Raw genomic sequence first — 121,896 nt, 5'->3', positions numbered from 1 at the left:
AGTTCCAGGAAGTCAGATATGCCAATAATCAGTTATGATGATCCATGTTCAAAAAGTAAAGAAAAGGACACATGACCTCTTCACACACTTATCAGGCTGACATGTTCTGTTCTGGCTCACATGTCTTTTCAGCTCAGATTTCTTAATGCAAACTGAAACTGGTCCGACAAATACATCTGGTGCCAGCTAACAGAGTTGGAAAAGCTAGAGGAAGGGATTACCTGAATCATTACCAAGTATGTTCTGGCATAGGCAGGTAGGTAGTTTGAGAGTGCCGGTATAGTATTTGTATTTATTAATGATCCACATTAGTTCCTGCCAAGGCAGCAGCTACTCTTCCTGGGGTCCAGCAACATTAAGGCAGTTACACCAGTTTACATTACATTTCACAACACACTAAGTGTGTGCCCCCTAAGGCCACTACTCTACTACCACATATCTACAACACAAAATATACAGTATGTACTGCTTATGAATGTGTTATGTATGTAAAGTACTTATGTACCTAGCCTTCACATAGGCATAACAACAGTTTCATTATGTGCTTTTCAAAATACCATGTGCCGTTCCAACGACATTAACAACGAGATGCTGCAGGCGGTGGCCTGCCTCTTCTTCCTGATGTGTAGCTGTACACTGCAGGACTATTCAATGTTCTTCCAACCCATCGCTTTCTACTACATATAATAAATTATACCTTTACATTAAAAACCAAAAGTCTATCAGACTTCCAGTCATTCCAATACATGTTATACCCCTTGATCTTCAAGAATAGGACTTGGAAATATGGAAGTATAGATTAGCCAAATTGTTTTACCTGAGCATGACCCCAAAACTAAGGACTTATTAGCCAGCCCTACTTTGTTGTTTATGATTGTGTTGTCATGGAGGACTGATTGGGCTCATTGATTCTCATTGAATGGCTTTGAGCACTACTGAAAAGTGCTATTTACATGTGATAAATGAATGCCATATGCTGCATTTGCTACAGGCCTCTTGTTTACCTTTTTGTTGGTGACTCTTTGATATCTTGATAATATGCAGCTGTTTAAAGGGCAAATCCACAGATGAAACAATAATAAAATGGTCGCCCCGCCTCTGTTTTGGTAAAAAGCTGAAGGATGGGCCTGGAGAAATGTAACCACTCTCAGATTAATAGGCAGAGCTATGGATGCAAGGACTGACCATCCATGATATCAACATTATAGTTTGAATCATGTTTTGAGGCTATACAGTGTGTTAACATTTACATTGTTTACATACATTGGAGAAAAACAAGCTTATTTTGGGTTCTGATGGAGTGTGACAGTTGAACTAAACTCAGGAGGCATTGCTAAGTTATATTCTTCAAGAATCAATGGATATATAATTGGATGTAGAAACTACAGATTGCCCCTTTAAGCCTATCAAAAGTGTGTGAGTTTGAGCATGTGTCCATTAGGCCTATGGATTTATATTTTTTTTATCAGCATGAATTAGATAAAGTGAGGCTTTTATTGCTCTAATTCCATAAGCTGGGATCAGCAGTGGTTTACCTGTAGAAACCAGTTCCTACATTTCAATATTAAAATGGATTTTATCAAAACTATTCTACATTTTATCTCTGGGACCCTCAGGATGACAAATCAGAGCAAGATTACTGAATGTAAGTACATTATTTACCTTCAGAGGTGCATGTATCAAACCAGTTGCCGTGATAAGTGTTTTGTTGTTGTGCACGATCCTCAAACAATAGCATGGTATTTTTTTTCTGTAATAGCTACTGTAATTTGGACACTGCAGTTAGATTTACAATAATTTAAGCTTTCTGCCCATATAAGACATGTCTATGTCCCGGAAAGTTGGCTGTTTACGACATCATTCTAGTCACATATTGAGCAACAACTGTCCTGGTTTAGGGACACTGATCCCTAAACCAGGGATCAGTGTCCCTGGTTTAGTTTATAAAGGAATATAATGCTGTTTAGTTTATATAAAGGAATTTGAAATGTATACTTTTGATACTAACCTATATTTTAGCAACTACATTTACTTTTGATACTTAAGTATATTTAAACCCCCAAATACTTTTAGATTTTTTCTCAAGTAGTATTTTACTGGTTGACTTTCACTTGAGTCATTTTCTATTAACCTCTTCGCTATAGGGGGCAGTATTTTCAAGGCCGGATGAAAAACGTACCCAAATTAAACGGCCTACTTCTCGGGCCCAGAGTAAAATATTTGCATATTATTAGTAGATTTGGATAGAAAACACTCTGAAGTTTCTAAAACTGTTTGAATGGTGTCTGTGACTATATGGCAGGCAAAAACCTGAGAAAATTCCAAGCAGGAAGTGGCCTGTCTGAGAACTTGTAGTAGTTCTTTTGATTCTCTATCGAAACTACAGTATCTGTGGGGTTACGTAGCACTTTCTAAGGCTTCCATTGGCTCTCTAAAGCCTTCAGAAAGCGGATTGAGGCGTCTCCTGTCTCTGGGCAGAGTATAGTAGCTCAGTTTCTCAGTAGTCTGCCTGGTGACTAAGAGATTGGATATGCACGTTCACGAGACCACGCTGTTTTTGCTTTTCCTCTTTGAATGAATGCACTATTGTCCGGTTGGAATATTATCGCTATTTTACGAGAAAAATACCATAACTGATTTTAAACAGCGTTTGACATGCTTCTAAGTACGGTAATGGAACATTTTGAATTTTTTTGTCTCGAAATGCGCTCGCGCGTTACCCTTTGGATAGTGACCTGAACGCACGAACAAAACTGAGGTATTTAGACACAACTATGGATTATTTGGAACAAAAACAACATTTCTTGTGGAAGTAGCAGTCCTGGGAGTGCATTCTGACGAAGATCAGCAAAAGGTAATACAATTTTTCTAATAATAATTCTGAGTTTAGTGTGCCCCGAACTTGGCGGTTGTCAAAATAGCTCACCGTGATGGCTGAGCTATGTACTCAGAATATTGCAAAATGTGCTTTCGCCGAAAAGCTATTTTAAAATCTGACATAGCAATTGCATAAAGGAGTTCTGTATCTATAATTCTTAAAATAATTGTTATGTATTTTGTCAACGTTTATGATGAGTAATTTAGTAAATTCACCAGAAGTTTTCGGTGGGAATACATTTTCTTAACATCACACGCCAATGTAAAAAGCTGTTTTTTTATATAAATATGAACTTGATTGAACAAAACATGCATGTATTGTATAACATAATGTCATCTGATGATGATCATCAAAGGTTAGTGCTTCATTTAGCTGTGTTTTGGGTTTTTGTGACATATATGCTTGCTTGGAAAATGGCTGTGTGTTTATTTTTGGCTATGTACTCTAACATAATCTAATGTTTTGCTTTCGCTGTAAAGCCTTTTTGAAATCCGACAATGTGGTTAGATTAACGAGAGTCTTATCTTTAAAATGGTGTAAAATAGTCATATGTTTGAAAAATTGAAATTATTGCATTTTTGAGGTTTTTGTATTTCGCGCCACGCTCTTTCATTGGATATTGGCGAGGCGTTCCGCTAGCGGAACCCCTAGATGTTTAAGGTATCTTTATACTTTTACTCAAGTATGAGATTCGAGTACTTTTTTTCCCCCACCACTGATAGTAGACGTGGGAGGTGGAATGTCGAAGACACTAGGATGTGCAATATGCCTTTCATTGGCATTTTCTTCTGGGAAATACAGACTTTGCACTGTTGATGAGTTAATAGAACCCTTTTTATTATAGTCCACATCAGTAAGATCTAAACAAACAAGATAAAAAAGTGTATTTTGTTACATGCACAGCATATCTCACAACCTTGATATAAAAATAGTTTAATTTAGAAAAATAAAAATAAAAAATCCTTCAGTACAGATAAAAATCCATAAAAAAAACAGACAGAAGAAATGTAGCGTTTTAGAAATGTGGAAATCATTGACTAGAAAGAAACCAGGTCACACAAGGCTTGTATCCTACTACGTATTCATCTGTTCTTGAAGGCACATTCACTGCACACCACAACCTAAGATAGCTATTGGTCCTAACACACGTGAACACGAGGTTTACTTGTACACGTTTGTGGCAATTTAGAATTACCCCGGTGTAACGATTACCCCGGCGGAACGATTACCCCGGTGTAACGATTACCCCGGCGTAACGATTACCCCGGCGTAACGATTACCTCAGTCATTTCCCACATCATATCATGTTGGGCGGTAGGTAGCCTAGCGGTTAAGACCGTTCAAATCGCAGAGCCAACGAGGTGAAAAATCTGTCAATGTGCCCTTGAGCATGTCACTTAACCCTAATTGCTCCTGTAAGTCACTCTGGATAAGAGCGTCTGCTAAATGACTAAAATATTAATGTAAATGTAAAGCTGAACCAAAATACAAAATTCAAGACTCACTCAAATCTCTACTTGCTCTATTTATAAGAACAGTGCCATACAGAGTCTTAGGACTGTTAGCAATTATTTCTGATGAAAGAATGGACCGTCAAAACCACTGTCCTGCTGTTGACTCCGCTTCAGCTCAGAGAACAGACTCTTAGAACACAAGCTGTTCTGGAACTGGTTCTGATTCTGCCTGTCCCCCTCAGAGCCAGGGACAGGCTCTCTGTGACTTGATCTACTACTACCAGTCTTCATACTGGGGACAGACTGAGTTAAAGCTTTGGTCTGAGGCGGGACACTGGGGAAAGTCAAGGCTTTGGCGCAAGACTGAACATTGACAAAATCTTTGTAAACGGTCATGTCAGAGTTGTCAGTGGTGAGGTTACTGAAGTCACCCAGGTCATCAGCTGAAGAAGGTCCACGCAAAGGGAACGGTTTCACAGTTTCCATTTTTCTGCCTGGTTGAGAGGAAACTGCGAGGACGTGGTGGCCATCTTGGGACCCATTACTGGATAAACTCCAATCGCTCGATCCTCCTTCGTCTCTAACGGGAAGCTCCTCCTGGACCAGGAAGGGTTTAGCGTTACTACGGTGACACAGGAAGTTGTCGTCGTCTGATCTCCCCGACTCCGCCCCCTGCAGGTACAGCTCCCTGCTGGTCTGGGTCCTCAGAGTAACGTTAGTAAAATCACCACGGTAACAGTCGAGGGAGGTTTGACTCATTTGATGAGAGGATTTGTGAGGAGGAAGTGAGAGGAAGAGTCCTGAAGAGACATGGGTTTTCCCAAGCATGTTTGCAGGGGCTCCTTTCTCCTTTCCATTGGTCAGGAGGTTCAGGTGGGTGGGTTTACTAACAGGCCCGGTATTCCAGGTGGTTTTGGAGTCAGGGTCAGAGTACGTCTTGGCCTTGAGGATTCTCCCCTCATCACCGCTGGACATGGTGATCCCAGGGAAGTGGCTAGCTGGACATTGGGTTTTATTAGAAGGAGAACCTGAAGCGTTGCCTGGACGGTTGTCAGTAGCGGCCTCTGTCTTTGATGACGAGCCTGTTGATACAAGAGATCATTTGGAACAATCAATCAGATTCATTTTTAAAGCATGTGTTTTTTTTGTATTTTTTACATCAACAGTTGTCACAAACTCCCTAGAAGGACGATTCCATTTGATGATCCTGTACCCTATTTATTTTCATCATATATTAAAATCAACACGGTCTTACCCGGTAAGCTGTGGCTCTTTCCCGTTTTCCTCTTGGTAGGGGTCTCCAACACTTTGGCCATGGCTGCCAGCTTACTCGCAGCGTGAATTATTTTCTTCTCAGCCCTGAAGGGGAAGGAAAGAAAAGGGAGGATTACACTTAGCCTTAACTACAACCCTTAATCCCAAATCAACCGCTACCTCCTGGGCACCAGTAGAGATCTGAGAGGATTGGACAGGTGCATGCAGTTGTATGCAGCATACCCTGTGGCCTGCCCCCCGTCCTCTAGAAGTTCCTGTAGACAGGTCAGATAGTAGCGTCTCATCTTCCTGGCTGTGTCCTGCCTCTCTCTCAGCACCTCGACACGGATCATCTCCGCTGCTCGCTCCTTACTCTCCTTGAGGTAACGTAGCATGTCACCTGGAGAATGAAACATCATGGTACATAAGGAGAGACCTGCAGTATGTCACCTGGAGAATGAAACATCATGGTACATAAGGAGAGACCTGCAGCATGTCACCTGGAGAATGAACCATCATGGTACATAAGGAGAGACCTGCAGCATGTCACCTGGAGAATGAACCATCATGGTACATAAGGAGAGACCTGCAGCATGTCACCTGGAGAATGAAACATCATGGTACATAAGGAGAGACCTGCAGCATGTCACCTGGAGAATGAAACATCATGGTACATAAGGAGAGACCTGCAGCATGTCACCTGGAGAATGAAACATCATGGTACATAAGGAGAGACCTGCAGCATGTCACCTGGAGAATGAAACATCATGGTACATAAGGAGAGACCTGCAGCATGTCACCTGGAGAATGAAACATCATGGTACATAAGGAGAGACCTGCAGCATGTCACCTGGAGAATGAAACATCATGGTACATAAGGAGAGACCTGCAGCATGTCACCTGGAGAATGAAACATCATGGTACATAAGGAGAGACCTGCAGCATGTCACCTGGAGAATGAAACATCATGGTACATAAGGAGAGACCTGCAGCATGTCACCTGGAGAATGAAACATCATGGTACATAAGGAGAGACCTGCAGCATGTCACCTGGAGAATGAAACATCATGGTACATAAGGAGAGACCTGCAGCATGTCACCTGGAGAATGAACCATCATGGTACATAAGGAGAGACCTGCAGCATGTCACCTGGAGAATGAAACATCATGGTACATAAGGAGAGACCTGCAGCATGTCACCTGGAGAATGAAACATCATGGTACATAAGGAGAGACCTGCAGCATGTCACCTGGAGAATGAACCATCATGGTACATAAGGAGAGACCTGCAGCATGTCACCTGGAGAATGAAACATCATGGTACATAAGGAGAGACCTGCAGCATGTCACCTGGAGAATGAAACATCATGGTACATAAGGAGAGACCTGCAGCATGTCACCTGGAGAATGAAACATCATGGTACATAAGGAGAGACCTGCAGCATGTCACCTGGAGAATGAAACATCATGGTACATAAGGAGAGACCTGCAGCATGTCACCTGGAGAATGAAACATCATGGTACATAAGGAGAGACCTGCAGCATGTCACCTGGAGAATGAAACATCATGGTACATAAGGAGAGACCTGCAGCATGTCACCTGGAGAATGAAACATCATGGTACATAAGGAGAGACCTGCAGCATGTCACCTGGAGAATGAAACATCATGGTACATAAGGAGAGACCTGCAGCATGTCACCTGGAGAATGAAACATCATGGTACATAAGGAGAGACCGGCAGCATGTCACCTGGAGAATGAAACATCATGGTACATAAGGAGAGACCTGCAGCATGTCACCTGGAGAATGAAACATCATGGTACATAAGGAGAGACCTGCAGCACGTCACCTGGAGAATGAAACATCATGGTACATAAGGAGAGACCTGCAGCACGTCACCTGGAGAATGAAACATCATGGTACATAAGGAGAGACCTGCAGCACGTCACCTGGAGAATGAAACATCATGGTACATAAGGAGAGACCTGCAGCATGTCACCTGGAGAATGAAACATCATGGTACATAAGGAGAGACCTGCAGCATGTCACCTGGAGAATGAACCATCATGGTACATAAGGAGAGACCTGCAGCATGTCACCTGGAGAATGAAACATCATGGTACATAAGGAGAGACCTGCAGCATGTCACCTGGAGAATGAAACATCATGGTACATAAGGAGAGACCTGCAGCATGTCACCTGGAGAATGAAACATCATGGTACATAAGGAGAGACCTGCAGCACGTCACCTGGAGAATGAAACATCATGGTACATAAGGAGAGACCTGCAGCATGTCACCTGGAGAATGAAACATCATGGTACATAAGGAGAGACCTGCAGCATGTCACCTGGAGAATGAAACATCATGGTACATAAGGAGAGACCTGCAGCATGTCACCTGGAGAATGAAACATCATGGTACATAAGGAGAGACCTGCAGCATGTCACCTGGAGAATGAAACATCATGGTACATAAGGAGAGACCTGCAGCATGTCACCTGGAGAATGAACCATCATGGTACATAAGGAGAGACCTGCAGCATGTCACCTGGAGAATGAAACATCATGGTACATAAGGAGAGACCTGCAGCATGTCACCTGGAGAATGAAACATCATGGTACATAAGGAGAGACCTGCAGCATGTCACCTGGAGAATGAACCATCATGGTACATAAGGAGAGACCTGCAGCATGTCACCTGGAGAATGAAACATCATGGTACATAAGGAGAGACCTGCAGCATGTCACCTGGAGAATGAAACATCATGGTACATAAGGAGAGACCTGCAGTATGTCCATCGTCTAAGAACATTCACACTTGAACTGGGGTGGGTTTCTTTACAGCCTTTTGTAGCTAAAGTAGTACGTTTATTTCACTCACCTCTGATTTTCTCAACAGCCTTCATGTACTGCTCCCTCATCTCTTCAAGGCCAGCATGGAGACTCTGCTCCATGTCTGAACCCCTGCAGTGGATATTTATTCATTTAGAACATTCCTTTGGTTACCAGTGACTTCGCATCCGACTAGAGATATTCAATATGGATGAGTCAAAAAATATATATTGTTTACGTACCCAGAGGATTCTTTGGCTGCAGAGCTTTTCAATTCTTCAAGTTTCTGCAGGTTGTCCTCTTTCTCTTTCCGTAGGGCCACCTCATGCTCATCTACAAATAGAGGGAGGGAGGTGGGTGGGTGGGGGCAAGGAAGTACACGGAATTAGACTCACACTCAGGCAATCGATGATCAATTTATCACTTGATGCAATCCTTTTTGTGAGCCTCAACACTAGAACCGCCAAAACGGTCAATTTGACAGTTTTCAATAAAAACCTTGAACCCATCCGTCCCTGGCCTTTTCTAAATATGTAGAATAGCCGCGTCTCGACGAGTACAAATAGCCGCCAGTCTAATAAATCCATTAATATACACAATCACATAGTAATCCATTAATATACACAATCACATAGTAATCCATTTAATATACACAATCACATAGTAATCCATTTAATATACACAATCACATAGTAATCCATTTAATATACACAATCACATAGTAATCCATTAATATACACAATCACATAGTAATCCATTTAATATACACAATCACATAGAAATCCATTTAATATACACAATCACAGAAATCCATTAATATACACAATCACATAGAAATCCATTTAATATACACAATCACATAGTAATCCATTTAATATACACAATCACATAGAAATCCATTAATATACACAATCACATAGAAATCCATTTAATATACACAATCACATAGTAATCCATTTAATATACACAATCACATAGTAATCCATTTAATATACACAATCACATAGTAATCCATTTAATATACACAATCACGTAGTAATCCATTCATATTTTGTTTAGGAAGGTCATAAAAAACATTAACACAATACAATTTATTTCAAAAGAACCGAATAGCATGTTTTGGTTGTATTCATCTGTGCTTAATATCAGAGGCTATGGCTGCTGATTTAGCAGTCATCACAGGCTTATATACCCCTGCCCTACCACAGTAAACGCATATAACAGAAGAAAATAGAAAGGATATTTTTGGCTATTGCCGATTGTCACCAGTACAGACTCCGTTATTTTAACAACGAGATATTTGACAGAGACCATCCAAGCAATTTGTAGAGTTGTTTGGTAAAATAAAAAACTAGGTTAGTTAGAAACCTTGGAATCGGCTCTTTCAGATAGGGTATATCAATCCGAATGTCTGGCCTGCATGGACCTCTGTAGGACGATATGGAAGAAGTGCTGTTTACTTACCGCCGTTCCCATCTTTGTTCATCAGTCTCTTCATTCTCTATTTGATTATATTGTCTCCCATCCCACCAGTGTCAATTTAATGTTGTCGTTAGACCACAATTAATATTAGTGTTATTAGTTTCAATATAGTTTAGTACGAGAATCTGTCATCTTACAGCCCGAAAATACACTACCGTCTTATTTTAATAGTTAGTCTACGCGCTTCTGGATCAAATTTGTAAGTCGCTCTGGATAAGAGTGTCTGCTAAATGACGTAAATGTAAATGTAAATCAATACATTTTCTGACTGATTAGAATACACATTTGGTTTCCAGATGTTTCTTAGGACCTATTTTAACATAATAAATGCATTCATTTAGCAATTTATGGAATATCAATGGAAATATCAAAAATGGTCAGAATGACCGTCACGGCCATTCTAGTAGTTTACCCCCTAGCTGCTACCACCTGGGCACGTCTAACCAATTCTTTCAGATCTGAATGATGTAAGCAATATGGTCATATTTCTCCTTTTCCTCTTTGACAGGCTCGGTGAAAGATTTTCCAAATAGTGTACACCTATCGAGTCCCGTTAGATCTGTAGACGCCTCCTAAGTACCCAAGGCAGCATTTCCCAAACGTGGCCCTGAGGCCCTCCAGGGGTGCACCTTTCGGTTTTTACCCATAAGCCCTACAGAGCTGATTCAAATATTCAAAAGTTGATAATAAGTTGATCATTTGAATCAGCTGTGTAGCTCTAGAGCAAAAACAAAATCTACACCCCTTTTAGTCCCCAAGTCCAGGATGAAGAACCACTGGGCTAAGGAATAGGAGCCAAGGGTTGATTTGGGATTCAACAGGGAGTTTGTTACCTTTGAGGCACTGCACTGAGGCCTTGTGGTCCTTGACGGTCATCTGTAGCTGTCTGCAGGCCTTCTCTAGATGCCTCTGGAGGTCCCGACTCTTCTTCTGCAGCTCGGACACGGTCTCAGCACACTGCTTCCCACAACCACCCTCTTCCGTCTTCTGAGCAGTGGAGCCTGAATAAGTGGAACAACAACATATTACATCAGACTTTAAAAAAAATAATTCTCTCTCACTCAAATTGGGAGTTCAATTCAGCATGGAATCATATTCACACTGTACTGTGGGTTTCTGTGGATAACAGCGGGTTTCTGTGGATAACAGCGGGTTTCTGTGGATAACAGCGGGTTTCTGTGGATAACAGCGGGTTTCTGTGGATAACAGCGGGTTTCTGTGGATAACAGTGTCTGCCACATTCCATTCACAGTACATCAGTGAATAGAAAAGACTTGAGAAGAAACATACTATGAATCTGGTTGAGTTCTTTCTCATGACGCTCGTGAGTTTCCTTCAGCGCCCGGCCAAGCCTCTCCTCACTGATCTGGAGAACAACATGAAACGAGTATTAGTCAGACCGGGTCAGAGAGTCACCTCGAGATTAAACTATCAATGTCTTACACAATGCAGAACCCCTGCTTCCATGTCACGGCTCTAAAGTCTAATGATACTAGTTATCACACTGTCGGTAGAATGTGAGAGAGAGAAGGAGAAAGAGAAGGAGAAAGACAGCCACCTTCTTCCACTCCTTCTTGGCCTGGGCTACAGCTTTGAGGAGGAGGTCTTTACAGGTAGACATGAGGAGTTCCCTGACGCTCCCGCTGGCTCTCCTCCTCCCCTCCACCTCTCCTCCGTTCTCCTTCTCTTTGTGGGCTCCTCCTCTGAGGAGCACAGACTGCACCTCCTTCAGCCCAGCCTTAAGCTCCTGGAGCACCTCCTCCCGTTCCTCCGCTCTGCCCTGCCTCCTCTCCTCCTTGCCCCTCCTATCCTCCTGCCTCTTCCAGTCCTCCTCTCGGTCCCTCAGAGCCTGTTGCAGCTCAGCCTCCTTCTGCAAAAGGAGCTCTTTCCTCTGGCGCTCCGCCTCCCCATTCACCTCCTTCCGCACATCCTTCTGCACCTGTTTCAGCTGCTCCTCCTGGAAGGCCTGCAGGGAGGAGATCTCCTGCTGTTTCTCTCTGTTCCAGGAGGCTCTGGCTGCAAGTAGCTCGGCTTTCAGCAGGGCAGCCTTCTCCTCCCTCTCATGGTCTAGCTGGCTTTGCAGATCATCCACCTGGCTCTGCAGATGTGCCACCTCCTCCACCTCGGTCTTCAGGTCCTCCTCCAGCTGCCTCCAACGCCGCACCTCCTCTTGGAGCTCCTCAACCCTCTGGTCTCCTCCCTGCTCCTCCTCTTCCGAACTCCTCAGCCTCTCCTCTGCTTCCCTCAGGGCTAGGGACACCTGACACAATCAGAGAGAAACTTGAACTACAAGATGCTTTGGAGTGAAGCAGAAGAAGTGCTACGTTTTGTTACCATCTGACTACTGGGATTAAGTTAGTTAAAAGGACCATTTCACCGCTAATCTTTCAATTCATTCATTGTTTAGATGTTAAATACTGTATTAACTTAGCGACAAAGATGAGATGTATTTTATCCAGGGATGATGTTAAATACTGTATAACTTAGCGACAAAGATGAGATGTATTTTATCCAGGGATGATGTTAAATACTGTATAACTTAGCGACAAAGATGAGATGTATTTTATCCAGGGATGATGTTAAATACTGTATAACTTAGCGACAAAGATGAATATTATCCCCAATATAAGCAACATTCAAACTGAGTCAGACAAGAACACAGTGAAACACAGTGAAACACAGTGACAGTCAATTGTACCCGTTGTTGAACATGTTGCTCCTGTACTTTCTCCCAGTTCTCTCGTTCTCTCTGGAGCGCTGCCTTGTACTCCGGCAGGGAGGGGAGGTCCTGGAGCCAGAGGCTGTAGGCTCTGCTTACTGCTCCTTCAACCTGCAGGAGACAATCAGAGAGACATTCACAAAGCGTCTTAGAGTAGAGGAGTGCTGATTTAGGATCAGTTTTGCCTTTTAGATCAGAATGAATAAGATGACAGGGACATGAGGGAGCTGATCCTAGATCAGGGGGTGTATTCACTAGGATCCAAAAAGGAAGCAAACAGGGAGGGAAAATACACTACATGAACAAAAGTATGTGGACACCTGCTTGTTGAACATCTCATTCCAAAATCGTGGGCATTAATATGGAGTTGGTCCCCCCCTTTGCTGCTATAACAGCCTCCACTCTTCTAGGATGGCTTTCCACTAGATGTTGGAACATTGCTGAGGGGACTTGCTTCCATTCAGCCACAAGAGCATTAGTGAGGTCGGTCATTGATGCTGGGCGATTAGGCCTGGACAGCAGTCGGCGTTCCAATTCATCCCAATGGTGTTCGATGGGGTTGAGGTCAGGGCTCTGTGCAGGCCAGTCAAGTTCTTCCACATTGATCGACAAACCATTTCTGTATGGACCTCACTTTGTGCATGGGGCCATTGTCATGCTGAAACAGGAAAGGGCCTTCCCTAAACTGTTGCCACAAAGTTAGAAGCACAGAATAGTCTAGAATGTCATTGTATGCTGTAGCGTTAAGATTTCTCTTCACTTGAACTAAAGGGCCTAGCCCTAACCATGAAAAACTGCCCCCAACACTCTGCTTAAAATCATTAGGAGCTATAAGTAGTCAGTTAACTAACTGGTAAGTCAAGTCATATAGGGAGGGATTTCATTGCCACCTTCTGGATCAGAAGTAATGTTGCCAACACCGGGCTTAAATTTATTAGGAGCTATAAGGAATAAGTCAACTCATCATTCTTCATTTTAGAATCAGGCTGTAACGTAACAAAATGGAGGAAAAAGTCAAGGGGTCTGAATACTTTCCGAATGCACTGTTTTTACTGTGTAAGTCTATGGAAGGGGGTGAGAACCATGAGCCTCCTAGGTTTTGTATTGAAGTCAATGTACCCAGAGGAGGACGGAAGCTAGCTGTCCTCCCAGACCATTATTCCTCCTCCATCAAACTTTTCAGTTGGCACTATGCAAGTAGCGCACTCCTGGCTTCCGCCAAACACAGATTGGTCCGTCAGACTGCCAGATGGTGAAGCGTGATTCATCACTCCAGAGAAACACGTTTCCACTGTTCCAGAGTCCAATGGTGGCGAACAGTTCTTGTGTTGACGTTGCTTCCAGAGGCAGTTTAGAACTCAGTAGTGTGTTGCAACCGAGGAAAGATCATTTTTACGCGCTGCGCGCTTCAGCACTCTGAGATCTGGTTCTGTGAGCTTGTGTGGCCTACCACTTTGCGGCTGAACCGTTGTTGCTCTTAGACGTTAACCACTTCACAATAACAGCACTTACAGTTGACCGGGGCAGCTCTAGCAGGGCAGATATTTGACTAACTGACTTGTTGGAAAGGTGGCATCCTGTGATGGTGCCACGTTGAAAGTCACTGGGCTCTTCAGTAAGGCCATTCTACTGTCAATGTTTGTCTATGGAGATTGCATGGCGGTGTGCTTGATTTTACACATCTGTCAGCAACAGGTGTGGCTGAAATAGCCGAATCCACTAATTTCAAGGGGTGTACACATACTTTTGTATCTATAGCATACCTGAATGTGTCCGATAGAAACTTGTTTTCAGTTTGGAGTTAACGGTTTCCATAGCAAAAGGTTTTGGACTAATGATTACGCTGTAGCACTACTTCCCTGAGACGCTCTATGAATATGGAGCCAACTCTGTTATAGTCAGTTAGGGCCAATGTCCCTCCCTCCATGTCCCGACCTGGGCTCCAATGTTACAGAGTAGATCCCTCCCCTCTGTCCCAACCTGGGCTCCAATGTTACAGAGTAGATCCCTCCCCTCTGTCCCAACCTGGGCTCCAATATTACAGAGCAGATCCCTCCCCTCTGTCCCGACCTGGGCTCCAATGTTACAGAGTAGATCCCTCCCTCTGTCCCGACTGGGCTCCAACTTACAAGTAATCCCTTCTCTGTCTCGACCTGGGCTCCAATGTTACAGAGTAGATCCCTCTCCTCTGTCCCAACCTGGGCTCCAACGTTACAGAGTAGATCCCTCTCCTCTGTCCTGACCTGGGCTCCAACGTTACAGAGTAGATCCCTCTCCTCTGTCCCAACCTGGGCTCCAACGTTACAGAGTAGATCCCTCTCCTCTGTCCTGACCTGGGCTCCAACGTTACAGAGTAGATCCCTCCCCTCTGTCCCAACCTGGGCTCCAATGTTACAGAGTAGATCCCTCCCTCCCTGTCCCAACCTGGGCTCCAATGTTACAGAGTAGATCCTTCCCCTCTGTCCCGACCTGGGCTCCAATGTTACAGAGTAGATCCCTCCCCTCTGTCCCGACCTGGGCTCCAATGTTACAGAGTAGATCCCTCCCTGTCCCAGGCTTCAACCAGGGATCATTCTACAACACCTCATACTCAAGAAGCACCATCAATACTACTGACCCAGAAAAGCCACATCACAGGCATTTGATTTCACATTAACACACCTCACAAGTGGATAGGTCTGGCATGCAAAACCATGGCGATGTGATCACCTGTATAACTAAATGATGACTACATATGATTCAGATACAAGACTTGATTGAATGGTCTTTCCCTCTGACCTGTTTAGACATGTCCTCCAGGTGCTTCTCCTGTAGTTCTTTCTGGACTCGTTTCCCAGCATCCTCCACTGCTCTGCGTCGTGTCGTGTCTGCCTCTCGCTGCAGCTGGAGCCTCTGTTCCCGGAGCCTGTGGTAGTAGTGGTAGTAGTAGTGGTGGTAGCGGTAGTGGTAATAGTAGTGTTAATAGTAGTGGTAGTAGTATTAGTAGTAGTAGTGGTAGTAGTAGTGTTAATAGTAGTGGTAGTAGTATTAGTAGTGGTAGTAGTGGCGGTAGTGGTAATAGTAGTGGTAGTAGTAGTAGTGGTAGTAGTAGTAGTAGTGGTAGTGGTGGCGGTAATAGTAGTAGTGGTAATAGTAGTAGTAGTAATAGTGGTAGTGGTAATAGTAGTAATAGTAATAGTAGTAGTGGTAATAGTAGTAGTGGTAGTGGTAGTAGTAATAGTAATAGTAGTAGTAGTAGTAGTAGTAGTAATAGTGGTAGTGGTAGTAATAGTAATAGTAGTAGTAGTAGTAGTAATAGTGGTAGTAGTAGTGGTAGTAATAGTAGTAGTAATAGTGGTAGTAATAGTAGTAGTAGTGGTGGTAGTAGTGGTGGTAGTAGTAGTGGTAATAGTAGTAATGGTGGTAGTAGTAGTAGTAGTAGTAGTGGTAATAGTAGTAATGGTGGTAGTAGTAGTAGTAGTAGTGGTAATAGTAGTAATGGTGGTAGTAGTAGTAGTAGTAGTAGTGGTGGTAGTAGTAGTAGTAGTGGTGGTAGTGGTTGTTCACAGTCATATACAGCTTATGCTTCTCATTGGAGCCAAGGGCTTAAGTCAAGCAAGTCAATCATACTGATTTGTACACTATTTACAACCATAGATTGTCATGAAGAAATTAAATCCTACAATAAATCACAACAGAATAGAATGTGTAAAATACCTGGTGTCCAGCTCCTCCATAGTGCAGCCTGGAGCAGCCTTGGTCGTCTCAGGGCTGGGTGTCTGACAGGCCTTCTCCTCCTCAGTTAGGTCCGTCTGAGACTCCTGGGTATCTGTGGGTCTCTGTCTTCTGGTGTCTGCTACGGCTGCCTCCAGCCTCTGAGTCCAGGACCTGTCCATCTTCACAGGACAGAGATATATTATCCAGGATGTGATCGGGACAATGAGTATGTTTACATGAACACTAATAATTCGTTATAAAACTGATTACAGCAGAGTATGCCATTAGTCATGTAAACAGCTTACTCTGCTCATCTGCATACGGTCATAATCGGAAGTAAACATACACTGATCAAAAATACCTGGTTTTCTGAGCAATCTTTCAAATTCTTAGGACATGTAAACAGTTTACTAGGTGTTCGAGCGGGTTATTTCATCTACGCATGTGTTCACATCAGCAGCGCAAGCCTCCCGCTTACGTACAAGTGAAGTGAAGTTCGGGGAAAATCTGAAAGTATCTTAGAAATAGTTCACATACAAAACTTTATACGTCCGAACTCAGAATCAAATCCGCTTCCCCCCCAAAAATAACATGGTCGCTGTGCTAGAAGGGTTATTTAGATCGCCGATTTTCTACATTTATCAATGTCCCATAAAGTAGCTTGATTTCAATCCATGTAAACAGGATTATTAGGTTAAAAATCGTTTTTCTTGCATTGCATGTAAATATTTCAAATCAAACTATTATATTAATCTGACTATTCACAATAACTATTATTGTGTGCATGTAACCGTACTAAATAATAGATCAAGAAAAGTAGCATAACATATTGGTTTAGGAGGGGAAGGTCAAATGCAGGAATAAAACATAACCCTGATTATCACAGATCTGCACCTCTAGTCCACCATTAAATCTGACATACTATATTTCATAGTACAATCTGTATATATTTTAATAAATCTTAAGTTACAGGTTACAGTCTTATTCTAAAATTGATTAAATAGTTTTTACCTCTTAATTTACACACAATACCCAATAATGAAAAAGCAAAAACAGGTTTAGAAATGTTTGCTAATTTATTACAAATAAAAAACGGAAATTTCACATTTACATAAGTATTCAGACCCTTTACTCAGTACTTTGTTGAAGCACCTTTGGCAGGGATTACAGCCTCGAGTCTGCTTGGGTATGACGCTACAAGCTTGGCACACCTGTATTTGGGGAGTTTCTCCCATTCTTCTCTGCAGAAGAATGGTATTTATGTTTTTTATTTTTAATACATTTGCAAAAATTTCTAAAAACCTGTTTTCGCTTTGTCACAGGGTTTGTCATGTGTATATTAATGAGGATTTTTATTTTATCCATTTTAGAATTAAGATGTAACGTAACAAAATGTGGAAAAAGTCAAGGTCTGAATACTTTGCGAAAGCATTGTAGTATTGTGTGTGTGTGTGTATATATATATACATACACACACACAACATGTAAAGGTGTTGGTCCCATGTTTCATGAGCTGAAATAAAAGATCCCAGAAATGTTCCATACGCACAGAAATCTTATTTCTATCAAATGTTTTGTGCACAAATTTGTTTACATCCCTGTAAGTGAGAATTTCTCCTTTGTCAAGATAATCCATCCACCTGACAGGTGTGGCATTTCAATAAACTGATGAAACAGCATGATCATTACACAGGTGCACGTTGTGCTGGGGACAATAAAAGGCCACTCTAAAATGTGCAGTTTTGTCACACAACACAATGTCTCAAGTTGAAGGAGCAGGCAATTGACCTGCTGACTGCAGGAATGTCCACCAGAGAAGGTTGCCAGATAATTGAATGTTAATTTCTCTACCATAAGCCGCCTCCAATGTCATTTTAGAGAATTTGGTAGTACATCCAACCGGCCTCACAACCGCAGACCACGTGTATCCATGCCAGCCCAGGACCTCTACATCCGAGATCGTCTGAAACCAGCCACCCGGACAGCTAATGAAACTGAGGAGTATTTCTGTCTGTAATAAATACCTTTTCTGGGGGGGGGGCCCAACCATGGCTGAGCCCCTGCCCAGTCATGTGAAATCCATAGATTAGGGCTAATTAATTTATTTCAATTGACTGATTTCCTTATGAACTGTAACTCAGTAAAACTGTTGAAATTGTTGCATGTTGCGTTTATATTTTTGTTCAGTAGACACACACACACACACTTCACAGCACTGTAGTTGAGAGCTCGCAAGTCAGCATTTCATTTTACCTTTTACACCCCGCTGGGTCAGCGTTTCCAAACCCAGAGGTGCTACATCACGATACTTCCGGGAACGGTTTGCAAAGCAGACGACAGACAAGACCGAGGTTTAGGGTTTGGCAAGTCAACGGGAGAAGTCAAATATTATTCTTTAGGTTGTACATTTTAAAGGCACGCCCTACAGATTAAAGAAAGGCACGCCCTACAGATTAAAGAAAGGCACGCTCTACAGATTAAAGGCACGCCCTACAGATTAAAGGCACGGCCCTACAGATTAAAGGCACGGCCTATAGATTGGAACCAATGTCTAAGTAGCTGAACCTGTTATTACTCCAACCTCGTGAAAGTGGCAAGCCGACACGTTTTCGCGACATGACCGCTGACCAGATGACATGTTTCTGCACATGAGTTTAGCTAGCTAACGTCACCTAGAAAAGGTGATTGGGGATTTATTTTGGATAAGCAGTCTCTGCCCATCTTCATACTGTACTGTCATTGGCTGTATCCTGTGCATATGACAAATAAACTTTGTGGGGTGGCAGTACTGATCCATTCATAAAGCAAGACGAGCTACAGATGGAACACAAGACAACTCCTACCTCCTCCTTCTCCTCCCTCCATATAGCCTTGGCCTTGGTCAGCTGGGTTTGGACCTCTTGTCTGAGCTCCTTGTCCTTCTCTTCGGACCACAGGGCTCTGAGCTTGGTGACATTCTCCTGATGCTGGCTCTCCAGGTCTGATCTCAGCTTCTCCAGAGCAGCTCTGCTCTCCTCTAGAGTTTTCAGCTGAGAAAAGGACACAAATCCAAAATACATTTTTCAATTCATTATTCGCTTGAGGTGGGAACAGAAAACAGATCAGAAAACAGCCCTTATTTCCCCTTGTAAAGATCCTTTGGGAACGTTCCAGCTGCAGGTCCTTGTCAATTTTGAATTGGGATTTCAAGCTGCATGTGAAGGTTCAATCAAGAAGATTGGACACTTGTATTTCATCCCTAACGATCCGGACCAGGCGGGCTTCGTAAAGGGCCGCCCGGCTTCGGACAATGTCCGTCACTGACTACATATTGACGCTGTTAAGCAGCAGCCCGGTGCAGCCTACTATTTGGATGCAGTCAGAGAAGGCCTTCGACTGTGTGGAGTGGGACTATCTATTAGCAGTTTGGCTTCAGACCCTCAGTTATACAGTTATTACGCTGGTCCCAGTGCACGCGTTCAAACGTGCCAGGGGTCCGCTTGAGTTTGAGTCTCATAGGAGTACGAAACAGGGTTGCCCTGGGGTCTCACTAGAACCGCTAACGCAGACTGTTGGGAAACATCAGTACATACAGTACCAGTGAAAAGTCTGGACACACCTACTCATTCCAGGGTTCAAATAAGCAAAGAGAAAGGACAAAATTATTTTAAGACAAATGTGCAGTCAATCCAGAATATTTCAAGAACTGAACAGTGCAGTTGCAAAAACCATCAAGCACTATGATGAAGCTGGCTCTCATGAGGACCGCCACAGGAAAGGAAGACCCAGAGTTACCTCTGCTGCAGAGGATAAATTCATTAGAGTTAACTGCACCTCAGATTGCAGCCCAAATAAATGCTTCACAGAGTTCAAGTAACAGACACATCTCAACATCAACTGTTCAGAGGAGACTGCGTGAATCAGACCTTCATGGTCAAATTGCTGCAAAGAAACCACTACTAAAGGACACCAATAAGAAGAGACTTGCTTGGGCCAAGAAACAAGAACAATGGACATTAGACCGATGGAAATCTGTCCTGAGATTTTTGGTTCCAACCGCCGTGTGTCATTGTGAGATGCAGAGTAGGTGAAAGAATGATTTCCGCATGTGTGGTTCCCCCCGCGAAGCATGGAGGAGGAGGTGTGATGGTGTGGAAGTGCTTTGCTGGTGACATTGTCAGTGATTTATTTAGAATTCAAGGCACACTCAACCAGCATGGCTACCACAGCATTCTGTAGTGATATCCCATCCCATCTGGTTTGCGCTTAGTGGGACTATCATTTGTTTTTCAACAGGACAATGACCAACACACCTCCAGGCTGTGTAAGGGCTATTTGACCAAGAAGGAGAGTGATGGAGTGTTGCATCAGATGACCTGGTCTCCACAATCACCCAACCTCAACCAATTGAGATGGTTTGGGATGAGTTGGACCACAGAGTAAAGGAAAAGCAGCCAACAAGTGCTCAGCATATGTAGCAACTTCTTCAAGACTGTTGGAAAAGCATTCCAAGTGAAGCTGGTTGAGAGAATGCTAAGAGTGTGCAAAGCTGACATCAAGTTAAAAGGTGGCTGCTTTGAATAATCAAATATATTTTCATTTGTTTAACACTTTTTTGGTTACTACATGATTCCATGTGTTATTTCACAGTTTTGATGTCCTCACTATTATTCTACATTGTAGAAAATAGTAAAAATATAGAAAAGCCCTTGAATGAGTATGTGTGTCCAAACTTTTGACTGGTACTCTATATCGCCTATATTAATCCCTTTACACTGATTACGTTTTGATGTACCCATCTGACATTGCCAACTCTGTTCAAGTCCTTGGCGTCTTTGAAGAATTTGGTTATTTTACGAACTACAAGATGAATTGGTCTAAGTCTATCGTAATGCCATTAAAACGCCACAGACAGAAATAGTCAATTGCCATTGCCTGTCTCTTGAATGTCACAGCTTTACTTACCTGAGCATTCAGATCAGACCCACCCACCCACCCTCATCATTGGTGGCATTCAGATCAGACCCACCCACCCACCCTCATCATTGGTGGCATTCAGATCAGACCCACCCACCCTCATCATTGGTGGCATTCAATTCAGACCCACCCACCCACCCTCATCATTGGTGGCATTCAGATCAGACCCACCCACCCACCCTCATCATTGGTGGCATTCAGATCAGACCCACCCACCCTCATCATTGGTGGCATTCAATTCAGACCCACCCACCCACCCTCATCATTGGTGGCATTCAGATCAGACCCACCCACCCACCCTCATCATTGGTGGCATTCAATTCAGACCCACCCACCCACCCTCATCATTGGTGGCATTCAGATCAGACCCACCCACCCACCCTCATCATTGGTGGCATTCAGATCAGACCCACCCACCCTCATCATTGGTGGCATTCAATTCAGACCCACCCACCCACCCTCATCATTGGTGGCATTCAGATCAGATCAGACCCACCCACCCACCCTCATCATTGGTGGCATTCAGATCAGATCAGACCCACCCACCCACCCTCATCATTGGTGGCATTCAGATCAGATCAGATCAGACCCACCCACCCACCTTCATCATTGGTGGCATTCAGATCAGGCCCACCCATCTTCATCATTGGTGACAACTTTAGTGCATCCCGCGTTAAAATCCCCCCAAAAAATAATTGGTCGCCCTGCATGTCAGTCTCCACGGACGAGTGTCGGCCCCCCCACAAAAATTATATTCTAGCCTGTGTAAATGGTCTTTTTTCCAATGCTTCCTCTTTCACCCTCCTCTTAACTTCTTCAAGGACATTGATGCCTTGTGCAGAAAGTTCATTTGTAATGAAAAAAGTCCAGAAAAATCAGATTTTCCACTTTAACACGTCCACAACATGTTGGGTGGCAATTTTTTGCCCAACTTCAGATATTACTGAATTGGGCATTCCAGCAGAGCGATTTTAAAATGTTTTTTATTTATTTTTTATTCACACTGTTAAATAACACTAATTCGTGAGAATTAGTTGGGTTTTTTTGTCAACAAATGTTTCATTTTGTCATTATAATAAGGTTGGTAGCAACATGTTGTAGCTCAAGTTGACTACAAACCCCACAATACAATGCTCTCTCTATAAAGGGCTGGCTGGCTAGTTGCTACAAGCAATAACGATACAACCAATACACCCTGGACTGAAGAGGTGGACAAACAGGAGAAATGTAGCGGAGCCTCTTAAAATTACACATTTCTCCAGGTAGGAATACCGCAAAAACATGATCAATGGCTCATCTGAGAGAAGACATCGCCCCGCAGACACGCCGTCCCGGTGTGTACATGCCCCGCAGACACGCCGTCCCGGTGTGTACATGCCCCGCAGACACGCCGTCCCGGTGTGTACATACAGTAGACGGGCTGTCCCGTTCCGGTGTGTACATACAGTAGACGGGCTGGCCCGTTCCGGTGTGTACATACAGTAGACGGGCTGTCCCGTTCCGGTGTGTACATACAGTAGACGGGCTGGCCCGTTCCGGTGTGTACATACAGTAGACGGGCTGTCCCGTTCCGGTGTGTACATACAGTAGACGGGCTGTCCGTTCCGGTGTGTACATACAGTAGACGGGCTGTCCGTTCCGGTGTGTACATACAGTAGACGGGCTGGCCGTTCCGGTGTGTACATACAGTAGACGGGTTGGCCGTTCCGGTGTGTACATACAGTAGACGGGCTGTTCCGTTCCGGTGTGTACATACAGTAGACGGGCTGTTCCGTTCCGGTGTGTACATACAGTAGACGGGCTGTTCCGTTCCGGTGTGTACATACAGTAGACGGGCTGTTCCGTTCCGGTGTGTACATACAGTAGACGGGCTGTTCCGTTCCGGTGTGTACATACAGTAGACGGGCTGGCCGTTCCGGTGTGTACATACAGTAGACGGGCTGTTCCGTTCCGGTGTGTACATACAGTAGACAGGCCGTTCCGGTGTGTACATACAGTAGACAGGCCGTTCCGGTGTGTACATACAGTAGACAGGCCGTTCCGGTGTGTACATACAGTAGACGGGCCGTTCCGGTGTGTACATACAGTAGACGGGCCGTTCCGGTGTGTACATACAGTAGACGGGCCGTTCCGGTGTGTACATACAGTAGACGGGCCGTTCCGGTGTGTACATACAGTAGACGGGCCGTTCCGGTGTGTACATACAGTAGACGGGCGTCCGGTGTGTACATACAGTAGACGGGCCGTTCCGGTGTGTACATACAGTAGACGGGCCGTTCCGGTGTGTACATACAGTAGACGGGCCGTTCCGGTGTGTACATACAGTAGACAGGGCGTTCCGGTGTGTACATACAGTAGACGGGCCGTCCGGTGTGTACATACAGTAGACGGGCCGTTCCGGTGTGTACATACAGTAGACGGGCCGTTCCGGTGTGTACATACAGTAGACGGGCCGTTCCGGTGTGTACATACAGTAGACGGGCCGTTCCGGTGTGTACATACAGTAGACAGGCTGTTCCGGTGTGTACATACAGTAGACGGGCTGTTCCGGTGTGTACATACAGTAGACAGGGCCGTTCCGGTGTGTACATACAGTAGACGGGCTGTCCGGTGTGTACATACAGTAGACGGGCCGTTCCGGTGTGTACATACAGTAGACGGGCCGTTCCGGTGTGTACATACAGTAGACGGGCCGTTCCGGTGTGTACATACAGTAGACGGGCTGTTCCGGTGTGTACATACAGTAGACGGGCTGTTCCGGTGTGTACATACAGTAGACGGGCTGTTCCGGTGTGTACATACAGTAGACGGGCTGTTCCGGTGTGTACATACAGTAGACGGGCTGTTCCGGTGTGTACATACAGTAGACAGGCCGTTCCGGTGTGTACATACAGTAGACGGGCTGTTCCGGTGTGTACATACAGTAGACGGGCCGTTCCGGTGTGTACATACAGTAGACGGGCCGTTCCGGTGTGTACATACAGTAGACAGGCCGTTCCGGTGTGTACATACAGTAGACAGGCCGTTCCGGTGTGTACATACAGTAGACAGGCCGTTCCGGTGTGTACATACAGTAGACAGGCTGTTCCGGTGTGTACATACAGTAGACAGGCTGTTCCGGTGTGTACATACAGTAGACAGGCCGTTCCGGTGTGTACATACAGTAGACAGGCCGTTCCGGTGTGTACATACAGTAGACAGGCTGTTCCGGTGTGTACATACAGTAGACAGGCTGTTCCGGTGTGTACATACAGTAGACAGGCTGTTCCGGTGTGTACATACAGATTCTTCTCTTAATTTATTTGTTTGTTTTCTTCCTCTTGTTCAGTGTGGTTTCTCTCCTGGAGACTTCTTATCTGTTGTCTTATATAGAAAATAATTCTAAAAATAAATAGTTCGCAAATAATAAAAAGCCATTCTCTGCACCAGCGTTCCTAGCCCGTTTCCAGACCTGTTTGTGCTCTATAGCTACAGTTGGGGAAAAAAGTATTTGATCCCCTGCTGATTTTGTACGTTTGCCCACTTACAAAGAAATTATCAGTCTATAATTTTAATAGTAGGTTTATTTGAACAGTGAGAGACAGAATAACAACAAAAAAATCCAGAAAAACGCATGTCCAAAATGTTATAAAATGATTTGCATTTTAAATGAGGGAAATAAGTATTTGACCCCTCTGCAAAACATGATTTAGTACTTGGTGGCAAAACCCTTGTTGGCAATCACAGAGGTCAGACGTTTCTTGTAGTTGGCCACCAGGTTTGCACACATCTCAGGGGGGATTTTGTCCCACTCCTCTTTGCAGATCTTCTCCAAGTCATTAAGGTTTCGAGGCTGACGTTTGACAACTCCAACCTTCAGCTCCCTCCACAGATTTTCTATGGGATTAAGGTCTGGAGACTGGCTAGGCCACTCCAGGACCTTAATGTGCTTCTTCTTGAGCCACTCCTTTGTTGCCTTGGCCGTGTGTTTTGGGTCATTGTCATGCTGGAATACCCATCCACAACCCATTTTCAATGCCCTGGCTGAGGGAAGGAGGTTCTCACCCAAGATTTGACGATACATGGCCCCGTCCATCGTCCCTTTGATGCGGTGAAGTTGTCCTGTCCCCTTAGCAGAAAAACACCCCCAAAGCATAATGTTTCTACCTCCATGTTTGACGGTGGGGATGGTGTTCTTGGGGTCATAGGCAGCATTCTTCCTCCTCCAAACACGGCGAGTTGAGTTGATGTCAAAGAGCTTGATTTTGGTTTCATCCGACCACAACACTTTCACCAGTTGTCCTCTGAGTCATTCAGATGTTCATTGGTAGACTTCAGACGGGCCTGTATATGTATTCTTGAGCAGGGGGACCTTGCGGGCGCTGCAGGATTTCAGTCCTTCACGGCGTAGTGTGTTACCAATTGTTTTCTTGGTGACTATGGTCCCAGCTGCCTTGAGATCATTGACAAGATCCTTCCGTGTAGTTCTGGGCTGATTCCTCACCGTTCTCATGATCATTGCAACTCCACGAGGTGAGATCTTGCATGGAGCCCCAGGCCGAGGGATATTGACAGTTCTTTTGTGTTTCTTCCATTTGCGAATAATCGCACCAGATGTTGTCACCTTCTCATCAAGCTGCTTGGCGATGGTCTTGTAGCCCATTCCAGCCTTGTGTAGGTCTACAATCTTGTCCCTGACATCCTTGGAGAGCTCTTTGGTCTTGGCCATGGTGGAGAGTTTGGAATCTGATTGATTGATTGATTGATTCTGTGGACAGGTCTTTTTTACAGGTAACAAGCTGCGGTTAGGAGCACTCCCTTTAAGAGTGTGCTCCTAATCTCAGCTCGTTACTTGTATAAAAGACACCTGGGAGGCCAGAAATCTTTCTGATTGAGAGGGGGTCAAATACTTATTTCCCTCATTAAAATGCAAATCAATTTATAACATTTTTGACATGCGTTTTTCTGGATATTTTTGTTGTTATTCTGTCTCTCACTGTTCAAATAAACCTACCATTAAAATTATAGACTGATCCTTTCTTTGTCAGTGGGCAAACGTACACAATCAGCAGGGGATCAAATACTTTTTTACCTCACTGTAAATCCACATGACAACAAGCAAACAAGACAACACAAACAGATCTGGGAACAGGCTATTGTTCATATAGCATCTTCATAAAATGTGTGTGTGTGTATGTGTGTGTGTGTGTGTACTAGACTATATACCTCATTCTCCCTCTTCTTCTCCTCCTCCTCCTCCATTCTGCCCTGCAGGTTTTCCTCCAGCCTGTCTTTGTCCTTGCAGAGTGAGATGTAACACTCCTGTACTGCCACCATCTCTCCATTCACCTCACACAGCTTGGCTCTATCCAGAGAAGAACGGATTGTCATTGTAGACGAGGTTATACAGGAGACCGCTTAAAAACTGTTACTGACTGAGATGGCAGAATATGGTTTATATGCTGCCTAGCAGACACTTTTACTCAAAGCGGCCTACAGGCGGGCGGCAGGTAGCGGCCTACAGGCGGGCGGCAGGTAGCGGCCTACAGGCGGGCGGCAGGTAGCGGCCTACAGGCGGGCGGCAGGTAGCGGCCTACAGGCGGGCGGCAGGTAGCCTAGTGATTAAGAACGAGAAGGTCGCTGGTGTTCGAATCCCCAAGCTGACTAGGTCAGAAATGTGTCGATGTGCCCTTAAGCAAGGCACTTAACCTCAATTGCTCCTGTAAGTCGTATGTGATCACAGCAGGAATTATTGACCCCAGGGCCAAGCCGTCGCCGGAGCCACACAGGAGCTCTTACTGTAGCTGTTGTATCTGCAGCTGGTGGTCTGCCATGATGTCATCTATCTGAGCTGTGTGTTCCAGGGTGAGTTCTGAACGAACACGGTTCACTACGTCGTCTCTGAACTGCTGCTGGGTCCGCTCATACCTGGACCACACACACACACACACACACATCAGTACAGTAGTAGTACAATGAGTCATTACACACCTGCACAGTCACTCATTTTCCCATATGATGACTAGTATCCATTAGGATATTCTCTGTGTTACACAGTACACCAGCTATATAGAGATACAACTATTCTCTCTCTAGGGATGCCAGGACACAGACATATCTGCCAAACCTCTGAGCAGCCTCCTGCTTCTCCTGGTCCAGCTCCTGAATCATCTCTCTCATCTTGGTACACAGCTCTGAGTTAGCCCCCTTCACTTTCTCCTCCCTCTGCTTCAGCTCCACGTTCTTCTTCTCCAGCGCCTGGGAGGGGGACAGACAGACAGATAACTGTGAGAATGTAACACTGAGGTGGGTGCTGGAAAAAGCTGTTGATAAATCATAATAATAACACCATTTAGAAGACACTTTTATCCAAAGCAACTCAACTCAAACACATACATACATTCTTTTTATACATATGGCTGGTCCCGGGAATCGAACCCACTAAATCAAATCAAATGTTATTGGTCACATACACATGGTTAGCAGATGTTAATGCGAGTGTAGCGAAATGCTTGTGCTTCTAGTTCCGACCGTGCAGTAATATCTAACAATTTCACAACAACTACCTTATACACACAAGTGTAAAGGAATGAATAAGAATACGTACATATAAATATTTGGATGAGCGATGGCCGAACGGCATAGGCAAGATGCAGTAGATGGTATAGAGTACAGTATATACATATGAGATGAGTAATGTAGGGTATGTAAACATTATATAAAGTGACTAGTGATACATTTATTACATCCAACTTTTTTATATCCTGGCGTTGCAAAAGCACCATGCTCTACCAACTGAGTTGTCATGTATTGGGAGTTTAGTTCAAACAGAGATACCATCTTCACACTACCGTGTCAAACCAGAACTACACTTTTTGGGCTTGTCACAGATTGGTAGAGCTCAGCTTGGTGCAGCTCAATAGTGTGAAAAGTCTTCTAGAATCTTTATCAAATGATGAATAACCTCCAGGCGTTCTTGCAGGCGCTGCCTGTCCTCCTGCAGCCTGGACAGCTCTTTCTGGGAAACTACATCTGGATGTGTGTCCACTGGTCTGGTTTCTGCTGTGTTGCTGGTCTGGTCCTGGTCTAGCTGGGTCTGGAGCTGGTCCACCTGCAGGGATGGGAAAATAGGAACTTTGACTATGGGGTATGTGGGTTTTAATTATACACTCGAGGATGAATCAGAAGAGGGAATTATTTTCATTTCACGTTTATTTAACCAGGAAAGAGCCTTGAGTTTAGAAACCTCTTTTGCAAGAGCGGCCTGAAATTCCTCAGGAAAAAACCTAAATAAAATCCCATCACTAACCCGTCCCTGTGAGTCCCGTAGCTGGTCCTGCAGCTGACTGATCCTTTGCCTCTTCCCCTTCAGACTGGCCAGACAGCGCTGTAACTCTGCCCGGAGCTCCTTCACAGCCCCGTCCTCCTTCTCTCTGGGCAGCTTTGGGTTGGGCTCAGACACTTCCACCAGAGGAGTGCTACGGGACAGAAGGAGAACATCATACACGTGAAATTATACAATTATACACGTGCCACGTAGCAGACGCTTTAAATCCAAATACATTTACAGACAGTGCAGATGTTTGTATTATGTTTGTGGTCCTTGCGGGATTTGAACCAACGACCCTGGCGTTACAAGCACCATACTCTACCAACTGAGCCATTCAGGACCACTAACAATACAGCTGTAAAACATCTCTTAATAGACAAGACTGGCAGTCTGGAGCTTATAAAACTGAACAGGGTTGGGGCCTCAAATCCTTTTCAATTCAGGAAAATAAACATTTTAATTTCTCATTTAGTTAACTTCCTGAATGTGACTGAAATGAAATGGAATTGACCTCAACCCTGAAACTGAAACAAAACAGATACATGAAGTTCATGTCTAAGGGTACAACAGTCAATTGTTACATTGCGTACCTGTGAAGTCGTCCGTTCTTACAGTTTGTCTTCTTGATCCCCAGGTCTACATAGGAGTCAGACAGCTGGTTCTGCCAGATATCTCCTCCGTTCACCTCAACAGAGAGGACTCCATGTTTCACAGCAGACTCATACAGACAGATCTGCTCCTTCAGCTCAGACAACTCCTCCTGAGATGGAGAAAAAAAAGGGGACATAACATATTATAACTGCTATAATAAGGCATTATAAAGCCTTATATATAAACAGGTATTAAAGGGTTGATCTGCCCCGTCAGCTCCGGTAGAAACCAAGAGGTGAGAGACGTGTTATAACCACTAAAGTAGGCATTATAAAGTCTCATGAATGCTTATTACAGGTATTAAAGGTTGATCTGCCCCGTCAGCTCCGGTAGAAACCAAGAGGTGAGAGACGTGTTATAACCACTAAAGTAGGCATTATAAAGTCTCATGAATGCTTATTACAGGTATTAAAGGTTGATCTGCTGTAGAAACCAAGGAGAGCAGTTTTAGAAGATAAACTTAACTAAATAATGTAAACGTAACTCAACAAGTGAAATAGAAACAAGTAAAGTGTTTGCGTGATACACATTTTCTTAATATTCTACATTTCTGGATACAAACCACGGGAATACCTGCAAGGCTTTGTTCATGTTGTCACTCATGGTCTTGGCTGACTGAGTCTGTTGTAGTTTCATTTGCAGCTGGCCCATCTCCTGGACTGAACCTGAACGACAAACAGGTGATGACAGAGGGGGCTTGGACAAACAACAGGTGATGGACAGAGGGGGCTTGGACAAACAACAGGTGATGGACAGAGGGGGCTTGGACAAACAACAGGTGATGGACAGAGGGGGCTTGGACAAACAACAGGTGATGGACAGAGGGGGCTTGGACAAACAACAGGTGATGGACAGAGGGGGCTTGGACAAACAACAGGTGATGGACAGAGGGGGCTTGGACAAACAACAGGTGATGGACAGAGGGGGCGTGGACAAACAACAGGTGATGGACAGAGGGGGCGTGGACAAACAACAGGTGATGGACAGAGGGGGCTTGGACAAACAACAGGTGATGGACAGAGGGGGCGTGGACAAACAACAGGTGATGGACAGAGGGGGCGTGGACAAACAACAGGTGATGGACAGAGGGGGCTTGGACAAACAACAGGTGATGGACAGAGGGGGCTTGGGACAAACAACAGGTGGTGGACAGAGGGGGCTTGGACAAACAACAGGTGAGGGACAGAGGGGGCTTGGACAAACAACAGGTGAGGGACAGAGGGGGCGTGGACAAACAACAGGTGATGGACAGAGGGGGCTTGGACAAACAACAGGTGATGGACAGAGGGGGCTTGGACAAACAACAGGTGATGGACAGAGGGGGCTTGGACAAACAACAGGTGATGGACAGAGGGGGCTTGGACAAACAACAGGTGATGGACAGAGGGGGCTTGGACAAACAACAGGTGATGGACAGAGGGGGCTTGGACAAACAACAGGTGATGGACAGAGGGGGCTTGGACAAACAACAGGTGATGGACAGAGGGGGCATGGACAAACAACAGGTGATGGACAGAGGGGGCTTGGACAAACAACAGGTGATGGACAGAGGGGGCTTGGACAAACAGGTGATGGACAGAGGGGGCTTGGACAAACAACAGGTGATGGACAGAGGGGGCTTGGACAAACAGGTGATGGACAGAGGGGGCTTGGACAAACAGGTGATGGACATCAACAAGCATTTCCCAAGGTGGTGACACACACAGACACGACACACACGGACACACACCAGTCTGTAGCAGTTTGGCACACTGCTGTTGGCTCTCCTGTAGGCGCTGTGTGAGAATGTTGATGACTCCTGCTCTCTCCACCTGCTCCTCCTCTCTCCGTCTCTCCTGCTGCCTTACCTGATCACGCAGACCCTGGACCACCTCCGCCTGGATGATACCACAGCCACTGAAGTGGTTAGTCCGGGATTCACTGACCACAACGTGACAACTCTTAGGTTCAGTCTATCGTGACCAGAGATTACCCAGGACCAACACAGCAAATTTCACCACGGATTCATTTAAAGCCTTTATAAAGCCGGTTATAATACATTCATTACATTGTCATAAGCATGTATGAACCTCTTACAATGTCTCATTAGCTCAAGATAATCAAGTGTGATACCAAAGAACAAACGCTAAGTGATCACGTTTACTGGTTAATATGGAGGTCAACATCAATTCCACTGGGTCCTGACCTGTTCTTCCAGGGCCTGATTGCAGGTGTCCAGTCTCTGCTGTAACACCAAGAGTTTGGCGTCGTGCTGCTCTCTGACCACTGTTAGGTCTCTGTCGTGTTGCTCTCGGAGTCTAGACAGACTGTCTGACCGACACAGTTCTGTCATCTGCTGCTGCATGCTGTCCACCGCCGCCGCCGCCACACGCTGCCTCTTGGTGTTCTAGAGGGATACACACACACACACACACACACACACACTTGTATTCCGCAGGCTTATTCTCACCTCCTCTCTCAAAGTGTGCACTGCACACTCCCCATCGTGGCTCTACAAGCGTTGGCGAAAGCGTGAGTTGAGGTAGGTTCCCAACATTGTTAAAACCACGAAAAGGAGCACATTTTGGGAGAAAGGTAGAGAATTGGGGGGCAACCATAGTGTCTATAACAGGGCTCTCCAACCCTGATCCTGGAGAGATACCCTCCTGTAGGTTTTAACTCCAGCCCTGTTCCTGGAGAGATACCCTCCTGTAGGTTCGGAGTCAAAACCTACAGGAGGGTGTCTCTACTGTAAGTGGCTCTGGATAAGAGAGTCTGCTAAATGACTCTGGATAAGAGCGTCTGCTAAATGACTCTGGATAAGAGCGTCTGCTAAATGACTCTGGATAAGAGAGTCTGCTAAATGACTCTTCCTGGATAAGAGAGTCTGCTAAATGACTCTGCTAAGAGAGTCTGCTAAATGACTCTGGATAAGAGAGTCTGCTAAATGACTCTGGAAGGCTACTGCTAGATGGCTCTGGATAAGAGAGTCTGCTAAATGACTCTGATAAGAGCGTCTGCTAAGTGGCTCTGGATAAGAGCGTCTGCTAAATGACTCTGACTAAGCCCTGCTAAATGACTCTGGATAAGAGCGTCTGCTAAATGACTCTGGACTAAGAGCGCTGTAAGTGACTCTGGATAAGAGAGTCTGCTAAATGACTCTGGATAAGAGAGTCTGCTAAATGACTCTGGATAAGAGCGTCTGCTAAATGACTCTGGATAAGAGAGTCTGCTAAATGACTCTGGATAAGAGCGTCTGCTAAATGACTCTGGATAAGAGCGTCTGCTAAATGACTCTGGATAAGAGCGTCTGCTAAATGACTCTGGATAAGAGCGTCTGCTAAATGACTCTGGATAAGAGCGTCTGCTAAATGACTCTGGATAAGAGCGTCTGCTAAATGACTCTGGATAAGAGAGTCTGCTAAATGACTCTGGATAAGAGAGTCTGCTAAATGACTCTGGATAAGAGAGTCTGCTAAATGACTCTGGATAAGAGAGTCTGCTAAATGACTCTGGATAAGAGCGTCTGCTAAATGACTCTGGATAAGAGCGTCTGCTAAATGACTCTGGATAAGAGCGTCTGCTAAATGACTCTGGATAAGAGAGTCTGCTAAATGACTCAAATGTAAATAAAACACGGTAGTCCGACCCATTAGGTTCTTTCGAAATAAATGTTTATTCATATCATGTTTCTTTAGACCTGTGTAAAATAAATAATGGATTTATTGTGATGGTGTCAGCTATATTACATGGATTTATTAGACTTTTTAAACTGTAGATGTTCCAAAGGTCTGCATCATGGCTTGTAGGCTGTGTGGAAGCCATGATGCTAAATGTGTTTATGTTAACGGTCAGTTACCGTGAGACCAGGACAATAACCGGCTGACAGAATGTCATGACAACCACAGCCCTAAATACAACTTTCTAATCCAACTGACTAGAATCTGAATACAGGTCTCCCATCCAAGTGCAGGGTGTAATGCAACCCAGGTGTAACCCATTATCGTCATGGTAACATCAACAGACATAAACCGTACCTCATGATCTTGGTCAGTAAGAGCCTGAACCTGCAGTTCCAGAGTCTTAACGCTAGTCTGCAGCAGCACCTCTCTCTCCTTGGCCTCCTCCATCCCTCTGCAGGACTCCTTCAGACTCCCAGCCAGACCCTCCTTCTCATCTGGGAGGAGAGAGGGAGGGGAGGGGGGGAACAGGAGAGAGAAACATCTAGGTATTCAGGTGTAACAGAGTGCATTCAGTTCTGCCATGAGACGGCCTGGAACTCACAACCTTCCGCACCATAACACACCGCTCAAAGCCAACCCCTCTTAGCCAACAGAGCAAGAGACTAGTCCGTCACTCCGTTGAGCGTCAGTTGTCTTTTACGTTTCAGATCGAAGGGAAACATGTTACGGACGAGCTTTCACTTCCACTACACATGCTGGTGACAGTTCATGAAGTGGGTCAGTAGACTGAGCTAGCTAGCTAGCTAGCATCTGGTTTCAGTGTCCACACACCTCTCACGATGGCAAACTGATGCTCCAGGTATCTCATATTGCGTCTTGAATCCTCCAGTTTCTGCTCCAGGTCTTCGATCTGTCTCAGCTGGGCCTTGTTGAGGATCTGGAGCTGGGCTAGCTGCTGAGTGTCTGCAGTAGCTGGAACACACGCAACAACAATTCAAATTAAATCTATCTTATCAATAAACAACTGTAACAACAGAACCGGTCAAACTTTCCATACATCCAAGTAAAATATCAGAAAGACGTTAAAAAAATGTAAAACAATATTTAAAAAATGTAATTCTTTGGCCAACTTTGTCAAAAGATCCTGAACATCCAACCAAGACAATGTGAAAAGACTTACTCTGTGCCGAGTCCAGGAAGTCTCTCTGCAGCTGGTCATAGTGGTCGTCGAGGTGCTGGTGGGGGACCTCTGAGTTGAACATCTTGGGCTGGATGGCAGGCTGGTAGGGGTTGTAGTTGGCCTTGTAATGGTCTCCTGATCCCCCACTGTCAAACTTCTACACGAAGACAACAGAACAACAGTGAGACAATAAATCAGTTTGATGAGCCCAGAGACTAATGGATTTCAATGCATTAACACTGGTAACAACATTCTCATTTTGTTAAATGCCACATTTCATACAGTCACATTACTGTCCATAAAAAATATTGTAAAAATAAAAAAATGTTTTTATCTACTCTCATTGGAATCTTGTTGAAGTAAAAAAAAAATACAAATCAAATATGACTCCACTCACTTGGACACGTTTCCTGGTGCTGCTCTGCTCGTCCCCATGGTCCCCCACTACTCTCTGGTAGTCCACCCCAGGGAGAACAGCTCCACGTGGGTACAGCTCACCTCTATACCCCCCTTCCTCTGTGGAGAAGTCAGTGCCGGCTGCTGCAGCAGACTGCTCAGTACCCACGCTGGTGTATGTGTAACTCTCACCATACTGCTGCTCCTCCTGTTTGGAGGGGACATTAAGGTGTTTATTAACCCCGCGTGACTCCTCCTGTTTGGACGTGAAGGTGTTTATTAACCCCGCGTGACTCCTCCTGTTTGGACATGAAGGTGTTTATTAACCCCGCGTGACTCCTCCTGTTTGGACATGAAGGTGTTTATTAACCCCGCGTGACTCCTCCTGTTTGGAGGGGACATGAAGGTGTTTATTAACCCCGCGTGACTCCTCCTGTTTGGACGTGAAGGTGTTTATTAACCCCACGTGACTCCTCCTGTTTGGAGGTGAAGGTGTTTATTAACCCCGCGTGACTCCTCCTGTTTGGAGGTGAAGGTGTTTATTAACCCCGCGTGACTCCTCCTGTTTGGACATGAAGGTGTTTATTAACCCCGCGTGACTCCTCCTGTTTGGAGGTGAAGGTGTTTATTAACCCCGCGTGACTCCTCCTGTTTGGAGGGGACATGAAGGTGTTTATTAACCCCGCGTGACTCCTCCTGTTTGGACGTGAAGGTGTTTATTAACCCCGCGTGACTCCTCCTGTTTGGACATGAAGGTGTTTATTAACCCCGCGTGACTCCTCCTGTTTGGAGGTGAAGGTGTTTATTAACCCCGCGTGACTCCTCCTGTTTGGACATGAAGGTGTTTATTAACCCCGCGTGACTCCTCCTGTTTGGACGTGAAGGTGTTTATTAACCCCGCGTGACTCCTCCTGTTGGTGGACATGAAGGTGTTCATTAACCCCGCGTGACTCCTCCTGTTTGGACATGAAGGTGTTTATTAACCCCGCGTGACTCCTCCTGTTTGGAGGTGAAGGTGTTTATTAACCCCGCGTGACTCCTCCTGTTTGGACATGAAGGTGTTTATTAACCCCGCGTGACTCCTCCTGTTTGGACATGAAGGTGTTTATTAACCCGCGTGACTCCTCCTGTTTGGAGGTGAAGGTGTTTATTAACCCCGCGTGACTCCTCCTGTTTGGACGTGAAGGTGTTTATTAACCCCGCGTGACTCCTCCTGTTTGGAGGTGAAGGTGTTTATTAACCCCGCGTGACTCCTCCTGTTTGGAGGTGAAGGTGTTTATTAACCCCGCGTGACTCCTCCTGTTTGGAGGTGAAGGTTTTATTAACCCCGCGTGACTCCTCCTGTTTGGACATGAAGGTGTTTATTAACCCCGCGTGACTCCTCCTGTTTGGACATGAAGGTGTTTATTAACCCCGCGTGACTCCTCCTGTTTGGACATGAAGGTGTTTATTAACCCCGCGTGACTCCTCCTGTTTGGACGTGAAGGTGTTTATTAACCCCGCGTGACTCCTCCTGTTTGGACATGAAGGTGTTTATTAACCCCGCGTGACTCCTCCTGTTTGGACATGAAGGTGTTTATTAACCCCGCGTGACTCCTCCTGTTTGGACATGAAGGTGTTTATTAACCCCGCGTGACTCCTCCTGTTTGGAGGTGAAGGTGTTTATTAACCCCGCGTGACTCCTCCTGTTTGGAACATGAAGGTGTTTATTAACCCCGCGTGACTCCTCCTGTTTGGACGTGAAGGTGTTTATTAACCCCGCGTGACTCCTCCTGTTTGGACGTGAAGGTGTTTATTAACCCCGCGTGACTCCTCCTGTTTGGAGGTGAAGGTGTTTATTAACCCGCGTGACTCCTCCTGTTTGGACATGAAGGTGTTTATTAACCCCGCGTGACTCCTCCTGTTTGGAGGTGAAGGTGTTTATTAACCCCGCGTGACTCCTCCTGTTTGGACGTGAAGGTGTTTATTAACCCCGCGTGACTCCTCCTGTTTGGACGTGAAGGTGTTTATTAACCCCGCGTGACTCCTCCTGTTTGGACATGAAGGTGTTTATTAACCCCGCGTGACTCCTCCTGTTTGGACATGAAGGTGTTTATTAACCCCGCGTGACTCCTCCTGTTTGGACATGAAGGTGTTTATTAACCCGCGTGACTCCTCCTGTTTGGAGGTGAAGGTGTTTATTAACCCCGCGTGACTCCTCCTGTTTGGACGTGAAGGTGTTTATTAACCCCGCGTGACTCCTCCTGTTTGGAGGTGAAGGTGTTTATTAACCCCGCGTGACTCCTCCTGTTTGGACATGAAGGTGTTTATTAACCCCGCGTGACTCCTCCTGTTTGGACATGAAGGTGTTTATTAACCCTGTGTAACTTCAGTTGCAACTAAAATATCATAAAGGGCTACATTTGAAGAGAATAGACATGTCTCTGGCTCATAATTAAAAATCTTGGGACTGGTTTCCCAGACACAGATTAAGCCTCAGAAGCTCTTCCACTTCCACTTCAAACATCCTTTTAGTTCAGGACTCGTCTTGATGATTTATTAGGGCATTTCAAGTTAAAAACGTGACGTACATGCTGGTACTCAGTCAGTCCTGGCTGGTTCCAGGCCTGGGGGTGGCCCTGTTGGGGGAGACTGGCATGGTTGGCCTGGTTGGCATGGCCGCTGATCTGCCCAACCACAGCAGCCTCCTCGTAGGGGTACTCTTCATGGTAGGAGCCGTGGTCATAGTCCTTCTCATAGTTCTGCAAAGGGCAAGGACAATATTGGTTTCCCTTTAAAATATGTTGGAAATACCACGTCCCTGGATATTACACTTATCACAAGACCTCGATATGAACCCATATCACACAATCAACACTGACAAGGAAAGTATTGTTTGTTGAAATGCTTACTTCTTCATGTGAGGCAGGTGTTTGGTGATCGGACCATTCAGTTTGTTGGTGATTCCACGTAGGCTGTTGTGATCTGAGAAATCAATACAAAAACAAGTCCTACTAAGGTGTATGGAATGATCATCAATACAAACGTACAACTCATCTGATTGAACTATGTATTGTTTGAGAAGGATAGAAAATGTCAATAACTTTATTTTACAATGTCCATGAATGAACAAATGGAAATGTGTGTTCTGCATTATCCCATGATGGCTATTAGCCTAAATGTACCAACATTCAAAAGTGTCTTGTGCCACCGGCTGGCCTACTGGGCAACGCCACCTAGCGGGCAACGCCACCTAGCGGGCAACGCCACCTAGCGGGCAACACCACCTAGCGGGCAACACCACCTAGCGGGCAACGCCACCTAGCGGGCAACGCCACCGCCACAGGCTGGTCTACATATACTGCACCATCTGTGTGAGTACAAATCCAGACCCCACTTCCACTCCCCCTCTGCTGCGGCCGCTATTCTCCCTCTGCTGCGGCCGCTATCCTCCCTCTGCTGCGGCCGCTATCCTCCCTCTGCTGCTGCTATCTATTCTCCCTCTGCTGCTGCTATCTATTCTCCCTCTGCTGCTGCTATCTATTTTCCCTCTGCTGCTATCTATTCTCCCTCTGCTGCTATCTATTCTCCCTCTGCTGCTATCTATTCTCCCTCTGCTGTTACTGCTGCGGCTACTATTCTCCCTCTGCTGCAGCAGCTACTATTCTCCCTCTGCTACTACTACTATTCTCCCTCTGCTACTACTACTATTCTCCCTCAGCTGCAACTACTATTCTCCCTCTGCTACTACTACTATTCTCCCTCAGCTGCTGCTGCAACTACTATTCTCCCTCTGCTGCAACTACTATTCTCCCTCTGCTGCAACTACTATTCTCCCTCTGCTGCAACTACTATTCTCCCTCTGCTGCAACTACTATTCTCCCTCTGCTGCAACTACTATTCTCCCTCTGCTGCAACTACTATTCTCCCTCTGCTGCAACTACTATTCTCCCTCTGCTGCAACTACTATTCTCCCTCTGCTGCAACTACTATTCTCCCTCTGCTGCTGCTACTGCTACTATTCTCCCTCTGCTGCAACTACTATTCTCCCTCTGCTGCTGCTACTGCTACTATTCTCCCTCTGCTGCTGCTACTACTACTATTCTCCCTCTGCTGCGGCCGCTATTCTCCCTCTGCTGCGGCCGCTATTCTCCCTCTGCTGCTGCTATCTATTCTCCCTCTGCTGTTACTGCTGCGGCTACTATTCTCCCTCTGCTGCAGCAGCTACTATTCTCCCTCTGCTGCTATCTATTCTCCCTCAGCTGCAACTACTATTCTCCCTCAGCTGCAACTACTATTCTCCCTCTGCTGCAACTACTATTCTCCCTCTGCTGCAACTACTATTCTCCCTCTGCTGCAACTACTATTCTCCCTCTGCTGCAACTACTATTCTCCCTCAGCTGCAACTACTATTCTCCCTCAGCTGCTGCTGCAACTACTATTCTCCCTCAGCTGCTGCTGCAACTACTATTCTCCCTCAGCTGCTGCTGCAACTACTATTCTCCCTCAGCTGCTGCTGCAACTACTATTCTCCCTCTGCTGCTGCTAATACTACTATTCTCCCTCTGCTGCTGCTAATACTACTATTCTCCTTCTGCTGCTGCTACTATACTACTAATCTCCCTCTGCTGCTGCTACTACTACTATTCTCCCTCTGCTGCTGCTACTACTACTATTCTCCCTCTGCTACTACTACTACTACTATTCTCCCTCTGCTACTACTACTATTCTCCCTCTGCTACTACTACTAGCTGCTGCTGCAACGACTATTCTCCCTCTGCTGCAACGACTATTCTCCCTCTGCTGCAACTACTATTCTCCCTCTGCTGCTGCTGCAACTACTATTCTCCCTCTGCTGCTGCTGCAACTACTATTCTCCCTCTGCTGCTGCTGCAACTACTATTCTCCCTCTGCTGCAACTACTATTCTCCCTCTGCTGCTGCTGCAACTACTATTCTCCCTCTGCTGCAACTACTATTCTCCCTCTGCTGCAACTACTATTCTCCCTCTGCTGCTGCTAATACTACTATTCTCCCTCTGCTGCTGCTACTACTACTATTCTCCCTCTGCTGCTGCTACTACTATTCTCCCTCTGCTGCTGCTACTACTACTATTCTCCCTCTGCTGCTGCTACTACTACTATTCTCCCTCTGCTGCTGCTACTACTACTATTCTCCCTCTGCTGCAGCTACTATACTACTAATCTCCCTCTGCTGCTGCTACTACTACTATTCTCCCTCTGCTGCTGCTACTACTACTATTCTCCCTCTGCTGCTGCTACTACTACTATTCTCCCTCTGCTGCTACTACTACTACTATTCTCCCTCTGCTGCTGCTACTACTACTATTCTCCCTCTGCTGCTGCTACTACTACTATTCTCCCTCTGCTGCTGCTACTACTACTATTCTCCCTCTGCTGCTGCTACTACTACTATTCTCCCTCTGCTGCTGCTGCTACTACTATTCTCCCTCTGCTGCTGCTACTACTACTATTCTCCCTCTGCTGCTGCTACTACTACTACTATTCTCCTTCTGCTGCTGCTACTACTACTACTATTCTCCCTCTGCTGCTGCTACTACTACTATTCTCCCTCTGCTGCTACTACTACTACTATTCTCCCTCTGCTGCTGCTACTACTACTACTATTCTCCCTCTGCTGCTGCTACTACTATAGTACTATTCTCCCTCTGCTACTACTACTATACTACTATTCTCCCTCTGCTGCTGCTGCTACTACTACTACTACTACTACTATTCTCCCTCTGCTGCTGCTGCTGCTACTACTACTATTCTCCCTCTGCTACTACTACTAGCTGCTGCTGCAACGACTATTTTCCCTCTGCTGCAACTACTATTCTCCCTCTGCTGCTGCTGCAACTACTATTCTCCCTCTGCTGCAACTACTATTCTCCCTCTGCTGCTGCTGCAACTACTATTCTCCCTCTGCTGCTGCTGCAACTACTATTCTCCCTCTGCTGCTGCTGCAACTACTATTCTCCCTCTGCTGCAACTACTATTCTCCCTCTGCTGCAACTACTATTCTCCCTCTGCTGCAACTACTATTCTCCCTCTGCTGCTGCTCCTACTACTATTCTCCCTCTGCTGCTGCTGCTCCTACTACTATTTTCCCTCTGCTGCTGCTCCTACTACTATTCTCCCTCTGCTGCAACTACTATTCTCCCTCTGCTGCAACTACTATTTTCCCTCTGCTGCTGCTCCTACTACTATTCTCCCTCTGCTGCTCCTACTACTATTCTCCCTCTGCTGCTCCTACTACTATTCTCCCTCTGCTGCTCCTACTACTATTCTCCTTCTGCTGCTCCTACTACTATTCTCCCTCTGCTGCTCCTACTACTACTACTACTACTACTATTCTCCCTCTGCTGCTGCTACTATACTACTATTCTCCCTCTGCTGCTACTATACTACTATTTTCCCTCTGCTGCAGCTGCTACTACTACTATTCTCCCTCTGCTGCTACTACTACTATTCTCCCTCTGCTGCGGCTGCTACTACTACTATTCTCCCTCTGCTGCTGCTACTATACTACTATTCTCCCTCTGCTGCTACTACTACTATTATTCTCCCTCTGCTACTACTACTATTCTCCCTCTGCTGCAGCTACTACTACTAATATTCTCTCTCTGCTGCTACTATACTACTATTCTCCCTCTGCTGCTACTATACTACTATTCTCCCTCTGCTGCTGCTACTACTACTATTTTCCCTCTGCTGCTGCTGCTGCTAATACTACTATTTTCCCTCTGCTGCTGCTGCTGCTAATACTACTATTCTCCCTCTGCTGCTGCTACTATACTACTATTCTCCCTCTGCTGCTGCTACTATACTACTATTCTCCCTCTGCTGCTGCTACTATACTACTATTCTCCCTCTGCTGCTGCTACTATACTACTATTCTCCCTCTGCTGCTGCTACTACTACTATACTCCCTCTGCTGCTGCTACTATACTACTATTCTCCCTCTGCTGCTGCTACTATACTACTATTCTCCCTCTGCTGCTGCTACTATACTACTGTTTTCCCTCTGCTGCTGCTACTATACTACTATTCTCCCTCTGCTGCTGCTACTATACTACTATTCTCCCTCTGCTGCTGCTACTATACTCCCTCTGCTGCTGCTACTATACTACTATTCTCCCTCTGCTGCTGCTACTATACTACTATTCTCCCTCTGCTGCTGCTACTATACTACTATTCTCCCTCTGCTGCTGCTACTATACTACTATTCTCCCTCTGCTGCTACTATACTACTGTTTTCCCTCTGCTGCTGCTACTACTACTATTTTCCCTCTGCTGCAGCTGCTACTACTACTACTATTCTCCCTCTGCTGCTGCAACTACTATTCTCCCTCTGCTGCAACTACTATTCTCCCTCAGCTGCAACTACTATTCTCCCTCAGCTGCTGCTGCAACTACTATTCTCCCTCAGCTGCTGCTGCAACTACTATTCTCCCTCAGCTGCTGCTGCAACTACTATTCTCCCTCAGCTGCTGCTGCAACTACTATTCTCCCTCTGCTGCTGCTAATACTACTATTCTCCCTCTGCTGCTGCTAATACTACTATTCTCCTTCTGCTGCTGCTACTATACTACTAATCTCCCTCTGCTGCTGCTACTACTACTATTCTCCCTCTGCTGCTGCTACTACTACTATTCTCCCTCTGCTACTACTACTAGCTACTACTACTAGCTGCTGCTGCAACGACTATTCTCCCTCTGCTGCAACTACTATTCTCCCTCTGCTGCAACTACTATTCTCCCTCTGCTGCTGCTGCAACTACTATTCTCCCTCTGCTGCTGCTGCAACTACTATTCTCCCTCTGCTGCTGCTGCAACTACTATTCTCCCTCTGCTGCAACTACTATTCTCCCTCTGCTGCTGCTGCAACTACTATTCTCCCTCTGCTGCAACTACTATTCTCCCTCTGCTGCTGCTACTACTACTATTCTCCCTCTGCTGCTGCTACTACTACTATTCTCCCTCTGCTGCTGCTACTACTACTATTCTCCCTCTGCTGCTGCTACTACTACTATTCTCCCTCTGCTGCTGCTACTACTACTATTCTCCCTCTGCTGCTGCTACTACTACTACTATTCTCCTTCTGCTGCTGCTACTACTACTAGTCTCCCTCTGCTGCTGCTACTACTACTATTCTCCCTCTGCTGCTGCTACTACTACTACTATTCTCCCTCTGCTGCTGCTACTACTACTATTCTCCCTCTGCTGCTGCTACTACTACTACTATTCTCCCTCTGCTGCTGCTACTACTACTATTCTCCCTCTGCTGCTGCTACTACTACTATTCTCCCTCTGCTGCTGCTACTACTACTATTCTCCCTCTGCTGCTGCTACTACTACTATTCTCCCTCTGCTGCTGCTACTACTACTATTCTCCCTCTGCTGCTGCTACTACTACTATTCTCCCTCTGCTGCTGCTACTACTACTACTATTCTCCCTCAGCTGCTGCTGCAACTACTATTCTCCCTCTGCTGCTGCTGCAACTACTATTCTCCCTCTGCTGCTGCTGCAACTACTATTCTCCCTCTGCTGCAACTACTATTCTCCCTCTGCTGCAACTACTATTCTCCCTCTGCTGCAACTACTATTCTCCCTCTGCTGCAACTACTATTCTCCCTCTGCTGCAACTACTATTCTCCCTCAGCTGCAACTACTATTCTCCCTCAGCTGCAACTACTATTCTCCCTCAGCTGCAACTACTATTCTCCCTCAGCTGCTGCTGCAACTACTATTCTCCCTCAGCTGCTGCTGCAACTACTATTCTCCCTCTGCTGCTGCTAATACTACTATTCTCCCTCTGCTGCTGCTAATACTACTAATCTCCCTCTGCTGCTGCTACTACTACTAATCTCCCTCTGCTGCTGCTACTACTACTATTCTCCCTCTGCTGCTGCTACTACTACTATTCTCCCTCTGCTGCTACTACTACTATTCTCCCTCTGCTGCTGCTACTACTACTATTCTCCCTCTGCTGCTGCTACTACTACTATTCTCCCTCTGCTGCTGCTACTACTACTATTCTCCCTCTGCTGCTGCTACTAACTACTATTCTCCCTCTGCTGCTGCTACTACTACTATTCTCCCTCTGCTGCTGCTACTACTACTATTCTCCCTCTGCTGCTGCTACTACTACTATTCTCCCCTCTGCTGCTGCTACTACTATTCTCCCTCTGCTGCTGCTACTACTATTCTCCCTCTGCTGCTGCTACTACTACTATTCTCCCTCTGCTGCTACTACTATTCTCCCTCTGCTGCTGCTACTACTACTATTCTCCCTCTGCTGCTGCTACTACTACTATTCTCCCTCTGCTGCTGCTACTACTATTCTCCCTCTGCTGCTGCTACTACTACTATTCTCCCTCTCGCTGCTACTACTACTATTCTCCCTCTCGCTGCTGCTACTACTACTACTATTCTCCCTCTGCTGCTGCTACTACTACTATTCTCCTCTGCTGCTGCTACTACTACTATTCTCCCTCTGCTGCTACTTTACTACTATTCTCCCTCTGCTGCTACTACTACTATTCTCCCCTCTGCTGCTACTACTACTACTATTCTCCCTCTGCTGCTGCTACTACTACTATTCTCCCTCTGCTGCTGCTACTACTACTATTCTCCCTCTGCTGCTGCTACTACTACTATTCTCCCTCTGCTGCTGCTGCTACTACTATTCTCCCTCTGCTGCTACTACTACTACTATTCTCCACTCTGCTGCTGCTACTACTAATCTCCCTCTGCTGCTGCTACTACTACTATTCTCCCTCTGCTGCTGCTACTACTACTATTCTCCCTCTGCTGCTACTGCTACTACTACTATTCTCCCTCTGCTGCTGCTACTACTACTATTCTCCCTCTGCTGCTACTACTACTACTATTCTCCCTCTGCTACTACTACTACTGCTATTCTCCCTCTGCTGCTGCTATACTACTATTCTCCCTCTGCTGCTCACTACTACTACTACTACTATTCTCCCTCTGCTGCTGCTGCTACTACTACTATTCTCCCTCTGCTACTACTACTAGCTGCTGCTGCAACGACTATTTTCCCTCTGCTGCAACTACTATTCTCCCTCTGCTGCTGCTGCAACTACTATTCTCCCTCTGCTGCTGCTGCAACTACTATTCTCCCTCTGCTGCTGCTGCAACTACTATTCTCCCTCTGCTGCTGCTGCAACTACTATTCTCCCTCTGCTGCAACTACTATTCTCCCTCTGCTGCAACTACTATTCTCCCTCTGCTGCAACTACTATTTTCCCTCTGCTGCTGCTCCTACTACTATTCTCCCTCTGCTGCTGCTCCTACTACTACTATTCTCCCTCTGCTGCTCCTACTACTATTCTCCCTCTGCTGCTCCTACTACTATTCTCCCTCTGCTGCTCCTACTACTACTATTCTCCCTCTGCTGCTCCTACTACTACTATTCTCCCTCTGCTGCTCCTACTACTATTCTCCCTCTGCTGCTCCTACTACTATTCTCCCTCTGCTGCTCCTACTACTATTCTCCCTCTGCTGCTCCTACTACTATTCTCCTTCTGCTGCTCCTACTACTATTCTCCCTCTGCTGCTCCTACTACTACTCTCCCTCTGCTGCAGCTGCTACTACTCTCCCTCTGCTGCAGCTACTACTACTACTACTACTATTCTCCCTCTGCTGCTGCTACTATACTACTATTCTCCCTCTGCTGCTACTATACTACTATTTTCCCTCTGCTGCAGCTGCTACTACTACTATTCTCCCTCTGCTGCTGCTACTACTATTCTCCCTCTGCTGCTGCTACTACTATTCTCCCTCTGCTGCTGCTACTACTATTCTCCCTCTGCTGCTACTACTACTACTATTCTCCCTCTGCTGCTACTACTACTATTATTCTCCCTCTGCTGCTACTACTACTACTACTACTATTGTTCTCCCTCTGCTGCTACTACTACTATTATTCTCCCTCTGCTACTACTACTATTCTCCCTCTGCTGCAGCTACTACTACTAATATTCTCTCTCTGCTGCTACTATACTACTATTCTCCCTCTGCTGCTACTACTACTATTATTCTCCCTCTGCTACTACTACTATTCTCCCTCTGCTGCAGCTACTACTACTAATATTCTCTCTCTGCTGCTACTATACTACTATTCTCCCTCTGCTGCTACTATACTACTATTTTCCCTCTGCTGCTGCTACTACTACTATTTTTCCCTCTGCTGCTGCTGCTAATACTACTATTTTCCCTCTGCTGCTGCTGCTACTACTACTACTATTCTCCCTCTGCTGCTGCTACTATACTACTATTCTCCCTCTGCTGCTGCTACTATACTACTATTCTCCCTCTGCTGCTGCTACTATACTACTATTCTCCCTCTGCTGCTGCTACTATACTACTATTCTCCCTCTGCTGCTGCTACTATACTACTATTCTCCCTCTGCTGCTGCTACTATACTACTATTCTCCCTCTGCTGCTGCTACTATACTACTATTCTCCCTCTGCTGCTGCTACTATACTACTATTCTCCCTCTGCTGCTACTATACTACTGTTTTCCCTCTGCTGCTGCTACTATACTACTATTCTCCCTCTGCTGCTGCTACTACTACTATTCTCCCTCTGCTGCTGCTACTATACTACTATTCTCCCTCTGCTGCTACTATACTACTGTTTTCCCTCTGCTGCTGCTACTATACTACTATTCTCCCTCTGCTGCTGCTACTATACTACTATTTTCCCTCTGCTGCAGCTGCTACTACTACTACTATTCTCCCTCTGCTGCTGCTACTACTATTCTCCCTCTGCAGCTACTACTACTATACTCCCTCTGCTACTACTATTCTCCCTCTGCTGCTGCTACTATACTACTATTCTCCCTCTGCTGCTGCTACTACTACTATTCTCCCTCTGCTGCTGCTACTATACTACTATTTTCCCTCTGCTGCTGCTACTATACTACTATTTTCCCTCTGCTGCTGCTACTACTACTATTCTCCCTCTGCTGCTGCTGCTACTACTACTATTCTCCCTCTGCTGCTGCTACTATACTACTATTCTCCCTCTGCTGCTACTACTACTATTATTCTCCCTCTGCTGCTGCTACTACTACTATTCTCCCTCTGCTGCTGCTACTACTACTATTCTCCCTCTGCTGCTGCTACTACTACTATTCTCCCTCTGCTGCTACTACTACTACTATTATTCTCCCACTACTACTACTACTATTCTCCCTCTGCTGCAGCTACTACTATACTCCCTCTGCTGCAGCTACTACTACTACTATTCTCCCTCTGCTGCTGCTACTACTACTATTCTCCCTCTGCTGCTGCTACTACTACTATTCTCCCTCTGCTGCTGCTACTACTACTATTCTCCCTCTGCTGCTGCTACTACTACTACTATTCTCCCTCTGCTGCTACTATACTACTATTCTCCCTCTGCTGCTACTATACTACTATACTCCCTCTGCTGCAGCTGCTACTATACTACTATTCTCCCTCTGCTGCTACTATACTACTATACTCCCTCTGCTGCAGCTGCTACTATACTACTATTCTCCCTCTGCTGCTACTATACTACTATACTCCCTCTGCTGCAGCTACTACTACTACTATTCTCCCTCTGCTGCTACTATACTACTATTCTCCCTCTGCTGCTACTATACTACTACTACTATTCTCCCTCTGCTGCTGCTACTACTACTAATATTCTCCCTCTGCTGCTACTATACTACTATTCTCCCTCTGCTGCTACTATACTACTATACTCCCTCTGCTGCAGCTGCTACTATACTACTATACTCCCTCTGCTGCAGCTGCTACTATACTACTATTCTCCCTCTGCTGCAGCTGCTACTATACTACTATTCTCCCTCTGCTGCAGCTGCTACTATACTACTATTCTCCCTCTGCTGCAGCTGCTGCTACTACTATTCTCCCTCTGCTGCTGCTACTACTATTCTCCCTCTGCTGCTGCTACTACTACTACTACTACTATTCTCCCTCTGCTGCTGCTACTACTACTATTCTCCCTCTGCTGCTACTACTACTACTATTCTCCCTCTGCTGCTGCTACTACTACTATTCTCCCTCTGCTGCAGCTACTATACTATTCTCCCTCTGCTGCAGCTACTATACTATTCTCCCTCTGCTGCTGCTACTACTACTATTCTCCCTCAGCTGCTGCTGCAACTACTATTCTCCCTCTGCTGCTGCTACTACTACTATTCTCCCTCTGCTGCTGCTACTACTACTATTCTCCCTCTGCTGCTGCTACTACTACTATTCTCCCTCTGCTGCTGCTACTACTACTATTCTCCCTCTGCTGCTGCTACTATACTACTATTCTCCCTCTGCTGCTGCTACTATACTACTATTCTCCCTCTGCTGCTGCTACTACTACTATACTCCCTCTGCTGCAGCTGCTACTATACTACTATACTCCCTCTGCTGCAGCTGCTACTATACTACTATTCTCCCTCTGCTGCAGCTGCTACTATACTACTATTCTCCCTCTGCTGCAGCTGCTACTATACTACTATTCTCCCTCTGCTGCAGCTGCTGCTACTACTATTCTCCCTCTGCTGCTGCTACTACTACTATTCTCCCTCTGCTGCTGCTACTATTCTCCCTCTGCTGCTGCTACTATTCTCCCTCTGCTGCTGCTACTACTACTATTCTCCCTCTGCTGCTGCTGCTACTACTACTATTCTCCCTCTGCTGCTGCTACTACTACTATTCTCCCTCTGCTGCTGCTACTACTATTCTCCCTCTGCTGCTGCTACTACTACTATTCTCCCTCTGCTGCTGCTACTACTACTATTCTCCCTCTGCTGCTGTTACTACTACTACTATTCTCCCTCTGCTGCTGCTACTACTACTACTCTCCCTCTGCTGCTGCTGCAACTACTATTCTCCCTCTGCTGCTGCTACTACTACTACTATTCTCCCTCTGCTGCTGCTGCTACTACTACTATTCTCCCTCTGCTGCTGCTGCTACTACTACTATTCTCCCTCTGCTGCTGCTGCTACTATTCTCCCTCTGCTGCTGCTACTACTACTACTATTCTCCCTCTGCTGCTGCTACTACTACTATTCTCCCTCTGCTGCTGCTACTACTACTATTCTCCCTCTGCTGCTGCTACTACTATTCTCCCTCTGCTGCTGCTGCTACTACTACTATTCTCCCTCTGCTGCTGCTACTACTACTATTCTCCCTCTGCTGCTACTACTACTACTATTCTCCCTCTGCTGCTGCTGCTACTACTACTATTCTCCCTCTGCTGCTGCTAATACTACTATTCTCCCTCTGCTGCTGCTACTACTACTATTCTCCCTCTGCTGCTGCTACTACTACTATTCTCCCTCTGCTGCTGCTAATACTACTATTCTCCCTCTGCTGCTGCTAATACTACTATTCTCCCTCTGCTGCTGCTACTACTACTAATCTCCCTCTGCTGCTGCTACTACTACTATTCTCCCTCTGCTGCTGCTACTACTACTAATCTCCCTCTGCTGCTGCTACTACTACTACTATTCTCCCTCTGCTGCTGCTACTACTAATCTCCCTCTGCTGCTGCTACTACTATACTACTATTCTCCCTCTGCTGCAGCTGCTACTACTACTACTACTATTCTCCCTCTGCTGCAGCTGCTACTATTCTCCCTCTGCTGCAGCTGCTACTACTACTACTACTATTCTCCCTCTGCTGCAGCTACTACTATTCTCCCTCTGCTGCAGCTGCTACTACTACTACTACTATTCTCCCTCTGCTGCTGCTACTACTACTACTATTCTCCCTCTGCTGCTGCTACTACTACTACTATTCTCCCTCTGCTGCTACTACTACTACTAATCTCCCTCTGCTGCTGCTACTACTATTCTCCCTCTGCTGCTGCTACTACTACTATTCTCCCTCTGCTGCTGCTACTACTACTATTCTCCCTCTGCTGCTGCTACTATACTACTATTCTCCCTCTGCTGCTGCTACTACTACTATTCTCCCTCTGCTGCTGCTACTACTACTATTCTCCCTCTGCTGCTGCTACTACTATTCTCCCTCTGCTGCTGCTGCTACTACTATTCTCCCTCTGCTGCTGCTACTACTAATCTCCCTCTGCTGCTGCTACTACTATACTACTATTCTCCCTCTGCTGCAGCTGCTACTATTCTCCCTCTGCTGCAGCTGCTACTACTACTACTACTATTCTCCCTCTGCTGCAGCTGCTACTATTCTCCCTCTGCTGCAGCTGCTACTACTACTACTACTATTCTCCCTCTGCTGCAGCTGCTACTATTCTCCCTCTGCTGCAGCTGCTACTACTACTACTACTATTCTCCCTCTGCTGCTACTACTACTACTACTATTCTCCCTCTGCTGCTACTACTACTATTCTCATTCTGCAGCTGCTACTACTACTACTACTATTCTCCCTCTGCTACTACTACTATTCTCATTCTGCAGCTGCTACTACTACTATACTACTATTCTCCCTCTGCTGCTACTATACTACTATTCTCCCTCTGCTGCTGCTGCAACTACTATTCTCCCTCTGCTGCTGCTACTACTACTATTCTCCCTCTGCTGCTGCTGCTACTACTATTCTCCCTCTGCTGCTACTACTATACTACTATTCTCCCTCTGCTGCTACTACTATACTACTATTCTCCCTCTGCTGCTGCTGCACACTACTATTCTCCCTCTGCTGCTGCTACTACTACTATTCTCCCTCTGCTGCTGCTACTACTACTATTCTCCCTCTGCTGCTGCTGCTACTACTATTCTCCCTCTGCTGCTACTACTACTACTACTATTCTCCCTCTGCTGCTACTACTACTACTATTCTCCCTCTGCTGCTGCTGCAACTACTATTCTCCCTCTGCTGCTGCTACTACTACTATTCTCCCTCTGCTGCTGCTACTACTACTATTCTCCCTCTGCTGCTGCTGCTACTACTATTCTCCCTCTGCTGCTACTACTACTACTACTATTCTCCCTCTGCTGCTACTACTACTACTATTCTCCCTCTGCTGCTGCTGCTACTACTATTCTCCCTCTGCTGCTGCTACTACTACTATTCTCCCTCTGCTGCTACTACTACTACTACTATTCTCCCTCTGCTGCTACTACTACTACTATTCTCCCTCTGCTGCTGCTACTACTACTATAGTCCCTCTGCTGCTACTACTATTCTCCCTCTGCTGCTGCTACTACTACTATTCTCCCTCTGCTGCTGCTACTACTACTATAGTCCCTCTGCTACTACTACTATTCTCCCTCTGCTGCTACTACTACTACTATTCTCCCTCTGCTGCTACTACTACTACTATTCTCCCTCTGCTGCTACTACTACTACTATAGTCCCTCTGCTGCTACTACTATTCTCCCTCTGCTGCTGCTGCAACTACTATTCTCCCTCTGCTGCTGCTGCTACTACTATTCTCCCTCTGCTGCTGCTGCTACTACTATTCTCCCTCTGCTGCTGCTGCTACTACTACTACTATAGTCCCTCTCTATTTCATCTCTGTCTCTGGCTGAAAATAAATAACCTTACCTGTCCCGTGTGTCTGTGTTGCTGCAGGCAGAGCAGTCCAGCTCAGGAGAGGAGGAGTCTCTGCTGTCCTCCAGCATGTCATCAGGCAGGTCAGTGAGCAGCTTGTGGAGCTAGAGAAGAAGAAACAACACGTCATCAGGCAGGTCAGTGAGCAGCTTGTGGAGCTAGAGAAGAAGAAACAACACGTCATCAGGCAGGTCAGTGAGCAGCTTGTGGAGCTAGAGAAGAAGAAACAACACGTCATCAGGCAGGTCAGTGAGCAGCTTGTGGAGCTAGAGAAGAAGAAACAACACGTCATCAGGCAGGTCTGTGAGCAGCTTGTGGAGCTAGAGAAGAAGAAACAACACGTCATCAGGCAGGTCAGTGAGCAGCTTGTGGAGCTAGAGAAGAAGAAACAACACGTCATCAGGCAGGTCAGTGAGCAGCTTGTGGAGCTAGAGAAGAAGAAACAACACGTCATCAGGCAGGTCAGTGAGCAGCTTGTGGAGCTAGAGAAGAAGAAACAACACGTCATCAGGCAGGTCAGTGAGCAGCTTGTGGAGCTAGAGAAGAAGAAACAACACGTCATCAGGCAGGTCAGTGAGCAGCTTGTGGAGCTAGAGAAGAAGAAACAACACGTCATCAGGCAGGTCAGTGAGCAGCTTGTGGAGCTAGAGAAGAAGAAACAAGGGGATATGATTCACTGTTCTGTAGTTACCTTGGTTACAGAGTTATACAGTGACAGTCTAGGAAAACAGTGGGGGCAACCGCTCAAATAGTTCAACGAATTCCCTCAGCCAGGAGTCTCAGGAGTTATAGAAAACCTGGAGAATGTTCACAGGACTGCTTAAAAGATAAGTATTTATTTCTAAACAAACAAATGCCAATTTTTAAAGTGCATCTCTCCTCCAAAATCCAACATGTGAAAAGCATTTTTCCATTTTCACTGTAGTCATTTCTGATTTGACACAAACTGTAAGGAGCAAATAACCTCCAGCGTGGAGATAAACAAGCCAGCGTGGAGATAAACAAGCCAGCGTGGAGATAAACAAGCCAGCGTGGAGAAAAACAAGCCAGCGTGGAGATAAACAAGCCAGCGTGGAGAAAAAGCTTAGCTCCTCCTCACCTAATGTCCAACAGAAAGACAGCAACTCTTCACTACGTCAGGCGTCATGCCCAGGCGAACAGACTCTCACGACAGGTTTCCCTGACAGCCATCAACATAAATACACGTGCTCTACACGACCCAGAGCGACAGGGAGCCCTGAGTGAAGAGTAAGGCTGAAAACGCACCCTTTTCCCTTTAGTTGACTTACTTTCTGACCAGCCATGCTCAAAAAGTTACTATACAGGAAATAGGGTGCCATTTCAGTATGGAGCCCGAGTAGACTGTAGCCTGGAGTAGACTGTAGCCTGGAGTAGACTGTAGCCTGGAGTAGACTGTAGCCTGGAGTAGACTGTAGCCTGGAGTAGACTGTAGCCTGGAGTAGACTGTAGACTGGAGTAGACTGTAGACTGGAGTAGACTGGAGTAGACTGTAGCCTGGAGTAGACTGGAGTAGACTGTAGCCTGGAGTAGACTGTAGCCTGGAGTAGACTGTAGCCTGGAGTAGACTGGAGTAGACTGTAGCCTGGAGTAGACTGTAGCCTGGAGTAGACTGTAGCCTGGAGTAGACTGGAGTAGACTGTAGCCTGGAGTAGACTGTAGCCTGGAGTAGACTGTAGCCTGGAGTAGACTGGAGTAGACTGTAGCCCGAGTAGACTGTAGCCCGAGTAGACTGTAGCCTGAGTAGACTGTAGCCTGGAGTAGACTGTAGCCTGGAGTAGACTGTAGCCTGGAGTAGACTGTAGCAGACTGTAGCCTGAAGTAGACTGTAGCCTGAAGTAGACTGTAGCATGAAGAAGCCCCGAGTAGACTGTAGCCTGAAGTAGACTGTAGCCTGAAGTAGACTGTAGCATAAAGTAGACTGTAGCATAAAGTAGACTGTAGCATAAAGTAGACTGTAGCATAAAGTAGACTGTAGCATGAAGTAGCCAGAGTAGACTGTAGCCTGAAGTAGACTGTAGCATGAAGTAGACTGTAGCATGAAGAAGTCCGAGTAGACTGTAGCATGAAGTAGACTGTAGCATAAAGTAGACCGTAGCATAAAGTAGACCGTAGCATAAAGCAGACCGTAGCATGAAGCAGACCGTAGCATGAGGCAGACCGTAGCATGAGGCAGACCGTAGCATGAGGCAGACCGTAGCATGAGGCAGACCGTAGCATGAGGCAGACCGTAGCATGAGGCAGACCGTAGCATGGGGTAGACCGTAGCATGGGGTAGACCGTAGCATGGGGTAGACCGTAGCATGGGGTAGACCGTAGCATGGGGTAGACCGTAGCATGGGGTAGACCGTAGCATGGGGTAGACCGTAGCATGGGGTAGACCGTAGCATGGGGTAGACCGTAGCATGGGGTAGACCGTAGCATGGGGTAGACCGTAGCATGGGGTAGACCGTAGCATGGGGTAGACCGTAGCATGGGGTAGGCCTCTAACCTGAGTAGGCCTCTAACCTGAGTAGGCCTCTAACCTGAGTAGGCCTCTAACCTGAGTAGGCCTCTAACCTGAGTAGGCCTCTAACCTGAGTAGGCCTCTAACCTGAGTAGGCCTCTAACCTGAGTAGGCCTCTAACCTGAGTAGGCCTCTAACCTGAGTAGGCCTCTAACCTGAGTAGGCCTCTAACCTGAGTAGGCCTCTAACCCTAACCTGAGTAGGCCTCTAACCTGAGTAGGCCTCTAACCTGAGTAGGCCTCTAACCTGAGTAGACTCTAACCTGAGTAGACTCTAACCTGAGTAGACTGTAGCCTGAGTAGACTGTAGCCTGAGTAGACTGTAACCTGAGTAGACTGTAACCTGAGTAGACTGTAGCATAAAGTAGACTGTAACATAAAGTAGACCGTAGCCTGAGTAGACTGTAGCATAAAGTAGACTGTAACCTGAGTAGACTGTAGCATAAAGTAGACTGTAACCTGAGTAGACTGTAGCATAAAGTAGACCGTAGCCTGAGTAGACCGTAGCCTGAGTAGACCGTAGCCTGAGTAGACCGTAGCATAAAGTAGACTGTAACCTGAGTAGACTGTAACCTGAGTAGACTGTAGCATAAAGTAGACCGTAGCCTGAGTAGACTGTAGCATAAAGTAGACTGTAACCTGAGTAGACTGTAGCATAAAGTAGACCGTAGCCTGAGTAGACCGTAGCCTGAGTAGACCGTAGCCTGAGTAGACCGTAGCATAAAGTAGACTGTAACCTGAGTAGACTGTAACCTGAGTAGACTGTAGCATAAAGTAGACTGTAACATAAAGTAGACCGTAGCCTGAGTAGACTGTAGCATAAAGTAGACCGTAGCCTGAGTAGACCGTAGCCTGAGTAGACCGTAGCCTGAGTAGACCGTAGCCTGAGTAGACCGTAGCCTGAGTAGACCGTAGCCTGAGTAGACCGTAGCCTGAGTAGACCGTAGCCTGAGTAGACCGTAGCCTGAGTAGACCGTAGCCTGAGTAGACCGTAGCCTGAGTAGACCGGAACAGGAAAAGGCATAGACAGCTACTTACTTCCCATAAGGACTGTTGGATGTTCCTCACATTTTCCACTGTGTCCTCAATCATAGGACGCATATCCCCAACCAGAGCAGGACTCACTAAAATGTCCCACTCAGGGAGTTATCAACAGAAGTGAGGAAACACATCTACTTCAGCTCCATTCCAGTCTGGTCTCGTCACACAGAGGATCATTCTTGTGCGACGATGAAACATTCGAAGGCAAAACGGCCAGACATGTTCTAGGCTAGCCTTGTGTTCCCAGTCAGATGACTCTATTGTTGGCTCTCACACATCATACAGCCTGGTTAAGTGGAGCAGACAAACAGTTTTCACATGACTGACTTGTTGCGCATAACAGCCTCCTGTACGTACAGCATAGAAGCAAAAATGTAGTCAGTTCTCTGTAGAATAAATGCAGTTTTTTAACGCAATGTTAATCCAATGATAATCCAGTCCAGTCAGGGCTTCAATAATCCATCCAAGCTTGATCTAGTCTAGTAAAATGCAACTCTGCTGTTTTATAATCCATAGAGTGAGAGGTCTGGTCTAGTCAAATCTAGTTGAATGCAACTCTGCTCTAGCTTCACACTACAGAGAGTATGAGACAGACAGAGAGAGACATTATGAAGTTTCACTTTTTAACAAAAGAGAAAATACAGAGCAGAGCTAGCTTCAGTATGACAACAGGCTGCCTGCCTGGGTCATTAATATCCCAGCACAGGTAACAGGTTCAGGGTTGAACAGAGCAGAGCTAGCTTCAGTATGACAACAGGCTGCCTGCCTGGGTCAATAATATCCCAGCACAGGTAACAGGTTCAGGGTTGAACAGAGCAGAGCTAGCTTCAGTATGACAACAGGCTGCCTGCCTGGGTCATTAATATCCCAGCACAGGTAACAGGTTCAGGGTTGAACAGAGCAGAGCTAGCTTCAGTATGACAACAGGCTGCCTGCCTGGGTCAATAATATCCCAGCACAGGTAACAGGTTCAGGGTTGAACAGAGCAGAGCTAGCTTCAGTATGACAACAGGCTGCCTGCCTGGGTCAATAATATCCCAGCACAGGTAACAGGTTCAGGGTTGAACAGAGCAGAGCTAGCTTCAGTATGACAACAGGCTGCCTGCCTGGGTCATTAATATCCCAGCACAGGTAACAGGTTCAGGGTTGAACAGAGCAGAGCTAGCTTCAGTATGACAACAGGCTGCCTGCCTGGGTCAATAATATCCCAGCACAGGTAACAGGTTCAGGGTTGAACAGAGCAGAGCTAGCTTCAGTATGACAACAGGCTGCCTGCCTGGGTCAATAATATCCCAGCACAGGTAACAGGTAACAGGTTCAGGGTTGAACAGAGCAGATGGCTGAGAGGTGAGTAACACACTGACATCTGTTTGGAGCAGGCGGTGTCTTAGAAACACAAAAACGCCAGGCTATATCATAAGGGCTTACCTTCCTCAAGATTCCCACTGACCCACAGTACAGATACACTACTGAAGAGATTCCCACTGACCCACTGACCAGATACACTACTGAAGAGATTCCCACTGACCCACTGACCAGATACACTACTGAAGAGATTCCCACTGACCCACTGACCAGATACACTACTGAAGAGATTCCCACTGACCCACTGACCAGATACACTACTGAAGAGATTCCCACTGACCCACTGACCAGATACACTACTGAAGAGATTCCCACTGACCCACTGACCAGATACACTACTGAAGAGATTCCCACTGACCCACTGACCAGATACACTACTGAAGAGATTCCCACTGACCCACTGACCAGATACACTACTGAAGAGATTCCCACTGACCCACTGACCAGATACACTACTGAAGAGATTCCCACTGACCCACAGTACAGATACACTACTGAAGAGATTCCCACTGACCCACTGACCAGATACACTACTGAAGAGATTCCCACTGACCCACTGACCAGATACACTACTGAAGAGATTCCCACTGTACAGATACACTACTGAAGAGATTCCCACAGTACAGATACACTACTGAAGAGATTCCCACTGACCCACTGACCAGATGCACTACTGAAGAGATTCCCACTGACCCACAGTACAGATACACTACTGAAGAGATTCCCACTGACCCACTGACCAGATACACTACTGAAGAGATTCCCAATGACCCACTGACCAGATACACTACTGAAGAGATTCCCACTGTACAGATACACTACTGAAGAGATTCCCACTGACCCACTGTACAGATACACTACTGAAGAGATTCCCACTGACCCACTGTACAGATACACTACTGAAGAGATTCCCACTGACCCACTGTACAGATACACTACTGAAGAGATTCCCACTGACCCACTGACCAGATACACTACTGAAGAGATTCCCACTGACCCACTGACCAGATACACTACTGAAGAGATTCCCACTGACCCACTGACCAGATACACTACTGAAGAGATTCCCACTGACCCACTGACCAGATACACTACTGAAGAGATTCCCACTGACCCACAGTACAGATACACTACTGAAGAGATTCCCACTGACCCACTGACCAGATACACTACTGAAGAGATTCCCACTGACCCACTGACCAGATACACTACTGAAGAGATTCCCACTGTACAGATACACTACTGAAGAGATTCCCACTGACCAGATACACTACTGAAGAGATTCCCACAGTACAGATACACTACTGAAGAGATTCCCACTGACCCACTGACCAGATGCACTACTGAAGAGATTCCCACTGACCCACAGTACAGATACACTACTGAAGAGATTCCCACTGACCCACTGACCAGATACACTACTGAAGAGATTCCCAATGACCCACTGACCAGATACACTACTGAAGAGATTCCCACTGTACAGATACACTACTGAAGAGATTCCCACTGACCCACTGACCAGATGCACTACTGAAGAGATTCCCACTGACCCACTGTACAGATACACTACTGAAGAGATTCCCACTGACCCACTGTACAGATACACTACTGAAGAGATTCCCACTGACCCACTGACCAGATACACTACTGAAGAGATTCCCACTGACCCACTGACCAGATACACTACTGAAGAGATTCCCACTGACCAGATACACTACTGAAGAGATTCCCACTGACCCACTGACCAGATACACTACTGAAGAGATTCCCACTGACCCACTGTACAGATACACTACTGAAGAGTGGGGCAGTGTGACCACAGATGATTTCTGCCTAAAAATACCACAATATTAGAGATGATGTCATGACACATTTGCCGGATGACAAGACCGACCCAGACCCTCTTCAGTAAATCTAAAGAACATGTCTATCTACGTTCGACAATCATAAAAAATAAAAATAAAACTTAAAATCAGACATTTCACTGTCTATGCTCAACCTTGGCAAAGCCCATGCATTCCAAAGAGAAGTTAATTAACATCACTTCAAATGAGCCCTGACTAACGTGGTTATTAAATATGCTGATTAAGTGCGTTGGCATAGCTACTGTTTTTCAGTGTCCACATCACTAAGGCTCTATCATGGTCCACAGCACACACACACCAACACAGTCCTGAAGAGGGCACGACAACTAGAGGTCGACCGATTATGATTTTTCAACGCCGATACCGATTATTGGATGCCCCCAACAACAAAAAACGGTACCGATTAATCGGCCATTTTTTTTATTTTTTTTATTTGTAATAATGACAATTACAACAATACTGAATGAACACTTATTTTAACTTAATAAAATACATCAATAAAATCAATTTAGCCTCAAATAAATAATGAAACATGTTCGATTTGGTTTAAATAACACAAAAACAAAGTGTTGGAGAAGAAAGTAAAAGTGCAATATGTGCCATGTAAGAAAGCTAACGTTTAAGTGCCTTGCTCAGAACATGGGAACATATGAAAGCTGGTGGTTCCTTTTAACATGAGTCTTCAATATTCCCAGGTAAGAAGTTTTAGGTTGTAGTTATTATAGGACTATTTCTCTCTATACCATTTGTATTTCATATACCTTTGACTATTGGATGTTCTAATAGGTACTTTAGTATTGCCAGCCTAATCTTGGGAGTTTATAGGCTTGAAGTCATAAACAGCGCAATGCTTGAAGCATTGCGAAGAGCTGCTGGCAAAACGCACGAAAGTGCTGTTTGAATGAATGCTTACGAGCCTGCTGATGCCTACCACCGCTCAGTCAGACTGCTCTATCAAATCATAGACTTAATTATAATATGATAAAACAAACAGAAATACGAGCCTTAGGTCATTAATATGGTCGAATCCGGAAACTATCATCTCGAAAACAAAACCTTTTTTCTTTCAGTGAAATACGGAACCATTCCGTATTTTATCTAACGGGTGGCATCCCTAAGTCTAAATATTCCTGTTACATTGCACAACCTTCAATGTTATGTCATAATTACGTAAAATTCTGGCAAATTAGTTCGCAACGAGCCAGGCGGCCCAAACTGTTGCATATACCCTGACTCTGCGTGCAATGAACGCAAGAGAAGTGACACAATTTCACCTGGTTAATATTGCCTGCTAACCTGGATTTCTTTTAGCTAAATATGCAGGTTTAAAAATATATACTTGTGTATTGATTTTAAGAAAGACATTGATGTTTATTGTTAGGTACATGTTGGAGCAATGACAGTCCTTTTTCGCGAATGCGCACCACATCGATTATATGCAACGCAGGACAGGCTAGATAAACTAGTAATATCATCAACCATGTGTAGTTAACTAGTGATTATGATTGTTTTTTATAAGGTAAGTTTAATGCTTGCTAGCTACTTACCTTGGCTTCTTGCTGCCCTCGCGTAACAGGAGGGCTCCTCGTGGAGTGCAATGTAAAGCAGGTGGTTAGAGCGTTGGACTAGTTAACCATAAGGGTTGCAAGATTGAATCCCAGAGCTGACGAGGTAAAAATCTGTCGTTCTGCCCCTGAACAAGGCAGTTAACCCACCGTTCCTAGGCCGTCATTGAAACTAAGAATGTGTTCTTTACTGACTTGCCTAGTTAAATAAAGGTGTAAAAAATAAAAATCCCAAAAAACCGATTATTATGAAAACTTGAAATCGGCCCTAATTAAAATCGGCCATTCCGATTAATCGGTCGACCTCTAACGACAACACCTGTTCCACACTCAGGATGCTGAAAAGATTTGGCATGGGCACTCAGATCCTCAAAAGTTCTACAGCTCCCCCATTGAAAGCATCTTGAATGGCTGCATCATCACCGCCTGGTACGGCAACTACTTAGCATCCAACCGCAAGGCGATATAGAGGGTTGTAGAGCGTATGGCCCAGCACATCACTTGGGCCAAGCTCCCTGCCATCCAGGACCTCTATACCAGGCGGTGTCAGAGGAAGGCCCAAAAGATTGTCAAAGACAATCCAATTCATAAAATGTTCTCTTTGCTACCGCATGGCAAGCGGTACCAATGCACCAAGTCTGGAACCAACAGGACCCTGAACAGCTTCTACCCACAAGCTAGCATAGCAAGATAAGATAGATAAGATAGATAAGTACCAGGGTTTTTATTTGTACTATTTTCTATATTGTAAAACAATAGTGAAGACATCAAAATTATGAAATAACACATATGGAATCACGTAGTAACCAAAAAGGAATTAAAAAAAAATCTAAATATATTTTAGATTTTTGATTCTTCAAAGTAGCCACCCTTTGCCTTGATGACAGCTTTGCACACTCTTGGCATACTCTCAACCAGCTTCACCTGTAATTATTTTCCAACAGTCTTGAAGGACTTCCCACATATGCTGAGCACTTGTTGGCTGATTTCCCTTCACTCCAACTCATCCAAAACCTTCTCAATTGGGTCAAGGTCAGGTGATTGTGGAGACCAGGTCATCTGATGCAGCACTCCATCACACTCCTTGGTCAAATAGCCCTTACACAGCCTGGAGGTATGTTGGGTCCTGTTGAAAAACCTGATAGTCCCACTAAGTGGAAACCAGATGGGATGGCGTATCGCTGCAGAATACCTGTGGTAGCCATGCTGGTTAAGTGTGCCTTGAATTCTAAATGAATCACTGACAGTGTCACCAGAAAAGCACCCCCACACCTCCTCCTCCATGCTTCATGGTGGGAAACACACGTGGAGATCATCCGTTCACCTACTCTGCCTCTCAAACACACAGCGGTTGGAACCAAAAATCTTAAATCTGGACTCAAACGACAGATTTCCACCAATCTAATGTCCATAGCTTGTGTTTCATGGCCCAAGCAAGTCTCTTCTTATTATTGGTGTCCTTTAGTAGTGGTTGCTTTGCAGCAATTCGACTATGAAGGCCTAATTCACACAGTCTCCTCTGAACAGTTGATGTATCTGTTACTTGTAGAGGTCGGCCAATTATGATTTTTCAACGCCGATATCGATTATTGGAGGACCAAAAAAAAGCCGATGCCGATTAAATCGACACACACACACACACACACAATGACAATTACAACAATACTGAATGAACACTTATTTTAACTTAATATAATACAGCAATAAAATCTATTTAGTATCATAAATAATGAAACATGTTCAATTTGGTTTAAATAACGCAAAAACACAGTGTTGGAGAAGTAAAAGTGCAATATGTGCCATGTAAAAAAAAAAATGAACGTTTAAGTTCCTTCCTCAGAACATATGAAAGCTGGTGGTTCCTTTTAACATGAGTCTTCAATATTCCCAGTTAAGAAGTTTTAGGTTGTAGTTATTATAGGAATATTTCTCCCTATACAATTTCTATTTCATATACCTTTGACTATTGGATGTTCTAATAGGTACTTTAGTATTGCCAGCCTAATCTTGGGAGTTGATAGGCTTGAAGTCCTAAACAGCACCGTGCTTCAAGTATTGTGAAGAGCTGCTGGCAAATGCAGGAAAGTGCTGTTTGAATGAATGCTTACGAGCCTGCTGCTGCCTACCACCGCGCAGTCAGACTGCTCTATCAAATCATAGACTTAATTATAATATAATAAACACACAGAAATACGAGCCTTAGGTCATTAATATGGTCAAATCCGAAAACAAAACGTTTATTCTTTCAGTGAAATACGGAACCGTTCCGTATTTTATTGAACGGGTGGCATCCCTAAGTCTAATATTGCAGTTACATTGCACAACCTTCAATGTTATGTCATAATTATGTAAAATTCTCCTCGTGGAGTGCAATGTAATCGGCGTCCAAAAACGCTGATTACCGATTGTTATGAAAACTTGAAAATTGGCCCTGCCGATGAATCGGTCGACCTCTAAGTACTTGAACTCTGTGGAGCATTTATTTGGGCTGCAATTCCTGACGTGCAGTTAACTCTAATGAACTTGTCCTCTGCAGCAGAGGTAACTCTGGGTCTTCCTTTCCTGTGGCGGTTCTCATGAGAGCCAGTTTCATCATAGCGCTGGATGGTTTTTGCAACTGCACTTGAAGAAACTTTCAAAGTTCTTGAAATGTTCCAGATTGAACATGTCTTAAAGTAATGGACTGTTGTTTCTCTTTGCTTATTTGAGCTGTTCGTGCCATAATATGGACTTGGTCTTTTACCAAATAGGGTTATCTTCTGTATACCAACCCTACCTTGTCACAACACAACTGATTGGCTCAAACGCATTAAGTAAAGAAATTCCACAAATTAACGAGGCACACCTGTTAATTGAAATACATTCCAGGTGATTACCTCATGAAGCTGGTTGAAAGAATGCCAAGAGTGTGCAAAGCTGTCGTCAAGGCAAATGGTGGCTACTTAGAAGAATCTCAAATAAACAAATCTAAATATATTTTCTAACACTTTTTTGGTTACTACATGATTCCATATGTGTAATTTCATAGCTTTGTCTTCACTATTATTCTACAATGTAGTAAAAATAGAATAAGAGTAGGTGTCCAAACCTTTGACTGGTACTGTATACAGTACCAGTCAAAGGTTTGGACACACCTACTCATTCCAAGGTTTCAGAGTAGTAGCAGCTACACTTCGATAAATAAGAACACCATGATCAAGAACAGATAAAAAAAATTTAAAAAAAGGTTGACTGAATTATCTGCTTCCTACTCCAAGGATTCAATAATCTTAGCTAGAGAAGGAAGCCTTGAAATGGGCCGATAATTATACATATCACCACTATCCCCGCCCTTACGGAGTGGCAGCACGTCTACTATCTGCGAAAACACTCTGAATTGAGGTCACAATGAAACCATTGCCAGAAAACATAGTAGCAACACTGTTTCATAGGCACATGATACATTTCTGATCCACTCGTCTTGCAGAGGTACGTTACTACCCTAGCAACAAGCAAGTTTATCAACAAAAATAGCATAGTCTGTGTGTGTTAGAGAGAATGACAGAGTATTTCGTACCTCTTGCTCTCGGGCATAGTCCTCTGGGTCGTATTCCTCCTCCTCATGTTGAGTTTGCAGAGCAGCACTATCAAAGTCGATGGACATGATGATCAGTACTAATAGTGAGAGAAGAGCTGAGAAAGCACAAGAGAGCGCAGATGTTCATGACGTGGCTGTGTATTTGATTGACAGTGAGAGCGGAGGGCTCACACAAACCACACACACCTCGTATCCGAAACATTGTCATTATGCCCTTAGTACGACGCCGAACGAGCTAACGTTAGTCAATTAGTTTTAAGAGTGATCAAAACAGTCCACTCACTGATCACCTTACCTTTTGATTTGAAGTACAAGTGGATATCCGATGATAAATGGTTGTCAGCGAGGACAAAAAAAAAATCAAATGTAAAACGTTACAAAACAGCAGATACACATGATGCTGGGCAATAAATGATCGGACTGGTTAGCTAACATTAGCTAGCTAACATAGCAACCATTTACCAGAAAACAAACAAAGCATCGAACGACTGGCATGACGGGCACAGTTACCTAATAACGTACTAGCCTGACAAGAGTACAGTTTTGTTAACAGTTGCCAATCAGAACAAAACGGTTGCGTATATATCATGAACAACAAAAGATAGCTATCAATCTGGCAGGTTAATAATAGTAATGAACTTCCTGTGTTTCGACTCGCGCGCCCAAACAGCGGCATAAACTCTCCGTCGCTGATTGGTGAATTCAACAAGCGTCATCAAACGACCCCCACCAATGGCCATGCTCAAACACAGATGGGGGGGGGTTTGTTGTTGCCAACAGCCAAATCACCAACCTGGAAGTGAAAGAAAATAGTGCTTTGGGACGATTTGTAGAGATGTTTGCTGAAGTATGATATTTACAGAAGATGAGTTTCCTCCACATGATTTGCAAAAATATGTTAAAAAAAAATATTTCAGAAGTGACACCATAGGAAGGTACAATTTATCGTTTATTATTCATTAATAAAACAGAAAAGCTGAAATTGTTTGACAACAGTGTCAAAACAATGTACCATATGAAACATGGACCTACATTAATGAAATACTGTATAGAGCGCTGGATATTTTACAGAAAAGGGCATGCTGATTTTGACATGGAACATGCTCAACCTTAATATTAGAAATAATTTGTTTTCACGGAAGGCGGAGGACAGACATGTCCTTTCACTATAAGAAATGTACATAAGTGGGATTTTACAATCCTCTATCTGTACAATGGCCATCGTTTTCTAATAGAAATTATAAATCGGTTGGTTTTAGGCCGCAAGGGCCGATTTCCCAGACACAGATTACGCCTAGTCCAACTCCTAAACCCAATAAAGCATTCTCATTGAGCATGCTTCTAAATCCTGGACTAGGATTTATCTGTGCCCGGGAAACTGGCCCAAGGCCATGAAACACAAGCTGGCACCTCTGATCTCCATTTTAAATGATCAGTCACATAATAAGTGACAGTACGTTTGCCAATGGAAGCTTCGAATATCATCAATCCTATAGATGAAAATACTGAATGTAGCCTACTGCTACTGTAATCGAGATGAATTGGGTTAACTCGCTCCTTCAAGTTGAAATACCCCCAACATCGAATGGTTAACTTTTCAGTTACACTACTGACTACTCTGATTAGGCCAGTTTGCTGACGATTGCCTGGTTGAGAGTATTCAGCTGATTCGTCCATTTATCTAAAGCCATGTATCGGGCTCCGTTCCTCTTCTGGTGATCCAGCTCCAACAGTTGGTTGACTTGGTCGATGCGGCCGTTGATCGTGCTGACAGGTATAAGAAGAAAAGTTCAATAGAAGGTCAATGATGGTAAATTCACAAAACTGTGGTGCATTATTGTTTTATTTAACCTTTATTGAAACTTTATTTAACTAGGCAAGTCAGTTAAGAACAAATTGTTATTTACAATGACGGCCTACTCCGGCCAAGCCCTAACGACGCTGGGCCAATTGTGCGCCGCCCTATGGGACTCCCAATCACGGCCGGATGTGATACAGCCTGGAATCGAACCAGGGTCTGTAGTGACACCTCCAGCACTGAGATGCAGTGCCTATAGACCGCTAAGCCACAATGATGTAACAACATGCAATTTACCTGTCTAGAATGCACTGAACAAGAAGGCTTTCCACGTCGCAGACATCAATGTTCAATTCCTGAAAAGAGACAAAAATGTTATAATGACCTTCAAATTTAGAGAACATTTTTGCTTTTTTCAACAACAACAAAAATGCCAGAGACAGGTCGTTGTAGTGATCTTACCTTGGAAATAAAAGGTATGTGTATTCTCGTGTAAGGCTTGATTAATTTGACGAGCACTTGTGTTCTTATGTTTCGTAATAACTCTGAAAGACAAAAGAAAGGAAATAAATTATTAAATAGAAGGAATTTTCAGTAACACTTTACATGCCACCAGGCATAAGGATTTTTAACTTGCTTATAAGCTTGTTACTACTTACTAATATGTTTGTGTTTTGACGATGGCATTAACCAAATACATCAGTCTGAAAATGATGTCTAGACCATACCTTCTATATGTTCCCTTATGAACGGATCATCCATTATGTTACTGTGATTGGTCTTCAGAATCTTCTCAAACTCTGTGATGTCATTGTTCTGGTAGGAACTGGAGGGGGAGTGGGGGGGGGGGCAGAATAGAGCATTGGTTTCCATTCAGTAATCAGACAGTGTTCATACAACACAATGTAGACAAACAGTGTGTAGACAAACGGTGTGTAGACAAACAGCCAAAGCAAAACTCTTCCCAGAAAGGTTAGATTGGAATAGTGAATGAGATGTAGTCTTACCTGACCAAGTTTGTCATTGCAAGAATGTCTGGATCATTTTTATAGGGTTTAGCCTAAGAGAAACAAATGTCAGCATGAGTAAAGATACTCAAACATTATGAAAGATGCACCAATACAACGCACATCACCATGTTCACTAAAATATGAATGAATTTACTTAATTAGCAGGTTATAATATTGTGACAGGGCCCTACGTTTTAAATCTGGGTCTGGGAAACCATCCCTAAGAGAGACTCATCTCTTATCACTAATGAGACCTTTCATACCTCCTGGGAGTCGAAGGGGTTGATTCCAGACTTCATCAGCATGTTGGCCAACACCAGGTACTTCAGACAGGTGGTCCGTCGAGGACTTCCTGATTCATCGTAGTTCTTAAACGCCTCGAAGAAGTCTGTGTGAGCCTTCTCAAACTCCCCTTCTCTCAAATGCATTTTCCCTCCACACTCTTCAGAATACAAAACAAGAGAGAGACCAAACGACATGGTCAGGGATCATTTCCTAGAAAATCAACCATGGTCCTGAAAAAGGACACTCTGTACTTGCCTCCTACTTAAAATACATTAGAGGACTACGTCAGAGGGAAGGGACCTTGGGTCTTCTCCTCCAATGTGTTTTGAGAACGAAGCAAGAATGCAAGAAAAAAGGGAAAAACCCTTGACAAAGAGCCCATGAATGTGTGTCTGGGTTATAAAGTTTTTTTTATTTATTTTATTTAAACTCGGCAAGTCAGTTAAGAACAAATTCTTATTTTACAATGACGGCCTACTCAGGCCAAACCCTCCCCTAACCCGGACAACGATGGGCCAATTGTGCGCCGCCCTATGGGACTCCCGATCACGGCCGGTTGTGATACAGCCCGGGATCGAACCAGGGTCTGTAGTGACGCCTCTGGCACTGAGATGCAGTACCTTAGACCGCTGCACCAGTCAGGAGCCTAAGTTATATAGTTACGGTGTAGGTAGAGACGTGGTTATATAGTTAAGGTAGAGACGTGGTTATATAGTTAAGGCAGAGACGTGGTTATATAGTTAAGGTGTAGTGAATGAGATGTGGTTATATAGTTAAGGTGTAGGTAGAGACGTGGTTATAGAGTTAAGGTAGAGACGTGGTTATATAGTTAAGGTAGAGACGTGGTTATATAGTTAAGGTAGAGACGTGGTTATATAGTTAAGGTAGAGACGTGGTTATATAGTTAAGGTGTAGGCAGAGACGTGGTTATATAGTTAAGGTGTAGGTAGAGACGTGGTTATAGAGTTAAGGCAGAGACGTGGTTATAGAGTTAAGGTGTAGGCAGAGACGTGGTTATAGAGTTAAGGTGTAGGCAGAGACGTGGTTATAGAGTTAAGGTGTAGGCAGAGACGTGGTTATAGAGTTAAGGTGTAGGCAGAGACGTGGTTATAGAGTTAAGGTGTAGGCAGAGACGTGGTTATATAGTTAAGGTGTAGGCAGAGACGTGGTTATATAGTTAAGGTGTAGGTAGAGACGTGGTTATATAGTTAAGGTGTAGAGACGTGGTTATAGAGTTAAGGTAGAGACGTGGTTATATAGTTAAGGTAGGTAGAGACGTGGTTATATAGTTAAGGTAGAGACGTGGTTATATAGTTAAGGTAGAGACGTGGTTATATAGTTAAGGTAGAGACGTGGTTATATAGTTAAGGTAGAGACGTGGTTATATAGTTAAGGTAGAGACGTGGTTATATAGTTAAGGTAGAGACGTGGTTATATAGTTAAGGTGTAGGTAGAGATGTGGTTATAGAGTTAAGGTGTAGGTAGAGATGTGGTTATAGAGTTAAGGTGTAGGTAGAGACGTGGTTATATAGTTAAGGTAGAGACGTGGTTATATAGTTAAGGTGTAGGTAGAGACGTGGTTATATAGTTAAGGTAGAGACGTGGTTATATAGTTAAGGTGTAGGTAGAGACGTGGTTATATAGTTAAGGTGTAGGTAGAGACGTGGTTATAGAGTTAAGGTGTAGGTAAAGACGTGGTTATATAGTTAAGGTGTAGGTAGAGACGTGGTTATATAGTTAAGGTGTAGGTAGAGACGTGGTTATAGAGTTAAGGTGTAGGCAGAGATGTGTCTACCTCTGATGACTCCCATGATGAGAGGGTGAGGGATGGCAGACTTGATGTGTAGAGACTGTTCATACAGGGCCTTCAGCTTCTTGTTGTTCTTCTGGGCCGTATACATCTGGATCTCCAGAGCATAGATCTCCAAGAGCTGGGTGCCTTTCTTCAGGTCATCCTCACCGTCATCCGTCTATACACCAAGACAGAACATGGGACAAATACTAATCATCCGTCTATACACCTAGACAGAACATGGGACAAATACTAATCATCCGTCTATACACCAAGACAGAACATGGGACAAATACTAATCATCCGTCTATACACCTAGACAGAACAAATACTAGAGATATAATTCCACAGACACTTGAGGAGAAACAGGGAATTCTAGATTTCCACAATGGTTCCACAGCCATACTAGCCCGGCCGCAGATCTGTTTGTGCTGTCTTGACTCCTGTGGTCATGACAACAGCTATAGAAGTTGTCTATACAGCGCAAACAGAACTCAGACCGGGCTACAATGATACAATACAGTTCCAATCTACTGTCACTAAGAACACACAAGAATGTTTTTTCATTATGATGTTATAATGCTGAATTAGATTTGGTGGTAAAACCTCTGTGAAAACCTCTGATTGCATTGATGAGGAGTGTTTCTTCACCTGACAGGACTGGTGCAGCTGTCTCAGGATCTTCTGAAGCTTACCATACTCTTCTCTCTCCAGGTACAACTTCCCAAGCTAAACAACATACAGGACAAACCGAGGAGGAAACCAAATCACACAAGTATCAAAGTCACTGTCTCCATATAAATGATATGCCACTTGCCACATATGTTTTTTGCATTGTATAAAATGTTAATTATGATGATATTGTGGATGGAATTAATGACATAAGAAAAATATATAACTTTACGTATTATCTTTAAAATGAATCATACCTTAGTGTTGGTTTTAAACCAAAGCCTGTCATTTTTGGCATCCTTTAATGCATCCAATGTGGTTTCATAAAACTCTTGCAGCAAGTCCATCTTAAAAAAAAAAAAATGTAAAAATATTTCCCTTCTCTTCAAACATTCAGTTTGTTCGGACTATTTTCCAAAATTGTAAAGCTCAGATGATCACAGAATCAATATTGTTAATTGATTGATAATTTGATGTTGCGAACGATACCTGCTTAGACGTAGAGATATAATCAAGGATGGAGTTGATGGATTTCTCGGAGTAGTTTCGTGTAACTGCACTCCGAATGTATGTTAACAGCTGCTTGTACCTGTTCATCATTTCAGGGAAATTCATCTGTGTGTGTGTGTGGGGGGGGGGCAAATTAAAGAAATGTAATTCAAAATACAATTTTATGCTCCCATAATATGGCATTTCTTTACAAAATATTATCACATTTGATCAGAGATGTCGCATAAAGTAGGCTGTTCATATTTATGAATACCTTGGCTACTCCTACAGTATGCCTGTCAGACAATAGTTGTAGGTAGCCTACATGTAATATTTCAGAGACTATTTTTGGAGACTTGTGAGACTAATGTCTAATGCTTACCAGTTTGAAATTCATCTTTATCATCTGTTTCAGAGCTTTGAACCCCCATTCTCCTTTCTCGCCCTCTAGCTCCAAGACCTGGGGTTCAGAAAGAGGCATTTAATAAATGGACAGACATTGACATGGTGTGCGTGTGTGTGTGCGTGCGTGTGTGATAACTAACTTTCTGGAAGCTGCTGAGAGCTGCTTTGGGGTCATCCTCCTTCAGGGCCTTTGAATTGTAGTACTGATTCTCCAAATCAACATTGGGCTCAGAGTTGCTGTCCTCTGAGTATTCCTGAAATCACACAATTCATCATCAATGCAGTTTACAAGATCAACACCCACTGTTGTGTTGACATTCAGCTAGCCAGCTAGCTAGCTCATGATGATGTGTGTTGTTTTGTCATGGTGATTTGTAAAGCAAACAGCTGGATCATGTAACGGTGCAAACTGTATAGCAACCATTAGTTGCAGTATGTGAACAAATCATTGCAAACAAAGCTAGCTAACTAACTACGCAATTTAGCTGTCAATGATATGAGCACCAACAACAGCTACAGTAACGTAGCTGAGAGTAATAGGTTAGCTAGCTAAAGTTAGCGGAGTGGAGTGCAACGTGGAATGTTTACGCTGGTTATCTAGCTAACTAGCTAGCTAAATACGCTGTATATGGTAATCAGCTACAATATCCATATATATTTACTTCGGAGGAGTTTACCAGATCATAATCCTCTTCATCATCGCACATGAAGTCATCTTCCATATCAGACATCTTGACTACGAAGCTAACTAACTCGACAGCAAACTTGCTAATGGTACAAGCCTAGGTGCATCGCTGGAGTGACTCTTTTAAATAAGAGTGTGGAGAGAAGTAGGGAGCACTGGTGAGAGGATCATGCTAGCTAGCTAGCTAGCGGTAGGCAGCAGAGAGTCGCAGTTTGTTCAAGCTCCAACGTTATCCGCCACCAATGCCTTTCTGCGCAACGTGAACGTCAGCCTGAATCGTGATTCCTATGAACTGGAACCTTTTTTTCTTCTTCTACTCTTCCGTGTTGTTACGTTTCGTTACAATGAATATGTTAACACCTGGTCTAGAAACAGTTTTTTGTTTAACTGAAAGTGTTTGAGGTTGTGGTTTTGGTAGGAAGAGCTGGTCGTAGATCAGCAGTTCAAAAATATCCAGGGACCCGCTTATAAAAGTCAGCAGATAAACACAGCAAAAAAAGAAACGTCCCTTTTTCAGTACCCTGTCTTTTAAAGATAAATCGTAAAAATCCAAATAACTTCACAGATCTTCATTGTAAAGGGTTTAAACACTGTTTCCCATCCTTGAACCATAAACAATTAATGAACATGCACCTGTGGAACGGTCGTTAAGACACTAACAGCTTACAGATGGTAGGCAATTAAGGTCACAGTTATGAAAACTTAGGACACTAAAGAGGCCTTTCTACTGACTCTGAAAAACACCAAAAGAAAGATGCCCAGGGTCTCTACTCATCTGCGTGAACGTGCCTTAGGCTGCAGATGAGGACTGCAGATGTGGCCAGGTCACTACATTGCAATGTCCATTACTGTGTGACGCCTAAGACTGCGCTACAGGGAGACAGGACGGACAGCTGATCGTCCTCACAGTGGCAGACCACGTGTAACAACACCTGCACAGGATCGGTACATCCGAACATCACACCTGGTACAGGATGGCAACAACCGGAACGCACAATCCCTCCATCAGTGCTCAGACTGTCCGCAATAGACTGAGAGAGGCTGGACTGAGGGCTTGTAGGCTTGTTTTAAGGCAGGTCCTCACCAGACATCACCGGCAACAACATCGCCTATGGGCACAAACCCACCATCGCTGGAGCAGACAGGACTGGCAAAAAGTGCTCTTCACTGACGAGTCACGGTTTTGTCTCAACAGGGGTGATGGTCGGATTCGCGTTTATCGTCAAAGGAATGAGCGTTACACCGAGGCCTGTACTCTGGAGCGGGATCGATTTGGAGGTGGAGGGCCCGTCATGGTCTGGGGCAGTGTGTTACAGCATCATCGGACTGAGCTTGTTGTCATTGTAGGCAATCTCAACGCTGTGCATTACAGGGAAGACATCCTCCTCCTTCATGTGGTACCCTTCCTGCAGGCTCATCCTGACATGACCCTCCAGCATGACAATGCCACCAGCTATACTGCTCATTCTGTGCATGATTTCCTACAAGACAGGAATGTCAGTGTTCTGCCATGGCCAGCGAAGAGTCCGGATCTCAATCCCATTGAGCTCGTCTGGGACCTGTTGGATCGGAGGGTGAGGGCTAGGGCCATTCCCCCCAGACGTGTCTGGGAACTTGCAGGTACCTTGGTGGAAGAGTTGGGTAACATCTCACAGCAAGAACTGGCAAATCTGGTGCAATCCATGAGGAGGAGATGCACTGCAGTACTTAATGCATCTGGTGGCCACACCAGATACTGACTGTTACTTTTGATTTTGACCCCCCCCCCTAATTGTCGTACCTGAGTAAAAGTAAAGATGCCTTAAAATAAAATGACTTGAGTTTATGTCTCATTTGTTGAATCTTGCTATGTTCATACAAATATTTACACATGTTAAGTTTGCTGAAAATAAACTCAGTTGACAGTGAGAGGATGTTTTTTTGTTTTTGCTAAGTTTAGTATTGGTGTGTTTCAATCTTTATCTTCAGTATAGTAGGCTACCCTGGCTAGATTTGGGGATTTACCACTAGTCTAAAAACAACCGGTTGGTATTTGGTTTGAAAACAATGGCCGCCAAAGACAAAGATTCTGATAAGTGCAAATGAAAGGTGAGTTATGATAGTGATAATTGTCTACATACTATATTGGTCATTACAGTTGCTAAAACTATCAATGCATGTATTATACATGTATAGTAAGCAACACTAAGACAGTTTTGTACTCAACTCACTCCCTGAATTGTTCATTCATTTTCATTTTCCCGATGTATTGTATTCCTAGGTTGCAAAATCTGAAAGATGCCTTTGAGAAAAAGTATGAAAAGTTAGGTGAATCTTCTCTTTTATGCACGAGCTTGTGGAAGAGTCAATCTAATAGGTATGTAAACATATGTATAGATGCTGCTATAAGCAGAAATGCATAAATACAATATAAAGACAGGTGATGATTGATTAATGCATTGTTGGGTTTAGAGCTGGCAAGAAAGGCATTTCACCGTGACATTAACTTGAAACTTGATGTACAGTAAAACATAAATCAATGTTATCCCTTATAAGGGCTATAAACCGTAACTGTATGTCTTCATTTCAATAAGCATTTTTCTACAGCTGGCCATGCTTTCCACCTGGCTACCCCTACCCCGGTCAACGGCACTGCACCCCCCACAGCAACTCGCCCAAGCCTTCCCCATGTCTCCTTCTCCCAAATCCAGTCAGCTGATGTTCTGAAAGAGCTGCAAAATCTGGACCTATATAAATCAGCCGGGCTAGACAATCTGGACCCTTTCTTTCGAAAATGATCTGCCGAAATTGTTGCAACCCCTATTACTAGCCTGTTCAACCTCTCTTTCGTGTCGTCTGAGATTCCCAAAGATTGGAAAGCAGCTGCGGTCATCCCCCTCTTCAAAGGAGGTGACACTCTTGACCCAAACTGCTACTGACATATATCTATCCTACCCTGCCTTTCTAAGGTCTTCGAAAGCCAAGTCAACAAACAGATTACCGACCATTTCGAATCCCACCGCACCTTCTCCGCTATGCAATCTGGTTTCAGAGCTGGTCATGGGTGCACCTCAGCCACGCTCAAGGTCCTAAACGATATCTTAACCGCCATCGATAAGAAACAATATTGTGCAGCCGTATTCATTGACCTGGCCAAGGCTTTCGACTCTGTCAATCACCACATCCTCATCGGCAGACTCAATAGTCTTGGTTTCTCAAATGATTGCCTTGCCTGGTTCACCAACTACTTCTCTGATAGAGTTCAATGTGTCAAATCGGAGGGCCTGTTGTCCGGGCCTCTGGTAGTCTCTATGGGGGTGCCACAGGGTTCAATTCTTGGGCCGACTCTCTTCTCTGTATACATCAATGATGTCGCTCTTGCTGCTGGAGTCTCTGATCCACCTCTACGCAGCCGACACCATTCTGTATACTTCTGGCCCTTCTTTGGACACTGTGTTAACAACCCTCCAGACGAGATTCAATGCCATACAACTCTCCTTCCGTGGCCTCCAACTGCTCTTAAATACAAGTAAAACTAAATGCATGCTCTTCAACCGATCGCTGCCTGCACCTGCCCGCCCGTCCAGCATCACTACTCTGGACGGTTCTGACTTAGAATATGTGGACAACTACAAATACCTAGGTGTCTGGTTAGACTGTAAACTCTCCTTCCAGACTCACATCAAACATCTCCAATCCAAAGTTAAATCTAGAATTGGCTTCCTATTTCGCAACAAAGCATCCTTCACTCATGCTACCAAACATACCCTCATAAAACTGACCATCCTACCAATCCTCGACTTCTGCGATGTCATTTACAAAAGAGCCTCCAATACCCTACTCAATAAATTAGATGCAGTCTATCACAGTGCCATCCGTTTTGTCACCAAAGCCCCATATACTACCCACCACTGCGACCTGTACGCTCTCGTTGGCTGGCCCTCGCTTCATACTCGTCGCCAAACCCACTGGCTCCAGGTCATCTACAAGACCCTGCTAGGTAAAGTCCCCCCTTATCTCAGCTCGTTGGTCACCATAGCAGCACCCAACTGTAGCACGCGCTCCAGCAGGTATATCTCTCTGGTCACCCCCAAAGCCAATTCCTCCTTCGGCCGCCTCTCCTTCCAGTTCTCTGCTGCCAATGACTGGAACGAACTACAAAAATCTCTGAAACTGGAAACACTTATCTCCCTCACTAGCTTTAAGCACCAGCTGTCAGAGCAGCTCACAGATTACTGCACCTGTACATAGCCCATCTATAATTTAGCCCAAACAACTACCTCTTCCCCTACTGTATTTATTTATTGATTTTGCTCCTTTGCACCCCAATATTTCTATTTCTACTTTGCACTTTCTTCCACTACAAATCTACCATTCCAGTGTTTTACTTGCTATATTGTATTTACTTTCCCACCATGGCCTTTTTTTGCCTTTACCTCCCTTATTTCACCTAATTTGCTCACATTGTATATAGACTTATTTTTCTACTGTATTATTGACTGTATGTTTGTTTTACTCCATGTGTAACACTGTGTTGTTGTATGTGTCAAACTGCTTTGCTTTATCTTTGCCAGGTCGCAATTGTAAATGAGAACTTGTTCTCAACTTGCCTACCTGGTTAAATGAAGGTGAAATAAATCAAATCAATCATTACTGCTAGGAGAACACATTGACTACTGTGGTTATGCTGTGCTCCCAATGGCTATTGAGCAGAGTATTCTGGCTGCTGTCACTGTCAATGATTCCAAGAAAATCCACCTGGCCAACACAGAACCAAAACACAAGAGCTGACGGTTAATCTCCACACAATCCTTCCTCCTGCTTTTTATGCCCGTGCAATTCACCTATAATCTGCATGTAAGCGTCTTCTTGAATCTGTCTTGAATTGCTGCCCTAGATGCATTGGCGACTGCATAGGATCACCAATCTAATTGTATTTACCTGGAGACAGCCCCCTCAGAATAACAACATTGTATTTACCTGGAGACAGCCCCCTCAGAATAACAACATTGTATTTACCTGGAGACAACCCCCTCAGAATAACAACATTGTATTTACCTGGAGACAGCCCCCTCAGAATAACAACATTGTATTTACCTGGAGACAGCCCCCTCAGAATAACAACATTGTATTTACCTGGAGACAGCCCCCTCAGAATAACAACATTGTATTTTCTTTTATAGGGATTTCACTCTGTCTTCAGAAGTCATTGAGAAAGACAGAGACAATTCTCAGTGGTATTATTACTTTCTCTGTGAAGTGAAAGGGATTCAGGTGAGTCATGTAGACTCTGGTTATTACTTTCTCTGTGGAGTGAAAGGGATTGAAATCATATCAATAAAAAATGATGTATACTTTTACTTTTGATACTTACAGTTGAAGTCGGAAGTTTACATACACTTAGGTTAGTCATTAAAACACATTTTTCAACCACTCCACAAATTTCTTGTTAACAAACTATAGTTTTGGCAAGTCGGTTAGGACATCTACTCAGTACAAAAAAAAAAGAAAAATGTATGAAATGTATGCATTCACTACTGTAAGTCGCTCTGGATAAGAGCGTCTGCTAAATGACTAAAATGTAAATTTAAAATGCATGACACAAGTAATTTTTCCAACTGTTGTTTACAGTCAGGTTATTTCACTTATTATTCATTGTATCCCAATTCCACTGGGTCAGAAGTTTACATACACTAAGTTGACTGTGCCTTTAAACAGCTTGGAACATTCCAGAAAATGATGTCATGGCTTTAGAAGCTTCTGATAGGCTAATTGACATCATTTGAGTCAATTGGAGGCGTACCTGTGGATGTATTTCAAGGCCTACCTTCAAACTCAGTGCTTCTTTGCTTGACATCATGGGAAAATCAAAAGAAATCAGCCAAGACCTCAGAAAAAAAATTGTAGACCTCCACAAGTCTGGTTCATCCTTGGGAGAAATTTCCAAACACCTGAAAGTATCAAGTTCATCTGCACAAACAATAGTACGCAACTATAAACACCATGGGACCACGCAGCCGTCATACCGCTCAGGAAGGAGACGCGTTCTGTCTCCTAGAGATGAACGTACTTTAGTGCGAAAAGTGCAAATCAATCCCAGAACAACAGCAAAGGACCTTGCTGTTACTTTTGATACTTAAGTATATTTTAGCAATTACATTTACTTTTGGTACTTAAATATATTTAAAACCAAAAACTTTTAGACTTTTACTTACGTAGTATTTTACTGGGTGACTCACTTTTACTTGAGTCATTTTCTTTTAAGGCATCTTTACTTTTACTCAGGTACGACAATTAGATACACACCATCAGCGGTGGAGAAAGTATGCGTAACCGCTGTGAAATGGCTAGCTAGTTTGTATTTTGTATTTATTATGGATCCCCATTAGCTGCTGCCAAAGCAGCAGCTACTCTTCCTGGGGTCCAGCAAAATTAAGGGAATTTATACCTTCATACACATATTCTTTACTTTTACTCAAGTATGACAATTTAGTACTTTTTCCACCACTGGCTGTTCTACAGAAGGCTATATTGATCCTGAAATACAGGACTAGTAAAGGCCCAGTGCATTACTTTTGTGGGGGAAAAAAAGTTAACTTTTTCTATTCTGATTTTTCCAGGGGGTGCTGCAGAACCCTCAACACCTCTACTCCCCGCAGCTATGATAGCTTCTACTGATGAATACTATAACAGTAAATTAATAAATGACATCCACTGCGATAAAGCTGTCTCTAATAATCACATAGCTTACACTGACCTACCGTGGATCTTTGACAAATCTCTGTGTGAAAAAGGCATCACATGGTCTGTTTTGTCAACGAGCTTAATCTATTTCAAACACTAACGATAACAAGATGATCCCAATAATTTAGGTCGTCTAGTAAACAATTTTTTTGTGTTGTCTGTAATCATTTTGTTTGTCTTGTGTAGTTTCTTAATCATTGTACCTAAACTGTATGTGTAAACATGTATACGCAGGGCCCAGCTGTAAAAGAGACCTTGGTCTCAGTCTGTGTTCCTTGTTGAAATAAAGGTATAATAATAATATATTTGGCTCTATTTACTCTCAGATTCGAAAATTATTATTAGCATAAAAGTAGACATCATGCAAGACTACAAATCCCTGCAACCTCCTGCACGTCATCTCTAACTGACACCTTTGCTAACGGGTATTGTGTTCTTTATGATAGCCACATTAGCATCTAATTAGCATTTCATTTTTTGGGGGTGGGGGTAAATACAGGCAAATATATTAATAAGTCACCTTGTCCTAGAGAGTTTTACACGGTTATCAAAACGTCACACCAGGGTAAGCCTACACGAAACACAGCCCTTATTTTATGTATTTCTAAAATGCCCTATGGGTAAAATGGTGGGAAAACTATTGGAACCATTTCCTTGTTTGACCGTTAGGTTTTATGGGTATTATTACTCATAATGTGGTACTCTATACATTGATCTCAAATATATTAGCATAACTAGGCCACACATAACCATGACGGACCCATTGTAAAATGAGAGGCTTTTTTCACTGTATTAAAACGTGTCCCAGTGCAACATGCCTTGTTCTTCCCACATAGACGTGGCTTACAGAGCAGCGCATGTATCGTCATATACCAACTGATCGACTTATCTCACCACACTGATAATTAAGGAGAATGAAAGGCTCAATTAAAATGTTACAAAACTGCTGTATTTGAAGCACAACTGCCCAGTTTTCCTGATGTCGCTATGGCAATCAAGCAGTTTTTTTTACCATCCCTCATCATTAAAGTGAAGGAGGTAGATTTAGACTCAAATGCAGCTCTGGAGAATCTGCGCGTTTCTCTCACTACTGCTAGCGGAACTAACGATAGCTTCACTTTCCTATGGTAATGAGGAGCCCTTTAAAATAAAAGCCCACATTTCAAAACATTGCAAGGTGGATAACCCATTCAAAATACAGTATATTACATTTTAATCAATGTCAATTTGCATTGTGCTTATAAGCAAATGCAAGAAGGAATTTTTGTTTAAAAAAAATCAGATATGTAAAAATACAACGTTCAGACTGGTATGTTGACAATATTTGGCTTATAGTGAAAAACTATTATTTGTGCTGATGTAAAAGTGGGGTTGGGAGTAGTCAGTAGGGTCTGTAGAATCTAGATATGGTGTCATTTCATGGGGCACTGAATAATACAGAGTGTTGCTGGCTTTTTAATTAATCATCCCATTCACTGTGTTGTTGTTGGTGGTGGTGTTGGCGGTGCTCATAAAATAGATCATAACTTCAAAATGAATAAGAAAGCCCTCTCTGGAAATATGTAGTGCTTGTACAGTATATTGTTCCAGACGTATACACTTGTAAGAAAATGAAGGACAGCAACAACATCTTGATTTGAGGAATCTTTACTTTAGTATCCATCTGCCAGCAGAGCAGAAGACAACAGCATAAATAAGGAGGGTAGTATAACCATGTTCTTATTTCTGGCTCCAGCGGAGGACACTGAACCAAGAGCTGAGTTTGCCCTCAGCTCTGGGTAGTGTTTTAACTCGTTGATCTCTACCCCAACCTGAAGAACCATTCTAATCATTAGCATGTGCATGTCATACTTGTATGTTAATTGCTTTGATAGTTCCTGTTCTTGTTGATTCCTCACCGTCACTGGGTATGGTGAGATGTTCTCCAAATGAATTACCTGATAAAGCAAACTGAATATTACTTACACAGTAAAGGCTTCATGAGCTTAGTTCAACTGTCCATCAAAACCCAACATATAAGCTTGTTTTACTACAAATTTTTGTAAACAAAATAAATGTAAACAAATACTGTAAAGGCCCCCCAAAAACATGGTAAAACTATAATGTTGATATCATGGATGGTCAGTCCTTGCATCCATAGCTCTGTCTAGGAATTTGAAAGTGATATGTTTCTCCAAGTCCAAAACCCAAGTCCCAGAGGCAAATATTGTATTTGTCGTATTTGTATTTATAATTTTTTTTGCCACATGTCAAGGCTGGTCTAGGGACAATTTAAATGTGTAAAGCTAAGGCACGGCCAGCTCATCAGCATGAGGTTAATTTTGGTTATTGTGAGATATGCCAGTCTATCATAGGCCCACTTGGTAACTCCATTAGGGGAAGAGTAATGCATTTACAGTGTAACCCTTGGGTTGTGCCGTGGCGGAGATCTTTGTAAGCTATACTCGGCCTTGTCTCAGGATGGTAAGTTGGTGATTGAAGGTATCCCTCTAGTGGTGTGGGGGCTGTGCTTTGGCAAAGTGGGTGGGGTTATATCCTGCCTGTTTGGCCCTGTCCGGGGGTATCATCAGATGGGGCCACAGTGTCTCCTGACCCCTCCTGTCTCAGCCTCCAGTATTTATGCTGCAGTAGTTTATGTGTCGGGGGGGCTAGGGTCAGTCTGTTATATCTGGAGTATTTCTCCAGTGTCCTGTGTGAATTTAAGTATGCTCTCTCTAATTCTCTCTTTCTCTCTTTATTTCTTTCTTTCTTTCTTGCTTTCTTTCTTTCTTTCTTTCTTTCTTTCTTTCTTTCTTTCTTTCTTTCTTTCTTTCTTTCTTTCTTTCGCTCTCTTGGGGGACCTGAGCCCTAGGACCATGCCTCATGACTACCTGGCATGATGACTCCTTGCTGTCCCCAGTCCACCTGGCCGTGCTGCTGCTCCAGTTTCAACTGTTCTGCCTGCGGCTATGACACCCTGACCTGTTCACCGGATGTGCTACCTGTCCCAGTCCTGCTGTCCCAGACCTGCTGGATCCCTGACCTGTTCACCGGATGTGCTACCTGTCCCAGACCTGCTGTTTTCAACTCTCTAGAGACAGCAGGAGTGGTAGAGATACTCTCAAAGATCGGCTATGAAAAAGCCAACTGACACTTACTCTTGAGTTTCTGACTTGTTGCACCCTCGACAACTACTATGATTATTATTATTTGACCATGCTGGTCATTTATGAACATTTGAACATCTTGGCCATGTGCTGTTATAATCTCCACCCGGCACAGCCAGAAGAGGACTGGCCACCCCTCATAGCCTGGTTCCTCTCTAGGTTTCTTCCTCCCTTTCTAGGGAGTTTTTCCTAGCCACCGTGCTTCTACACCTGCATTGCTTGCTGTTTGGGGTTTTAGGCTGGGTTTCTGTACAGCACTTTGAGATATCAGCTGATGTAAGAAGGGCTATATTTTCTTCTCTTTTTTTCACCTTTATTTAACCAGGTAGGCTAGTTGAGAACAAGTTCTCATTTACAACTGTGACCTGGCCAAGATAAAGCAAAGCAGTGCGACAGAAACAACAACACAGAGTTACATGGAATAAACAAGCGTACAACACAATAGAAAAAAAATAAAGGCTATATACATTTTGTGCAAATGGCGTGAGGTGGTAAGACAATAAATAGGCCATAGTAGCAAAGTAATTACAATTTAGCAGATTAACACTGGCGTGATAGATGAGCAGATGATGGTGTGTAAGTAGTGATACTGGTGTGCAAAAGAGCAGCAAAGTAAATAAAAACAATATGGGGATGAGGTAGGTAGATTGGGTGGGCTATTTACAGATGGGCTATGTACAGCTGCAGCGATCGGTTAGCTGCTCAGATAGTTGATGTTTAAAGTTAGTGAGGGAAATATAAGTCTCCAGCTTCAGCGATTTTTGCAATTCGTTCCAGTCACTGGCAGCAGAGAACTGTAAGGAAAGGCGGCCAAAGGAGGTGTTGGCTTTGGGGATGACCAGTGAGATATACCTGCTGGAGCACGTGCTACAGGTGGGTGTTGTTATGGTGACCAGTGAGCTGAGATAAGGCGGAGCTTTACCTAGCATCGACTTGTAGATGACCTGGAGCCAGTGGGTCTGGCGACGAATATGTAGCGAGGGCCAGCCGACTAGAGCATACAGGTCGCAGTGGTGGGTGATATAAGGCGCTTTGGTAACAAAACGGATGGCACTGTGATAGACTGCATTCAATTTGCTGAGTAGAGTATTGGAAGGTATTTTGTAAATGACATCGCCGAAGTCGAGGATCGGTAGGATAGTCAGTTTTACTAGGGTAAGTTTGGCGGCATGAGTGAAGGAGGCTTTGTTGCGAAATAGAAAGCCGATTCTAGATTTGATTTTGGATTGGAGATGTTTGATATGAGTCTGGAAGGAGAGTTTACAGTCTAGCCAGACACCTAGGTATTTGTAGTTGTCCACGTATTCTAGGTCAGAACCGTCCAGAGTAGTGATGCTAGTCGGGCGGGCGGGTGCGGGCAGCGAACGGTTGAAGAGCATGCATTTAGTTTTACTTGTATTTAAGAGCAGTTGGAGGCCACGGAAGGAGTGTTGTATGGCATTGAAGCTAGTTTGGAGGTTAGTTAACACAGTGTCCAAAGAAGGGCCAGATGTATACAGAATGGTGTCGTCTGCATAGAGGTGGATCAGGGAATCGCCCGCTGCAAGAGCGACATCGTTGATATATACAGAGAAAAGAGTCAGCCCAAGAATTGAACCCTGTGGTACCCCCATAGAGACTGCCAGAGGTCCGGACAATAGGCCCTCCGATTTTACACACTGAACTCTATCTGCGAAGTAGTTGGTGAACCAGGCGAGGCAGTCATTTGAGAAACCAAGGCTATTGAGTCTGCCAATAAGAATACGGTGATTGACAGAGTCGAAAGCCTTGCCCATGTCGATAAAGATGGCTGCACAGTACTGTCTTATCGATGGCGGTTATGCTATCGTTTAGTACCTTGAGCGTGGCTGAGGTGCACCCGTGACCAGCTCGGAAACCGGATTGCACAGCGGAGAAGGTACGGTGGGATTCGAAATGGTCAGTGATCTGTTTATTAACTTGGCTTTCAAAGACTTTAGAAAGGCAGTGCAGGATGGATATAGGTCTGTAACAGTTTGGGTCTAGAGTGTCACCCCCTTTGAAGAGGGGGATGACCGCGGCAGCTTTCCAATCTTTAGGGATCTCGGACGAAATGAGAGTTTGAACAGACTGGTAATAGGGGTTGCAACAATGGCGGCGGATAATTTTAGAAAGAGAGGGTCCAGATTGTCTAGCCCAGCTGATTTGTACAGATCCAGGTTTTGCAGCTCTTTCAGAACATCTGCGATCTGGATTTGGGTGAAGGAGAAGCTGGGGAGGCTCGGGCAAGTAGCTGCGAGGGGTGCGGAGCTGTTGGCCGGGGTTGGGGTAGCCAGGAGGAAAGCATGGCCAGCCGTAGAGAAATGCTTATTGAAATTTTAGATTATCATGGATTTATCGGTGGTGACCGTGTCGCCTAGCCTCAGTGCAGTGGGCAGCTGGGAGGAGGTGCTCTTGTTCTCCATGGACTTTACAGTGTCCCAAAACTTTTTGGAGTTAGAGCTACAGGATGCAAATTTCTGTTTGAAAAAGCTTGCCTTTGCTTTCCTGACTGACTGTGTGTATTGGTTCCTGATTTCCCTGAACAGTTGCATATCGCAGGGACTATTCGATGCTATTGCAGTCCGCCACATAAATATAAATTGATTTGATTTGATTAATGCATTGGTGCCAATGGAATGGGCAGAGCAAAAGGCCAGAAGTTCCAGACAAAGGCCTAAAACAGGTATGCCTGTCTGTTAGCACTTCATGTAATGACAAACCAGGTTTCCATTGTGTTTTTGCATCTCATGTTGATATTGGTATTTGGGTCAAGACTATATTTTAGTACTTTCAGGTGCAATCAGGGCCCTGCTCAAGTGCACATGGACACATTTTTCACCTAGTCGGTTTAGGGATTCGAACACAGCAACCCTTCGGTTACTGGCCCAAAGCTCTTAACCGCTAATCTACCTGCCACCCTGCACAAGAGCACGATGACTCCAGACCGTCCTAGTGAACATTTCAAACCTTAATTCCCCTCACTTCTCACCTTTTTATCCAAGATCTTACTGGAACAGTGTGTGGACTAAAAGATGAAATCACGTTTATATGCTTTTGGGCAACGTATTTTTAGATAGGTAGACAACGTTCCATTCTAAAATGGCAGCTGTCCATGGTTCTGATATGTGTGCCACTGTTCAAACATCAACCTCAAGCTACAGTAGCAAACATGACCTAGCTTTTTGTCCTAACTCATCTGTTTTGTATTCTAGGGACTTTAGTGAGTAGACTAGCATCGGCACCTAGATGCGTTTTTTTCTTCTTCTATAAGCCAATATGCAGTGCATGTGCAGTGTATTGCATTGCAGGAAACGGAGTGGGTGGAGTAAGGAGTCACAAGCACTCTGTATTAAACCTGTTGCCCAGCACAATAGACCAATGTACGTTTTGTAGACTATATATTTGCATTAAAAGTGTATTTTCTAAAGAAATGCTGGTATAAATAATACTTATATTTTTTATATTGTATGTTCAATTATCCATACATTCTTTTAAAGGTGGTTGCAAACAGTTGTACTGCACAAGAGTACAAAAACAATCCATATCCCCAAAGTTTAGCATGTCTTTGTAAAGGGTCCCGTTCTGTGAGCTTGTGTGGTCGACCACTTTGCCACTGAGCCGTTGTTGCTCCTAGAAGTTTACCGCTTCACGATAACAGCACTTACAGATGACCAGGACAGCTCTAGCAGGGGAGAAATTTGACGAAATGACTTGTTGAAAAGGTGGCATCCTATGATGGTGCCACATTAAAAGTCACTAAGCTCTTCAGTATGGGCCATTCTACTGCCAATGTTTGGCTATGGAGATTGCATGGCTGTGTGCTAGATTTTATACACCTGTCAGCAATGGGTGTGGCTGAAATAGCCAAATCAACTCATTTGAATGGGTGTCCACATACTTTTGGCCATGTAGTGTAACAGTAATGTATAGTATTTTCGGAATGTATTCAGACCCCTTCACTTTTTCCACATTTTGTTATGTTACAGCCTTATTCTAAAATGTATAAAATAAAAAAAATGTCAACAATCTACACTCTATGATGATAAAGCGAAAACAGAAATACCTTATTTACATAAGTATTCAGACCCTTTGTTATGGGACTTAAAATAAAGCTCAGGTGAATCCTATTTGCATTGATCATCCTTGAGATGTTTCTACAACATCTCCAGGATGTTGACGAAGATTTTTTCTTCAACAAGCAGGATGCACAGGACATTCTCCGAACATCCGAAAAGGCCAACATCCCAGTTATTTGAAGGCGAGTCGGAAAGCTGCCGTTACTGTCAATATTACTCGCCAACGTGCAATCATTGGACAATAAATTAGACGAGGTACGATCAAGAATATCCTATCAACGGGACACCAAAAACTGTAATATCCTATGTTTCACGGAATCGTGGGTGAATGACGACATTGATATTGAGCTAGCTGGATATACACTGCACCAGCAGGATAGAACAGCACACTCCGGTAAGACAAGGGGGGCGGTCTGTGCATATTTGTAAACAACAGCTGGTGCACGAAATCTAAAGAAGTCTCTAGATTTTGCTCGCCTGAAGTAGAGTATCTTGTGATAAAATGTAGACCACACTATTTGCCAAGAGAGTTTTCAGCTATACTTTCGTGGCTGTTTATTTACCACCACAAACAGATGCTGGCACTAAGACCGCACTCAGTCAGCTGTATAAGGAAATAAGCAAACTGGAAACCACTAACCCAGAGGCGGCACTCCTAGTGGCCAGAGACTTTAATGCAGGGAAACTTAAATCAGTTTTACCTAATTTCTATCAACATGTTAAATGTGCAACCAGAGGGAAAACTATTCTAGATCACCTGTACTGTACACTGTACACACAGAGACACGTACAAAGCTCTCCCTTGCGCTCCATTTGGTAAATCCGACCACAATTCTATCCTCCTGATTCCTGCTTACAAGCAAAAATTAAAGCAGGAAGCACCAGTGACTCGGTCTATAAACAAGTGGTCAGATGAAGCAGATGCTAAACTACAGGACTGTTTTGCTATCACAGACTGGAACATGTTCCGGGATTCTTCCAATGGCATTGAGGAGTACACCACATCAGTCACTGGCTTTATCAATAAGTGCATAAAGGACATCGTCCCCACAGTGACTGTACGTACATACCCCAACCAGAAGCCATGGATTACAGGCAACATTTGCACTGAGCTGAAGGGTAGAGCTGCCGCTTTCAAGGTGCGGGTCTCAACATGTCCCTGATTGATTCTGTAATACCAACATGTTTCAAGCAGACCCTGTGCCCAAGAACACGAAGGCAACCTGCCTAAATGACTACAGACCCGTAGCACTCACTTCCGTAGCCATGAAGTGCTTTGAAAGGCTGGTAATGGCTCACCTCAACACCATTATCCCAGAAACCCTAGACCCACTCCAATTTGCATACCACCCAAAAAGATCCACAGATGATGCAATCTCTGTTGCACTCCACACTGCCCTTTCCCACCTGGACAAAGGGAACACCTACGTGAGAATGCTATTCATTGACTATAGCTCAGCGTTCAACACCATAATACCCTCAAAGCTCATCACTAAGCTAAGGATCCTAGTACTAAACACCCCCCTCTGCAACTGGATCCTGGACTTCCTGACGGGCCGCCCCCAGGTGGTGACGGTAGGTAGCAACACATCTGCCACACTGATCCTCAACACAGGGGCCCCTCACGGGTGCGTGCTCAGTCCCCTCCTGTACTCCCTGTTCACCCATGACTGCATGGCCAGGCACGACTCCAACACCATTATTACGTTTTCAGACAACACAACAGTGGTAGGCCTGATCACCGACAACGACAAGACAGCCTATAGGGAGGAGGTCAGAGACCTGGCCGGGTGGTGCCAGAATAACAACCTATCCCTCAACGTAACCAAGACTAAGGAGATGATTGTGGACTAGAGGAAAAGCAGGACCTAGCACACCCCCATTCTCATCGACGGGGCTGTAGTGGAGTGGGTTGAGAGCTTCAAGTTCCTTGGTGCCCACATCACCAACAAACTAGAATGGTCCAAACACACCAAGACAGTCGTGAAGAGGGCACAACAAAGCCTATTCCACCTCAGGAAACTAAAAAGATTTGGCATGGGTCCTCAGATCCTCAAAAGGTTCTACAGCTGCAACATCGAGAGCATCCTGACTGGTTGCATCACTGCCTGGTACGGCAACTGCTCGGCCTCCGAACGCAAGGCACCACAGAGGGTAGTGCGTACGGCCCAGTACAAAACTGGGGCCAAGCTTCCTGCCATCCAGGACCTCGATACCAGGCAGCATCAGAGGAAGGCCCTAAAAATTTTCAACGACCCCAGCCACCCCAGTCATAGACTGTTCTCTCTACTACCGCATGGCAAGCGGTACCGGAGCGCCAAGAGGATTCTAAACAGCTTCTACCCACAAGCCATAAGACTCCTGAACATCTAATTAAATGGCTACTTTGCATTGCCCCCCACCCCTCTTTTACACCGCTGCTACTCTTTGTTTTTATCTATGCATAGTCACTTTAATAACTCTACCTACATGTACATATTACCTCAATTTCCTCAACTAACCGGTGTCTCCACACATTGACTCTGTGCCGGTACCCCCCTGTTTATAGTCTCGCTATTGTTATTTTACTGCTGCTCTTTAATTACTTGTAACTTTTATTTCTTATTCTTATTCGTATTTTTTAAACTGCATTGTTGGTCAAGGGCTTGTAAGTAAGCATTTCACTGTAAGGTCTACTACACCTGTTGTATTCCGCACATGTGACTAATAAAATTTGATTTGATAACACACACACACACACACACACACTAATTTCGGTCGTCACTAGTTGCCACAGCCAGAAAGTCATAAACCCCGCCTATTTCTACAATTTCTCTTGTGAAATCAGATTTTAAACGGAACCCTAACCACACTGCTAATCTTATGCCTAACCTTAAATCTAATTTTTGTTTTCAGGAATTTTGACGATATATCCAATTTGACTTTGTGGCTGTGATAACTAGTGACAACCTCCATCTTGGCACTCCCCCCACCGCTGGAAAAAGTATTTATTAATGTCTACATTAGTTTTTGCCACATTTATTCTATTTCAGACACCTTAATGCATACTTATAAATTATATTATGTTAGCTAAACGCCATTTCTTTTAGAAAACTAATGTAAATGTCACCACTAAAACACAAATCATGCTTAAATACATGTAATTTTGTCCTTGAAACATTTCATTGAAATACCATTCTAACGGAGGACTGCTCCCACTGGGGAGTGCGAAAATGCCCGAACGGTGGCTTCAAAGCCTTTCAAACCGTCTCTCAATGGCCAATACATAACAACAAATCAATACAGGAAGTACATGTAGGAACACAAGTATATATAAATAATATACAATGGACAATTGGGCTAGGGGGTACAATATCACATTACACAAGGACCTTAAGGGTTACTGTACGTCATTGGCAGTGACCCATTGCCAGGGTTTTCTTTTGACAATGGTGTCATCATGTGGACATTGCGAGTAATGCACTCAGCAGTTGATAGACTTTCAACAGGTCGATGAGCTTGTGCAGTCATTTGTTTACAACTCATGTTTCTGCACAGCTTCCGTTTGAAGAGGTTTGATCAAGCATGTGTTTCTTGTGGGCGGAATGTTTTTTCAAGCGTCATGAAGTCCGGGTTTTGTGAAACGAGGCCAATTTGTACTTACTGTAGTGGCTTACTACGAAAACTATACTACGCAATCGGTGACACGCTCTCGAGGTGTGTTTAAGACACTGAAGGTAGATCGACAGTACATTTGACCAGAGCAAGGAGTCTGAGTAGCCAGTCATAGATCGCCAGCTTGCAAGGATCATATCCCGTTTTCGCAACTTTCTTCTTAAATAAGGTAGGTTTCTAGCTTCGACGCAACAAATTCTGGGAGTCTGTTGGGACATTGGTCCTCGACTCAGTCCCAGTCCAATGTATTTTTAAGCAATTCAAAATATACAATATAGTAGAAAAAAAGTATACAAACATTACAAAGAACAGTCATGGAATACATACATACAATACATTTAAATAAACACCTTGTAAAAAGTACAAACATTCAAAGTTGACCGTTTTTTATGTTATGAGAAGAAGAAATTGTGTTATTGTGGAATTTCGTTCTCAAATAATAGAGGTTTTCGACTCTTCCATTTACGAATTTGGAATTGAGCTAAAATAACAATGATTTTGATTAAGAAGGTTTCGCATAGCCTTTGCAATACTTTGTAAAAAACAAATAACATTTTCAAGTAGAAGGAGAAAATGTGCATGTATATAATCCCAAAAAACATCTACATATCTTTCAACAACTTCCGGGTATAAAATAAACGTATAACAGTCCGGTTGTTCATTACAGAAGGTACAATAAACATCAATGTCTTTAAAAAACGTTTTAAGTTCATGTTTAGTAAGGTAGCACTTTTTGTATTCATTTATATGAAACGAATGTAATGTAATTAGTTAAAAAGAAACTTCTGAGAAAGAGAGTAACCAAAGAGCTACATCCCTTTGTAACCAATGATTCCCAGGATCTGCGCTGGGCTGATTCCTCATTGCTAGCTGGGTTACATTTATTTTGAGTTCTTTCTATGATCAGGTTAGTTGCCTGTTCAACCTCTCTTTCGTGTTGTCTGAGATTCCAAAAGATTGGAAAGCAGCTGCTGTCATCCCCCTCTTCAAAGGAGGGGACACTCTTGACCCAAACTGCTACAGACCTATATCTATCCTACCCTTCCTTTCTAAGGTCTTCGAAAGCCAAGTCAACAAACAGATTACCGACCATTTCGAATCCCACCGCACCTTCTCCACTATGCAATCTGGTTTCAGAGCTGGTCATGGGTGCACCTCAGCCACGCTCAAGGTCCTAAACGATATCGTAACCGCCATCGATAAGAAACAATACTGTGCTGCCGTATTCATTGACCTGGCCAATGACTCTGTCAATCACCACATCCTCATCGGCAGACTCAATAGCCTTGGTTTCTCAAATGATTGCCTCGCCTGGTTCACCAACTACTTCTCTGATAGAGTTCACTGTGTCAAATCGGAGGGCCTGTTGTCCGGGCCTCTGGTAGTCTCTATGGGGGTGCCAAAGGGTTCAGTTCTTGGGCCAACTCTTTTCTCTGTATACATCAATGATGTTGCTCTTGCTGCTGGTGATTCTCTGATCCACCTCTACGCAGACGACACCATTCTGTATACTTCTGGCCCTTCTTTGGACACTGTGTTAACAACCCTCCAGACGAGCTTCAATTCCATACAACTCTCCTTCCGTGGCCTCCAACTGCTCTTAAATACAAGTAAAACTAAATGCATGCTCTTCAACCGATCGCTGCCTGCACCTGCCCGCCCGTCCAGCATCACTACTCTGGACGGTTCTGACTTAGAATATGTGGACAACTACAAATACCTATGTGTCTGGTTAGACTGTAAGCTCTCCTTCCAGACTCACGTCAAACATCTCCAATCCAAAGTTAAATTTAGAATTGGCTTCCTATTTCGCAACAAAGCATCCTTCACTCATGCTGCCAAACTGACCATCCTACCGATCCTCGACTTCGGCGATGTCATTTACAAAATAGCCTCCAATACCCTACTCAATAAACTGGATGCAGTCTATCACAGTGCCATCCATTTTGTCACCAAAGCCCCATATACTACCCACCACTACGACCTGTACGCTCTCGTTGGCTGGCCCTCGCTTCATCCTCGTCGCCAAACCCACTGGCTCCAGGTCATCTACAAGACCCTGCTAGGTAAAGTCCCCCCTTATCTCCGCTCACTGGTCACCATAGCAGCACCCACTTGTAGCACGCGCTTCAGCAGGAATATCTTTGGTCACCCCCAAAGCCAATTCCTCCTTTGGCCGTCTCTCCTTCCAGTTCTCTGCTGCCAATGACTGGAACGAACTACAAAAATCTCAAACTGGAAACACTTATCTCCCTCACTAGCTTTAAGCACCAGCTGTCAGAGCAGCTCACAGATCACTGCACCTGTACATTGCCCATCTATAATTTAGCACAAACAACTACCTCTTCCCCTACTGTATTTATTTATTTATTTAGCTAATTTGCACCCCATTATTTCTATTTCTACTTTGCACTTTCTTCCACTACAAACCATTCCAGTGTTTTACTTGCTATATTGTATTTACTTTGCCACCATGGCCTTTTTTGCCTTTACCTCCCTTATCTCACCTCATTTGTTCACATTGTATATAGACTTATTTGTCTACTGTATTACTGACTGTATGTTTGTTTTACTCCATGTGTAACTCTATGTTGTTGTATGTGTTGAACTGCTTTGCTTTATATTGACCAGGTCGTAATTGTAAATGAGAACTTGTTCTCAACTTGCCTACCTGGTTAAATAAATGTGAAATTAAATAAAGTTCAGAAAACATCTAGCTTTTGTTTCTTAGTTTTTGTTATTCCCAGATAAATGATTGTATCCTTAACTGGGATGTCAGATATTGAGGGCATTTCAGTCAAATGACTTGCCTAGTAAACTGACTTGCCTAGTAAAATAAAGATAAAATGAACATACAGACGAAGAAATGAGGATCATTTAATTGCTAATGGCAGCCTGCAGTACCGCGGTCTGCCTTCAATTTGAGAAACTCCACAAGGACAGCACTGAGCTAACCTGCAACATCATTTCCTAGAGTAGCTCAAACTATGCATGCAATGTTTCCAAAAACATTTCGACACACTGAAATCACACTTCCTGATCATGAAATACCCCACTGAGCATCCTCATAGGAAACAATGGGGTGACGTCATCGATGACTTCGTCCATGTGTTTTACAGTCTGTGGGATCATCAGAGATCCTATAATTCACCATTTAAATGTTGACTAGTGTTTAGAGTGGTCCCAGCCCAATGTCTCAACAGACTCCCAGAATAAGTTGCATTGAAAGGGAATGGGGGAATACCTAGTCAGTTGTCCAACTGAATGTATTTAACTGAAATGTGTCTTCCACATTTAACCCAAGCTAGTAGAGGTCTTGGCAGAATGATATGAATAGGAGTGAATAGGCTGCTCTGCATAGACTTCAAATCACTTTGCTCAATGCTATTATTCTTTTTTGGCATGGGGGGGGGCTATGAAATATGCATATGTACTATGTGGGTTGGCAATGAACTAGCTAGGTTAAAGAAGTCCAATTGATAGAACAGTTACACAGTTAACCTTACACATAAGACGAATATAACCAGTAGCCTCAATAACCTAATAATTGTTCGTGTGTTTTTTATGTTTGCAGACATGCACCTTCTGCTGTTTTTTTCTTTGACTACACTGCCTGTCAATAATCTGTCAGTCACTCGGCCTAGGCCCTATGTAATGTAATCACTTCCTGTCAATAATCTGTCAGTCACTAGGCCCTATGGAATCACTGTAACTGAATCCTGACTTTGAATCCATTCTAGAGATCATACAGTAAATAATACATGGCTACAGTCCGAGTGGTGCATCGGCAGCCAGCCCTGTGGAGGCAGTGCCATAGGACTGCTGCTATTGGCATCTGTCATCTCCACACCAGCAGCAGCAGCCATGCCTCCTCCAAAGAGCATTACAAGGTCCTAGTGCTGGGAGGAGGAAGTGGTGGCATCACAATGAGTGCTCGGATGAAGAGGATGCTAGGGGCGGAAAACGTGGCCATAGTGGAACCCAGTGAGGTATTAAAGACAGTGGGTGAGTCTCAAATGGCTCCCTATTCCTATATAGTCCACTACTTGACCAGGGGCCCATAGTGCATTACATAAGGAATAGGGGGCCATTTTGGATGTGGAACATGTAGTCTCGTGCACAAGAGTATATATTTAAGCATTAAGGCCCGGGGAGGGGGTGTGGTATATGGCCTATATACCACGGCTAAGGGATGTTCTTAGGCGCAGTGCCTGGATACAGCCCTTAGCCGTGGTATATAGGCCATATCACAAACCCCCAAGGTGCCTTAATGATATTATAAACTTGTTACCAATGTAATTTAGAGCAGTAAAAATCAATGTTTTGTCATACCCGTGGTATACGGTCTGATATACCACGGCTGTCAGCCAATCAGCATTCAGAGCTCGAACCTCCCAGTTTATAATAAGCAACATTCTTCCTGTGGTTTTAGATGCACTACTATCAGCCCATCTGGACATTGGTTGGCGCTGGGGCTAAAGGTGTGGCCTCTTCTGGTCGCCCTACTGCCAGTGTTGTGCCGTCTGGTGTCAAATGGGTTAGATCCAGGGTTCAGGAGATCAACCCAGACACAAACACTGTGCGCACAGGAAATGGCATGGAGGTAGGTAGGGCTGTTTACTTTCCATATCGTTTATTTGATTTAATTCACATTGATTGAAGTTATGAAATGTCATTATAGGGATTGGTCTCGATCTGAAGGCAAAGGTCAGTCAAGTGTTGTCATAATCTGTGTTGCTTATCCTTCCTGCGCATAACAGCCTGAATCTACCACACACAGCAAAAACAATTTAGTGAAGGTGCTGGAGGCAAAATGCTAAACTGGGGGGAAAAAAATGAAAAAGCCATAACACTTCAACATCAGATGGCAAGATAAAAGGCTATAGAGCAGGGCTCTCCAATCCTGTTCTCAAACCCTGTTCTCGTAGGTTTACACCAGGGCTCTCCAATCCTGTTCTCAAACCCTGTTCTCATAGGTTTACACCAGGGCTCTCCAATCCTGTTCTCAAACCCTGTTCTCATAGGTTTACACCAGGGCTCTCCAACCCTGTTCCTGGAGCAGAACCCTCCTGTAGGTTTACACCAGGGCTCACCAACCCTGTTCCTGGAGAGCTACTCTCCTGTAGGTTTACACCAGGGCTCTCCAACCCTGTTCCTGGAGAGCTACTCTCCTGTAGGTTTACACCAGGGCTCTCCAACCCTGTTCCTGGAGAAGAACCCTCCTGTAGGTTTACACCAGGGCTCTCCAACCCTGTTCCTGGAGAGCTACTCTCCTGTAGGTTTACACCAGGGCTCTCCAACCCTGTTCCTGGAGAGGAACCCTCCTGTAGGTTTACACCAGGGCTCCAACCCTGTTCCTGGAGAGGAACCCTCCTGTAGGTTTACACCAGGGCTCTCCAACCCTGTTCCTGGAGAAGAACCCTCCTGTAGGTTTACACCAGGGCTCTCCAACCCTGTTCCTGGAGAAGAACCCTCCTGTAGGTTTACACCAGGGCTCTCCAACCCTGTTCCTGGAGAGCTACTCTCCTGTAGGTTTACACCAGGGCTCTCCAACCCTGTTCCTGGAGAGCTACTCTCCTGTAGGTTTACACCAGGGCTCTCCAACCCTGTTCCTGGAGAAGAACCCTCCTGTAGGTTTACACCAGGGCTCTCCAACCCTGTTCCTTGAGAAGAACCCTCCTGTAGGTTTACACCAGGGCTCTCCAACCCTGTTCCTGGAGAGGAACCCTCCTGTAGGTTTACACCAGGGCTCTCCAACCCTGTTCCTGGAGAGCTACTCTCCTGTAGGTTTACACCAGGGCTCTCCAACCCTGTTCCTGGAGAGCTACTCTCCTGTAGGTTTACACCAGGGCTCTCCAACCCTGTTCCTGGAGAAGAACCCTCCTGTAGGTTTACACCAGGGCTCTCCAACCCTGTTCCTGGAGAGCTACTCTCCTGTAGGTTTTCAATCCAACCCCAGTTGTAACTGACATGATTCAGTTTATCAACCAGCTAATTATTAGAGTCAGGTTCACTAAATTAGGAACAGGGTTGGAGAGGCCTGCAATATAGATCCTCTTGATATGCAACTGGACAAATTACAATGAAATCATTCAGCTTTACATGTCCTTTACACGGAGTATACCAAACATTAGGAACGCCTTCCTAACAGTGAGTTGCACCCCATGTTCCCTCTAAACTGCGCGCTTGCCCCGGGACTGCCGCCCAGGAGAAACATTGGCCCACGTAGAGAAGCACGAGATTGAACAGACCGGTGTGGCATAACCAATCAAAGCTGCAGTAGGCCTATATGCAAATAGACCATTGCCATATGGATCTGTGGCATTTACTTTGAACTGGACCGTGTTTACAGCATGAGTGGTCGTGAGTAGATGCAGTGCTTTTGAGATCAAAGGGAGAGCTGCATGTAGCCATGTGTGTCCATTTTGTTCATTTCCTTTGCTAGTTAGGGAGTTATTAGCCCAGTTGTAGATCGTTTGTAGTCAGCAATAGTGGAGTGATTGCTTCCTACAAGAGCACACAACGTGTACATTTCTAGACATCTTTGAAAAGCGAGTCAGGTAACAAGCTTTTTTTTTGTCTTAAAGGAGCAGTGTTGTATTTTGAGACAGGCTTTGAGTAAGCTAAGTAGTGAATAGGCAGAGGGTAGCATAATTTGTCTGATTCTCTGTAATAATTGTATTGGTATAATAATGCATTTTATTTTGTAAAGTGGTTTCTTGCATCAAACAACATTTTCAGTCACCTGCTTGTCTGAAGGACAAGTGGATAAATGGGTTAATGTCAAGCACTGCATGTTTTTTTCAGAAGTCTTATGGAATGTAGGCCTACATTGAACACCACACATTGGCTGATACTGTAGGCTGAATGATAGAATGTTAATGTTATGGGATGCATTTTCTCAAAAAAATGTTTTAATGGTAGGCAACTCTGGTAAGCCTAGATTATGATCAAATAGCCACAGTAGCCTACTTGGCCACTGTTAAAACTGTAACTTAAAGTGGTTACGCCTCCGTGTTGACAGTAAAGGCGTTCAGGAAGTTGCGCAGAATTTTCACAACGTTCACGTTTGCGCTCAGCAGACCTGAAATGTGCTCAGTGCTGAATTCTTTTTTGAGGGAACATTGTTTTTTCTTCCCTATTCACCCGCTAAATGGCACACACACACAATCCATGTCTCAATTGTCTCAAGGCTTAAAAATCCTTCTCTAACCTGTCTCCTTCCCTTCACCTACACTGATTTGAAGTGGATTTAACAAGTGACATCAATAAGGGGTCATAGCTTTCACCTGGTCAGTCTATATCATGGAAAGAGCAAAGTTATTCATTGTTTTGTATACTCAGTGCATGTTTGTTAATAACAAGGAAGTAGGCCTACAATAATTTTACCTTACAACTGACTGGAACTTGTATTGTCTTCCCTGTAACAGATCTCCTACCAATATCTGATAGTGGCTTTAGGTTTACAGCTACACTATGAGAAGGTAATAAGCACCATATTGTTCATTTTATGCCTTTCACCACTCCCTCAATATTGTTTTAAAGGTCCAATGCAGACATGTTTGTTTCAATATCAAATCATTTCTGGGGAACAATGAAATAACTTACTGTGAATTGTTATCAATTAAAATGGTCAAAAAAATAAACAAAAATAGCTTCTTAGCAGACTGTCTGAGTGGGGAGGTTTGGAACTCTCTTATCGGTCTATTAACGAATTTATCGTCTGGTGATGTCACCAGGCAGGCCAAAACTCCATTCTACCAAAACAGGCAGAAATTTCAGGTGGCCTTTTCAAACAGCTCTTACACTAAAGGGGCATTATCATATTTTTTCACAATTTCACAGTATTATTCCAACTTTAGTGTGGAAATATATTTAAAATACAGGTAAATCACATGTTTTACTGCACTGGGCCTTTAACATAATTCCTTTTATAGTATGAGTCGGTCTCTGCCAATGATCATCTATTTTTGTGTCTCACAATCACTCTCTAGATCAAGGGCCTGCCTGAGATTGAAGATTGGGTAAAATTTAAGATTGGTTCAAACTATTCCGTACAAACTGTGGAGAAGACTTGGAGTGCACTGCAGAACTTCAAGGAGGGAAATGCTGTATTCTCTTTCCCCAACACTCCGGTGAAGTGTGCAGGAGCACCACAGAAGATCATGTACCTGACCGATGCTTATCTCAGAAAGGTATTGTGATATAAAATGCATCAGATAAACTGTTACAAAAATGTAGATTCAGAATACCTTTTTATATCTGGGTTGACTTGTGTTCATCAGTGCACACCGTAGCAAAACGTTTTGAAATGGTAAAAGTGTATTTCTTGCTGGTACCTAATGAACACAACCCAGCTCTCATCTGTGTCATACCCTTCCTCAATATTATAACAGGTTTATTCTGATCTGATCCCTCTCGAAGACAGGAAAAAGGGCTAAGGCCAACGTTGTGTACAACACATCACTGCCAGTGCTGTTTGGGGTCAAGAAATATGCAGATGCATTGTGGGAGATTGTGAAGAGTCGCGACATCCAGGTGAATCTCAGACAAAATCTCATCGAGGTCCGCGCCGACAAGCAGGAAGCTGTGTTTGAAAACCTCGACAATCCTGGAGAAACCAAAGTGTTGGAGGTAATTTGCTAATGGAAAAAAGAATGTAGCCGAGGGATATGTTCACACTTTTCTAACATATTATTTAAGTTGACATAGAAAACTGATGCTAAGTAACGTAGTATGCAGATGTAGTTATTGTAGCATTCACAGTTATTGTAGCATTCGCTATCTCAGTGGTCTTGTGGTTGGTGTTTCTAAGATAAGAAGATTGGTATGATTCAACTGGGGATCGAACTCCCAAAGACTCTAAAAAATGGTACCTGATGTCCCTCTGTTTGGCATTAAGGGGATAGATTGGTGGTAAGGCCCTGTGATAGACTAGCGTCCTGTCCAGGGGGTGTACTGGTACATCAAGCTGCCTCACGCTACAGAAACAGGAGATAGACTATCGTCCTGTCCAGGGGGTGTACTGGTACATCAAGCTGCCTCACTACAGTAACAGGAGGTAGACTAGCATCCTGTCCAGGGGGTGTACTGGTACATCAAGCTGCCTCACTACAGTAACAGGAGATAGACTAGCGTCCTGTCCAGGGGGTGTACTGGTACATCAAGCTGCCTCACTACAGAAACAGGAGATAGACTAGCATCCTGTCCAGGGGGTGTACTGGTACATCAAGCTGCCTCACTACAGAAACAGGAGATAGACTAGCATCCTGTCCAGGGGGTGTACTGGTACATCAAGCTGCCTCACTACATAATTAGGAGATAGGGCAGGAGCCTATGGGTCATTCTGGCTCAGACAGGGCTTAACTCACTAACTATCAGACAGGGCTTAACTCACTATCAGAGTATTTGCTGGGCAACAACATGACAGTAATAGTTTGATTTGTTTGTGCTAATTTTCAGTCAGGGAATCAAGCTTTTCTTTCTTTTTCAGTATGAGATGCTTCATGTCACTCCTCCGATGGGACCCAACCCGGTGGTTAAAGGATCCTTATTGGCTGATGAGGCTGGCTGGCTAGACATCAACAAAGAGACCCTTCAACATAACAAGTATCCCAACGTGTTTGGGATCGGAGACTGCACCAACCTGCCGACATCCAAAACAGCTGCTGCCGTGGGTAAGTCTGTTTGTTTCTTCTGTTTTGCCACTAGTAAAACATGAATAGCGCTACCACAACTAAACACCAGGGGAAACAGCTGTTGCAAAACTTTTGCTGTGGTATTTCCCTGCGAGGTTGAAAACCTGGACCTACATGTACTACATTTGTTGAGCATGGGGAAGAGCATCAGTAAGAATATGGTGCATTTTTATTTCCAGCTGCCCAGTCTAGTATTCTGGATAGAACAATTTCAAAAGTGTTGAAGAATGAAAAGCCGGATAGGAAGGTACGTTACCTTACATAACACTATTACACTTAACCTCGTATTAAAAATTACATGCGTTGCGTATTAGTATTTTTAGAATCTTCAAGATAACACAGGATATGTCCCAAATGACACACTATATAGTGCACTACTGATGACCAGGGCCCTGGTCAAAAGTAGTGCAATATGAATTGAATAGGGTGCCTTTTGGCACGTATCCACATTATTATAAACTGGGTGGTTTGAGCCCTGAATGCTGATTGGCTGACAGCCGTGGTATATCAGACCGTAAACCACGGGTATGACAAAACATTTATTTTTACTGCTCTAATTATGTTGGTAACCAGTTTATAATAGCAATAAGCCACCTCGTGGGGGTTTGTGGTTATGGCCAATATACCACGGCTAAGGGCTGTTCTTAGGCACGACGCAAAGCGGAGTGGCCATATACCACACCCCGCCATGCCTTATTGCTTAAATATAGCGCTAAAATACTTGTGTTTACAGTATGATGGCTACACATCCTGCCCTTTGGTGACGAACTACAACACCGTCATTCTGGCTGAGTTTGACTATAGTGGGCAGCCATTGGAGACATTCCCTATTGACCAAAGCAAGGAGAGATGGACCATGTACCACATGAAAGCTGACGTGATGCCTCATCTGTACTGGCATGGACTTCTCAAGTAAGTAGCTGTCAAAGATAATTACTGGGTCGTGTTCGTAAGGCACCAATGGGGGGGGGGGAATGGATTTACTTGATTTGACCAGTAAGAAATGCTCATTTTCCATCACTAAATGTTTTCTGTTGTGTGCTCTAATAAAACCAACCTTTTATATAGACTAAACAGGGAATACATGTTTTATAGAGCTTTTTGTTGCTAATATTAGTCCAAACAATACATCTGATATTTTTCCCATAGGGGGTTTTGGGGTGGACCAGGACCATACAGGAAAATCATGCACCTTGGGATGAAATAGAAGCTTCTACAACCAATTCAGCTGTTTCAGACTGCTACAATGTAATCAACTTTTTCTCTGATCTTTGATTCCCAGATAGGGTTGCAAAATTCCTGTGACTTTCCCAAAATTCCAAGGATTTCTGGAAAACCTGGTAATTTTTGGAAAGTTACTAGAACTTTACAACTCTATTCCTAGACCACTATTTGAATAACCATAATACAATTAAGCAAGATATTGAAAATACAATTGGATTTTTTTAAATATATATATATATATATTCCATAAAACCTCTAATAATACTGTCAGTGCTTAATTTGAGCCAGATCATCTATTTTCCGGGATCTGGTACCTCTTGCGGCATGATTTATTAATTGTTTCACTGTTGGCACTATAAACATTCTAATAAAAGCTATCAGTCAAATCAAATTGCCTACTTGTTATTTCTCCCGACCCCTGGAAAAACCATCAGGTAAAAGCACGAGGATCCTGTGTAATCATCCTATCCTCCCACACTGATTCCAGACCTGCTTTCTTATTTGTACTTAAAGGTTATGGGTAGGGTCGGTGGGGGGTAAGTAACTGATCTTGACACAGGTCTTGGTAGTGGTGGTCAGCTAGGGAAGAGGCCCCTACTGTACGTAGTCACGTAGCCTAGGCTAGTCGTCTCCCTACTGAATTTGAAACGTGGGAAAGACAAATTTAAAAAATGGATAAGAAGAAGCAATGATGATGTTTTTCAAGTTAAACAATCCTGAGAAAAATTGTGAATCAAACCCGAAGCGAACCAGAGAACTGTCAGTGCCGGAAGAGAGGAGTGGGGGAAAACTGACCCTGATGGCCATGCCTTAGCTAGCAGCGCTGCTAATCCTGCCACCTCCACTAGCAAGTAGGCCTTCGAATCTCATCACAGATAACTTTAGCATTTTAGCTACTTTTCAACTACTTAGCATGTTAGCTAACCCTTCCTCTAACCTTAAACCTAACCCCTAGTTTACGTTAGACGCCTAGCTAAAATTCGTAACATTGTACGTTTTGCAAATTCGTAACATATATTAGGAATTGTAAATCGTAACGTACCATACGAAATGGGTGATGGACATTCACAAATTAATACATACCATACGAAATGTAACATATCATACTAAAAGGAGCATCTCAGATTTACGTACAGAATAATACGAAATGCTCTGAGCCCAGGTTGATCCACTGAACGGAGGCTCAGTTCAAGAACAAGCAAAGGTATAACCCCTGGCTTGTCATGTGAAATTAAAAGCTGGGCTGTACAACATGCAAAAATGTAGAGAGCTTGGGTCTAGAAACGACTGGATGGATTAAACTAGCAAAAGATTGGGTGGAATGTACACTAATGTCCTCTGCCTGTGACGTAAAAAAAAAAAAAGCCCTTTGAAAAGTTTTTTAACATGCCCGAACCAAGGAGCATTTAGTGGAAGCAAGCATTGTAGACGAGGCTAAAGAGGACACCCACGTTATCGTTAACACTCAAAATGAAAAAAAATAATAGGTACTACAGACAGATTCTTCTGAACAGCCTTACAAGGAGACTAAACGTCACAGATACTCATGGCTTTGAGCAAGACATTTACTAACATGGAAAGTCATTGTGGGAGGTTTTGAGGCAGGAACATATTTTCCTTAATCTGAATATGCATTTACATTTATGTCATTTAGCAGACGCTCTTATCCAGAGCGACTTACAAATTGGTGCATTCACCTTATGATATCCAGTGGAACAACCACTTTACAATAGTACATCTATATCTTTTTTTTTGGGGGGGGGGATATGCGCTTCATGTTATAGGCAGTGGGCCTATATATTATCATGTGCTCTGCTGTAGCCAACATAAAATAAGAAAAATCTTAAGTTATACTCTGATATTGTGATGTGTGTTCTACTGTTAGTCTTAAATTATATGAAATACGGTTATTGTAAACTGAGTATGTGTGCATATGGCAGGAGACCTGCAGTGACTTAAAAAAAAAAAATTGCTGTACATTTGTCTTGAAAATTAGGCTAAAAGAAATCCGGACTTGTGTAAACCCCACAGCTATATTCGAGGGCATATAGTCTGGCCCCTCTCTCGCTGAGTGTTCCGGGACCTCCCGATTTTAACAAATTAAGCACTGCATACTGTACACATCGTTTAAAGTGCCATAAGGCAGAGTTTTTCACATATAGGCTATATTTTAATTATTTATTTAACTAAGCAAGTCAGTTAAGAACAAATTCTTATTTACAATGACGGCCTACCAAAAGGCAAAAGGCTTCCTACGGGGGCTGGGATTAAATAAAATATAAATATAGGCCAAAACACACATCACGACAAGAGACAACACAACACTACATAAAGAGAGAACTAAGACAACAACATAGCAAGGCAGCAACATATGACAACACAGCATGGTAGCAACACAACATGTTAGCAGCACATAAACTTATCTATATATGATAATGGCTTGTAAATTGGGAGTAACAGGGATTCTCACAACTCATGAGGATTATTAGGAGAGAATTGACCAGCTTTATACTAAAATGTATTTAAATATGAATTTCCAAAGCAAACATTAGATATATACAGCTAATGTAACAATCAGCCTCACCTCAATATGATTTTATTACATATGATTGTCCTGCTTTCATTTCTATAGGAAATAAATATAAAAGTTGAGTAATTTTAATAAAGAACATTTTATTTTGTACTATTTTTGATCTATTTTGCTGATAAGCTACACTGAAGGGCTAGTCCTATGCCGATCCCTTTTATGTTTGACAAATTCTATAGTATGACGTCCTTCTCTGCTTACAATGACCACACCATACAAGGCATCCACACATACTGGTACTCAGTATGCTTAGTAGGCTTTGGAAGTATATGCGATCAGACTTTGCTTTCCAAACCTATTTTTGAAAATAAATTGTGTACCAGTAATGCCTAGTTGCGCCTGCGCAGGTCATATGTGTGGCGCAGCAGTCAAAGGCACTGCACCTCAGTGGTAGAGGCGTCACTACAGACCTTGGTTCGATTCCATGCTGTATCACAACCGGCCGTGATTGGGAGTCCCATAGGGTGGCGCACAATTGGCCCATCGTCCGGGTTAGGTTTCGGCCAGGGTAGGCGTTATTGTAAATAAGAATTTCTTCTTAACTGATTTGCCTAGTTAAATACATTAAACATATATATATATATGTAACAATCAACCGTGGTTTCAGACGAGGGAGCTAGGATTCGCATTACAGTGGGTACACTCGGTTTACTCCGGTGCAGCAGCCACATATATGCTCCGTATTGAAACACGTGAGCAGTCAAACCATATCATGAAAATAATATATTTCTTACAAACCATTTTACCGCATACTTATGACGTTATTCAGTGGTTACTTGTAGCTGTTTTTGCGATGGTGGGCACACTGTAAATTGCATGTAATGTAATCCACATTCCTAGACATCAAACTAGCGCTGGAGTCAGAGTAGTTTTATCGAGTGCACTCTCAGAATTTGTGATGAGGCGGGAAATGGCGTCCAAAGAGCCCGTCGATGGTCTGTGGTTCTGAACACAGCTGGCAGCGTTAACGACGGCCAGACTTCTCTCTCTCTCGGTGGCCGCCCTGTTGCGGCTACCAGTGTGGACAGGCAAGCGGCAAGTTTGGTTACGAATTTATTGGACCGTCGGTAAGTAACGTTCATTGTTTATGGCTGTGTCAACATGTCTTTGATTCAAACGATTGCCATATCACCAGTGAGCACCTAGCTTGCCAGCTTGGTGTAGCTAAATGCTACCAGCTAACGTGACTAGCTAGCTATATCTAGCGACGTGTTTTGCAATTCTAGTCATTTGTTTCATTTAATCTAATATTAAACTGTTGCCCGATGTTATGCATGTTGTTTGGTTGGCAATCGTGAAATCAAAATGGCTAGCTAGCCTGATCTTAAGTGGATAGCTTTAGCTAACTCTAACGTTAGCTAGTTCGCGAGCCAGACAACTATGCCGTTACTTTTATCGTTAGTCCCGATTTCGTTGGCTAACTAGCCATCTTACTATGTGAATACCGGTATATCGTTTTAGAATGACCGTAATAAAATAATTGGGTCGCTAACAGTTAAGGTTAGCTAGCTAACACTGGTTACATAACAGTTAACTAGCTAATGCAATGTTCATGCCTGTCACTCGCTGTTCACGGGCTTGCACTTACAGTTTTGCTAACCTGCTAACTAGATACTAGCTAACAAATTACTAATGTTTGGAGCCATATATAGGTGACTTTGGTCAAGTCTCATATTTGGTTTAAAGTCCTATATGACTTGGCTTGTGAAAGGGAATTCTCGTCGTTTTCTAACTAGTTACCTAGGCCTCATACAAGCAGCTAGTTAAGTTTGGCAACAACTTCAGCTAGAAGGAGAGAAAAAAGCTTGCAGAATGAACACCGCCCACTTTTCTGGTAGTGTTCATAAAATAACTACTGTAGCATAGTACTGTAGCATAGATCATCCCACTGTGGATATGTTATTGTGAATTTAAATCTGTATTCTGAAATATTTATAAATTAAAATTACAATAACGGTTAATTATAATTCTCAATACTCTTTTATTTTTTTTATATTTTTTTTAGATATAATCGATTTTGGGAATACAGATGTCAAGAATATGCCAAACATCCTAACAAAGTAAAATAAACACATTGTTAGGGCTATAATAAATAAACGTGTTGTGGCAGTGTTAAAGCTCTGACTTGGCTACATGTCACCTCACTGGTTTCCCGTGTTTTCTTTGTTGTAGTTGTAATATATATTGCCCTGTCTGCTTGCTGTGCTGCCACACCAGTCTTCCATGTAACGTGTAGGATGATGAGGTTGAGAGTGCGGAAAGCTTCTCAGCAGCCCAGCACTAAACCTGGTCCCAAATCCAGCCCCGGCCGTCCAGCCTCAGCCCCACGCCCAGCCCAGGCCAAGAGGAAACACTGTGAGGTGGAGACCACTGCCGCGACCAGGAGAGGCCCCAGAATGCAGAAGAATGAGACAGGCCTGTTTTCCACCATCAAGAAGTTCATCAGGGGAAATGCTGTCAAGGTGTGTTTGTGTGAACTGTTTGCAAATGCTCACATTTGGGGCAGCAGGTAGTCTAGTGGTTAGAGTGTAGAGGTGACAGGTAGCCTAGTGGTTAGAGTGTAGAGGTGGCAGGTAGCCTAGTGGTTAGAGTGTAGAGGTGGCAGGTAGCCTAGTGGTTAGAGTGTAGAGGTGTTCCCCGGTAGGCCCTCATTGTAAATAAGAATTTGTTAACTGACTTGCCTAGTTAAATAAAGGTTAAATATAAAATAAATTGCAGCACATCCCATTCATGGGATGGATATTAGCGTTTTAACACGCTTCGTGTTCAAATAATCCAATTGACTTTGTTGAGCTTCACAATCAATTTGAGATACTTTCAAATGATTTGGACATGATGCTGGAAAAATACTAATATCGGTCCCATGACTTGAATGGGATTTGTACATCAAATGCTAAAGATTCTGACAGATGGGTGTGTCTTGGTGGTGGCAAGGACACACCCACATCAAACCACACCCCCAAGCCAAGTCACATTTGGCTTCTGTCATGGCTGCCATTTCTTGAGGAGCAAGCCCCCCCCCAAAAAGAGGCCAAAATCTGCTGGTGCAATTCACCTTTTTATAGTTTGAATGGCGTTTTGATCTTAAACGGTTGAAGAGGAGTAGCATCCTAAATAAAAGCTACGAGTCAGAAGGGTGCCATATTGAATGTTGCTTTCAGCAAGTCGTGACACTAACTACTAGTCCCTCCTACTCTGCTTCCTTTATGTCAGATGGAGCATGACATCCCAGCTAAGAGGAGTCGTATTGATTGTAAAGTGGACAGCAGCAACCTGATCACGTCTTCTCCTCATCCTCCTAACAAAGCTATCCCCGGGGGCTGCAGGAGAAGGGCTAACAAACCTGGTGAGTCAAGACATTCCTCTGGCATAATTAAGCAATAAGGCACGAGGGGGGGAGGTATATGGCCAATATACCACGTGCTAAGGGCAGCCCTTAGCCAACGCATCGCAGAGTGCCTGGACACAGCCCTTAGCCGTTGTATTTTGGCCATATACCACAAACCCCCAAGGTGCCTTATTGCTATGATAAACTGGTTACCAACGTAATTAGAGCAGTAAAAATACATGTTGTCACATCCGTGGTATACGGTCTGATATACTACGGCTGTCAGCCAATCAGCATCCAGGGCTGGAACCACCCAGTTTGTAATCTGTATTAATAATGGAGTCGTTCATAGCGCTAAATGACAAACTGTTGTCACGACGCCATCTTTGTGAACATCTGCTTTTGGAAATGTTGCAATGAGTCAATTGGTCATTAATGTTCATGACATCGAAATGTCCTGTTTTGCTATAATTGTGTGGATGTTGTCATATCCAGTGGAAGAGTTCGGGCTGTCGACCACGTGGATAACACTTCCCCTCCGCTATAAGGAGGCGGTGATCATTCTCAGGAAATCGGAAGTATCTTGCATTGCCATAAGCAGGTGGATTTTGAAGGTTTCATTGGAAATAGTCAAGTTCTCTTGTTTTCCCCTCAGATCCAATGACGTTGAACAGTAAGCCCCTGAAGCCCAATGGAAAACTGGAAGTCCCCGTGGAGGTAGCCATCAGCCCTCCTCGCACTACTCTCCTGGGGACCATCTTCTCACCAGTCTTCAACTTCTTCTCACCTGCAACCAAGACGGGTAACAGAATCTGCCTCAAGTCTCATCATTGTGTCTTGTGTTTTTTGGTTTTTTTTTCAACCAGGAGGACCAGTCTAAGAATGTGACCGGTTACAGATTAAACCTATTATTGGACTGAAACACATTTACTCAATGGAGTTTCTCCAACGTGATTTACTAGTCCATGACTTGGCGTAATCTGTCTGGGATACCAGCCCCGTGGTTTTTTTTTTTTTTTTTACCGGTCCTAAAGGAATTCTCTTATACCTCCCTCTTCTCCACGTCACTCTGTGTATTCCCCTCGTCCAGACAGAGGTTTTAAATGTAAAACATCTGTGGGTTGCACTTTTTTTCCTTTTTTTTTCTTCATCCATGCTCACTCTTCTCTCGTCATTGCCTTATTCCTCTCTGTTCGGAGTTAACGAGAGAATATGCAAAGAATCACAGAAAATACTTTTTGAGATTAACCCTGTGTCTCCCCGATCCAGCCACTCTTGGGTCTGACTCACCTGGGCAGGTGCTGGAGGCTGAGGAGATTGTGAAGCAGCTGGAGGTGGAGGAAATGTCCACCAGTACCCCCACATCTACAGAAGGCATCGTCCTGTCTCCTGTTGCCCCAGCTCCAGTACCACCACCGGCTCCCCTGGCTACACCAGAACCACCTGTCGAGGAAGGGGAGATGGTTACAGAAACAGATATGCCCCCTCTAACAGGTAACCATGGTGATATGCCCCCTTCTAACAGGTCACCACGGGGGGATATGCCCCCTTCTAACAGGTCACCACGGGGATATATGCCCCCTTCTAACAGGTCACCACGGGGATATATGCCCCCTTCTAACAGGTCACCACGGGATACAGGTCAATATCCCCCTTCTAACAGGTCACCACGGGGGGATATGCCCCCTTCTAACAGGTCACCACGGGGATATATGCCCCCTTCTAACAGGTCACCACGGGGGGATATGCCCCCTTCTAACAGGTCACCACGGGATATATGCCCCCTTCTAACAGGTCACCACGGGGATATATGCCCCCTTCTAACAGGTCACCACGGGGATATATGCCCCCTTCTAACAGGTCACCACGGGGGGATATGCCCCCTTCTAACAGGTTAAAACCCAGTGATTAGTGATCTGGAATATTCAGTGGAATTTTTACTTGCTGTGTTTGCTATGTTGAAATACCTGGGGAGAAAAGTAAATGCAAATAAATAAAACCTGTGGATTTCTGCTCCATTTAAATATGATGTCATCCAGCTCCGGGATGCACCCCAGTCAGCTGTTACTCCCACGCTCCTCCCACGGCCCCTGCAGACGGCACCTACGAGGAGGACTGGGAAGTCTTTGATCCGTGAGTACCTCTTAGTTTATTTAGCAACCTTACCAAACAAACAAACGTTTTAAATGCCTCTCTCTTTAAATGTCTGTAGAATAATAAGTAGTAGAAATAGGTCGCCCATCTGTGTGTCGTCATCACCATCTAACAAACTGAAGAAAAGTATTGTGTGTAAAGGTTTTTCTTTACTTGGACCAACTAAAATCTTCTGTGCCTGCTCTGTTTTCAGGTACTTCTTCATCAAGCATGTGCCTCCGTTGACTGAGGAGCAGATAGCCAGGAAACCAGCACTGCCTCTCAAAACACGCAGCACACCAGAGTTCTCCCTGGTCCTAGATTTAGTGAGTAGCACATTTTTGTATTTGAGTCATTAGCAGAAGCTCATGTCTAGCCTGGGTGCCGGTCTGTTTCTGCTCTCTTTAATATAGCCTGGGTGCCGGTCTGTTTCTGCTCTCTTTAATATAGCCTGGGTGCCGGTCTGTTTCTGCTCTCTTTAATATAGCCTGGGTGCCGGTCTGTTTCTGCTCTCTTTAATATAGCCTGGGTGCCGGTCTGTTTCTGCTCTCTTTAATATAGCCTGGGTGCCGGTCTGTTTCTGCTCTCTTTAATATAGCCTGGGTGCCGGTCTGTTTCTGCTCTCTTTAATATAGCCTGGGTGCCGGTCTGTTTCTGCTCTCTTTAATATAGCCTGGGTGCCGGTCTGTTTCTGCTCTCTTTAATATAGCCTGGGTGCCGGTCTGTTTCTGCTCTCTTTAATATAGCCTGGGTGCCGGTCTGTTTCTGCTCTCTTTAATATACCCTGGGTGCCGTTCTGTTTCTGCTCTCTTTAATATAGCCTGGGTGCCAGACTACCACAGTTGCTGTCCCATCGGAGCGCTGCGATTGGTTTCTCAAAATTCTGGGGCTTAGCAAAGGTTAAATTGGGCTTGACAATTGGAGTAGGCAGAAGAAACACAAACCAATCTGCGACTAGGCTAGCTCTCATCTACAGCGTCTTACAATCGGTGCATTCAACTAAAGAAGGTTGAACAGCCACTAACCAGAAGATGTACTGTTTGTCTTCATCAGGACGAGACGTTGGTGCACTGTAGTCTGAATGAGTTGGAGGACGCAGCCCTGACCTTCCCTGTCCTGTTCCAAGATGTAATCTACCAGGTACAGGCTGTGATACTATAGAAATCCACAGGTGTTAAGTGATTGTCAAGGGCTCTTTCTCAATTCTTCTTTCCTTGATTCTTTCCTTGTGTCTCTCTCTCTCTCTCTCTCTCCTCGCTTTATTCTCAAACCACATTGTAAGAGAATATCCACGGTCTTTTTTCCCATGGATTACTTCTATGCGTTTTGAGAAGGAGGCGAGGAGAGGGGGGACATGAGGAATCAAGGTAAGACAAATTGAGAAAAAGCATTAGGTTTTATGTGATTTTGTCATGTTAAAATGGCCAGCTTCAGTCATCTGCTTCTAGTCAGGCAGCTTAGTATCCCATTCAGGGGACCCCCACTTTTGTTAGTGTCTTATTGGTCAAGGTCAGCCAATTACTTATCAGCAATTCTCGTTCGGCCTAGATTACCTGGACTTCAGTTAGTGTTGGACCCTGGGAACACCGTATGGTCTGAAACGTCCCCATCCTGATGAGAACTACCAGCGTTTCCCTCCGTGGACTAAATCCATGTCGGTCTGATGTTTAAGTGTACGTGCATACGGACATGTTGGGTCCCTCTTTCACTTGTTTCTTCGCTTGGATGGTCCCCCCATGCAGGGGTACTTGTCGGTGTCTTCAACATCAAATGACATAAGTGACCTGAGAACCAGAACACTCCGCTGGGAAGAGGTTCCCGAACACTCCGCTGTTCCGCTGGGAAGAGGTTCCCGAACACTCCGCTGTTCCGCTGGGAAGAGGTTCCCGAACACTCCGCTGTTCCGCTGGGAAGAGGTTCCCGAACACTCCGCTGTTCCGCTGGGAAGAGGTTCCCGAACACTCCGCTGGGAAGAGGTTCCCGAACACTCCGCTGTTCCGCTGGGAAGAGGTTCCCGAACACTCCGCTGTTCCGCTGGGGAGGGGTTCCCGAACACTCCGCTGTTCCGCTGGGGAGGGGTTCCCGAACACTCCGCTGTTCCGCTGGGAAGAGGTTCCCGAACACTCCGCTGTTCCGCTGGGAAGAGGTTCCCGAACACTCCGCTGTTCCGCTGGGAAGAGGTTCCCGAACGTTCCGCTGGGGAGGGGTTCTAGACTAGGATCACTTGGCATGATTCATCTCCAGCTCTGTTCCAGCCAAGCGCAACAATTTGACCCGTAGTTAATGTCAGGTCTCACTGGACATGATTGTCAGTTATCTGAACCATGAGTGGTCAGATGTATGTGGCTATCTTCCATTAAACCCCCCTTAACCTGGACATCCGCCTCATCCTTGTTCTGACCGGACATTCTGTAGTGGTTGCTACTGGCAACTGAGATTTCTTATTACATTGATGGTCCGTTGATTTTCTATAACCTACCCCTATTTTTCATCATGCAAAATATATCTTTCACTGAACAGGGAACGCTCTTGACATATGGTTTCCATATGATTCTGTCTTCTCTGCAGGTGTATGTGCGGTTGAGGCCGTTCTTCAGAGAGTTCCTGGAGCGCATGTCTCAAATTTACGAGGTGAGGTCCTACGTGTTTAATACATAGACATCAGACCACTGTAGACTAGAGTGAATATTCATTCCTGTCTTGTTCTGTCAATTCCCCCCCCACCTGTACTATCCTGATCCCACAACAGTTCTATAACCCCGGAACTGTCCTGTCCCTTCTCCATATAAATCACTGCCGTCCCGTGCTCAATTTTGCGTGCAAAAGTATGTAGGCTATTCAATCAAATTTATGTATAAAGCCCTTTTTATATCAGCCGATGTCACAAAGTGCTATACAGTACAACAACAAAAAAATGCATGAAATGTATGCATTCCCTACTGTAAGTCGCTCTGGATAAGAGCGTCTGCTAAATGACTAAAATGTAAATGTAAACCCAGCCTAAAACCCCAAACAGCAAGCAATGCCTGTGGCTGCAAGAATATCAAGGGTGTGCAAAGCTGTCATCAAGGCAAAGGGTGGCTACTTTGAACAATCTCAAATATAAAATATATTTTGATTTAACACGTTCTTGGTCACTACATGATTCCATGTGTGTTATTTCATAGTTTTCATGTTTTGTTTGTTTGTTCTACAATGTAAAAAAATAAAGAAAAACCCCTGTCTGTCCTGTCTATGACATGACACTGTATTTCCACCCCTATTACTGCACTGCCCATTCTTGTGGACTGTTGATCCTGTCCCGAACTTGATTCCCGCGCGTCCCGTTCTCGTGTAATCCTCTACTGTAGACTTCACTGGGACAGACAATCAAACGGAACGGAAATATATATCTTTTAAAATTATTCTTATGGGTTTCTTGTCGTTCACAGATCATTCTGTTCACTGCCTCTAAGAAGGTGTATGCAGACAAGTTACTGAACATCCTGGACCCCAAGAAACAGTTGGTCAGGTCAGTTAAATAAAAAGTTATTGCTTTTGAACGATTACAACTAACCAGTGTTGAGTTGCACCATGATCTGTATCCCAAATGGCACAATATTCCCCAAAGTAGTGCACCTACGTAGGGATTAGGGTGTGTGTATAAAGCTTGTGCTAATGTCCTAACACCCACCACTACACTTGACTAATCATTTGGTTATTTTTCTACCTCTCCTACAGGCATCGGTTGTTTCGTGAGCACTGTGTGTGTGTTCAAGGAAACTACATCAAGGACCTAAACATTCTTGGAAGAGATCTGTCAAAAACCATAATAATCGACAATTCACCTCAAGCCTTCGCCTATCAGGTAAGCCTTCATACCTTTCACAGTACAGCTACTCATTCTATCCCGCAGGAATCGCATACTTAAATTATATGCACTCAATATACAAAGTATTTTGGATAAAAGTGACGACAAAGTAGCATATATTCATATACTATTCAAAACGTCATGGTTCTTCATCGCAGCTTTCCAATGGGATTCCCATCGAGAGCTGGTTCATGGACAGGAATGATAACGAGCTCCTCAAGCTGGTTCCTTTCCTGGAGAAGCTAGTGGAGATGGTATGTACTCATTCTGGAGAAGCTAGTGGAGATGGTATGTACTCATTCTGGAGAAGCTAGTGGAGATGGTATGTTGTTGGATGTGCATCCAACTCAAGCGACTTCCTTATGTACTCAATCAAACATTTGAGAAAAAAAAAAAAAGTAAAATGTAAATTTGCCCTTGTACCTGTAAGATTGTCTGTATACGGCTTGCATAAACAGACCCGTTTCTGTTCTTTCTCTTCCTCCACGAAAGTCACTTCAGTCATTTCTCTTGGTGTACTATTTTATGCAACCTCTGTTCTTACTCTCCCACAGAATGAGGACGTAAGGCCTTACGTCAGAGACCGGTTTCGTCTTCACGATCTCCTTCCTCCAGACTGATTTGTGATTGGTTGACCCAGCAGGCTAACCCATAGAAATATAGAATCTATATTTATATTAGAATGTTCGTTCTAATTCTATGGACTAGTCCCTGCAGTACATGGAGAGGGATGCCTTCCTTTCAACACAGCGGAGATGAGGAGAATCACGTTTAACTGACTCAAATGAGGATGTTGTTTTATATGGATCTCTGTCTACAACTACGTTTTCATTACCGATTAACATTTTCATGAAAATACCAACAACAAAACGCCATTGCAGAGGATTTTCTTGTTACAGAAAACAACAAAACACCAATCTTTATAATTCCTGAAGCTATGTACAGTTTGAGTATTTGTATATGTTTTGTATTCTCGAACTAAACTGTTATACTCAAACTAAACTGTATCCCCAGACTAGAGCAATCCCCTTGTATTGTAAAAGGCTTCTGCCTAGACGGACGTCTTGTTTATTCTTGAAAGTAGGGCCGTGTTTGTTAGGGCACAAACGTTTTGCAACTAAGGAAAATAAAACGTTTCTGATTGGACAAGTCCAGGCAGAACCTCTCCAATTTGGACCGTTTTCTTCGGTTTGGTGCCTAAATGAACAGGACCGTGGCGACTTTCTGGGAGATATTTCTCATCTGCAGCTACAATTTTGGACTGACTGAACTGAATGTCATGCAGTATTTGAGTGTGAGGACCTGACTGCTCCAGACTCATTTGAACAGGAATGGGCAGTCAAACCTGTATAATATACACACTCGATTACATGTGTATATATGACGGATATATTTTTTTTTTTACTTTTCACTGTGCTTCTGATGTTAGTATGCATTCCTCTTTTAACTGACTGCTTCTTTTACATATTTTTTTTAAACCTTTGGGGGGGGGATAAGTGATTTTTCTGTTGTCTGCCTGCAAATTTTGCATCCCAAAAGGCAACCTATTCCTTATATAGTGCACTGTTTGACCACAGCCCTATGGGACCTATTCCCTATATAGTGCACTATACACTAGAATAGGGTGTAATTTGGTATGCATGCTTATTTCCTAGTCTGCTTTTTAGTCCCATTTTTTTTTAAGTGCAGTTTATGTGGTCTCTAACAATGTGCGGGTTTTAAACTATCTTTTAGGAGGAAATGTTTATGAAATCATCATGATGTGTATAGGTCGTAATGTTAATGTAGTATAAGGTTTCACTTGAAGACCATTCAACAAGCCATAATGATGGCCCAGATATTAATTTAGAAAATGTATATTTGAGATTTCACCACTTTTTTTGTAAAGATCTTTAAAAATACCCTTAAGATGCTCTGTTTTTAGGGTGTGATGAAGAGTTTAAGGAGGAAGGAAGGCTTCGGAGCTCCTGCACTTTTTGTAAAAAAAAAAAAAAAAATACTTTTAAATCCAGCCCTATGTAAAAATCATTTTTTTTGTACACAAGTTATCACCTCAATTGTTATGTCCGGACTATTTTGAAATCGTAGCACCAGCAAAACGGCTAACATTTTGTTTTATCTTTTAAATCATGTTTTTCAATGCTGTTCTTAGTCTTGTGTGGAATCTCTTATGTACCAGTCTGAAAGTTTGGCCGATAAGACTCTGTTGTCATTGATCATCTTGGACGGTCACTCCTGTTGTACTCGGTGTTACTCAATGGTGTCCTTGATCATAAATACATTTTTATACAATTAATGAAAATGAATGATTTACATTTTGTTTTTATTGAACTGCATCAGTATGAGCCAAGACGCATACATTATTTAGCAAGAGACTCTTATCCGGAGCAACTTAGTCTCACACACACACACACTAAAAATACGAAATGATGTGGACACCCCTACAAATGAGTGGGATTTGACTATTTCAGCCACACCCGTTGCTGACAGGTGTATACAATTGAGCACACACCCATGCAATCTCCATAGACAAACATTGGCAGTAGAATGGCCGGTACTGTAGAGCTCAGTAACTTTCAACGTGGCACCGTCATAGGATTCCACCTTTCCAACAATTCACTTGGGCAAATTTCTGCCCTGGTCAGCTGTAAGTGCAGTTATTGTGAAGTGGAAACGTCTAGGAGAAACAACAGCTCAGCCTTGAAGTGGTAGGCCACACAAGCTCACAGAACGTCTGTCTTCGGTTGTAACGCTCACTACCGAGTTCCCCATTTTCTCTGGAAGCAACGTCAGCACAAGAACTGTTTGTCGGGAGCTCCAGGAAATAAGTTTTGATGGCTGAGCAGCCGCACACAAACCTAAGATCGCAATGCCAGCGTCGGCTGGAATGGTGTAAAGCTCCCCGCCATTGGACTGGAGCAGTGGAAATGCGTTCTCTGGAGTGATGAATCACATTCATCTGACAGTCCGATGGACGAATCTGGGTTTGGCGAATGCTCCCTGCCCCAATGTGTAGTGCCAACTGTAAAGTTTGGTGGAGGAGGAATAATGGTCTGGGGCTGTTTTTCAAGGTTCGTGCTAGGCCCCTTAGTTCCAGTGAATGGAAATTCTAGACGATTCTGTGCTTCCAATTTTGTGGCAACAGTTTGAGGAAGGCCCTTTCCTGTTTCAGCATGACAATGCCTCCGGTGCACAAAGCGAGGTCCATACAGAAATGGTTTGTCGAGATCAGTGTGGAAGAACTAGACTGGCCGGCACAGAGCCCTGACCTCAAACCTATCGAACAACTTTGGGATGAATTGAGCCCCCTTGCACAGAGCAACATACCTTTTGGTCATGTAGTGTGGAAAGAATTCAGACCCCTTGATTAAAAAAAAAAAGACAAATTTACGTTAGACTTACTCTAATGGATTAAATTATTTTTTTTCCCCCCTCAATCTACATTTACATTTTTCACATTTACGTCATTTAGCAGACGCTCTTATCCAGAGCGACTTACAAATTGGTGCATTCACCTTATGATATCCAGTGGAACAACCACTTTACAATAGTACATCTATATCTACTACATCAAATCTACACACAATACCCCATAATGACAAAGCAAAAACAGGTATTTAGACATTTTTGCAAATGTATTCAAAATACAAAATATAAATACCTTACGGAAGTATTCAGACCCTTTGCTATGAGACTCGAAATTGAACCAAGCCATTAGGATGAAGGAATTGTCTGTAGAGCTCCGAGACAGGATTGTGTCGAGGCACAGATCGGGGGAAGGTTACCAAAACATTTCTGCAGCATTGAAGGTCCCCAAGAACACAGCAGCCTGCATCATTCCTAAATGGAAGAAGTTTGGAACCACCAAGACCCTTCCAAGAGCTGGCCAAACTGAGCGATCAGGGTAAAAGATCCTTGGTCAGGGAGGTGACCAAGAATGCGGTGGTCACTCTGACAGAGCTCCAGAGTTCCTCTGTGGAGATGGGAGAACCTTCCAGAAGGACAACCATCTCTGCAGCACTCCACCAACCAGACCTTTATGGTAGAGTGGCCAGACGGAAGCCATTCCTCATTAAAAGGCACGTGATAGGTGCGTTTTGGCAAACTCCAAGAGGGCTAAAGGACTCTCAGACCATGAGAAACGAGATTCTCTGGTCTGATGAAACCAAGATTGAACACTTTGGCCTGAATGCCAAGCGTCACGTCTGGAGGAAACTTGGCACCATCCCTACGGTGAAGCATGGTGGTGGCAGCATCATGCTGTGGGAATGTTTTTCAGCAGCAGGGACAGGGAGACTAGTCAGGATCGAGGGAAAGATGAATGGAGCAAATTACACTGAGATCCTTTTTGAAAACCTGCTTCAGAGCACTCAGATCCTCAGACTGGGGTGAAGGTTCACCTTCCAACAGGACAACAACCCTAAGCACACAGCCAATACAACGCAGGAGTGGCTTCGGGAAAAGTCTCAATGTCCTTGAGTGGCCCAGCCAGAGCCCAGACTTGCACCCGATAGAACATCTGGAAATAGCTGTGCAGTGATGCTCCCCATCCAACCTGACAGAGCTTGAGAGGATCTGCAGAGAAAAATGGGAGAAACTCCCCAAATACAGGTGTGCCAAGCTTGTACCGTCATACCAATGAAGACTCAAGGCTGTAATCGCTGCCAAAGGTGCTTCAACAATGTACTGAGTAAAGGGTCTGAATACTTATGTAAATGTCATTTCAGTTTATACATTTTTGCAGACTTGTTTAAGATAAACATATTTTTTGGCTTTGTCATTATGGGGTATTGTGTGTAGATTGATGAGGGGGAAAAAGCAATCTAATCCATTTTTTAATAAGGCTGTAACATCAAAATGTGGAAAAAGTGAAGGGGTCTGAATACTTTCCGAATGCACTGAAACAGTACTTTTGCCGTTACTCTCCTCTCCCCAACTTGGGGCTTGAACCAGGGACCCAGTGCACACATCGACAACAGTCACCCTCGAAGCATCTGTCGTGGAAATTCTACACAGGGACACTCAAAGTCAATCTTAAATGAATCGCTGTTTATTAACAGTTAACTGGAGAGGTTCCAACAAAACTTGATGCACCGTAATACACGTCTGTCAGGAGCTCTATCGGGCAGTCCCGTTAGATATGGAGCTCTATCGGGGCAGTCCCTTTAGATATCTACTACTTACGGTCACGTTACATAGGCATGATTTAGCTTATTCGTCATTCATAATTAATTCATCATTAGGGTTTGGTTCATGCATGTGACTGACCAATACCTCACGAGGCTTCTTTCCAAGCTGACACCTTGAAACTGAGATCCTTTCATTCTTAAAACAAAAGGTTGTGTGCATACTGCCAAATTGATACTGCTTGTGAGGATTTGTTCAAATCAGTCACTTACATGAACACAGAAATTGGTTATTAGAAAAGCACAAACATAGCCTCCCGAGTAGCGTAGTGGTCAAAAAATCCATTCTTACTGAAACGTATATGACTTGTTGGTTTGTCCCTCTGTACTGGTACAGATCTACTACTCACACCACTCCTCTCAGGATCCCTCCGCCTTGACCCATCTTCCTCTACTTTCTTCACTGGCTCAGCATACGACAACTTCTACACTACTCTAATCCTGATAACCTCAACCTGCCTCTCTCTCACCGGACATGCCTGATCCCCAGCCTCACGAGCACCCCTACAATTAACACATACCACTTCTTTCCCCAATGCTACACATTTCTTTGTCTCATGCCCTTCAGCACACCTAGGAACCTCCCTCCTACACACTGCTGCCACATGCCCATAAGCTTGACACATGTAACAACGTAATGTATTCGGTTACAAAAGCTTAAGCGGGATAACTGATATCCTAACATCACTTTGTCGGGCAAAGACTCAACAACAAAACTCAAAAGAACAGACAACTTATTTTTCACCATTCACACCACCCTGTCTGCATCGCACTAAACGACAAGCATCACAAACACAATGAATCTCACCCTAAGACTCACAAACTTGTACAGATGCACAATTGAGAGCATCCTGTCTGGCTGTATCACCGCCTGGTACGGCAACTGCGCCGGCCGCAACCACAGGGCTCTCCAGTGAGTGGTGCGGTCTGCCCAACGCATCACCTGGGGCACACTGCCTGCCCTCCAGGACACCACAGCCCCCAATGTCACAGGAAGGCCAAAAAGATCATAAAGGACATCAACCACCCGAGCCACTGCCTGTTCACCCCACTATCATTCAGAATGCGAGGTCAGTACAGGTGCATCAAAGCTGGTACTGAGAGACTGAAAAACAGCTTCTATCTCAAGGCCATCAGACTGTTAAGTAGCCAAACACTAGCCGGCTACCACCCGGTTACTCAACCCTGCACCTTAGAGGCTGCTGCTCTATGTACATAGACATTGAATCATTGGTCACTGTAATAATGGAACACTAGTCACTTTAATAATGTTTACATACTGCTTTACTCATCTCATATGTATATACTGTATTCTATTCTACTGTATTTTAGTCAATGCAACTCCAACATTGTTCATCCTAATATTTATATATTTCTAAATTCCATTATTTTACTTTTAGATTTGTATGTATAGTTGTGAATTGTTAGATATTACTGTACTGTTGGAGCTAGAAACACAATCATTTTGCCACACCCGCAATAACATCTGCTAAATATGTGTGTGACCAATAAAATTTGATTTGATTTTTCGTTGGTCCACTTTCACCGCTCCTCCAGTAATCACTACTTCAATGGCGCCATTTTCTTGAGAGCAAAACAATTCACATCTCTTGCCCCAATTGGTTTAACGTGGAGCGCCTGCTCCCTCTGCCCAACAGAAACACAAACATTATCACAAGACGACTTTGGGTTACCTTCACCGATTCCACAGCACCTAAAGTTCCTTTTCACCCACCCTTGAAACCACAAATGGATCAGCCAAAATGCAAGGGTCCACTTTTTCCAAAAATGTCACTCCTACCGTCACAGACTCATTTTTATCCTGATCCTTGGTGCAAGCTTCGGGCTCCGAGAACTTCACCACACCAACCACCTCCGATACTTCGCCCTCATTCCCTTCCATTTCTCCTCCTGTCTTCAGCTCCCTCTGCTTACACTTTCTACCATTCTTCTTTAACAAACCATCTCCCTTTCTTCCTTCATTTTTAACCAATTCAAGCTCACCCTCTTCCTCCCTCTCTCTCTTAGACCTCCTCTGCCTCTCTTTTTCCCCCATTCCTCCTCATTATGATAATACTGCACTTCTTACATACATCTCGTTCTTGCCCTCTCAAGGGACACCATTCCCTGCTCGCTCCAGCCTTCCACCTCCACAAGTGGGCACGGCACACACTTCAAACCAAAGTCCAGCTAGCTAAGTCACAAATCGAGGAGGATTTCTCACTGTAATAAAGCCTTTTGTGGGGGAAAACTCATTCTGATTGGCTAGGCTTGGCTCCCAGTGGGTGGGCCTATGCCCTCCCAGGCCCATCCATGGTCATGTGAAATCCATAGATTAGGGCCAAATGAATGTATTTCAATTGACTAATTTCCTTCTATGAACTGAAACAGTGAAATTGTTGCATGTTGCATTTATATTTTTAGTCGGTATACTGCATGGTGACAGAGCGAGTGGCGTCACCGATTGAAACGCTACTAGCACACACCACTAACCAGCTCTTCACAGTCCCCAAGTCCAGAACAGACCATGGGAGGCATACAGTACTACATAGATCCATGACTACATGGAACTCTATTCCACATCAAGTAACTGACACAAGCAGTAAAATTTGATTTTAAAAAAGATTTAAAAAAAATACCTTATGGAACAGAGGGGACTGTGAAGCAACACAAACATTGGCACAACACACATGCAAGATAACATACGCAATATACATACACATGGATTTAGTACTGTAGATATGTGGTAGTGGTGGAGTAGGGGCCTGAGGGCACACAATGTGTTGTGAAATCTGTGAATGTATTGTAATGTTTTTAAAATTGTATAAATTCCCTTATTTTTGCTGGACCACAGGAAGAATAGCTGCTGCTGGGGGTCCATAATAAATATAAAATACAAACTAGCTTGCCATTTCACAGCGGTTACGCATACACACCATCAGTGGTGGAAAAAGTATCCAATTGTCATACCTGAGTAAAAGTAAAGATACCTTAATAGAAAATGACTCCAGTAAAAGTAAAAGTCACCCAGTGAAATACTGCTTGAGTAAATGTCTAAAAGTATTTGGTTTTAAATATACTTCAGTATCAAAAGTAAATGTAATTGATAAAATATACATAAGTATCAAAAGTTAAAGTATAAATCATTTCAAATTCCTTATATTAAGCAAACCAGACAGCACAATTTTTTATTTAATTTTTTTTTTTTTTTTTTACAGATAGCCAGGGGCACACTCCAACACTTAGATATAATTTACAAATGAAGCATTTGTGTTTAGTGAGTCTCCAGATCAGAGGCAGTAGAGATTACCAGGCATGTCCTCTTGATTAGTGTGTGAATTTAACCATTTTCCTGTACTGCTAAGCATTCAAAATGTTACAAGTACTTTTGGGTGTCATGGAAAATATATGGAGTAAGAAGTATATTATTTTCTTTAGGAATGTAGTAAAGTAAAAGTAAAAGTTGTCAAATATAAAAATATACTGCTCCAAAAAATAAAGGGAACACTTAAACAACACATCCTAGATCTGAATGAAATAAATTATCTTATTAAATACTTTTTTCTTTACATAGTTGAATGTGCTGACAACAAAATCAAACAAAAATAATCAATGGAAATCCAATTTATCAACCCATGGAGGTCTGGACTTGGAGTCACACTCAAAATTAAAGTGGAAAACCACACTACAGGCTGATCCAACTTTGATGTAATGTCCTTAAAACAAGTCAAAATGAGGCTCAGTAGTGTGTGTGGCCTCCACGTGCCTGTATGACATCCCTACAACGCCTGGACATGCTCCTGATGAGGTGGCGGATGGTCTCCTGAGGGATCTCCTCCCAGACCTGGACTAAAGCATCCGCCAACTCCTGGACAGTCTGTGGTGCAAAGTGTCATTGGTGGATGGAGCGAGACATGATGTCCCAGATGTGCTCAATTGGATTCAGGTCTGGGGAACGGGCGGGCCAGTCCATAGCATCAATGCCTTCCTCTTGCAGGAACTGCTGACACACTCCAGCCACATGAGGTCTAGCATTGTCTTGCATTAGGAGGAACCCAGGGCCAACCGCACCAGCATATGGTCTCACAAGGGGTCTGAGGATCTCATCTCGGTACCTAATGGCAGTCAGGCTACCTCTGGCGAGCACATGGAGGGCTGTGCGGCCCCCCAAAGAAATGCCACCCCACACCATGACTGACCCACCGCCAAACTGGTCATGCTGGAGGATGTTGCAGGCAGCAGAACGTTCTCCACGGCGTCTCCAGACTCTGTCACGTCTGTCACATGTGCTCAGTGTGAACCTGCTTTCATCTGTGAAGAGCACAGGGCGCCAGTGGCGAATTTGCCAATCTTGGTGTTCTCTGGCAAATGCCAGACGTCCTGCACGGTGTTGGGCTGTAAGCACAACCCCCACCTGTGGACGTCGGACCCTCATACCACCCTCATGCAGTCTGTTTCTGACCGTTTGAGCAGACACATGCACATTTGTAGCCTGCTGGAGGTCATTTTGCAGGGCTCTGGCAGTGCTTCTCCTGCTCCTCCTTGCACAAAGGCGGAGGTAGCGGTCCTGCTGCTGGGTTGTTGCCCTCCTACGGCCTCCTCCACGTCTCCTGATGTACTGGCCTGTCTCCTGGTAGCGCCTCCATGCTCTGGACACTACGCTGACAGACACAGCAAACCTTCTTGCCACAGCTCGCATTGATGTGCCATCCTGGATGAGCTGCACTACCTGGGTTGTAGACTCCGTCTCATGCTACCACTAGAGTGAAAGCACCACCAGCATTCAAAAGTGAACAAAACATCAGCCAGGAAGCATAGGAACTGAGAAGTGGTCTGTGGTCCCCACCTGCAGAACCACTCCTTTATTGGGGGTGTCTTGCTAATTGCCTATAATTTCCACCTGTTGTCTATTCCATTTGCACAACAGCATGTGAAATTTATTGTCAATCAGTGTTGCTTCCTAAGTGGACAGTTTGATTTCACAGAAGGGGATTGACTTGGAGTTACATTGTGTTGTTTAAGTGTTCCCTTTATTTTTTTGAGCAGTGAAGTAAAGTACAGATACCAAAAAATACGACTTAAGTAGTACCTTAAAGTATTTTTACATCACTGCACACCATACAATTTAAATGAACTTGGCCATGTCATCTGGTAATGTGTAGCCTACTACAATATCTTGCTATTCGAAACACTGAACTTAACAAACTACAAACATCCTCACTTGCAGTGGCAGAAAAAGTACTCAAATTTCATACTTGAGTAAAAGTAAAGATACCTTAATAGAAAATGACTCAGGTAAAAGTGAAAGTCACCCAGTAAAATACTACTTGAGTAAAAGTCTAAAAGTATTTGGTTTTAAATATACTTAAGTATCAAAAGGAAAAGTGTGAATAATAAAAAATGCATTATATTAAGCAAACCAGAAGGCACAATTATCTTGTTTATAGCCAGGGTCACACTCCAACACTTAGACATAATTTAAAAACAAAGCTCGTGTTTAGTGAGTCCACTAGATCAGAGGCAGTAGGGATGACCAGGGATGTTCTCTGTTTAGTGAGTCCTCCAGATCAGAGGCACTAGGGATGACCAGGGATGTTCTCTGTTTAGTGAGTCCTCCAGATCAGAGGCACTAGGGATGACCAGGGATGTTCTCTGTTTAGTGAGTCCTCTAGATCAGAGGCAGTATGGATGACCAGGGATGTTCTCTGTTTAGTGAGTCCTCCAGATCAGAGGCAGTAGGGATGACTAGGGATGTTCTCTGTTTAGTGAGTCCACTAGATCAGAGGCACTAGGGATGACCAGGGATGTTCTCTGTTTAGTGAGTCCGCCAGATCAGAGGCACTAGGGATGACCAGGGATGTTCTCTGTTTAGTGAGTCCACCAGATCAGAGGCAGTAGGGATGACCAGGGGTGTTCTCTGTTTAGTAAGTCCACCAGATCAGAGGCAGTAGGGATGACCAGGGATGTTCTCTGTTTAGTAAGTCCGTCAGATCAGAGGCAGTAGGGATGACCAGGGATGTTCTCTGTTTAGTAAGTCCGTCAGATCAGAGGCAGTAGGGATGACCAGGGATGTTCTCTTGATAAGTGTGTGAATTTGACCATTTTCCTGTCAAAATGTAACCAGAACTTTTGTGTCAGGGAAAATGTATGGAGTAAAAAGTACACCATTTTCTTTAGGAATGTGGTGAAGT

The 121,896-nt window shown here is 44.1% G+C and overlaps 4 protein-coding genes and 1 long non-coding RNA gene across 15 annotated transcripts; 3 read left to right on the top strand and 2 right to left on the bottom strand.

Annotated features, from left to right (window-relative positions):
* Positions 1-3,694: 3,694 nt before the first annotated feature.
* Positions 3,695-63,645, bottom strand: LOC106584724 (centrosomal protein of 152 kDa-like). 3 transcript variants are annotated; one of them, XM_014170251.2, is made up of 30 exons: positions 63,260-63,645; positions 62,944-63,059; positions 51,023-51,132; positions 37,363-37,435; positions 37,042-37,212; positions 34,473-34,679; positions 34,076-34,232; positions 33,727-33,867; positions 33,250-33,389; positions 31,419-31,619; positions 30,963-31,110; positions 29,807-29,898; positions 29,173-29,342; positions 28,562-28,730; positions 28,217-28,363; positions 27,380-27,510; positions 27,052-27,180; positions 26,479-26,617; positions 19,161-19,346; positions 16,318-16,496; positions 15,400-15,526; positions 12,601-12,732; positions 11,461-12,162; positions 11,193-11,268; positions 10,736-10,903; positions 8,663-8,753; positions 8,470-8,552; positions 5,830-5,986; positions 5,588-5,691; positions 3,695-5,414 (listed from the first exon to the last, which is right to left on the bottom strand). In XM_014170251.2, exons 2-30 carry the CDS (start codon positions 63,028-63,030, stop codon positions 4,447-4,449), a joined length of 5,385 nt encoding a protein of 1,794 aa, XP_014025726.2. In that variant the 5' UTR covers positions 63,031-63,059; positions 63,260-63,645; the 3' UTR covers positions 3,695-4,446. The 3 variants fall into 3 exon arrangements, with proteins under 3 accessions (XP_014025726.2, XP_045562039.1, XP_014025727.2); XM_045706083.1 differs by having other exon boundaries at positions 16,318-16,498; positions 19,172-19,346; XM_014170252.2 differs by lacking the exons at positions 62,944-63,059; positions 63,260-63,645 and adding an exon at positions 54,590-55,130.
* A 250-nt stretch (positions 63,646-63,895) lies between these two features.
* Positions 63,896-70,391, bottom strand: LOC106584722 (COP9 signalosome complex subunit 2). 4 transcript variants are annotated; one of them, XM_014170247.2, is made up of 13 exons: positions 70,078-70,391; positions 69,556-69,669; positions 69,393-69,470; positions 69,011-69,136; positions 68,779-68,868; positions 68,456-68,578; positions 67,853-68,027; positions 66,036-66,214; positions 65,770-65,822; positions 65,491-65,588; positions 65,225-65,307; positions 65,060-65,118; positions 63,896-64,731 (listed from the first exon to the last, which is right to left on the bottom strand). In XM_014170247.2, the coding sequence occupies exons 1-13, from the start codon at positions 70,144-70,146 to the stop codon at positions 64,587-64,589; spliced, it is 1,392 nt and encodes a 463-aa protein (XP_014025722.1). In that variant the 5' UTR covers positions 70,147-70,391; the 3' UTR covers positions 63,896-64,586. The 4 variants fall into 4 exon arrangements, with proteins under 4 accessions (XP_014025722.1, XP_014025723.1, XP_014025724.1 ...); XM_014170248.2 differs by having other exon boundaries at positions 70,093-70,390; XM_014170249.2 differs by having other exon boundaries at positions 68,501-68,578; positions 70,078-70,387.
* On the top strand, positions 67,223-67,862 carry LOC106584723 (uncharacterized). 2 transcript variants are annotated; one of them, XR_006761508.1, is made up of 3 exons: positions 67,223-67,245; positions 67,477-67,594; positions 67,831-67,852. It is a non-coding gene; the product is annotated as an uncharacterized lncRNA (long non-coding RNA). The 2 variants fall into 2 exon arrangements; XR_006761509.1 differs by lacking the exon at positions 67,477-67,594 and adding an exon at positions 67,651-67,799 and having other exon boundaries at positions 67,225-67,245; positions 67,831-67,862.
* Positions 70,392-87,572: 17,181 nt separating the features above from the next.
* Positions 87,573-99,012, top strand: LOC106584721 (sulfide:quinone oxidoreductase, mitochondrial). Of its 2 annotated transcripts, XM_014170246.2 has the most exons (10): positions 87,573-87,868; positions 91,440-91,688; positions 92,132-92,302; positions 95,130-95,183; positions 95,694-95,894; positions 96,124-96,333; positions 97,193-97,376; positions 97,577-97,644; positions 98,131-98,309; positions 98,547-99,012. In XM_014170246.2, exons 2-10 carry the CDS (start codon positions 91,461-91,463, stop codon positions 98,602-98,604), a joined length of 1,353 nt encoding a protein of 450 aa, XP_014025721.2. In that variant the 5' UTR covers positions 87,573-87,868; positions 91,440-91,460; the 3' UTR covers positions 98,605-99,012. The 2 variants fall into 2 exon arrangements, with proteins under 2 accessions (XP_014025721.2, XP_045562433.1); XM_045706477.1 differs by lacking the exon at positions 87,573-87,868 and having other exon boundaries at positions 91,440-91,704.
* Positions 99,013-101,759: 2,747 nt separating this feature from the next.
* LOC106584720 (CTD small phosphatase-like protein 2-A) lies at positions 101,760-112,825 on the top strand. 4 transcript variants are annotated; one of them, XM_014170244.2, is made up of 13 exons: positions 101,760-102,275; positions 103,445-103,670; positions 104,422-104,554; positions 105,192-105,338; positions 105,806-106,030; positions 106,576-106,669; positions 106,884-106,995; positions 107,723-107,809; positions 109,238-109,300; positions 110,101-110,180; positions 110,390-110,516; positions 110,678-110,773; positions 111,074-112,825. In XM_014170244.2, the coding sequence occupies exons 2-13, from the start codon at positions 103,446-103,448 to the stop codon at positions 111,137-111,139; spliced, it is 1,455 nt and encodes a 484-aa protein (XP_014025719.2). In that variant the 5' UTR covers positions 101,760-102,275; position 103,445; the 3' UTR covers positions 111,140-112,825. The 4 variants fall into 4 exon arrangements, with proteins under 4 accessions (XP_014025719.2, XP_014025718.2, XP_014025720.2 ...); XM_014170243.2 differs by having other exon boundaries at positions 103,381-103,670; XM_014170245.2 differs by having other exon boundaries at positions 101,763-102,275; positions 103,511-103,670.
* Positions 112,826-121,896: the final 9,071 nt, after the last annotated feature.

This window comes from Salmo salar, chromosome ssa23 (assembly GCF_905237065.1).
Source record: "Salmo salar chromosome ssa23, Ssal_v3.1, whole genome shotgun sequence".
NCBI classification, from domain to species: Eukaryota; Metazoa; Chordata; class Actinopteri; order Salmoniformes; family Salmonidae; genus Salmo; species Salmo salar.
Note: the sequence above shows the minus strand (reverse complement) of the source record. Positions and strands in the feature narration are given on the sequence as shown.

Coding starts and splice junctions, on each gene's coding strand:
- LOC106584724 (XM_014170251.2), bottom strand. CDS start 63,030: ATGTCCATCGACTTTGATAGTGCTGCTCTGCAAACTCAACATGAGGAG. Junction 28,364..28,561: donor TACGGGACTCACAGGGACGG/GTTAGTGATGGG, acceptor CCATCCCTGCAG/GTGGACCAGCTCCAGACCCA. Junction 26,618..27,051: donor CTGCAGATACAACAGCTACA/GTAAGAGCTCCT, acceptor TTCTCTGGATAG/AGCCAAGCTGTGTGAGGTGA.
- LOC106584722 (XM_014170247.2), bottom strand. CDS start 70,146: ATGTCTGATATGGAAGATGACTTCATGTGCGATGATGAAGAGGATTAT. Junction 69,670..70,077: donor ATCTGGTAAACTCCTCCGAA/GTAAATATATAT, acceptor GTGTGATTTCAG/GAATACTCAGAGGACAGCAA. Junction 66,215..67,852: donor CATCATGGGAGTCATCAGAG/GTAGACACATCT, acceptor TGTATTCTGAAG/AGTGTGGAGGGAAAATGCAT.
- LOC106584721 (XM_014170246.2), top strand. CDS start 91,461: ATGGCTACAGTCCGAGTGGTGCATCGGCAGCCAGCCCTGTGGAGGCAG. Junction 97,377..97,576: donor CAAAACAGCTGCTGCCGTGG/GTAAGTCTGTTT, acceptor TTTTATTTCCAG/CTGCCCAGTCTAGTATTCTG. Junction 98,310..98,546: donor TACTGGCATGGACTTCTCAA/GTAAGTAGCTGT, acceptor TTTTTCCCATAG/GGGGTTTTGGGGTGGACCAG.
- LOC106584720 (XM_014170244.2), top strand. CDS start 103,446: ATGATGAGGTTGAGAGTGCGGAAAGCTTCTCAGCAGCCCAGCACTAAA. Junction 103,671..104,421: donor TCAGGGGAAATGCTGTCAAG/GTGTGTTTGTGT, acceptor CCTTTATGTCAG/ATGGAGCATGACATCCCAGC. Junction 110,774..111,073: donor TGGAGAAGCTAGTGGAGATG/GTATGTACTCAT, acceptor ACTCTCCCACAG/AATGAGGACGTAAGGCCTTA.